The 144,179-nt window shown below is 32.6% G+C and overlaps 5 protein-coding genes and 1 long non-coding RNA gene across 7 annotated transcripts in view; 2 read left to right on the top strand and 4 right to left on the bottom strand.

Moving 5' to 3' along the window:
• Window positions 1–20,635, bottom strand: part of LOC145325754 (uncharacterized) — a 183,972-nt gene extending 163,337 nt beyond the window's left edge. The window contains exon 1 of the mRNA XM_080168696.1: window positions 20,483–20,635. The gene's annotated coding sequence lies outside the window, so the exon portion shown is untranslated. The remainder of the gene's footprint in view (window positions 1–20,482) is intronic.
• A 7,135-nt stretch (window positions 20,636–27,770) lies between these two features.
• On the bottom strand, window positions 27,771–29,459 carry LOC145325341 (uncharacterized). The gene is made up of 2 exons (XM_080168342.1): window positions 29,335–29,459; window positions 27,771–28,731 (listed from the first exon to the last, which is right to left on the bottom strand). Exons 1-2 carry the CDS (start codon window positions 29,376–29,378, stop codon window positions 28,131–28,133), a joined length of 645 nt encoding a protein of 214 aa, XP_080024468.1. The 5' UTR covers window positions 29,379–29,459; the 3' UTR covers window positions 27,771–28,130.
• On the bottom strand, window positions 29,395–33,769 carry LOC145325340 (uncharacterized). The gene is made up of 5 exons (XM_080168340.1): window positions 33,484–33,769; window positions 32,533–32,900; window positions 31,684–31,783; window positions 30,577–30,649; window positions 29,395–30,144 (listed from the first exon to the last, which is right to left on the bottom strand). The coding sequence occupies exons 1-5, from the start codon at window positions 33,743–33,745 to the stop codon at window positions 29,991–29,993; spliced, it is 957 nt and encodes a 318-aa protein (XP_080024466.1). The 5' UTR covers window positions 33,746–33,769; the 3' UTR covers window positions 29,395–29,990.
• An 8,054-nt stretch (window positions 33,770–41,823) lies between these two features.
• Window positions 41,824–52,843, top strand: Rpn6 (regulatory particle non-ATPase 6). 2 transcript variants are annotated; one of them, XM_080168691.1, is made up of 13 exons: window positions 41,832–41,962; window positions 43,547–43,637; window positions 44,546–44,632; window positions 45,068–45,218; window positions 45,956–46,059; window positions 46,202–46,283; window positions 46,943–47,059; window positions 47,866–47,946; window positions 48,361–48,456; window positions 48,947–49,057; window positions 49,469–49,569; window positions 49,912–50,041; window positions 50,695–52,843. In XM_080168691.1, exons 1-13 carry the CDS (start codon window positions 41,953–41,955, stop codon window positions 50,821–50,823), a joined length of 1,290 nt encoding a protein of 429 aa, XP_080024817.1. In that variant the 5' UTR covers window positions 41,832–41,952; the 3' UTR covers window positions 50,824–52,843. The 2 variants fall into 2 exon arrangements, with proteins under 2 accessions (XP_080024818.1, XP_080024817.1); XM_080168692.1 differs by lacking the exons at window positions 49,912–50,041; window positions 50,695–52,843 and adding an exon at window positions 49,823–49,905 and having other exon boundaries at window positions 41,824–41,962.
• On the top strand, window positions 52,761–111,112 carry LOC145325751 (uncharacterized). Its single transcript, XM_080168690.1, has 21 exons — window positions 52,761–52,839; window positions 53,835–54,028; window positions 54,443–54,653; window positions 60,014–61,102; window positions 88,480–89,349; window positions 91,318–91,414; window positions 95,077–95,193; window positions 95,630–95,703; window positions 96,125–96,197; window positions 99,510–100,625; window positions 100,849–100,998; window positions 101,407–101,513; window positions 101,853–101,940; window positions 103,605–103,676; window positions 104,233–104,340; window positions 104,915–105,092; window positions 105,677–105,755; window positions 106,824–106,947; window positions 107,316–107,417; window positions 107,703–107,852; window positions 108,535–111,112. The coding sequence occupies exons 6-21, from the start codon at window positions 91,322–91,324 to the stop codon at window positions 108,616–108,618; spliced, it is 2,715 nt and encodes a 904-aa protein (XP_080024816.1). The 5' UTR covers window positions 52,761–52,839; window positions 53,835–54,028; window positions 54,443–54,653; window positions 60,014–61,102; window positions 88,480–89,349; window positions 91,318–91,321; the 3' UTR covers window positions 108,619–111,112.
• A 32,006-nt stretch (window positions 111,113–143,118) lies between these two features.
• The window catches only part of LOC145325455 (uncharacterized), a 1,629-nt gene continuing 568 nt past the window's right edge, over window positions 143,119–144,179 (bottom strand). Inside the window, exons 2-3 of the long non-coding RNA XR_013881487.1 lie at window positions 143,499–143,663; window positions 143,119–143,194 (exon numbers count right to left, since the gene is read on the bottom strand). This is a non-coding gene — a long non-coding RNA (uncharacterized LOC145325455). The remainder of the gene's footprint in view (window positions 143,195–143,498; window positions 143,664–144,179) is intronic.

Here is a 144,179-nt window from a genome sequence, read left to right as displayed (position 1 = left end):
AATTAAGTATACATATACACAGACAGACACTATCGAAGCGAAGCTACTCTATAATTATAGAGTATGTTTGTCCGTCCAACTGATATGGAACTATTTGAGTCAATAGGGCTTCTAAACCGATTATTATCCACTGGATTAGACCCGATTCTCGACCTATATATACTGTAAAAAAACATTTAAAGCATCGTATTACAAACAATTTTCCACGACTATAAAAATATAAATCATAGAATTAATACCAATTTTCTTAGCCCAGGCCTTCAGCCCCTCGGGGCTAACACAACTGGTTTTGATCTTATAATTTTTATTTTAATATCCTCGGAAAGCTGTCTATAATACGATGCCATAGATATTAAATAACTATTATTATTCTTTTTTTGCTGTGCTTCTTATGACTAATTTAATATTATAAATATATAGATTTTAAATTCATTTTCACTGTATACACATTAATAACATAAATTTAAACTAAAAAAAAAAAACACTTTTTCAATTTTTTCACTGTTAAATTGTTGCAATTTATCTTTTATGTAATTAAATAACTTTATATTTTCACATAAAATAACATTTTTAGTATTAACTTTATAAAAATTATATTCTAAATCACTAAAATAAATATTTTTAAGGTTAAAAATATTGATATAGACACAATAACTGCTTTGTTTTTATTTTTATGAAATGTTGTAATTCATAAATTAATACAACAGCTTTGATGTTTACAGCTGACTAAAGTAAAGGCCTGATATCAGAGGGGGGAGAGAGAGAGAGGGAAAGAAAGGGAAAGGAGAGATTGAGAAAGGAGATAAGAAGAGAGAGAGAGAGAGTATGGGGGAAAAGAAAGGGGCAATAGAAAGAAAGGGGAGTGGGGAGGTTTGTGAGAGGAGTGAAGGAGCAATATTTCGCTCCAAGGGATCTTTCCACAGGAATGCGTGTGTGTGTGTGTATGCGTGTGTGTGTGTGTGTGATTAGTAATAAGAGTGTAGAGAGGGGGGAAGAGGTATAAATCTAAGCTAAAATGGGGAAAGATCTAATTATGTAGAAGGGTGGAGCTATTAAGGCGGATTTTTGAAGATTTTTAACTTTAAAACATGATAAATTTGATTCTTCAAAATTTCTATACATAAATTTAACAATAACCTATTATACAAAGTAGTAATAGTTTTTTGTCTGGAGCCTAAGATCTCAAGAAAACAAAATTGTAAGTAAATATGTTGCAAAATTGCTTAAAAATCTAGTTACTGTTTAAGGACTTACTTACATTTATAGGATTTCATTATATGGAACCCTTTGCTTATAACATGATATCCTAGGAAATAGTATTTCAAAAGTCATATAAATAAGATAATTATTAATTATGTCACATAAAAATTTTGGTCAAAAAAAGTTCAACAAGTTTTAAATGAACTTACGGATATACTGGTAACAATTATAGAGTTGCTACACTTTCAAAATCTTACTATAACTATTACAGGAATCACCATGCCTTGAAGTTTATATCAATAAGACAATGGTAACATGCCTAAATTAGTCTTTTTATGCTATCCCTTAAGGATGGACGGACGAACCTATCCTAATTATACCAAAGCCATTCTATAATTAGAGTTGATCCGTCCGTACGTCCGTTCATAACGGATAGCTCCTATTGTTAATTTTGGCATGTTAAAGTAGTCCTATCGATTTCAAACTTGGCATGGTGATTCCTAAAGTATGAATATTCGTTTGTCCTTCCGTTTCAGAGCTTTGCTGTTGTCATCCTTGTTTATAAATATAATTTGGTAATAGCTATTTCTCGTATCGTATTATAAACGGCTTTCCGCGGATATAGAATGTACAATTATAAGATTAAAACTAGTTTTTTTAGCCCCGTGGTGCCGAAGGCACCGGCTAAAAAAACTAGTTTTAATCTTATGATTGTACATTTCTATATTCGTAGAAAACTGGATATAATACGATGCTAGACATAGTTTTTTCGTATGGATGAGAACCGGTTCCTATCGACCGGATTCGAATGAATACGAGAAAATTCTTTACTGACAAAACCTTCTTGTATAGAATGCTTTGCTTAAATGATCAATTGGTTTAAGGGCAAATATATACAAAAGGAAAGTCCATTACGTTGTCTTATCAAATAGCCATGGACCTTAGGGGTTAAGACAATGAACGAAAAATGAATGTACATCCCCACAGATTATAAACATAATTTTCCCTAATATAAGTAAAAATTATTGGTTAAAAAGTTTGAATCAACTAAACAAGATTATATAATGTTACATTAAAAGATTCTTTTTTAGTTAGTACAGTAATCTAATAATGAAATTGACATTGTCAATTGAAATACACAGGAATCTAAAGGAAATAAGACAATGGCCGATTAATTGATATTCATCCCCAATGATGATACACAAAATGGCCCATTCTGTAGATTACAATCATCGATTGAAACGTTTGGACACTAAACTAAATGAACCAACCAATCAAAATTCAATCAAAGTTGTCAAGCAAACTTATTTTAAAATTTTGGGGACTAATGGTAGGGTTTACCTATAAACAGATATAGGAAAAAAAGCTACTCAATCAATATTCATTCTGCTATAATATGAAGTTTTAGTTTCATTAGTTGCATTAATAAAATGATAAAACATATAAAAGAATGTCCCTTTAAATTACATGAATATATTAAGCCTATCAATCGCTGTTTCTTTAGTCTATAATTTAAAGGATTATAACAGTATATTTTGAACACACTTTAGGCTTTGAACAAACTGATATAAGTTAGAAAATAGAGTTTATGAAACCAGCTAAAGTTATGTCCAGTCGAAGTTTAAGTTATGAATTTTGATTCAATAACTAGTGCTCCCACTTTCCCGCAATTTCATTTTATCTAACAGCTACAGTAAATTAGTGCCTTGTTTAACAACAGTCAGTGATTGGTTTTAGTATTTTCTAAGACTCCAAACTAATAAATAAAACACAGAAACCCTAGATTATTGGGGCGAAGCCTCTAAATAATAAACCACTGTACCGACATGATTCTCCTTTACAGTGTAGCTATTCATAGTGTTGAAAGTTCTATTTTTGGGGAGGGTACCACCAACCTCCTAAGAGAAATCACTTCTAGAAAAAATAACCCGACCATTCCCCCATTTTTTTACTTTTTCTATGGGGATCCCCCCCCCCCCCCCCAACACACTCTCTTCTAGGGGCGTAGCCACTAATCTATAATACAAAATAGCTTGATGTCTGTCCGTCTGTCCGTCCGTCTGTCCATCCGTCCGTCCGTCTGAAGCTTAAGATCTCGGTAACCACTGAACCGATTGGATTCTACTCTTTAGGGAATGTACCTACTGGTCCTGTGGTGGGTTTAGGCTATTTTCTTGGGGGATTGGACACCCCCCCCCCCCTATATTTTTTTTTCTTTCTTTTCTTTTTTTTGTAGAAGATATCCTTGGTCCTTTTTTTATCATCTCTTGGGGCAAAGCCCCTAGAGGCTAGGGGCGAACCCGCTAGTTAGTTATAAAGTACGTATTTTAAGTACGTATAACTGAAGTAAATATGATTATTTACTATATTGCAGGGACTGCGGGGCTACCTAAAAATCCTTAAAACCTCACCAAACCAAAAAGGAAAATATAATGGAAAATGAAATACTACGGGGGGGGGGGGTCTTGGGTTATCCAATAGTTTTAGATGGGATGTTGTCTTATCTTCTTGTGGGGCCTATGTGTATGGTCATAATATTTAAATAAACTTATGTTAACATCAATCTATCTATTAATATATGAATAATCCTTTAATACACCCTAGAAACGGAGATCTAAAGGGATAAGACAATGGCCTGTAAATTTATGTATATCCCAAATGATGATACACAAAGTTACCCCTTCTGTTGTTTACAATTAGTGGTTGAAGAAACATTTAGACACTCAACTTAATGAATCAACTAATCAAAAAATTAAATGAAAGCATCCAAGGTTGTTAACAACGAATAAGAAAACGCTATTATAAGACTTTAGGGACTAGTGTAATAAACAGCCCAATATCCCCTCCCTCCGTGCCCTAGAATGCTTAACTAATGGTGAACTATCTATCTATCTATCTGCAAGTTCACAATTATAGAGGAGCCATGCTCCTAAAGTAAGAAAGTGAAAAAGAAAATTTATTACAAAATGAGAAGGAAACAAGGATGACAACATTCATAAGTAGCGAAGCATAAACAATTAAATAAGAATTTAGATATTAGTTGACAAAAGCATGTATATTAGGAAAAAATCACGAAACCTTTTCAACATTTGTTTTTGATTTCTTAATATTTATTCATATTTCAGTACTATGACTAACAGACTGACGGTCAAAGTAAATTACATACTGGATGCTCAGAACAACGGGAAATTTAATTTTGATATTTTTAACTGCAAAAATATAAAAAAACGGACCATAAACACCAAAGATATGGGGGAAAATCTGAAAAATATAAAAATAGCCAAAAACCTGCAAAAAGGCAGTCTGACCATCATTGTTGTTTTCTTCAAACGACAGGAAATTTAATTTTGATATCTTTAACTGAAAACTTTTTAAAAATTGGACCATAAACACCAAAGATATGGGGGAAAATCTGAAAAATATAAAAATAGCCAAAAACCTGCTTAAAGGCAGTCTGACCGTCATAGTTGTTTTCTTGAAACGACAGGAAAATTAATTTTGATTCTATAACTAGAAAAAATTTTGGAAATCGGACCATAAACACCAAAGATATGGAGAAAAATGTAAAAAATACAAAAATAGCCTAAAACCTGCTAAAAAGCGGTCCTATCGCCATTGATGTTTTATAGTTAATTGTGCTCCTTGATAATGGAAATGTTGTCAAAAAATTTCAGCCTTTTATCTTTTATAGGAGCCGAGAAAATCACGTTTCCCCCAAACTAAGACGGACATACGGACAGACGGACAGACGGACATTTCAAATTATAGAGTAGCTTCGCTACTAAAAAACGCCTTAGTGAAAATAACTAATTGCCTAAAATAAGATTGATTTATGTTCGATTCTAATGGATATATTATTACTTGGATGTTGCACTAGATTTTCATTTACTCTAATAAATTAATACTTGCAGCAGGCTTAAATAACTATACCCCACACCCACCCCCTTACCACATCATTTCCCCTCACAATAGATGAACGAACTGACCAATAAATGAGGAACATATTTGCAACCTAAATTGACGACAATTTTCCCATGTCAATGTATCCACGTATAATATATCTATTGCTATTGTTGACTTCGGGTGTACTTTCACTTTCACATATTATTACATCCCAAAGGGTACCCAAAGTTTGGTACCCAAAGTTTGCTACCCAAAGTGTACCCAAAGTTTGCTACTCAAAGTTTAATAAACACATTCTCTTATTTGTTGGTTTAAAGTGTTTAAACTTTTCAACCAATATTTTTTATCTGCTGAAAAAGTAATTTTAAAGGAGAAGGGTAAATTTGTGCTGTTAAAATAATCTTTTTTAAAAAGATCTGCACAGAGGTGAATGTACAACGATTTATGTTTGTTTGTTGACTAGGATCAAAATAGAATTTTTACAGTATTGCGACTAAAACAATTTTGATGTTTTAGCAAGTTAAAATTGTACTATCGATTTCAAACTTTGCCTAATGATTCTTGTAGAAATATGGTACAATTTAAAAATCATATTTATATGCAATTTGTATTATATTTCTAAATAGCTTTAAGACTTTTGAAAGTTATTTATCGCTTCGTATTATAGACAGTTATTACAGTGTAACTTCTTATAGATCCTGGGAAGGTTTATTACTATTTTTTAACGTGAAATCAAATAAATACCAAATATACCAAAATATATACCACTTACTTAGACTTACTAAACTTCCCTTCATACTGCAAGGGGGCCTATTTTTCTATAAAAAAAAACTACAATTTAAATAGGGAAGGGGTAGGGGAAGGCGACCCCTAAAAGACCCCTAGAGGCCTCTAAATCTTAGCCACAAGAATTTTTTTAGTTAGTTCAAATTTTTTAGCCAAACTGTTGTAATATGTATGGAATGATTTATGTGTTTGATCGATGAAATAAAAATCAGGGTTCGGAAGCCGCGCCTCAGCCGCGCATAAGCCTCAGTTTTAAACCTGGTTGTGAGCAGAAAAAAAAATTTCAGAAAGAAGGATTGTCTGCTAAAGAGCAGTTTTATACATCCAGCTGAATTTTATAGTGATAAAAGGAAGATTTCACTGAGGCTTACACGCGGCTTACGCGCGGCTTCCGAACCCTGATAAAAATGCACTTATTTTGCCTTATATACAACTGAAAAAAACGCTCTGGGATAAAAGGAAAAATATTTAAACTTAGGTAACTAGACTCCAAATCAGCCATGTGACGTCATAAAGATGAGTGAGAGGAGAGGAAAAGTGGGAATGAAAATTCCATAAAGAAGATGGATAATCTCTTATTTTTATAACGTCACATTGCTGATTTTGGAGACACTTTTTCCAGGGGGAAAGGGATGGCTTAAAATCACGGAAAGGTTTTTAACTATTATTGGGGAGGATATCTCATTCTCTACCCTACCAAGAGAAATTTCACCTAAAAAAATATACAACCCCCAAAAATTCTTCTCATTTAAAAAAAATAAAAAGTCCCGGGAAGGTTTTTAACTATTTTTAGGGAGGGTTTCTCCACCCTACCAATAAAAATGTATTCCACCCCCCAAAAAATTGTTTCTTTCTTAAAATATAACGACCAAGCTAATTACTGCTTGATTCACTTGTACAAGAGACAAAAAAATGAATTGAAAATGATTGCTAAAATCGAAATATATCTTCATAGTGTTTTTTTAAAAATAGGTTGAAAAACATACTAACTTTTAAATAAAATAAAATACCCCCCTACTCGCGGACCTAAAGAGTTTCTATAGCCATCTAGGGGGCGTAGCTACTAGTTTAGAATATAAAGTTAAATTGATTTTATTAGGATAATATAATAAGTAAAACCATGAAGGGATTATTATTTATAATAAAATTATTTTACACTCTACAGTAGAATAAGAATTATTAGAGGTAGACTTTTCAAAAACAGATTTTTAACAGGGAGGTAGGGGATATAGTCCCCAAAGTTTTATAATAACGTTTTCTTATTCCTTGGGTTAACAACTTTTGATACTTTGAATTTTAATTTGTTGGTTCATTAAGTGTCTGAAAGCTTCAAACACTATTTGTAAGCTACTGAATTAGTAATTTTGTGTATCATCATTGGGGATTTACATCAAATTGTTCATTGTCCTATCCCTTTTGATCTCTGGAATTTAGTAGTTCTTCAATTTTTTAGCGGTCAACAGAAAATGATAACATACCTAGAATAAGATATAAATTATTAATTTTTGATTATGATTTGTTTGTTCAGGAGAACCAGTTCAAAATTATCAATTTGAGAATAGTTATTTATTGCATTGTATTATAGACAGCTTTCCGCGGATATAAGAAAAAACATTTTCAAAACTGGTATATTAAGATTTTTATTTTAGTATCCGTGGAAACTAGTCTGGAAAATACAATGCTATACATGATTTTTCATTATGGCTAAGAATCAGTTCCAGTCCAACGGATATTAATCAGTTTAGAAGCCATACTGGAAAGATTGGAACTTTTAAAAATTGTACCACATTGATACAGGAATCTGCATACACGACTAGGAAAAACGCTTAAAAAAAGAAGGAAGATGAAGGGGACAGACGGACAAAGTGAGGTATATAGCAGATGTTTAGTTCTCATAACAAAGAAGAAAAATGAAAAGAATATAGAAAAACTTGAAGAAAATCATGGAACCTATAAAAAATAAGGTTTATGTCTTTTGAAGCATGACCGAAAGACAGACGAACAAAGCAATGTACAGATTAGATGCGCATATATCATAGAAATCATCACTTAAAATTTCATCTGTTTATCTTCAATATCAGCCGAGAACAGCACATTTTTCCCCGTAGCGTTACAGACTGACGGACTAACAGACAAAGTGAATTATAGAGTAGCTTCGCTACTAGAAATGATCAATCTAAACAATTTCTAATATTTGCAGTAACATGAAATAATCAAATTAAACACTAAAGCTGCTTTTACGTCCATCAATTCATCATTAGACATTAGAGTTAATATAATACTAGAGACATTAAAAATAAGACAAAAGGATTGCTTTAGCCAAAAACAGGCGCAAACATTAGAGTTGTCATATACTAAAGACGTTAAACATGAATGTCCATTCCTGCTATGTACGGCGCGTGGTATGATAGGGAAGAGTAGAAGGAGTGCCTTGGCCAAAAACAGGCACAAACTCGTTAATTAAAATTTCCAGACAAAGGCAATTTAATCAAAGAGTTCTTGTGTACAGAAAAAAAAAATTTTCCCTTGTCAAAAATAGTTAAACCTAACCAGATTATATAATATTGAAGGTTAAATGGATGGTGCACCATTTTTTCGCTTACCCTAATAAAATAGTCCTTCCATCCAATCTTACGATACCTCCCATCCATTCCTTTTCCTTCTACTGGAGGATAGAACTGGCCAAAAATGAGGGCTAAATTGATAAAAAAAAATTCCCTGTCATAATATTCATGTATATTATATCCATAAAGTAAGGTAAATGAATAGTTAGTATAAATATCAAATATTATTAGTAATATTATCCGTGGCTAATAAGGATTATTTTTAAATTATCCAATTCAGATTAACTTGACCTTTTTAACCCCTCCCCCCCCCCCCCCGGATGTAATCTATAATACAAAGTAGAACGATGTCTGTCCGTCTGTCTGTCCGTCTGTCCGTCTGTCTGTCCGTCTGAAGCTTAAGATCTCAGTAACCACTGAACCGATTGGGCTCTACTCTTCAGGGAATATACCTACTGGTCCTGTGATGGTTTTAAGCTATTTTCTTGGGGGGTGGGACACCCCCAACCCCCCCAAAAAATGAAAAATACCCCCCCCCAAAAAAAATTTTTTTTTACTTTTTCTTTTTAAATCTAAAATACGAAAAATTAGGTTGATCAAACCTCTTGGGGCAAAGCCTCTAGAGGCTAGGGGCGAAGCCGCTAGTTAGGGAATAAGACAATGAACAATATACTGATGTAAACATCATTATTTGAGGAAAAGTTTGGACACAAATATAAAATCTAATAAAAGTCCCCAAAGTTTTTAAGCCAACTAATGAGAAAACATGCTTATAAAACTAGTATAATGAAAGTACCCAAAGTCACTCCCTTCCTAAATACAGATGGGATATTACTTTTATTTCCAATACCTAATTATTTTTCCAGTTTGGCTTCGAAACCCATTAATATCCGCTAGATTAGAACCGGTAATCATTCTTCATAGCATCGTATTACAGACAATTTTCCAGGAATATTAAATGAAAATCATAAAATCAATTAACGATTTTTTGCCCGGAACTTTGGCCCCTCGGTGCTAACAAAACTGGTGAAAATCTTAAAATTTCATTATCCGCGGAAAGCTGTCTATAAGACAATGCGATAAATAACTATAATACGTTTTCCTTATTGATAATAATAACGTTCAAGAAGTAATACAAAAGGTCATGGACGTCAATAATCCTTATATAAAAGTAACAGAATCTTTGTCTGTCTGTATGTACCGAAGGATCTCGCTAACTGCTGAACCGATATGGTTCTCCATTACAATACAACGTCTCAAACATATTTGTCTATGTTTTCGAACAAAATATTTTACAGAAAGGTATCTTTATTTTAAGAAGTTCTTATATGTATATAAGTATGAAATAAAAAAAATAACTGCATTTCCGTACCTTAATGTGTACATTTTCTAACCAATAATATAACCGGATTGTTCCTTCTCAGTATTCTCATTGGTATAATTTAATAAATAGGTATCTAGATGTATTATATTTATTATCTAATCAATATAAAAGAAAGAAAAAACAATATTAATATATTTATTAGTAACAGATGTATTCACAAAAAAAACTTTTGACAATTTCCCACTAACTGAAAGCAGACCATTATATTTTTTTTTAGCACATTCAAACAAAGTAATTTGTTGAGCAATGGTAACCCTTGCATCTCCTCCTAAGACGTTAAAAAAGGTTCCTACTGCAGCTAGGTAAAATGCACGACATAAATAGTTAGAGTAGGGAGAATGCCTTTAGCGATAACTTATTACCATGCACAGTTATGACATCCAGACAAAGGTCGTGCAGTCAAAGAGTATTGCCATATTTCCATACACAGCAATAAGAAAGGTTTGGTTCAGAGATTCACTAAAATAATATCTCGTAGTGTATCCTGTAATCAAAGGCTATCGAAGGTCCCCCCCCCCCTTTTAAAATAGATTAAAAATAGGGGAGGAGGGGTTAAAGCCGTTAAAGAGATCTTACTGGACATCTTGTAACTTTGGTAGTATGTTCTATGATATGGTTATTAAATATGTATATCTAAAACTTTTATAATATATCAATGTTTTCTTTCTTTTTCATTCAAACATAATTGATATATAAAGGCAGATTGTTAGATAGATGGATGGATAAATAGATGGATAGATATATAGATAGATGGATAGATGAATGGATAGATGGATGGATAGAAGGATGGATAGATGGATAGATATATGGATGGTTAGATGGATGGGTGGATGGATGGATGGATAGATAAATGGATGGATGGATGGATGGATGGATGGATGGATGGATGGATGGATGGATGGATGGATGGATAAATGGATGGATGGATGGATGGATAGAAGGATGGATAGATATATAGATAGATGGATAGATGAATGGATAGATGTATGGATAGAAGGATGGATAGATGGATAGATATATGGATGGTTAGATGGATGGATGGATGGATGGATGGATGGATAGATAAATGGATGGATGGATGGATGGATGGATGGATGGATGGATAGATAAATGGATGGATGGATGGATGGATGGATGGATGGATGGATGGATGGATGGATGGATGGATGGATGGATGGATGGATGGATGGATGGATGGATGGATGGATGGATGGATGGATGGATGGATGGATGGATGGATGGATGGATGGATGGATGGATGGATGAATGGATAGATGGATGGATGGATGAATGGATGGATGAATGAATTATTGGATAGATGGATGGATAGAAAGATGTATAACTCTGAGTACAATGTTTCCATTCTATACAATCATAATAAATATGGATAGATGGATAGTTGGATAGATAGATGAATAGATATGATATGTAGATAATTACTTGGATAGATAGATGATAGCCATATAAATAGATACTGCCTTAGCTTTACTTTCAATATGAAAGAACCAAAAAGGGAGGTAACATTGGACTGTAAATTTTACTGGTTACCAAAGATTATTAACCATACATAAATTCTGATAAAATGAAACTCGCAGATGGCTAAAACAACGAAACCACTCATCCACCCTTTTACCCCATCCCCTCCTCTTCTACTGGATGAACGAATTGAACAATAAATGAGGTCCATATTTGCAAGCTAAATTAACGACAAATTTTCCCCTGTCAATTTATCCACATATATCCTATATCCATTATTGTTTTAATGAGCTGATATATTTTCTAATCTGAAACTCCTACATATTTATAATTAACATTTAAGTGTAGGTTTTTCAGGTTTTTCACAGGCAAAGCTTTTTTTGTAATTAGGTTCGGTCCTAAACGCTCTTATCGTTAATTTAAATATGTTATTGTTCTATCAAAAGTGTAAAAAAAACTTAAAACTATCCCAAACCTTTTAAATATGAAAACCATCACGGGATCTATGCAAAGCTTAACTAAAAAGGAAAACTCTATCGGTTCAATAGTTATTGAGATCTTTAGCTTCAGACAAAAAAAACCGTACTAGGATAAAAATAGAATAAATCTTTCTTTATCTTCTTATTATTTCAAAAATACATCTTTAGAAAGTATATAAATTCCTTTAAAAAAAAACTCTTCTAAAGTGAAATATTCAAGGGTGGGGGTAAAAGGGGTGTTTATTGACTGTTTACCCCTTCATGTACACGCCTCAAAATTTTTAAAAAATACATAACCCTCCCTCAAACCTTTGCAACCACTAATTTTACCCCACTCAAAATAAAAAGCTTGGACGTTTCTGTAAAAAAAAAAATATAGAAATCATGGTTTTAATTCTTGATAAAGTTTTTTCCTTTAATTAGTTTGAAAAGAGTTTTTAACAATTTTGACCCAAATCTTTCACAAATTTGCAGGGAGGGAGGGAGGGGACATTGGAAAATAAAACTAGTATAACCACGAATTTCTTTTTTTTTGACTCAAAATCCTTTAGTAATACTGTTTGGTCAGTTCCAAACTAATAGCATCCAAACTTTTCAACCAATGGGTTTAATCTACAGCAGGGGTAATTATGTTTATTTTCATTGTCTTATCCTCTAAGTTTCCTGCAAATTTGGCTAATGATCAGTTTTCGTGTCAATCAAGTTTTCTCATGGATCGGCATCAGCCCATATAGAGAGAGAGGACAATGAACTGTTTATTGCACTAGTCCCCAAGGGTTTATTGATAAAGTTTTCTTATTCTTTGTGTTACCAACTTTGGGGACTTTAGTTTAGATTAGTTCATTAAGTTGAGTGTTCAAACGTTTTAACCACTAATTTTAATCTACAGGGGTAAATTTGTGTATCATTATTGGGGATGTACATCATTTTTTTGGCCATTGTCTTATCCTTTTAGCTCCCTGGCATCAGCCCTAAATTTAAACCCGCTTGTTTGAAGAAGAAAAAGATTGATTTTTTTGTTCAGGAACAGGTTTAGACATCTAGCTGAATTTCAAAGTTTTATTATGACAATTTCACTGAGGTTTACACGCTGCTGACGCGCGGCTGCCGCGCCATGAGTTTTCTTAGCTTAACAAGGATAATTATTCTCATAGTTAGCGTAGTAATAATAATCATGGACCATTTCCCTGTAACTCTCAAGCGGCAGTTAAAATTTTTTTGGGTATTTCTTTTCTAGGGGCGTTTTCTTGTGGGAGGTTGTGCCCTCCCCCAAAATAGTTATAAACCTTCTCAGGAACTATTGGAAGCTACATCATTGTAGAAACATTTTAGTTCAGCGGTTATCGATATCATTTAGCACAAACAGACATCCTGTTACCTTAATATAAGGATACTAAATTTTCACTTTTAATATTCAAAATGGTTAAAAGATTAATTTGAAAAGAGAAAGGTGAATGGGCGGGTCCAAATTAGATGTAATAGATGACTTTTTGTGATTCCTAGATTTTGTAATGTTTTTATAACACATGTATTACAAGAACAAGATGGGGAAAGTCGACCCGACACTTTTTTTTATATAAAAATGATACCTTTGTGGTGGTGGATATTTTTTTCTAGGTGCGATTTCTCTATTGTGGTAGAATGCACCCTCCCCTAAAATAGTAATAAACCTTCCCATAACCTATGAGAAGCTTCACTGTAAAGCAGAATCATATTGGTTCAATGGTTTACGAGATCCTTCATTACACACAGACAGACACACATCCTATTAATTTTTTATACATTTTTTTTATATTCTTATAAATTTTTTAAAATTTATTGATATATTTTATTAGAGGAAAAAAGTAAATTTAAAGAAACTCTACGAAGACCTAAGCTCTTTAATAAAAGGGAGTATGCATAAAATTTATCTGTAATCATATATATTGAATATTAAAACACAAACATATATGTTTTCCCTGTTAAGCATGGAATCAATATCATGACATACATTTTTAATTGTTTATATTGACAATAGGGTTATTCACTGTGTGGGGGGGGGGGGATATGGACTGTAAAAGGTTTTGAACCAACGAATAACATAACCTAGTTATAAAACTTTTGGCACCAGTGTAATTTACAGTCCAAAGTCACAATTTTCCACGACTATTAGGATAATACCAGTTTTGTTCGTCCAAGCCTTCTGCCCTTCGCGGCAAACAAAATTATCTTATAATCTTTTATTTTAATATCCACAGAAAGCTGTCTATAATATGATGCAATAAACGAGTAACCATTCTACAGTACCAAGTCGATATAATAGCAGCTTTTAAGTTAAACAAGGTATCAACCTATGCATTATTTTGCCCTTCATTTATTCTTTGATTTTTAAAGAGTTGCCTAGCTGTTCATTGACTTATATTCAACTCATTCAGTTTTAGCAGAGATAAAGGGGTGGGGGGAAGGGTAGATATACCACACTTTTCTGGGATCTTGCTGAGTCAAGTATCAACTGTTGGGAATATCAAAGGATGACTCCATGCAAAATTTGAGCCGGATCCGGCCAAAACCGGCCGTGAATTTTATGAAAAACCGGTTTTTTCCGGTTTTTAGGGGGTATCTGTAAATCGATTCAGCTGGAGCAAAACCGGTTAGAGGTACAAAAAATTTTACTTCACATGAAATTTAGCCAATGCAATTGCCTACAAAATTGTACTTCATCATCAACTTGATTGGACAACTCTTTCCCCTCCTAAAAGTCCATTAAAACCTCGGAAACGGCAAAAATCGCCAAAAATCACGCCTTCGGCGGCAAATAACGGCTAAACGGTCAGCCGGAGGCGAATGAAACATAGATAAAGAAATGTCTGCCTCAAAAAGTTGTTCAACATCAAAGAGATGCTTGAAGTCTCTAAAACGACTCCTTCCCCTCCTTTAAGGGGAAAAACTGAAAAAACGTGATTTTCAAAAGTATGCCCACTTCGTGGGTGTGGGGGGCACTGAACCCGTCACCCCAGGGTCACCAAATATAAAGTCTAGGCGGCCCACAATGCTGAATTTTCACCAAGTGAAAGTCTTGTGTCATTATCTCTTATGAGAAAAAAGTTATTAATTAATTAAAATTTCAAATTGTGATTTTTTGATGGATTTCTTTGATGAAATGACAGGCTGGTCAATTTTTAGGCCATTTTTTGCTGTTTTCGGCCCGCCACGCCCAAACGGTTTGAGATAATCTCACGGGACCTTTTGCCCGACCTAAGCCTGGTTATTTGTAAGGTCTAAGAAATAAAAAATCCCGGATTGGATGAAGCACGACGTCGCTGCGTGCCGTCAAAAATCGCTGGTCGGCTCATTTTGCCCCCTCAAACCCTCACCTCGTGCCATTTTTCTGTGTAAAGATTATAATTATAATCTTTTGCGTAAGTCTGTTTTTTTTCCTAGACCTCACAAATAACCAGACTCAATCTACCAAAGAATTATTCGAAAGAATTTAAATTTATCTTCAATTATCCCTTCCCTGAATATTGTTCTGACCCTATCAATTCATTTTCCACCCTTTTCTGTGATGTTTTTGTTGCGGGTAAAAACATCAATTTCACCCACTCTTGAAAAACACGAACAAGTAACATTTTTTATAAAAAAAAAGCATTCAGTTGGAAATCTTTCTCAACCCAAATTGTAAGGAAAAGTTCTACTTTGTCATTTTGCAATATAATTCAATTAAAAAATACTCATATCAAACACACTCATTAAAAAAACCACAATAAGTATATTTATATAAAACATTCTTTTACATTTAAATCATAACGAATGTACATTTTTTTTATAAAAGTATAAAAGGTATTTTAAAGGGTAAGACATTAGACGATAGATTAATGTACATTTAGATCCAATAATGAATAAAAAAGAACCCCTTGCGCAGATAAAAATTACCGGTTAAATAGTTTGGAAAATATTAGGTTCTTAAACAGTTAAAAAGAATCTTACGGAATACGACCATAGATTAGTGTACAACTCCAATTATGATACACAAAATTACCTCTACTGTAGTTGACACTTAATAAAGATTCAAAACTTAAAAGACTGTTTTTAAGCCGGCAAAGCATTCATTTAATATAAAATAAAAAAAAACATAACCTGCACTGTGTATTAAAACTACGTTTATTTTTCAAAATTTCGTTTGTAGAGGATTATGCTTTTCAGAATACATATTCTTGTCCAGTCACACATACACTCACACACAACACAAACACACACACACATATGAAATAAATGAATAAAAAGTTTTAGGCGTAGTAAAGTCAAGGTTGACATTAAAAAAGTAAAAATAAAAATTCTGCGGAAAATAGCATAAAGCCTACCTATTTTACCGATAATAGTTATTTATCGCATTGTATTATAGACAGATTTTCGCGGATATATAAAATGAAAAATTTTAAGATTAATACCAGTTTATGATTTTTTTTATTTTTATTTTAATATTTGCGGGAAATTTTCTGGAAAAATTTTAGTATGTCTGAGAACAGGTTTTATCTAGCGGATTTTAATCGGTTTTGAACCCATAAAAAAGGGTCCGGCCATTTAAAAGATCTTGCTGTGTAAACAGATCCTGTTATTCATTCGTTTGACTTGAAAACTTTGGGGATATTTATAAAATTATGATTTTTTGGGTAAAACCAGTAGTATCTTAACCTTAAACAATTTGAAATAAAGGGTAATTTTATTGTTAATAATTGGGAGTTTACATTAATTTATCGCCCATTGTCTTATCCCTTAAGATCCCTTACAAATCCTTATTTTTCAATCCTCTAGTAGAAAACCTCGAAGTTAAGTATGTAAAAGTTACTTCCGTCAAAGGCAGGTCTATCAATACAAATTTTATGGTCCAAAAATGTTAATAAAATTAACAAAGATGATAACATCCATAAACGAGAAGCTCTGCGTGTAATCAGTAGAACAAACGAACATTAACACTTGTAGAATGTGAATACTTAATAAGCAGAATATTAAATTAATGTATAAACAAAATATTGTACATAAACTTATTGCAAAATTACGTAAATACTTGATTCTGTTTAAGGATATACTTACATTTTGGGGCTTAATTATTGAGATGCTTCGCTTAAAATATTGTATCTTGTGATCCTAGGAATCATTGTTCCAAAACTCAGATAAATAGGATAATTATATCATACAAAAAATTCGTATGTTTCAAATGGACGCACGGACTTTTAGAGTTGGTACGTTTCCTAAATCGTTTCTAATAGAATTCTAACAGAGTTCATCATCCAAAGTTTTAAATCTATAGAATAATTCAAACATGCATAATTGATGAAAAGAGCTAACTGTGACGGACGAACGGAAGTACTGACCCCAATTATAGAACAGCTTATTATTTTTATTGTACATAATAATTAAAAAATTTCTAGATTTATTTGACTGGCCAAAAGATGAAACGAAAGGGAATATATATTTTCCTCACACCTTTAGAAATTAAGGGGCTCATTTAATTTAATCTCCCCCCTCTTATCATATTACACACTTTTTCTAAACGCGTAAAAAACTAAAAACTAACAGGGACGAGGGGGACATTGGGCTGTTTATTATACTAGTCCCCAAAATTTTATAATAATGTTTTCTTATTAGTTGGCAAAACAAATTTTGATGCGTTGATTGTCCAAACGTTTAAACACTAATTGTAACACATAAAGATGGGGTAATTTTGTGTATCATCATTGGAAATGTACATCAATTTATCGGGCGTTGTCTTATCCCTTTAGATCCCTGAAAAACTAACCAGGACAATTATGTCCATAACTAGCATTTATAAGAAACACACTTTTGTTGATTTATTACTAAAAATAAAAATTGTAATTGATCATAGAGTTTCTAAATCGTACCCAACTGCTACAAGAATCATCATAAATGGTTCGAAGTCAATAGGACAATTCTAACACGAATAAATCAACGCAAAAGTAAATCATAGAGAAGGTATGCTACAAAAAAATATACAGCTTGTACTACATTGCAGAGAGATTTTCAACATCGCATATATTTCGGTTTCTTTGCATTTTCCCTTCTTAATTAATTTAGTTTAGTTATTTTCAGTGTAGCTTTAAAATCGTTTAATACCCGCTGGATGAGAACCGGTTCTCAGCTATACTGAAAAATTATGTACAGAATCGTATTATAGAGAAATCTCCATAAATATTTTTTAAAAGCGAAGCTTTTCTATAATTAGGGTCGGTCCGTCCGTACGTCCGTCCGTCCGTCCGTCCGTCCGTACGTCCGTAACGGATAGCTTTTTCCGTTAATTTAGGCATGTTAGAATTGTCCTATCGATTTCAAATTTTGCATGGTGATTCCTTTAGTAATTAGGTACGATTTAGAAAGCGTAGCAACTCTATAATCATTACCAAAATGTCCGTACGTCCATTTTAAACATGTTGATTTTTTTACTTTTTTAACAACAAATTTTTATGTGATCTAATCATCGGATTGATCTGATTTTTGGTATATTGATTCCTGGGACAACAAAGTATAAAGTATGTCCATAAAAATTTTCCTGTATCAAGCAGTTTTTCAACAAATTTACTTACAATTTTGCTTTGACTCTTATAAATTTATATTATGATAATTAAGTTCTAACACTATACAAGTGTTAATGTCCGTTTGTCCTACCGTTTCAGTGCTTCGCTTTTATGGATGTTGTCATCCTTGTTTAATCATAGGATTATTATTTATTACCAGTTTTGTTTAATTTTTATGAGAAATAGTAAGGGATTTTCCTTGGAGGGTGAAGTTAACGCCCCCCCCCCCCCCCTCAAAATAGTTAAAACCCTTATCTGCATCTCAGAGAATCTGTTAATGAGAACCATAACGGCTCAGCGGTTAGTGAGATCCTTCAACCAGACAGATAGACATCATGTTACTTCTATATAAGGATAAGACTTAGGAAACCCATAATACTAAGCTAGCAAAGAAATTTTTTATGCTTATACTAAAGTAACAGGATGTTTGTCTGTGTGTTTGTGTCTTTGTACCGAAGGATCTCGCTAACCGCTGAACTGATCGGGTTCTCCTTAACAGGGTAGATTCTTATAGGTCAGGGGAAGGTTTATAACTATTTAGGGGGAGGGTACCACCACCCTTCTAAGAGAAATCGCCCCTAGAAAAAAATTAACCCACCGCCCCCCCCCCCAAAAAAAAATCTAAAATAATAAATTGGGTTATCAAATACGACTCTCCCCTCCTCAAGTACCCCTAGAGGTAACTAGGGGGCGTAGCCGCTAGTTAAATATATAGAAATAGTTATTTATCCCATCGTATTATAGACAGCTTTCCACGGATATTAGAATGTAAAAATATAAAATTAAAACCATAGCCATGGGTGAGAAACTGTTACAGAATAGAACTGTTTTTAACAATAGGAAAAAGGTTTTGAGTGGGGGGGGGGGTTAATACATTTATAGTAAGTGGGATTTTGCTTTTATGATAATTAAAATTCCGCATTAGCGTTTCAAATATTTCTATCGTGTTCTCGCAAAATTTAATTAACAGACGGAAAAACGCAAAAAGATAAAAAAAAACATACTTTTATAAGTATTTATGATATCGTATCATAGATTAGACAGCTTTCTACGGACATTAAAATGAAAAATTAAGATTTGAACCAGTTTTGTTAGATCCTAGAGGCCGAATGACTGGGCTAACAAAACTGGTATTAATCATATGATTTAAGAATTAATATTCGTGGAAAATAATCTGTAATACGATTGTATACATGATTTTTCAGAATGGCTGAAAACCAGTTCTAATCCACAGGATATAAACTGGTTTCAAATTTAGCTTGCTATTTGGACCTTATTTATTAGTCAGTTCGATTATCCATTAGGATAGGAGGGGATGGGGTAATGTAGGGGATGAATGTATCGTTATTTTAGCCAGCTGCGAGCATCACTTTTTAAGAGTACGTGAAAATCTGGGGCAACATTCAAGTAATAATATATCAATCATTCTTGTATTTGTATATTTAATAGTGATTTAAATAAAACGATGCTATATAAACATATTTTTCTATAAGTATTCGTAGGGTTTCATTTTATTGTCTCTCTCTTCTTAAATAGGTATTACATCATTACGGCAATCGATACGATATATTATTACTTGAATGTTGCACCAGATTTACATGTACACTTATAAAGTAATGCTTGCAGCTGGCTAAAATAAAAATATCCCCCATCAACTCACTATACCCCTCCTACTGGATGAACGAACTGACCAATAAATAATACTATTATTAAGCTAAATGGACGACAATTTTTCCCTGTCATTATATCCTATATCCATTATTAAAGCATTCATTTTTAAGTTTTTAAAACCATAGAACATCTTCGGTAATATATTTTTTAGTGAATGGATTCCTATTATTAATATTTTAATTAAATCTTAAAAAGTAAGTATTTCCAAATTAATCATCTCTACAATTATGTAATTTTGTGATAGTTACCAACTAACTGTGGTTATTCTATATTGGTTAATGTTCGTTTGTTTGACTTGCTGCTTTGCTTTAATGGATGTTGACATCCTTGTTTTTCTTTTTAATTTTAGCACGAGATATTTTTGTGTAATATTACGTACACATGTTCATCCAATAGTAGAACCTATATAACCCTAAAAAGTTACCTAAATATGCCTTTTTAGCTACATACCTTATGTTTGATGACTAAAAAACTCTTTTACACTGTTTATTATCACCCAAAAAACGTATAAAAATCACGGAAAATCACTTGAAAATCACAAACATTTTTGTTTTCTTCAGTTTAATTTTAGTTAGGTGTGGTACTGACTATAGCTCTCAGGACCATACAAATCCTCCATTGGTCCAAGTTGTCTCAGGAATCAAGGAACTGGCCAATGGCCAATTTTGAAATCTCAATAATTTTTCTAAATAAACTATTGTTCTTTTCAGTGTGGCATCGAAACCGATGAATATTTGCTGGGTTAGAAATTGTTCTCATCAGCCATACTGAAAAATCATGTATAACATGGAATTACAGATATTATCCCACGAATATTAACCCATTAGTGACGAACCGGCTTTTAACGCCCGGTTCCAGAAAATGCCAAAAAAAACTGGTTTTCAGTTTCAGGATTGAATCATGCTCGCATGAGCCTACCCTTTACTGCGCTGTTTTTCAATTCCCCCCAGAGAGAAGCGTTTCTATCTATTAGGTCGGCCACAATCTTTCATCGAAAATGGGTGAACCAAAAAAAACAAGGTGATTTAAAATACCCCTTCTAACTTTTTTGTTTATGAAGTAAAGTTAGTGATTTTTTTCGTGAAATTTAAAGTTTATTGGCAACTACATTCATTTGTGAAATCGTTTTATTCAAATTATTATTTTTTATATGATTTTTTTATCGTTTAATTATGTTCTATATAACTCCGGTTCGGCGTGAGTAAAAATACCCGAAAGTTTTATTGCCCGGCTCAGCGTGAGTAAAAATACCCGGTTTTAACTTTTCAACCATTAGATATATTAGATATTTTTTATCATTTATTATTCTCTTCAAATGTAAAAATTTCTTTATTTCCCAATGATAAATATAATTGATAGATAGATAAATAAAAGGATCAATAGATAGATAGATAGACTGATATATAGGGATAAGACAATGGCCGATAAATTTATGTAGATTCCCTATGATAATCAACAATTGTTAGATAGATAAATAAAAGGATGGATGGATAGATAGATAGATATATCTTGGTTTAGACTTTATTACATAAATATTTTTAAGGGGTGGGGGGGGGGGGATATGTTTTTTTCTCTCAAAAAAAACAATACTATTTTAAATTTTGATTATCTTGTCATAGCCCTACAGGATGGGGGCATAACACACGAAAATTCAATTATTATTACTTGTAAATATGATGGTTTTAGGCCATTTTCATTATATTGTCATCGCCTTCAGGATGGGGGCGTAACTAACCAGTATTCTATGTAAATTTGATGGTTTCAGGCTATTTTGCTTATCTTGACATTTTCCCACAGGATGGGGGCGTAACTAACCAGTATTCTATGCAAATTTGATGGTTTTAGGCCATTTTTGTTATCTTGATATTACTGTATTATTCTATTCTTTTGTTTGTGATATTTTTTAAATACTTTAGGCCAATGATATGTAATAAGTCTTTTCTAGTCTTTCCTTTATCAATAAAAATTATATTTTTTTATATATTTGTCAATTACTGATACTACTAGAATAGTTGCTACTCTATAATTCACTTTGGACGTTCAAAAATTACATTATCAATATCCCTCCCATTATTATCAATACAAATATTAGCAAAAGTTTTAAAACTTCCTCGAAATGGGCTTTTTTAACCGAAAACGGCGGCACCTATAGCCAAAATCTTAAATGTGATATAAATTGTTTTGTATGTTAGTTGTAGCTCTATCAATTACATGAGGTTATGTAGTTTTCAATTACGGATCGTATCAAAGTTCTAAAAAGTGTTCATCTCACTTTAGGCGTTCAAAAATTACATTTTTAACTTTTTGGGCCAAAAAACCGGGTATTTAGGTCGCAAACGGGCTTTAATGCCGGGGGAAAGCACCAAAAAACGCCAAAAACGGTTATTAATGCCGAAAGGTTTTTTTACTCGCGCCGAACCGGGTTTTATTGCAACTTTCCTGTGCACGCCACTAGAGCAAAACAAAAAAATTGGAATTCCGTTTTTACCATTATAAAGCTTCCCTGAGATTTTCAGCTCGATCGGTCCATAAAAGTGGCGCTCGGCACTAATGGGTTAAAATAAAAATCATAAAACTAATACGAGTTTTCTTAGCCTGGGCCTTGGACCCCTCGGGGCTTACAAAATTGTATCCAATCATTATTTTTTTTTATTTTAATATCCGCGCGAAAAGCTGTCTATAATTCGATGCAATAAATAACTATTACATAATTAATTTTATCTGATGCCGTTACAATAAGAATGACATTTTACTTTTAAAATGGCCTAAAATTATTTATTACAGGTCGTTTTCCAGATCTTAGTAAATCTTAGCAAATACTTCAATAATTTCCTTTATTTTTCAACATTTTCTTTATATTACGGCTACCAAATAATCAATGCACATGTATATTTTAAACTCAATACACCGTTCCCTGTCTCCGTGAGATCCGACGGCCTCGCAGAGTAAGAAATGTGGAGAGGGAAAAAAATGAAAAGGGGGGGGGGAAGATAAGAAATAGAGTGAGAGGGGGGGATCGGAAGATTGGGGGTGTTTATACACCCCCGTAGAAAGAAACAAAGATAGCTAATTTTTTTGTTACGTTGAATCCAGAAAAAGAGAGGGGACAATGGGTTGTTTATAGTCCCCAAAGTTTTAATAACGTTTTCTTATTCGTTGGCTCAACAACTTTGGAAACTTTAGTGAATTTTGATGAGGTGAGTGTTCAAACTTTTCAGAAAAGAATTTTAAACTACAGAAGGGGTAATTTTGTGTATCATCATTTGGGATGTACTTCATTATATCGGCCAATGTCTTATCCCTTTAGTTCCCTGAGTTAAATATATTAAAGATGAACTGAAAATAGTTGCCTAATGTGTACGCAGTTTCCTGGGTGTTTCCTCATCCTAGCTCAATATTTTCTACTAGCCACAAATCTTCAAACTTCCCTTAAAAAAATCAAAATTTGAATGTATAAACGATTTATACATTATAAATTTGAATTTTTTAAATTTAGATTTTTTTTGAAGTTTGAAGCTTTTTTAGCTAGTAGTAAATATTGAGCTAGGATGAGGAAACACTCAGGAAACTGCGTACACATTCGGCAACTATTTTCAGTTCATCATATTAAAGGGTTATTATTGGAACACGCGTATTTTGATCACAATAATTTACTCTACAATAATCAATAATAACAAAAAATATAGAGGGATAAGACAATGGCCGATAATTTTTTGTATACCTCTAATGTAAATACACTAAACTACCTCTTTATTAATTACAATTGGTAGTTGAGACGTTTAGATACTCAACTTAAACAACCAACCAATCAAAATCAATTAAAAGTCCCCATTCTGTTAAGCCAACGAATAAGAAAACGTTATATTATAGAATTTATGGAACTAGTGTAATAAACAGCCCATTGTCTCCTCTCTTTCTGGTTTAACAAGTTTTTTTACAAGTTTTTAGGGGAAATATCTAGATTGTCTCTAACTATTACAGGAATCATCATGAAAAGGTTTAAATCGATAGGATAATTAAAACATGCTTAAACTAACGATAAGAGCCATCCGATACGGACGGACAAACGAAGGAACAGATCGACCCTTATGTAATTTTAAACTGATTTAATCTCATGGAAGGAAAATGCTATTCTAATGAGAATCAATTCTTAGCTTCGTAAAAACATATAAAAAGGTTGGGGGGAGAAAGCAATTGAATTTGGGGGGGGGGGTAGGGGAAATTGTGGGGGGGGTATATATAGTAAATATAGACTTGTTGAGGATTGGGGGATTTTTTCAGGGGGGTGTGGGGGAATTGCCAAATGGTATACATAGATAGATATTGATAACAAAATAGATAGATACTTTTCAGCTGGGTTATAATAGAAAGTAATATATTAATAAATAACATATGTACCATATAAGATATCAAGGAATATTTATATAAAATAAAAGGATATGTGTCTGTCTGTCTGTACTTAAAGATAAACCGATATGATTCTCCTTTACAATATATCTTCTCATAGGGAGGATACCAAAACCCTCCAAAGAGCTAAACTAAACATAGAAAAATTCATCACCCCCCCCCCCACCAAAAAAAAAAAAATTCTTTTATTTGCCACTTCGGAAAATTAGAAGTATTGGTGGAAAAGTTCGTTTACTAAAGTTTGTACGACCCAATCAATACTTAATTTTCAACCTTTATGAATAATATAATTATATTGTTTGAAAACAAATAAGATATAATCATTAACATACAAATAGACATTATATTATGTTAACATGGGGAATATAAAAATACATTTTGTCTGCCAAAAACAGTTAATTAATCCCTAAAAATAGCCTAAAACCGCATCCCCTGTCCGTGTTCATTCATCCGTTTAAAAGATCTTATGGGACACACCCACATGTAAAAAATAATCAGGGAGGGAGGAGACATTGGACTGTAAATTACACTGGTACCCAAAGTTTTACAACGACATTATCTTATTCGTTAGCTAAATTTCTTGAGTACTTTTGCTTGGTTGGTTCCGAACTATTGAATCAATAATTCGATTTTACAGGAGGGATAATTTTGTTTATCATCATTCGGAATTAATATTAACTTATCGTTCATTGTCTTATCAATTAATTAAGATCGATGATCAATTGTATTATCGCTGATTATCAAATATTTTATTAAAGTCAAGAATACATTAAATATCCTAACATATTTTTAAAAATGGATTCGAAACCGATTAATCTCAGCTGGATTAGAACCGGTTTCATTTAATTATCCGCGGAATGCTGTTTATAATACGATACGATAGATAACTATTAACTTTAAAAAGCCAACTCTGAAAAAGTGTTATCATATCAGGATTTTAGTCATGTTTTTTTTTAACAATTTTCTGTCCATTCATAACACATTGTTTAATATGTCGTCTTGCGTTAGCTTAAAGCAAAAAAGAAAAATGACAACATTCATGAAAATGATTGTACCGTATACGTGGATATAATGACAGGGAAAAATTGTCATTAATTTAGCTTGCTAACATGGAACGTATTTATTGGTCAGTTCGTTCGTCCAGTAGAAAGGGGAGGGGATGGAGGGTTAGAAAACATGTAAATCTGGTGTTCCAAGTTCCAAGTATGAATATATCCATTTTCACGAAGGCTTTGAAACAGACTAACGAACATTAACACTTGTAGAGTAGAATTCTAACCTATTAAAACTAAACAAATTTGCATTTTATAATATTATTATAAATTATCTATTTAAAATATATTTCGGTGAACATGGAACCCTCTTCAGTCTAAATGACGCAGCGCTCGGCTCCCTAGCCTAAAACCTAACCTAACCTAAAATAGTTGTTCGTCGGTAGTCGGGGGTGGGGGGGGGGCGGGGGGGGTACAAAATTGAAAAAAAATTGAAAAAACAATTTCTAAGAGGATAACGCCAAGTAAATTTGTAAAAATTCAGGGGCAGAAAATGTTGCTTTAAAAGGAAAAATTTATAATTATATGATCAACCGTGTGAAGTTTCGCTTGATGTTAAATATAAACTAAAGATAATTTTATGAAGAGGCAAAATCCTTAAAACCAACCATATAAAGCTTCCATGAAAAATACAACCAAATCAAATCTATATTTACATATATCAAGCACCGAAAAAATAAACCCTACTACTTTATTTCATAGGCTTCGCCTATAGCTTCTAGGGGCTCTTCCATTTAGGTTCAGTTGAGTTTTCTAAAAGATTTTTTTTAAAATTTCTGTATATTTTTAAATTTTTAGTTTTTAAAATTTCTAGCCTTTGGGGCTTAGGGGAAGGGAGGTTTCCCAACTTATTTTCAAAGAAGGTGTATTAACTTTTTTGCTTTTTATTTAAGATAGCTAGCCGGTGCTTTTAGTGAGTAGTAGATATGTAATCGGTTTTTTAGTAGACCTCTTATTTTTAAATTAATTTAAGTTTTTTATAAAAATAATTAAGTCGGTTTTAAGGTACTAAAACGCAACAAAATAAAAGAAGAAAATGGCCAGTATGAACAAAAATAGTAAGATATTTAATTTTACACCTTACTTTTAAAATTCTGTTGAGTAATTATTGAAAAAATCTATTTTTTTAACCTCGGTTTAATAAAAACTTTAAACCTAAATATTTTCTCAAACAGATATAAAAAATATAGGTTCATATATACCTTTAGAATCAGAAAAATATTAAGAATCTATTCTAAGCAAAATTGAAAAAGTTTTATAAAACTATAATAAAAAAAATAAGTTTATTTTAAGAATCATAATTTTCGGCTTTAAAGGGTTGACTTGAACAAAACCTGAACAAAACCTAAACAAATGTACATACACTGTAACAGATACTTTTTTAACACAAGAAACAATAATGCATTTTTAACTGCATTGTTTTGAAGTTTATTAACAGACTGAAGCATACTTGTTCATAATTTTTCATTCTTTACATGTTATGTAAGTATCACTATTTTTATTGTAGTATCTATTGTATATATTGTTTGAACATTATCCTTTTTTTTGTCAATTCTATTGGTTAAGTTTTGAGGTGAAGCTTCTTAATTCGTCAATTTTAGAGATTTTTGATTGGCTAGTTTAATAGTTACAATTAAGTGTTGCCTGTAAAAATATAGCATTTTAGGCCATTTTTATTTTTTTAAGTTTTTACTTTTTTCCAATTTTGCTTAGAATGGATTCGTAATATTTTTCTGATTCTAAAGGTATATATGAATCCATGTTTTTATGTCTGTTTGAGAAAATATTAAGGTTTAAAGTTTTTATTAAACCAAGGTTAAAAAAATAGATTTTTTCAATAATTACTCAACAGAATTTTAAAAGTAAGGTGTCAAATTAAAGATCTTACCATTTTGGTTCCTACTGGCCATTTTCTTCTTTTATTTTGTTGCGTTTTAGTACCTTAAAACCGACTTAATTATTTTTTTAAAAAACTTAAATTAATTAAAAAATAAGAGGTCTACAAAAAAAACCGATTGCATATCTGAATTCTATGAAAAATTTTACATCTACTACTTACTAAAAGCACCGGCTAGCTATCTTAAATAAAAAGCAAAAAAGTTAATACACTTTCTTTGTAAAAATTAAATAGAAGAAAAGAATCCAAAAAAAGGAAAGCACAAAAACTTGAAAAAAATTAAAATCATAAAAATTTGATGAATAAAAAATATTTATAACTTTGCTTTTATTAGATATATTTGTCATTCACACTTGTAGTTCTTTTGAGCAATTTAATAGAATTTAAAGAAAACTTTATTATCTCAGTAGAAAAAAAAATTAAATATTTACATTTTGCATTATATTCTGTCAAAATTCTTGTCCATATCAAGATATAATCACAAAAAAAATGCTTAAACGATTAAATCAAAAGATATACATGCATATAAATTGGAAATAGTAAAGAATCAGATAGGAATAACACAAAATAATAAAATGTGCAGGAAATTTTTCTTTATAAGACATTGTATGATCAAAATTAGCCTTAAATACTTAAAAGAAGTATTATAAGCTTTTTATATTCATTAGTTTTTTTAACTTCTGAAAATTTCAATTTATCACACATGCCATAAAAAGAAATATCCTCTTTTTCCACTTAAGAGTTATCTACATTGATTTCTCCTCTTCACTTCAGCCACCAACACGTCTCGGGCTCCTTCTATGAATTCTTTAACATTTAGTGATCCTGAGTGTTCAATTATAATATTTATAATATCATCATGGGAAATAACAAAATGAGTCCCAATAGGTTGGAAAGGACCAGGATAGTTTTTACTAACTCTCAAACCTCTTGAAAAGTAATTGATTATTACATACAGAGGAACATCTTCAAAATAGGACTTTCTAACAGAATAGTAATGCTCCATCTTTCTTTCTTCATATTTATTCTTTATTACATAACAATATCGGAATCTATAAACTTCAAGGTAATCAAGCTTCTCATTGATGATGCCAAGAAGATTCTCCAGCATAAAATAACTGGCCTCAATCTTCAGGTTTTTTAGTTCTGTCTTGGAAAGATCATCAGAAAGCTTATCATTTCTCAAGAAATTTAGGATAATTTCAAAAAATTTTGGGTCTCTATCTATGAAGTAGGATCCATCCTTCAACATAGCAGCAGGCTGCAGAGGAGAATCTATTTCAAACATCTTTGCAAGAACAGATTGTGGCTCTTTCAACAGGGTCTGTCTGGTGGTAACAAACCTAAACAATTCATAGTCTATGATGGTTTATAAAGGGTCTACAAATATCCACTAAAGATATGGGGGTAAATAAAAATGCAGCTAAAATGCTGCTTAAAAACAGTCTGACCACCATGGATGATTTATAGTTAATAATGTTCCTTAATAATGGGAATACTGACTTAGTAGTATTAGCCAACTATCTAAAATAGGAGCCAAGAAAATCATGTTTTTCTACTTCTTAAGGATGTAAGGAGGAACATTTCAAAGTACAGAGTAGCTGAGCTACTACAAAACAATTCTCCCATAAATGACATAAATAGACATGAGGACTATATGGTGATGATAATCAAATAATACGCTTTTAAAATTGTTTCTAACTGTTACAGGAATCTTCATGCAAAGTTTTGAAATTGATAAGACATTTCTAAAATATCCAAATTAACGATCAGAGCTATCCGTTATTCCTATCAAAAGAGAAGCTTTGCAGATAAAATTTAGAATAACTAGCAGCACTAGAATGTGCTCCTAGAGATATGAGAATCTACAATATACAAGATCCTTTAATACAGACATATTCACAGAGACACATATCCTGTTACTTTTATATGGGAGTAATGTTCACCTAGTACCACCAACATTCAGCTCAATAACATTATTAAATGACATTTTTTCTCCACAGATATCTGAAAATAGAATTATTATATAAAAGATTTGTACAAAGGACAGGATTTATTAATAATATTTTTTTAATTTTTAAATTGGATCAACTGGTTCATGAAGTAAAATTATTTTTGAATTTTCTTATAGGTTTACACTAGTTATAAGCAATTTCTACCAAAATTCTGCTTTTTGGGAAGTTGAAATAAATCTAGATTTTTTTTTTAGTTTGAATCAGTACACGGAGAAAAGTCATTCACTTTTATTAATTCAACAGACCATTAAATATCATGGTTGTTTATGTTTTGACCAATTTTGTAGAAATCAATTTGTGAAGAATGAATGTGAACCTGACTTTAATATATTTATACACTATTGAATTAATCTTATAATATTTCTTCAATATGAGAGCTAATTGAAAAAAAAACAAGCACTTTTTTAATTATAGACATTACAGATGTAAAGATAGTTTGAACAGACTTTTTCAAATATGGCTCAAAAGAACGAATAAATAATTTTTAAAAATTAAAAGAAACAAAGAGTGGATTTAAGAATATAATCAAAGTTTAACTTAGTCTTACATTTGACAAGTATCAAATTGAAGCTTGCAATCTAACTAATTTACTTATAAGCTTGTGCCTTAACTATATCAACAACAAGTTGCTTGTCAACACATTCTGTACAGAATTCTTTGAACTTTGGAGTGTTGACCAGAGTCTTAGCATTCAGGACCACCAGGGCCATTGCTGATGTCTTCAGTTCTGTCAACCTATACCTGTAAAAATTTTCAACTCAATGATATAAATTAAAATTAAGATTAAAAATTTTTTTCTAAATCTTTTTAACTGACCCACCAGAAACGATTTTATTCCTAGAGCACATTAAAAAGATTCCAATTTTTTTATTCGCTGCAGAAGAAAACAGCAGAGCTGGGGCGGTAGTTGCGCCACCGTTTTTATGAAAGATACCAAGACTTGGGATTATTATAGACTCAGCCAAAAAGATTTTACCCAATTATCTCTAAGACTAAGGGATTAGCACCCAAAATAAAATTGCTGGTATGTCCTGTCATAAGTCACCACATTTTAACCCCCCCCCCTCCCCTTTAAATGATTCCAAATTGCCTAATTTATTGGTCAAAACATGGTCGATTCGGCACATCTGATTCCAACAAACACCCTAGTATTACTCGACTGCTAAGTCTGACCTGTCTGCGGCTGCAAGAATCTCCAGAACATTATCAACAGCCATAGTAGAGGCCAAGAGCTCACCACAAATATCTAAGACAAGAATGACATTCATAAAAGGAAAGCTCTAAATAAAAAGGAAGGACAAATGAACAATAACTCTTTTGATTGTCAGAACTTAACAGCAGAACATTAATTTGTAAGTCTAAACGAAATTGTACATAAATTTGTAGCAAAATTGCATAAATTCAGGAAACCTATAATTTAATTTAATATTTTATGCTTTATTTAATACTTTATTTTTAAGAATTTAATTATGGAGATGCTTAAAATATTGGACTTTGTTGGTGTCTTGCATGTTTTAAATGGAATTACGAACTTCCTAGTAATCATTAAAGAGTTGCTATACTTCCTAATTTGTACCTGATTAGGAATCATCATGCATAGCTTAAAATTGATAAGAACCATTCATAATTAGTAAAAAAAGAGCTAACTTTTACAGACGAAAGTACCGGCCCTAATTATAGAAAAACCTCACTTTTAAAAAAGAAATGCAATTAATCTAAACAAGGTTCATAAATAACACAGCAATAACAAGATGTCCATAGCTCATTAGTCAGGGGAATTTGACGAAATTCCCATTTAAATTTTGACTAGGTTATCCTCCCTCCGATTTTGAAAACGCTTGTTACAAATTAGTTTTTTATTAATGAAATTTTTTTAAAAGGTTTGACTGGTTTAATAAATATTTAAAAGATGTTCATAAGCCAAATACCTATCAAATTAACTTTTAGAATAAGTAACAAATGAATATTTAGCCAGGGGGTCTAAAGGGATAAGACAATTGCTGAAAATTTAAGTACATCCCTGTAGGTGATACATAAAGCTACCTCTTCTCTAAATCACAAGTATTGTTTAAAACAGTTGCACACCCAATGGACACTTAATGAACCAACCAATCCAAATTCTACGTAAGTCCCCTACGTTGGTAACCAAAGAGGCTTTTAAAACTATGGGAACTAGTGTAATAAACAGCCTAATGTCCCTTCCATCCCTGAATATTTCCACAATAACAAAAATTCTCTCTCCGTCTATCGGGTGTCAGCCATCCTAAACTAAAAGCTTACCTTTGAGATCCTGTATTTGGAACTGGTCAGCAGCCCCTAGGAGTTCCATAGCTTTTTGAGGATGCTCAACAATTCCACTGTAAATAAAACTTAGAAGTTCCTGAAAAAGTTTAATAGTTATTTAATATATTGTATTATAGACAGCTTTCCGCGGATGGTAGAATAAAACATTATATGATTAAACCCTTCTTTGTTAGACTAACAAAACTGATGTCAATATTTGGGTATAGTCCCTTTTGTGACAACGCCTCTTGAGGGGCGATATTTTTGTATTTTCTAAGTAGCTTTTGGTAGGCTATTTTAGGTTGGGTGATTGTTCCGCAGGAATGGACCCCCCTGTAGGGTCTAGTAACAGGAGAAAAGCTACTATCAAACTACGAAAAAAGTCCCTTAATATGCGTTGTCACAAAAGGGACTATGCCTACCTATTTTTATTTTATTATTCTTAGAAAATTGTCTGTAATATGATGAAACACATGATTTTTCATTAAGAGAATGTTTATCGGTTCCGAAGATATCCTCAAAAAAATATTATTTATATTCCAGTGGGCTTTATTTATTCTTACTGAATAAAATAAATATTACCCCTCAGGCCGCTCCTGCTCAACAGCAAAAAGCAAAAAAATTTTTACACATTTCTCGCCGAATTTGGAGTTTTCATCCTTTTCGAATCAATTAATATTTCTTTTTTTAAAAATTTACCCCTTTAACTAACCATGCTGGGGTCTTTTTTGCTAAGTCATTAAAAATGTTTCTCAAAAAAAACGGCTGCTCAAAACAGATTAGTTAAAAAAAAATTTCAATAATAACTAACTCAACCTTAATCTTCTGAAAATAAGCCATGTTTACCTTCACAATGCCGATCTCCATATAGTCAAGCTTGATTGTTCCACTGTCCTTCTCCTTGAAATCACTGTCCAGCATAGTTTTGAATACTGGGGATCTGGCAGCAAGCAGGTTCTTGTGGCATTTCATCACCTCACCATCTTTGCAGTGGATTTCAACATCAGCATAATCACCGATGCACAGCAGTTTGGCCAGGTCAGTTGAGAGAGTTGAAGTGCAAGACTTTTTAACAGCAGCTGGTGTTTTAGTTTTGTTGACAACAAGAGCTGAAGAATCATGAAGTTCAACTCTAACTATATCATCGAACTTACTTGACTTGAAAGTGAAATACAATTCATCATTTACTTCATGATCTTCAATGCTGGCTTTCACTAAATTATAGTTTTAATATCATTATTAATAACATAACCTCTCATTCCTAAGAAAAAGGCTATGCTCCCTTTTTACGCATGTAATCAGCATGTTTTATATAATATGGACTGGACGTATGGACTTTCTGGTAACGATCATAGAGTTGCTACCTACGCTTTCTTCGTCGTACCTAACTTTTATAGTATTTATCATGCACAGTTTGAAACCGATGGGAAAAGTATTCATCAAGTATTCATAAAAAGTATTCATCATGCACAGTGGACAAACTTACATTTTTAGGACTTAATTATAGAGTTGCTTTGCTTATAATATTGTACTTTGTTGTCTCAGGAATCAGTATACCAAAAATCAGAACAATTGGTTAATTAGATTGCATAAAAATTTGTTGCTAAAAAAGTAAAAAATCAACATGTTTAAAATGGACGTATGGACATTCTGGCAAAAATTACTACTACAGGAATCACTGCAAAGTTTAATATTGATAGGACAATTCTAACATGCCTAAATTAATGAACCAACCCTAATTATAGAAAAGCTTCGCTTTTAAAAATTTCTAAAGAGGATAACGCTGGTATTCCTTACCTATTAACTTCTTGTTAGTATCATAACATTTGAGCATTCCTGATCTTAGTGTAGCACACTTGTCTTGACTGGCCATCACAATGCCAATCCTTTTCTGACTACAATCCAGAAACATCCTGCAGTAGTGGGGTGGAGTGGAGTAGGACAAATTAAACTTAGGGGAGTAAATTTTAGTAGCATCATAAATATTATCTCTAAAACTGACCCAGTGTCTCACTCCACTGGTATAGTCAACAATACCATGAGTAATTAATATGGACATGTTTCTGAAAAATGTAAACCTTTATTATAAACCAGGAAAAGAGGGGTCGGGTCACTGTGAATTTGTATTAATACTCACTAAGTTGAAACTGAACTGACTCACCATATAAGTCGCCTAGCCTACATTTGAGAGAGAGCAACTGTATCATATGAATCGATATATTATTACATGGATAATGCGACAGATTTTCATGTTTTCTAATAAAGTGATACTCGCAACTGGCTAAAAAAAAACTTTATCCACCATCCATCCCCTTTAACCTGCGACTGTGGCTCGTTGCGGGTAGGTGATATAGGTTCGAATCTCGGCTTACCACCGCTTCATAACTAATTAAACGTAAAAAATAGTACCTACTGCTGCTATGTCAGGTGCGCGACATCAATAGTTAGAGTAGGGTAATGCCTTGGCACAAAACAGACCCAACTCATTACCAAGCATAGGACTTCCAGACAAAGGTCGTGCAATCAGATGGTTGGTTGCCTGGTGGGTGTTACCCAACATAATACCTCGGGTGTTTGGACGGAAAATGAGATATTTGGCTCCCCTGGATTGTTGGACCTGTTGTTAGAGCCTCGCCCGTTTGAGGTAATCCCAACCCCTCCCCTCCTATTGGAAGAACGAACTGACCATTAAATTATGTCAATATTACCACAGATTGACGATAATTTTCCCCTCTATATATATCAACGTATTCTATATCCATTATCATATGTATATTAAAATTTCAACAGAATCATATGAAACATGATTCTAAAAGATAGACAATTTTAAATCAAAATAAACTTATACAGTTGCGTGACAAGTAAATGGGTCAATTGCCCCCCCCCCCCCCCCCCCTCCTCTTAACCTAACACTTCAAACACTACTCTTACCTACACCCCCCCAATGATGAAAAACGCCATTTTTATCCCACCCCCTTGATTTTAGTTTATAAGTGCGTTTTTACAACCCCCCCCCCCCTTTTGATGGTTGGAAATCCCCCCCCCCCCTATACAAAGTGCTGTGCACGCAACTGATAAGATTTATATGTTATTTGGGTGAACTGAAATTAGTTTCCGAATGTGAACACATTTTCCTAGGTGTTTCCAAATCCTATCTCAATATTTGCTACTGGCTAAAAAACCTTCAAACTTCCAAAAAAAAATCAAAATTTGAAAAATTAAAACTTTGAATGTATAATGTATAAATCGTTAATACATTCAAATTTTGATTTTTTTTTTAAGTTTGAAGGTTTTTTAGCTAGTAGCAAATATTGAGATAGGATTGGGAAACACCTCGGAAAATGTGTTCACATTCGGAAACTAATTTCAGTTCATCGTTATTTGACTCTGAAAGATATACATTTTTTTTATCAAAATAAAATGTTATCCTATTATATAAAGTAGTAAGCGTTTTTTTGTCTGTCCCGAAGGATCTCGCTAACTGCTGAACCGATATTGTTTTCCTTTACAGTGAAGCTTCTTATAGTCCCTGGGAAGGTTTTAAACTATTTTTGGAGAGGGTGTCTTCACCCCCCTCCCCCCCAAAAATATTTTTTTTTACTCTTTTGAAACTCAAATTTAAAATGGGATGAATGAGGTCGACTTTTCCCCCTCCTACCAGCGTCCCTAGAGGCTTCTAGGGGCGTAGCCGCTAGTTTTAAAAATAAAACAAGAATTACAATAATCCTTAATACCGTAGCTATACTCGAACAAGGGAAGGGGGAGACATTGGACAGTAATTATACTTCTTATCACCAAATTTTTCAAAACAGGTTCTCTTATTTGTTGAGTTAAAAACTTTGTGGTTTTTTATTGAATCCTGATTAGTTAATGCGAACTAGCGGTGTCAAAACTTTTTTACCAATAGTTTTGATTACCATAAGAGATAATATTGTACATCATTTATTGGTCAGTTCGTTCATCCAGTAGAAGGAGGGGGATAAGAGTTATGGATTATCACTTTAGTAAAACTCTGGTGCAACATCCAAGTCTATAATACAAAGTAGCTTGATGTCTGTCCGTCTGTCCGTCTGTCTGTCCGTCTGTCTGTCCGTCTGTCTGTCCGTCTGTCTGTCTGTCCCTTAAGATCTCGGTAACCACTGAACCGATCGGATTCTACTCTTCAGGGAATATACCTACTGGTCCTGTGGTGGTTTTAGGCTATTTTCTTGGGGGGTGAGACACCCCCAACCCCCCCAAAAATAAAAAAAATCCAACCCCCAAAATTTTTTTTACATTTTTTGTAAAATCTCAGTAACTGCTGATCAAATTGGGCTCTACCCTTCTGGGAATATACCTACTGGTCCTCTGGTGGTTTTAAGCTATTTTCTTGGGGGGTGGGACACCCCAACCCCCCCAAAAATAAAAAAATCCCGACTCCCAATATTTTTTTTTTTTTTTTTTTTTAAACAAAAACCAGTAATTGGGGTGGGGGAACCCCACTGCAACATGGGGCGAAGCCCCCATGAATCCCCCCCCCCCCGAAAAAAAAAAATCAAAATATTTTTTTTTAATTTTAATTTTTGTGTATGCGAACAACCTAGGTCTAATTTTTACGAATTGAAATTTTTGTGTATATGGCAAACAACCTGGGTTTAATTTGTACAAATTAAAATTTTTGTGCATAAAGCGCACAACCTGGGTTTAATTTTACCACAGAGTAATTAAACAAAGAATAATTTTTTGAATATTTCTATAAAGGGGGGTTGACTTCCCAAAACTATATAGGGCGAAGCCGCTAGTAATCATATATATCAATAGTTAAAAGCGATGTCATATACAGATGCACATGTTATACATACAGAAAAGAATTGGCTTTTTAAATTGGATACAAACATTAACTTTTCCGGTATTGCTTCGAAACCGATTAATATCCGCTGGATTATAACCGGTTCTAAGCCATACTAAAAAATTATTTAAAACATCACTTTACAGACAATTTTCTGTGAATATTAAAATAAAATCATGAAATTAATACCATTTTTGTAATCCCAGGCCTTTTGCACTTCTGGGCTAACAAAACTGGTTTAATTTATAAAATTTCTTATTCTAATATCTGCGGATAGCTGTCTATAATACGATGTGATAAATAACTATCAGCAATGCATCATATCAGCACTTTGATTTTAGACAAAACAATACTCAAGGATCTCCAGGAATAGGACAATGCACAATAAATTATTTAAATTTCAGACTATGAAAAACAAAATTACCCTGTCTCTAGATTAGAATTATTGGCTGAAAAGTTCGGACACTGTCAGTGTGCATCAAACAATCAAGATTTAATAGCCAACGAATGAGTGAACGTGGTTATAAAATTTCATTGTCCATTAATCCCGTCCTCCCTTATGATTTCCAAGAACTTACTAATCGATTAGAAAGATCAAATTTCCAAACATTTAGAAAAATTTATTAAATTTTAGTACAGGGACGTACAAGCTTTTCATTTTAAATGAGGCGTTTCAAAGATTTGAAGGGGATAATTTAATGTATTTTTTTTTATTTTATTATTTTTTTTTATTATTTTATTTTATTTTATTTCTTATTTTATTTTATTCCCTCCCCCTCCCCCCACCCCTCAAAATGATAAAAAAAAATACATTTAAAAACTATTTTGAAGCTTATGCAAACGCTATGAACAGGTCATAGTTTGGACATGTTATAATTGTCCTATTTATTTCAAACTTTGCATATAATAGTTAGGTACGAATTTGAAATTGTAGCAACTCTATGATCGTTACTAGAAGTTTTTTACTTTTTAAGAACATTTTTTGTATGATATGATTAAAAAAAAACACATGTTAGAATTATCCTATCAATTTCAACCTTTGCATGATGCTTCCAATAACAGTTAGGTACAATTTATAAAGCATAGCAACTCTATAAGGAAGTGTGTACATACATTTAAAACATGCTGGTTTTTAAAAATTGTATTATGTAATTATCCTTCTCATATATTTAACTAATAATATTCTTAGGACAACAAGGTACAGTATTATAAGTGAGGCATAATCAGATCCTATAAATGAAAGTATGTTCTTTTACTGTATCCTATATGTACGCAATTTTGCAACAAATTTATGTACAATTTTGTTAGACTTACAAATTAATGTTCTGCTCGTTAAGTTCTGACACTTTACAAGAGTTATTGTTAGTTTGTCCTTCCTTCTAATAGTAGAGATTCTCTTTTTTGGATGCTGTCATCCTAGTTGAATAAATGTTTAATTATAAGTAAAACTAGCAGCTACGCGCCTAGAGGTCTCTAGGAGCACTTCAGATGTTAGGGGTTGAATTTGAACCCCCCCCCCCCTTATTTTGTATTTTACTTTTGAAAAAAAAATATTCAAGAAATTTTTTCCTAGAGGTGATTTTATTAGGAGGGTGGTGTTACCCTCCCTCAAAATAGTTATAAACCTTCCCGGGACCTACACATCATGTTACTTTATTACAATGATTTAATGATGAATTAATTCCAAATTTTGCTATTATCACTCATCCAGGGTTCAGCAACTGTAACGAATATCATTTTCTATCTAAAAGAAAGTTTATAAATTTCCAGTTGCTGATTCGTAATATTTCATGATTATTATTTTCCCAGAGGAAGGTAGAAAACAAAAAAAGCACAAAATGATTTTATACAAGGCTGACAAAATCAAAAACAGCAAAGCTCTAAAATCAGATGGTAGTAGATACAAATAGAATGTCAGAACTTAATAAGCAGAATATTAACTTATAATTCACTAGCGGCTTCGCCCCTAGCCTCTAGGGGCTTTGCCCAAGAGGTGATAAAAAAAAATTATTGCGAGAGACCATAAAGGACCATGGAAACTCCTTCAAAAAAAAAAAAAAAAAAAAAAAAAAAAAATGGGGGGGGATTTTTTGGTTTTTGGGGGGGTTGGGGGTGTCCCACCCCCCGAGAAAATAGCTTAAAACCACCACAGGACCAATAGGTAGATACCCTGAAGAGTAGAATCCGATCGGTTCAGTGGTTACCGAGATCTTAAGGGACAGACAGACAGACGGACGGACAGACGGTCAGACGGACAGACGGACAGACAGACATCGTTCTACTTTGTATTATAGATAAAACTATATTTATAAATCACAAAATATATAAGTATTTACATATGTATTTAACAATACTAAAGTTAAATAAGTGTTAATTTTGAAAAGAAAAGCTTTTCTACAATTAGGGTTGGTCCGTCCGTCCGTATCGGTTAGCTCTTTTCGTTTATTTAGACATGTTAGAATTGTCCTATCGATTACAAATTTTGCATGAAGATTCCTATAACAGTTAAGTACGATTTAAATGCGAAGCAACTCTATAATCTTTAACAGAATGTCCTAGGACAACTAAGTACAATATTTTATGCAAAGCATACCTATAATCAAGTCCATAAATGTAAGCATGTACTTTAAACAGTATCTGTAATTAACAGTTTTATGTTCAATTTTTGAAAACTTATTCATTTATATTCTGCTTATTCAGTTCTGACACTCTACATGAGTTAATGTTCGTTCGTCTTACCGTTTCAGAGCTTCGCTTTTAAGAATGTTGTCAACTTGTCATCCTTGTTTTTATATATCTTAATTATATCTAACAAAGGGGTATAAGATCACAAACACAGCTAAAACAATAATCATAATCTAATATTGATTCCATACAATTAAGAATATCATCATATGGACTAACATTGTTGATATCTTCTGTAGGATCATTGTCTACAGCTCCAATAGGATGTATGGTAGATCCTTCAGTAATGGATGTATAATTACTTGGATCTTACACCAGATTTTCATGTTCTATAATAAAGTGAACTCTGTAGCAGGCTAAAATAACGATCTTCACCATACCCCTCATTTACCCCATCCTCTCCCCTCCTACGGCCCGTCCAATAAAAGCAACAGGAAATTGCAACCTTAATTGACGACAATTTTTCTCCTGTTTTATCATCCTAGTATATTCTACATCCATTCCTTGAGTGCATGCATCATAAGCTTGTATAATCTCTGCTGCACAGTTGAGTATATCTGTATCAGTGCAGTAAGAAATATCTTTCCTAAATAGTTCAACATTTATAATTAGCAAATGATCTTGAAGCAGCTTATAGTGCCTAATAAAAAATGACGTCATACAATACAATTGACCAATGATAGGCCAGTATATATTGTAATGAACCAATGGTATAGTGCAGTAAGAAATACCTTTCCTAAATAGTTAAACATTTATAATAAGCAAATCATCTTTTAAACAAGGATGACAACATCCATAAGCAGCGAAGCTCTGAAAATTTATGGAAGGACAAACAAATAAATATAATAAAGATATAATGTCTTTTTATGCATGACCGACAAACTGACGGAGAAAATTAATTCTAAACTTGATTCTCATTGATGTAGAGAATCTTCACCAAACATTTCAGCCGTCCAACTTCAATAGCAGCTGATAAAATTACGAACGGATAGACGGAAAGACAAATTGAACTATAGAGTATTCTTCGCTACTAAAAATTAATTTCTTAGTAAAATATAGAATAAAATTGTAAAAATAATTTATTTCTGGTACAGGCTTCGAAACCGATTAATATACGCTAGATTATAACCGGTTCTCCGTAATAATGAAAAATCGCATCGTATTACAGATATTTTTTCACAAATATTGAAATAAAAATCATGAAATTAATTGAAATAACGGGCCTTCGGCGGGAACCTAGGGACTAACAAAACTGGTTTTAATCTTATAATTCATTTTAATATCGCGGAAAGCTGTCTATAATACGATGCAATAAATAACTATTACCTTTCTCCTTGCACAAAGTTTAGAAGAAAGCACAAAATAAAAATATGTTTAGAAGCATTTGCATACATTTTGAAAGAAGTACTGTTATTGCAGCTAATCAAATATAAGAATGAATAAAATAACTCGAACTAAATAAATCATTTTGATTTATAATATTTATTTTAATTAGAGATAAGTATTTTTGTACAGAGAAGATAAACGAAAAAATATTTATAATTTATAAAAATATTATGGTTAATATTATAATTGACAAAGTATAGAATTTTAAACAGGTAAAAATGACTGGACAAGGATAGTATTTGCTCAATGCTAACAAAAATTTTGCAAACTCTTTTTATTAATAATTATTTATCGCATCGTATTTTTGACAGTTGTTTGTGCAGTTACAATGAAAAATAATGAGATTAAAACCAGTTTTGTTAGCCCCGAAGGACATAATGCTTGTCAAACTAAATTGTTTTTTATTTTTTTTATTTAATATTCGTCTAAAATTGTCTGTAATACGATGCTATATATTATTACTAGCGGCTACGCCCCTAGAGGCATCCAGTGGCACTTTAAATGTTTTTTTTTATTTTCAAAATATGGCTATTTTGCGTTTGACGTTTATTTTTCGTTGAACTCTCTTTCTAAAATCGAGAAATTTAAAAAAAAATTGTATTTCTCTAGGGAGGGTGGTGTTACCCTCCCCCAAAATAGTTATAAACCTTCCCGGGACATATGAGAATCTACCCTGTTAAGGAGAACCCGATCGGTTCAGCGGTTAGCGAGATCATTCGGTACAAACATACAAACACACAAACATCCTGTTACTTTATAATAAGGATTCATGATTTTTCAAAATAGCTGAGAACTTATTCTAATCCAGCGGATATTATAGTAGATTTCGACGCCATACTAGAAAAATGTTAAATGTTTAAGTAATAAAAAAACAAATTATTTATATTTTTCTTATGTTCAGAATTAAAATTGTAAGTCATTTCAAAATAAGTTTTCAAATTTAATGTCGTCGTTTTTATTAACTAAATGAAGGGTGTACTTTATTTCTCTGTATATTTATTCCTCCATAAAAAATATTATTTTCATTTGCTGCTATTTTTATTTCTGTTTTGTTATTATGATTTGGAAAAGGAATATTGTGTTTTTTAGTAGTTAAAATTTAAATTAAAATTAATTGGGACTATTTTTCTATTACTTAAATATAAAAAATAAATGGGAGATTTTGTTTAAATAGAATTAGTCCCGAGACCTTCTCTTGTGCCCAACCAAACCAAACCCGGTTCATTGTTATTCTTGCTCAGTCATCCTAACTGAGAATAAGAAAATTGTCACAAATCTTTATCACTTTAAAATCGTTATCGCTCCGTTTTAGCCCCGAACGGAGGCCCAAAAACGTTACGGACTGACTAACGGCCGTTTTGAACGCAATGCAGCCGGGTAGGCGAAGATTTTAGTGTGAAAATTGCTTAAAATCCAATTTTGGACAATTAAGTGAACATATTTTTTTTGTGGCTTACGCAATCGTTTTTCTTCCCTAAATTTTCAAATTATTGAAGAATTTTGGAAGAAAAATTCTTTTTGTGTCGTTGTTTGTTTGTTATTTATATGCATAAAATATATGTTTTGAACCAATTATATATATAAGTTCTATAAAAGTGAATCTATTAGTAATTTGAATTTATTACCTATTTTTTAAACACTTAAAAATTTTATTTTTTAATACATTGATATAAAAACAAAATTAATATTAACATTCTACATCACTTTTGCTTTAAGTATTTAAATAAGAAAATTGAAAGAAAAAATATTGTTTTTTAAATTTAAGGTTTTTTTTTTAATGCCACCATCTCGTAATCAATTATTATATGGTACTTCGAATACGAATTTTGTTCCGAAACTTGGCATGAGTAATCCTTGATAGGTCTATTTTCCATAAATTAAACAAAAAGCTGGAAAAGGAACGGCTGGCGGCTAAGCCGTTTGGCTAGTTTTTGGCTATTTTTAGGGCAAATCCGTCACGAAATCTATCTCCACATAATACTTTTTACCGCTCCAAAACGTTTTCAAACGTTTCTAGCCGCTAGTTGCTGGTACTAGAAATTTCGAAAATAGTCTTTGCTATCATTTCACATGCATGATTTAAAGCAAAAATTGTATCAAAAAGTTGATTCTTACGTAATTTATGACAGATTTGCCCAAAAAATGGCTAAACGGCTGAGCTGTTAGTTGTTACTTTTTCAACTTTTTGTTCAAATTTAGGAAAATAGACATACCAAGGATTACTCATGTCAAGTTTCGTAACGAAATTCGGATTCGAAGTGCCATTTAATCATTGATTACAAGATGGTTGTATTACCCCCTCCTTTCTATGTCTTTTGTTTGAAGCTAGTTATATTAAAAAGTATATATCCTTAACTAATTAAAGCTTTACTGATGCTTTCACAACAGATAACTTGGCTAAAACCCACCTCCCTCTTCATTGTTAACATTCAATAACCATATATCTCTGTGTTTTGCTTCCCCTAAATGGAGAACTCTATTGGTTTAGTAGTTATTAAATTGTAATCTTAAGCGTCAGGCAAATAAAAACGTAACTGCTTAAATATAATAGTCTTGCGATTGTTTGAAGCGGTTAGGAAAAGCAGATATCATAAAATCATACTTAAACCATTGTACGTGAGACTTACTTAAAATGAGAGTTATTAACCGGAAAATAATAAGCCTAGCTACTTTATACAATACCCAGGATTTTTATTCTTTATTTCAATTTCGAAATTCTGCACAACATTCATTTTTTCCCTGGCTGCAAAATATTTCAGCCCCCCCTCTCCCCTGCTATTATTTTCCCCAAAGGAAGAGGAAAAATTTAAAAATGTTTTCAGTAATCTTTATTTTACTTATTTCTTTTAACCCCTCAAAAATATTTTTTATTTTCCCCCCTCCCTTTTAGCCGGAGATTCCAACAGAATAAACACCTTATTTATTGTGAAATAATTTTTAAGATTTTTTGTTGTTTTTTAGATAATATGGCAGGAAGTATGATGATAGAGCACCCCAACCTCCACGCTGGTATTGGGGGCATCAAAATGGACCCTGTCGAATATCTGGCAAAGTAAGCCTTTTTTTTTAAATTATCTGTTAAGGAGATATTTTAGCATATTAAGATTGCAAGCTATGGGCTATTTTTTTTAGACATGTTGGTTAAAAATATGAAATTAATGAAATTAGTTTAAAAAGAGCTTTCGTGCTAGGATTGTATTAGTTGGATACCTCTTGATTAAATAAAGCAAGAACAAGTTTAATTATATTCGGGTATGGGATTTTATTCAACTATTAAAATTAGTAAGTTTTTTTTCTCGACTGTAGCTTAAGTTCCCGTTAAATACTGGTACGAATTGGTTATACTTTTCTATTTAAATATTTTGGAGTAGTTTTATGCTGTTTTCTAACCTTTCCCACCCTCATCTAAAGGCCAGAGCCAAAGCCACTAGTATTTTAAAATGATTTTGTGATTAATCATTTAGCTATCTACAAATTTTTCGGTACTTCTAAAAAAAGAGGTTATAAAAAAGGGAAAGGATAAAAGTAGTAGGCGTTCTTTGTTTTTGCATAGTAAAGTATTTCAAACAAAGAGTTCCGAAATGTCAAGAATTGAAAAGATGTCAAATAAGTAGGTACCTAGTTGTTTTATTAGAAATGGATATTTTCTTTTTAGCAAAATAGTATTTTATCGTGAAAACTAATATTCTAATAATGCACTAGATCTTTCTGTTAGATAGCTGATGGCTCTTCAATTTATTCAAATATGATTTTCAGAAGTAGTCTAATATTCGTCTTCTGTCTCAGTCCGAAATTACCTTGTCCAAATTTTACTTTTTCATTACCCTAGGTGTCCTAGATTATCTAAAGGGGTAATTTTGGTTATTGACATTGGGGATGTATAATGTATATTAATTTATCGGCCTGTGTCTTGTCCCTTTAGATCCCTGTAAATTATATTTATCTTTGGTTTATGTTAAGGATTGCAAAAGAGGAGGAGGCTAACGATGCTATGGACGAGGAAACTTTGAAGGAACAGGAGACTGGTATCATGGAGTTGGGAAATAAGTAAGGAGATAGATTGATGGTAGATACATAGATAGATAGATGGTAGAGGCATAGATTGTTCGATGGTAGATACATAGATAGATAGATGGTAGATACATAGTTAGATGGTAGATACATAGATAAATAGATACATAGATAGACTGGTATTATAGAGTTGGGAAATAAGTAAGTAGATAGATACATAATGTGGTACTATCTAGCTAATATAGCTAATATTATTTAGTGGTTCTTTTTTTAAGGAGCGTTATGTTTTGGAAGGGTTGTTAGTACCTTCCCCACAAAATAACTATAAACCTTCCCAAGGACCTCCAAGAAGCTACATCGTAAAGTAGAACTATATCTGTTCTACCGTTAGCGAGATACTTAGTTACAGACACACAGACAAACATCCTGTTTTTAGATTTATAAGAAATTGATAATATGTTTAATATTTAGATACAAAACTGAAGGTAACGCGCAAGACCTGCAGAAGTTGATCCAGATGATCCGACCATTCACAAAGCTCCTCAGCAAGGCAAAGGCGGCCAAACTGGTGCGCGGCCTGGTAGATATGTATCTGGATATGGAGGCCACCACAGGATACGAGGTAGATATAGATAGAATTAAAGATATTTAGTGTTACATACAAAGATAGATTGATACACTTGTTCGCGGACTGGTCGATATGTATCTGGATATGGAGGCTACCACAGTATACGAGGTAGATAGATAACTACACAGAAAGATAGTTCCATAGATAGATATACTTGTTCGCGGGCTGGACTATATGTATCTGGATATGGAGGCCACCACAGGATACGAGGTAGATAGATAGATAACTACACAGCTAGATAGATAGTTTGATATAAAGATAGTTCCATAGATAGATATACTTGTTATAGAGTTTAATAGTAGATATACTTATTTGTTCTTGGGCTGGTCGTTATGTATCTGTCGATAACGGTACACAGATTGATAGAGATCCTGTTACTTTATTAGAAAGATAACATAAAAACACTTTTATTGTTCTATATTGCTTATGTTGAGTTATGTAAAGAGTGGGTGGGTTTTTGTAACCTTCCCAGGACCTTTGAGAAGCTACCCTGTCAAGGAGAACCATGTCGGTTCAGCGGTTAGCTAGTTCCTTCGGTAAACATACACACATATAGACAGACAGATAGAGATACTGTTCCTTTATTATAAGGATAAGTTAATAGCGCAATTAATGTTCTATATTGCTTAGGTTGAGTTATGTAAAACTCGGGTATTTAATTGGCTACTGATTTAGATAGATAGGAAGATAGTTACACAGAAAATGCGCAATTAATATTCTATATTGCTTAGGTTGAGTTATGTAAAGAGTGTATACAGTGGGCTACCGAGGAGAAGAGACAGTTTTTAAGACAAGCACTTGAGGCGAGGCTCATTGCACTTTACCACGATAAGGAAAACATTCATTTTATAAAAAAAAACAGGAATTTGTTAAAAAAGTAAAAAAATTGCATGTTTTAATGTTTTAGCCTTTTTAGAGGCGCTGCCGCTAGTTAGTTTCAAAGGATTTTAAAACGAATGTTTTATTGGTGAACAGGAGATGTATATGGACGCCCTCTCCCTGGGAGCTAAACTTTTGAAAGAATTAAAAAAGTTAGACGACAAAAATCTGCTCGTTGAGGTACGTTATTTTAAATTAGGTTCAATTTAAACCAGGAATCTAAAGGGATAAGACAATGACGGGAAACTTGATGATACATAAAATTTTGTAGATTACAATTAGTGGTTGAAACTTTTGAACACTCAACTTAACGAACCAACCAATCAAAATTAAATAAGTCCGCAAAAAATTGCAAACAAATGAAAAAAACGTTGATATAAAACTTTGGGGACTAGTGTATATACACCATAATTAAATACCCCCTCTCTGGATTAAGTTTTTATTTAATTTCCAAGTCTAAACAAAATTGTACATTAACTTGTTGCAAAATTGCGTTAATACAGGAGGTAGTAAAAGGATATACTTTTATTTTAGGGTTTGATTATAAAGAGGCCTCGCATCGCATATAGCATTGTATATTTTTGTTCTAGGAATCATCATTCCAAAAGTCGGATAAATAGGATAATTATTTAATCGCACATAACTGTTAAATGAATCATCATGCAACGTTTTAAATCGTTGGGACATTTCTAAAATAACGAGAAGAGCTAACCGTAACGGACGGACGGACCGGCCCCTAATTATAAAACGCATAAAAACTTTAAATGAAAACATTACCTACTATATTAAAAACTTACTTACTTATTTTTATCCTAGTTGTTGATTTAATATTTTTTCAGGTTCAATTATTGGAGAGTAAAGTGTACGCAGCTTTGAGTAATCTGCCCAAGGCCCGCGCAGCTTTGACATCCGCCAGAACAACCGCCAACTCCATTTACATTCCCCCCAAGATTCAGGTACATTTGATTATCAAAAATATTGGTTGAAAAGTTTGAGTAACTTGCCATAGTCCTTGCATTATACAGTTTTCCACGAATACTACAATAAAAATTTGAAGATTAATACCAGTTTTGTTAGTTTATGCCTTGGGCTCCTCGGGGATAACAAAACTGCTATTATTCTTAAAATTTTTCATAATAATGTCCGCGGAAATCTGTCTAATATACTATGCGATAAAAGAAGAAAGGATCTTAAAGGGACAAGACAATGGACGATAAATTCGCCAATGATGATATACAAAAATATCGTTTGTCCTTTCTACTGTTTTATGCAGCGTTGCGGAGCCGTTTGATTTTGGTGCGGCTCCGCGGAGCCGTCTGTGATGATGGCGGCTCAGGCTCCAGCTCCGACAAAAAATCAAGAAAAACTCGACATATTTTTTTTCTCCACGTTTATTTTTGACTTCAATTTTTGATAAAAATGGACTTGAAAAACTTAAAGGGCATTTGCACATGTCAAAACAGAGTTACCAAATTATAATTGATAAAAAAAATCTTTATTTATCTAGTGCGGAGCCGGAGCCTTTTTTTTAACGAAAATTACGGCTCCGGCTCCAGCAACACTGGTTTTATGCATAAGTTTTCATGAAAACTAATATTATATCTGTTTAGGCCCAGTTGGATTTACAATCATGACTGACATTCCACATGATTTATTGTTCGTTTGTCCTTCCTTCTCATTTTGAGTTTCGCTTTTTATGGATGTTGTCAATATGGTTGCCATCCTTGTAAATTTCATGTAAAATAATATTATATTTATTTAGGCCCAGTTGGATTTACAATCAGGACTGCTGCACGCATCTGAGGAAAAGGATTTCAAAACTGCTTTCTCATATTTCTATGAGGTAAAACAAAAAAGAATCTAAAGTGAAAAGACACTATCCGATAAATTAATGTACTGTACATCCTCCATAATGTTAACAAAATTACCCTAACTCTAGAGTCAAACTAGTGATTGAAACGTTCGAACACTCAACTTAATGAATCAACCAATCAAAGTTCACTTCAGTCCCCTAAGTTGTTAGACCAACGATTTCTCTTAGGATGTAACCTCTCTTAAAATTGTTTTAAAACTTTCCGTAGATCTATAAGAACCTTCACTATAAAGAAGAACCATATCAATGAGCGAGATTTTAATCTACAAAGACAGACAGATATCCTGTTACTTTTATATAAGGATAAAAAAAGAACATTTGACAATAAAGATCTAATCATGCTATATACCCTTTTAAGATATTAAACCTACTTCTTTATTTTAGGCTTTTGAACAGTTTGACAGTGTGGAGGATCCTATGGCATTGAAAGCTTTAAAATATATGCTTATGTCTAAAATCATGCTGAATTTACCCGACGAGGTAGGTCTTTATTATTATTGATAGAAAGGTTTAGACAATGCTTAATAATATATGCTAATATCTAAAATTATGCTGAATTTACCCGACGAGGTAGGTCTTTATTATTATTGTAAGAAAATTCTGGACATAATGATACTATTATTGGTAATAAAATATATGCTTATGTCTAAAATAATGCTGAATTTACCCGATGAGGTAGGTCTTGTTTTTTTCATACACTAGTGGCTACGCCCCTAGAGGCCTCTAGCGGCACTTTGAAAGGTTTCTTCTTTTTTTTTAAAATATCTTAACTAAAAAATAATTTGTTTAAGTTAGGATCAGCTGTTTTTAATCATGTTTTTCTATGACAGCATTCTCTAGCGGCACTTAAAAATATTTTTTTTATAGGTATTTCTCATCTAGAAAACTTTGGGGACTAATGAAATAAACAGCCCATTGTACCCTCTTTCTCTCTGGGGTTTAAAGCTTATCTATCTATCTATTTATTAAGGTTGCTACCCTAGTTTCTGGTAAGCTGGCTCTGAGGTACACAGGAAAAGATCTGGAGGCCATGAAGGCTGTCGCAGCCTCCGCCAAGGCCAGATCTCTGGCCGATTTCCAGGTAAACATTTATTTTTTATTATTAGCAGTTTCTAACCTAGCATTCATGGGCTATGTATTAGAAGGTGGTAGGGATAGGCAGAAAATAGCCTTAAACATTTCTGGTAACTATCAGAGTTGCTACGCTTTCTGATTTGTACCCAGTTGTTATAGGAATCTTGATCATAAGTTTGAAATCGACAGGGCAATTCTAGCATGCTTAAATTAATAAAATAGCTAACTGTGAAGTACTTTTGAAAACATTCTAACTTCCAAATGTTTTTTTAAAAATGCGTTAAAGACCAACAGAGTATAGTAGTCATGCTGTTTTTGTGAAAATGACACTGTCACTTAGGTTGCATGCTGCCAAAAATATGATTTTAAGTTTAAATGCATTTCATGCAACCACCTCTTAAAAATCCGCATATTTCAGAGTGCAGTAAAGACCTACAGAGAAGAATTGGAGGATGACAAAACTGTGGCAAAACATTTAGACACCCTCTACAACAAAATGTTGGAACAGAATTTGTGCAGGTAAAATATATTTGGGACACCCGGTAGAAAAAAGTTGGGAAGTTTTAAAATAATGTTTCTTTTTCGTTGTCTTAACTTGGGGCCTTTTTTTGAATTTTGATTGGTTGGTTAATTTAGTTTAGTATCCAAACGTATCAATCACTCTAATTGTAATCTACAGAAGGGGTACTTTTGTATATCATGTGCACAAACTTATCGGCCATTATCTCATCCTAGTATGTTAGTAGCGAGGATTTTAATATTTAATATCTAGGATTATTGAGCCATACAAGAGGGTCCAAGTTGAGTATGTAGCTGGTAAGATTGGTCTGCCCGAGGATTATAATAATATTTAATATCTAGGATTATTGAGCCATACAAGAGGGTCCAAGTTGAGTATGTAGCTGGTAAGATTGGTCTACCCAAGGATCAGGTGGAGAGGAAACTGAGCCAGATGATTTTGGACAGCAAGTTTCTTGGTATTCTTGACCAGGTTAGAAATCGATAGCTATCAATTTCAGGAAAGTTTCACATAGGTTCCAGTCTGGTTTAAAGCTATTTTTTTTAGATTTAATTGTTAGAATGGTTTTCGGCTTATTATCTGCTCTTCCTTACCCCTTCCAATAAATGCAAGGGCGCAGCCGCTAGTAACCTCTATAAACAAATAACACTCTTTGATTCAGGGAGGGAGGATATAATATTCTTTATATGCTAAGATATTCCTCTCACAATTCTCGTCATCTGCTTGATATAGCAGCAGTAGGAAAGTGGGGGATAAAACAATTGACGATGATTTAATCTTAACCCATTATCATATGTAAAATATTTTTGCTTGTAAATATTAGGCTGAAGAGTGAATTCAGAGATACAGGGGACAATTGGCTGTTTGTTTATGACACTAGTCCCTAAAGTTTTACAATGGCATTTTCTTATTTGTTAGCTTAACAACTTTGGGGACTTTTATTGAATTTTGATTGGTTTGTTCATTAAGTAAAGTGTTCAAACATTTCAACTAATAATTGCAATCTACAGAAGGGGCAATTCTGTGTATTATCATTGGCAATGTACATTAATTTGTCGGCCATTGTCTTATCCATTTAGATCCCTTGTTATAATTATCAATTTAAAGTGACCCAATATATTCAGGAGACCGGAGTATTGATCGTGTTCAACCCCGAGACTCGGGACACGACCTACGACAATGTCATCGACATCGTGGAGGCTATGAACAAGGTGGTGGACCGTCTGTACCTGTCTGCAAAGAAGCTCACATAAAAACATAAAACAACCATAATAAATCTTTTTTTCTTGTAATTTAGATTAGTTATTTGTCGCATCGTATCATAGATAGCTTTCCGCGGATATTAAATTAAAAAATTATAAGATTAACTAGTTTTCTTATCAAAACTGTTTTTAATTTTTTATTTAGTATTCGTGGAAAATTGCCTTTAATACGGTGCTATACATGGCTTTTCAGTATGGCTGAAAATTGGTTCTAATCCAGCGGATATTAATCGGTTTCTAAGCCATACTGGAAATATTTTTATTCAACCCAACTAAACTTATGTCCTGTAAGATTATTATGAAACAGGTTCTTTAGTATTGTTTAGATATTTGTCGACAATTACTATTGAGCTTTTTTGTAAAAATATATCACATTATTTATAAATTTTCCCTTAATCTGCCGTCCCCGAGATTTTTAACAATTTTACTTCCCGCATTTTTATTATTTATTTCCATGATTTTTTGTGAATTTAATGATTTTTGGTCATTGGGTTAAAAATGAAATTATTTTAATATCTTAATAATGTAAAATTTGAGTATTTATTATTATGTATTTAACAGAAGTGATACTAAAAGTGTATGTTTTTGTTTGAAAAAAGTGTTTAAAGTTCTTTGAAATATCTTAATATGGCAGGTTTTTACCCATTTTTAATCCCCATTATAACTATTTATAATAGTCGAATGATAATTTTTAATTTTGAAAATAGGCTGTTTGATAATTTTTGGAAAATTCATCTTGATATGTTTTTGAAATATATACTTTAGAAATCAATAGAACTGTTTTTTTTTACTTTGGTGCCATTTTATAGATAGAATTTTGGGTTTATTATTATTCAAAAGCATATTAGGATGAAAAATCGGTCGTTTTAAAGTGTCAGAACTTAAGTTTGTTCGCCTACTGATATAAAAATAGTTATTCATAGCATCGTATTATAGACAGCTTTCCTCGAATATGAAAATAAAAATTTTAAGATTCAAACCAGTTTGTTAGCCTAAAGGAGCGGATTAACAAAACTGGTATTAATTTTGATTTATATTTTAATATTCATCGAAAATTGTCTGATACGTTGCTATACACATTTTTTCAGATGGCTGAGAACCGGTTCTAATCCAACGGATATTAACCGGCTTCGAAGCCATCCTGGAAAACGTAATTCTGTGATGTATTTCATTTTAAAGCATCATTTTGAAAAGTTCTACAATATTTTCATTCTAGCATCAACTAATTTTATGGTTAAAAATGATAAAAATTGTCTTCAGCGTTTGATTATAAAGCTAAAAAATTAAAATATGTAAACGTAAAAAATCATTAATATTATTGATATTTATCTAATGTCTTCAAAATATTATTATATAGTTATGAAATTAATGTAAAAATGTATCTTTAACTTACAGTTTTACTCCTTTATTATATTTTCTTCGTGGCAAATGATATTTTTCAGATTTCTGCGACAATCTGGCATAATTTAACAAAGGATTTTTGAAATGCTTTTTTAATGTAGAAAAAATTAAATAGTTTTTAAAATAAAATTCTCGTTTAAAATACTAGGTAATGATTTTTATTAGCTGAAAAGAATCAATAAAAAAATTAAATATCAAACTTACCACTTAATAAGACGAAATTCTTATTTTTTTCTGTATATTTATTATCAATTCTAATGGGATAGAGCCCGAAAAACAAAAAGCTTTTTCCTTTAACTTTTTATGCTGCCAACTGCCAAACGGCTGGCTGAACTTAAATCGGCGAAACTCGCTGTAATTTAATTCTGTGCGGCCAGCTTTTCGGCCGTTATCAGCCTATAAAGTCACCGGGAAAAAAGACCTATAGTTTTTTTCCGACTAGATCCTTATATTGTAATAATAATATATTTTGACTGAAGTTATTATTATTTAAAGCAAATAGTGTGGAGTAATAAAACTGATATTTTCTTTCAGATTAAAAAAGTAAGAATGATATCTGAAACAACAATGTTGTCTTTTTGATAGAATTGTTCTATTTACTTGAAGGTAGGGTTGTTAAATACAGGCTTTTCGTAAATTGGTGCGTTTGTATTTTTCGTCTAAAGGGATAAGACAAAGGCTGTTAAATTGATGTATATCCCCAATGATTATGCAGGTATACCCCTTCTGTAGATTACAAAAGTGGTCGAAAGTAAACATAAAGTTCTTTAGCTAACGAAAAAGAAAACGCTATAATGAAACTTTGGGAACTAGTTCGTTAATCAGCTCAATGTCCCATTTCTCGCCGGATTTTGAGGGAAGAGCTTTTAAACCCGATTATGATTAGCAAATATAATCGTAGATATCCCATTACTTGGTTGAAAAGTTTTGAATAAATATTGAAATATCTAAGTAACCAAAGTTTTCAACCCAGCTAATGACGAAATGTGTTTATAAAACATTGGGTACCATCATATTTTACATTCCAATGTCCTGCGTTTTCGCCTCTTACCTCAGTTATTACGTGGATGTTGCACCAGATTTTTATGTATATTTCTTTTTGAAAATAAAAATTGAAAATTGACGTGAGTTAACAACCGCACTCCACCCTCAAAGGGCTCTAGTGACGTTGCCGCTATTTTATCAAAAGGTAACTGAATATAGAACGGAAATATCGTGTAAATTTGAATTTTATTTTTACACTTTTTACACCTACTTAAGTTTTTAGATAACTAGCGGCTACTCCCCTAGAGGGCTTTAGGATCACTTGTGGAGGAGGGAGTTGAATTCGATAACCCAATTTTTTATGTTAGGTATATAAAAAGAAAAAGAAATTTTATGTGGGGAGGGGGAGGGGCAATTTCTCTCGGAAGGTTGGTGGTATCCTCCCCTATAAAAGGTTTAAAACCTTCCCATAAGGACCTATAAGAAGCTACCCTGTAAAGGAGAACCATATAATTGGGTTCAGCGGTCACCGAGATCCATCGGTACAAACAGACAGACAATACATCCTGTTACTTTATTATAATTTTAGACAATAGACGATTTGAATTATATTTAAGGAAGAAAACAAACACCATGGACAGTTTAGAGTTTGTTTACTGTCTGGCAACACTGAGAATCTACATATTCTTCACAGTGGCATCTGCTATCCTTGTTGTCTCTAGCCTGTGCTACAAATACATTCCAGAGGTTTACGAAATAATCAACGTGCGCGGTGAGCACCGCCTGGACATGGCGCGGTGGTTTATGCTAGGTAGGGTTGGCAATCCGCTCCATTTTTAATCGGATTCTCACAAAAATCCGCAAAAAAAGCGGATTAATCCGCGAACTACATATTCTTTTTTTTTATGGATTTTCGGATTGCGAATTCTAGCAATATTTTTAAAGGTCTTTTAATGAATAAAAAGTTATAGTTCCTACAGCGGCCATTTTCTAATCATTACTTAACCTAACTTAAAATAAGCTTGAAAATAGAATCCATATTACCTGTAATTAAAAACAATAAAATACTTTTTTGTTTTTTACTGCCACATTATAAAAAAAATCATATCAATTAACAATCCGAATCCGCAATTTGAATTTCGGAATCGGATTTCTAGGTCTAAAAATTAGAGCAAAATTTAAAGGATTGCGGATTTCGAAATCGGATTGCCAACCCTAATGTTAGGATTTGGATTTTCCACGTCATTGTTGTTGGGGGGCAATGCTGTGATGTGGGCCTTCCTGAACCATCTGATGGCTAACAACAATAAAGAGATGGTTGACGTTATATGTTCATATACATATGTTAAGTCAAGTACTGCTTCATCAAAATCTATTCTACAATCAGTGGAGCTGTAACAATAAATCAGCGACTCAATGGGTGATATGTTTGATAGGTAAAATTAAGTTTAATTTATAGATATTCTAGCGGCTACGCCCCTAGAAGCCTCTAGGGGCAAATAAGGTAGGAGGGGAAAAAGTCGACCTCATCCCATTTTAAATTTGAGTTTCAGAAGAGTAATTTTTTTGTGGGGGGAGAGGCCCGAGGGTGAAGACACCCACTCCAAAAATAGTTTAAAACCTTCCCAGGACCTATAAGAAGCTTCACTGTAAAGGAGAACAATATATTTTCAGCGGTTAGTAAGATCCTTCGGGACAGACAAAAAACGCTTACTACTTTATATTATAGGTTATGAATTATAAACACTTTCTTTTTATCCTTTGATTGGGGTGTAAAAAGTGTCTAGAATTTCCACTAATAACTGTTGATTATCATTGGGGGTGGGGGGGTGTACATAATTTTATGTTGTAATGTCTTATCCCCTAAGATCCCTGGGATATATACATTATACACACAGAATTCAATAAATCAAAATTAGGAACGTGTCCTTATTTCTTTTTTATGACTTATTTCCACCTATGACTAGCAACTCATACGCAGCTTTTCAATAATACACTTTGTTCATATATTTATGATCAGGGGGGAGGGGACATTGTGTAGTTTATTACACTAAACCTTAAAGACTGATAACATTTTCTTGTTGGCTTAACAACTTTGGGGACTATTCTTGAATTTTGATTAGTTGGTACATGAAGTTGAGTGTCCATTCGTTACAACCAAAAATTGTATTCTACTTTAGGGGTAATTTTGTGTATTATCAATGGGGATTTACATCCTCTTATACCAATTAGTAAGTTATTTGTTTGTACAATAAGATTAATGCAACCACCGAACCAATTTAGGGCTATAGTCCCTTTCGTGACAACGCCCCTTAAGGGGCGATTCGTCGTATTTGGCTTTTAATAGGTTATTTTAGGTTATATTGGGTTAGGTGATTGCCCCGCAGTGGCTTGAAAAAGGAGAAAAGCTACTGTGAAAATACGAAGAAATGCCCCCATAAGAGGCGTTGCCACGAAAGGGACTATAACCCAATTTAGTTCTCCATTTTAGCGAAGCTTATCATTATTCCCGGTATGGTTTTAGATTATTTTATTCTGAATTAAAGTCTTGTGTTTGCTTTTAGTAGGGATGGGAATCCGTCGAATTTTTGGGCCGGATTCGGATTCCGGATTCTGAAGGAATCCGTCATAAAAAGTGACGGATTCTTGCGGATTCCGGATTCTTATTTTTGGCGGATTCCGGATTCGGATACCGGATTCTAGCAGTATTTTAAAAGGCCGTCCGTCACAGAGGGATAGCTTTTTTCATTAATTTAACACTATGTTACTTGGTTGAAGCCTTGATTTGTTTAAAGTGTTAGTGTTAAACATTTACATCACATTAGTAAGGGGGGGGGGGGTAAGTTCTGACACTTTTGCGTAAACAGTGATTATAGGCTTTGTCTTTGGAGATAATGGATAGGTTATTTGGCAAAAAAGTTTCCTTTTGGGATGTAGTTTTCCTATTTTCAAAAAAATTTTGGATTCGGCCTCCAGGTTCCGGTACTCCAGGCCTCCAGGTGGATTCTGGACAGGTAAAAATTAAAAATTCAAGATAGAACAAAACTTATTTAACAAAAGTTGGTACTTTATGGATGGTATGAACTAATTTGAAGAAATTTTTAAAAATGGGCTCCAGGTTCTGGTACTGCAGGCCTCCAGGTGGATCCTGGACAGGTAAAAATTGAAAATTTTTAATTTTAAAGTTAGAACAAAACTTATTTAACAAAAGTTTGTACTTTATGGATGGTATGAACTAATTTGAAGAAATTTTTGGATTCGGCCTCCAGGTTCCGGTACTCCAGGCCTCCAGGTGGATTCTGGACAGGTAAAAATTAAAAATTCAAGATAGAAAAAAACTTATTTAACAAAAGTTTGTACTTTATGAATGGTATGAACTAATTTGAAGAAATTTTTGAAATCGGGCTCCAGGTTCAGGTGCTGCAGGCCTCCAGGTGGATCCTGGACAGGTAAAAACTGAATTTTTTTACTTTAAAAGTTAGAACAAAACTTATTTGATAAAAGTGGCTTCTTTATAGATAGTATTAACTAATTTGAAGAAAAATTTTGAAATCGGGCTCCAGGTTTTGGTACTGCAGGCCTTCAGGTGGATCCTGGACAGGTAAAAACTGAAATTTTTACTTTAAAAGTTAAAACAAAACTTATTTAACAAAAGTGGCTTCTTTATAGATGGTATTAACTAATCTGAAAAAAATTTTGAAATCGGGCTCCAGGTTTAGGTAAAAATTTCAATTTTTACTTTAAAAGTTAAAACAAAAATTATTTAACAAAAGTGGCTTCTTTATAGATGGTAGAAAGTAATTTGAAGAAAATTTTGAAATCGGGCGCCAGGTTTAGGTACTGCAGGCCTCCAGGTGGATCCTGGACAGGTAAAAATTAAAAATTTTTACTTTAAAAGTTAAAACAAAACTTATTTGACAAAAGTGGCTTCTTTAAAGATGGTAGGAAGTAATTTGAAGAAAATTTTGAAATTTTAAAATTTTCTTCAAATTAGTTAATACCATCCATAAAGTATCAACTTTTGTCAAATAAGTTTTGATCTAACTTTTAAAGTGAAAAAATTCAATTTTTACATGTCCAGGATCTACCTGGAGGCCTGCAGTACCTAAACCTGGCGCCCAATTTCAAATTTTTCTTTAAAGTATTTAATACTATCCATACAGTATCAACTGTTGTTCAATAAGTTTTGTTCTAACTTTAATAGAAAAAAATTCTAGTTTTTACCTGTCCAGGATCCACCTGGAGGCCTGCAGTACCTGAACCTGGAGCCCGATTTCAAAATTTTCTTCAAATTACTTCCTACCATCCATAAAGAAGCCACTTTTGTTAAATAAGTTTTGTTCTAACTTTTAAAGTAAAGAATTTCAATTTTTACCTGTCCAGGATCTACCTGGAGGCCTGCAGTACCTGAACCTGAAGCCCGATTTCAAAATTTTCTTCAAAATAGTTCATACCATCTATAAAGAAGCCACTTTTTTTAAATAAGTTTTTTTCTAACTTTTAAAGTAAAAAATTACTGTTTATCTGTTCAGGATCCACCTGGAGGCCTGCAGTACCTGAACCTGGAGCTCGATTTCAAAATTTTCTTCAGATTAGTTAAAACCATTTATAAAGAAGCCACTTTTGTAAAAATAAGTTTTGTTTTAACTTTTGTCTTTTAAAGTAAATATTTTTTACTTTTACCTGTCCAGGATCCACCTGGAGGCCTGCAGCACCTGAACCTGGAGCCCGATATCAAAATTTTCTTCAGATTAGTTAATACCATCTATAAAGAAGCCACTTTTGTAAAAATAAGTTTTGTTTTAACTTTTAAAGTAAAAATTATCAATTTTTACCCGTCCAGGATCCACCTGGAGACCTGCAGTACCTGAACCTGGAGCCCGATTTCAAAATTTTCTTCAAATTAGTTCATACCATCCATAAAGAAGCCACTTTTGTTAAATAAGTTTTGTTCTAACTTTTAAATTAAAAATTTTCAATCTTTACCTGTTCAGGATCCACTTGGAGGCCTGCAGCACCTGAACCTGGAGCCCGATTTCAAAATTTTCTTCAAATTAGTTCATACCATCCATAAAGAAGCCACTTTTGTTAAATAAGTTTTGTTCTAACTTTTAAAGTAAAAATTTTCAATTTTTACATGTCCAGGATCCACCTGGAGGCCTGCAGCATCTGAACCTGGAGCCCGATTTTAAAATTTTCTTCAGATTAGTTAATACCATCTATAAAGAAGCCACTTTTGTAAAATAAGTTTTGTTCTAACTTTAAAATTAAAAATTTTCAATTTTTACCTATCCAGGATCCACCTGGAGGCCTGCAGTACCAGAACCTGGAGCCCGATTTCAAAAATTTCTTCAAATTAGGTCATACCATCCATAAAGTACCAACTTTTGTTAAATAAGTTTTGTTCTATCTTGAATTTTCAATTTTTACCTGTCCAGAATCCACCTGGAGGCCTGGAGTACCGGAACCTGGAGGCCGAATCCAAATTTTTTTGAAAATAGGAAAACTATATCCCAAAAGGAAACTTTTTTGCCAAATAACCTATCCATTATCTCCAAAGACAAAGCCTATAATCACTGTTTACGCAAAAGTGTCAGAACTTCCCCCCCCCCCTTATTAAAAGGGGGGAGGCGAAAGTGACACTTTTTGAAACCAAAACTAAAAGTAAACAAAGGAACTCAACTAAAAAAAGAGTTACAGGTCTGAGATTTTGCATGGCAGTTGCTTTATAGGGGTACAATATGGAACTGCGAAGAAACGGCGGCGCAACCGCCAAAAACCGCCGTTTCCCGCCTAATTTTTTTTTGCCTTTTCTCGGCGGTTTTCGGCGGTTGCGACGCCGTTTCTTTACAGTTCCATATTGTACCCCTAAAAAGCAACTGCCATGCAAAATGTCAGACCTGTAACTCTTTTTTTAGTTGAGTTCCTTTAACTTTTAGTTTTGGTTTCAAAAAGTGTCACTTTCGCCCCCTCCCTTTGTTATGTACAAAAAAATTTAAGAGGGAATTGTAAGAAAAAAACTCAAGACGGTAATTTTAGCCTACCAATTTAGAATCCGGAATCCGCTATAAAAAACGGATTCCGGATTCGGATTCCAAAATAGGCCGAAAATTGGGCGGATTCCGGATTCCGGATTCGGATTCCGGATCCGGATTCCCATCACTAGCTTTTAGGCTATTCATCTCCTTCATTCAATCAAATATAGAGCCCCTAGAGGCTAGTTTCTTATATCTATCAAATATATAATATCGCTATGCTAATAAGGAACATAGTTGTTCTTGTGTGTTAATAACTTTTTTCCCGTTTTTTGTGTTACCTTTGAAGTTGAATATTTACACTTTTTGTCACAGCTTTATATTTGGTTTCTTTATTTCCGTCTGCATCATACGTATTTATTACTTTTACAATAAATGTATAAGTATAGATGTATAACCCAGACAACTACCTGGTGCAAGTGGCGGGGTCCTTTTTTGTCTGCTAGTAAATTGTTTTCTGCTCTTCTGTAGCGACTTTTCTGTCTTAATATTTCCGACACTATTGGCTGATTTTCTAATGTCCCAACCCCGTGAACATACAGTTACTTTAACCTCTGCACCCTCTATTCTTTTATTGTGATAACTTGTAAAATACTAGCACAATCCACACAAAAAGGCTGAAATCTAGACATAAAATAGCCTAAAATCATATTGGGACCTATGTTAAGCTTTCCTGAGAAAGAGAATTCAATCCGTTAAATCCTAAGCTAAAGAGAAAAAAAAGCTTACTACTTTATTATAAAGAATATGTTATATTTTAGACTACTCTGTGATGTAAGATCATGTACCTTCCTACCTACCTGGCTACCTAATGATGAGAGATACTTCCTCCTCAATAGACCGACGTTGATGGTTGATGGGCCTAATGAGGACTCTTCTATTTAGTTTAGTTTAATGAAATCAAAGGACCATAAATAAAGAGCGTCATTTTTTTTTGTGCAAAATTCCGTAAAGTTGGGTGCAAGCTTCCAGTCAAGTGCACTTATTAGATCATACTGATACTTATTATAACCCATCTTAACGGGATTAAGAGAAAATATGACCCTCTTATTATGTTTTATATTTGTTATATTTTAACTCTCTTTATTAGTAGCCAAGCTACTATATAATTCCAAATGTCCATCCGTCCGTCAGGCACGGAAAGTGGGAAACGTAATTTTCTCGACTCCTACTCAAGATATACAGCCGAAATTTTTAGTGAAGATTCTTATGACATATGCCCATCTAATCTATACATTGTTTTGTCCATCTGTCTGTTATTTGGGGTGCTCTAGATCGATTCCTAGATTTTCAAGTTTTTGTGATTTTTTTAACTCCTTTTCAAGATAGAGGGCTGAAATTTTCAGAGATTATTAATTTTACATTTTAAATGTTTTCACCAAGTTTTATTGATATTTGTCTATTTATTAGGGGGCTTGATCAATTCCTAGAAGATTTTCAAGTACTCGTGATTTTCTCGATTCCTATTCATGATTCAATATCATATGCTCATATTTTACATATTTCTATCAAGTTTCATTAAGATTTGTCTATTAATTGCGGTGCTAGATCGATTCCTAGACTTTTAAGTTTCGTGATTTTAAAGGTTTGTGATTTCCCTATTTTTTCAAGTTTAATGTTTATTGTATGACACTGCTCTATAGTAAATTTTTCTCGATATCCATTCATAATTTTTGAGCTTCGCTACTTATGGATGTCTTAATATTTTGAAGCTAAGTTAATTTTGTTATTTCTTGGGTTGAACATTGTTACTTATTATTGTTTATAAAAATTCATATATATATTTTAGAGCTAATAAAATGGCATTGATCCTGTCTGCCTGAATAGTTGGTTACACTGTTGTTGTTTCGGTGAGTCATGTTACTTTATTGGCAGAAAGGGGAAAGTTTTGTACTAACGTTTACTTATTCGTTAGTTTAACAACTTTGGGTACTTGTAATGAATTTTGATCGTTTAGTTTATTAAATTGAGTTTCCAAATGTTTCAACTACTAATTTTCATCTACAGAAGGGGTAATTTAGTTCATTATCTTTTGTAATGACTGTACATCAATTTATCGGCTATTGTCTTATTCCTTTAGATCAATGATAGATTATGTATTGAAGCAAAATGCCAAACAAAAGTTAGCAATAGGGAATCTATACTATTAAAAACAAAAATTCCCTTAGTAAAACATAATTTTAACTAGGTTAATTTTATTACTGTACTACTACTCAGTTTAGTTTTTAATCGCCTCGGGGCTAACAAAAAGTTGGTTTTAATCCTATTAATTTTCATTTTGATATCTGCGGAAAGCTGTCTATAATGCTATTCTATGCGTAACATGGTTTGCAGTGTGACTGAGAACCGGTTCAAATCCGCGGATATTAATCGGTTTCGAAGCCATACTGGAAATGTAGTTCCCTTGTTGAAAGGCGATAGAAAAAAAACTTTAAAATGTAAAATTAAAACTTGATAACTTATACCTTATTCGTTTCAAATAAATTCCTATACTCAATTTTTTTTGCTTTAAAAAAAGTAAATCGCAATCGTATCTTGACTTTCAAATTTCAATTGTATGCAATGTACATAATACATTTATCTATCTATCTTTGCTGTTTCCCACGGACCAAAAGTAAAACGATGACCGATAAGTTGATTTTACATTTAATGATGGTACACAAAATTACCTCTTATGTAGATTACAGTTAGTTGTTGAAAGTTTGGATATTCAACTTAATGAACCAACCAAACAAAATTCAGCACAATTCCCAAAATTTGTTGAACCAACGATTACGAAAACGTTATTTGAGGACTAGTGTAATAAACAGCCACATGTCCCCTCCCTCCCTGCCTCCCTGCCTGTTTCCTTGTTTTAGTAAAGGGGAAAAATGGGTTAGGTATTCACTTCCGCATATGTAATGCATTATTTTGACATCGATATTAGCGGCTACGCCACATTTGAACTCTTTATTCGAAGAGACAGAGAGGGGTTAGAAAAATAGCTTAAAATTATTACAAGATCTATGTGAGGCTTACCTTTAAAAGAGAACCTAATCGGTTCAGTAGTTATTGAGATAGTAAGCTTCAGAGGAAAAACCTTACTACTTTATACAAAAGGATTATTAAAACAGCACAAACCCACCTTCCCCTTTACTTTAGTCTCGTCTTTTTTGAAACTACCCCTTTTATTTATTTCCTATTGTGTCATTATCAAATTACTCTAAGTGGATGTGAAAATATGCGGTAGTGGAGACTCCCTTAAAAATTATTCCTTCCAATCGATATATTATTACTTGGATGTTGCGACATATTTTCATATACTCTAATAAAGTGATGCTCGCAACTAGCTAAAATAACAATACCCCCTTTATCCTTAACCCTCCTTCTTGAATAATGAACTGACATATTATAATATAAATGATAACCATATTAGCAACTTAAATTGACGACAAATATTCCCCTGTCAATATATCCACGTATTTTATATCCATATTCCTTTCTTTCTTTTAAAATTCCCTCTTAGTCATACTTTTTAATATTAGTTAAACATCTTATATCTGTTAACTTTTTACTTTTTTTTCTGCTCACATTTATCCTGAAGTGTATCGTGTCTGTTTGTCTAAAGGAAGTTTTATAGTTAAAAACCTGTTTATGATAACTTTAAACATACTCGAATATTTTTTGTCTATTGGGGTTTAGTTTTACGGACTAACATACAAATAAATGAGTTATAGAGTAGCTTCGATCACTTCTATTAAGAAGAGTATTATAGTGTACATTAGATTTAAGTAGGAAACTTCTAGAAATTTTGTTTTCTATATAGTTTTATTATTTTATTATATGGTATCTCTTTTAACAAGGATAACAACATCCATAAATACCGAAGCACAAATATTATTAATGGACAAACGGACAAAGTGAGCTATAGAGTAGCTTCGATCACTTCTATTAAGAAGAGTATTATAGTGTACATTAGATTTAAGTAGGAAACTTCTAGAAATTTTTCTTCTGATTAGGTACCTAGTAATATTATTTTCTTATATTATATGGTATCTCTTATTATCAAGGATAACAACATTCATAAGTACCGAAGCACATATATTATTATATACAAAGCGAATTGAAGAGTAGCTTTACTACTATTAAGAAGAGTATTATAGTGTACATGAGATTTTAGTAGAAACTTCTAGAAATTTTGTTTTCTATATAGTTTTATTATTTTATTATATGGTATCTCTTTAAACAAGGATGACAACATCCATGAAGGGAAGCTTTAAAATCAGAAAGTTGTACAAGCGACCATAATTTTTTTTTATTAAGGCTTATAAATTGACATTGGTACTATCTATTATAGATTATCTAGTTGGTACGCTTTCTAAATTGTACCCAACTGTTACATGAATCATGATTCATACTATATTTGAACTCGATATAAGTCTAAACTAATGCCTAAATTAGTAGTCTGTTACGGACGGACAGACTCTAATTTAAAATAGCTTCGATGATGAAAATATGTAAGTCTTATTTTTACAAAAATAATAAGTATTAGAATATTTTTTGTAAGATTTCCTACTAAGAGGTAACTACGGTTGTGCTAAAGTTTTCACCAGGTAGAAAGGGGACATTCGGCTGTTATTACGCTAGTCCCAAAAGTTTTCTTAACAACCTTTGGGACTTATATTAAATTTTGATTGATTGGTTCATTGAGTTGAGTGTCCAAATGCTTCAACCACTAATTGTTCTACAGAAGGGGATATTTTTGTGTACCATCATAGGAATTACATCAATTTATCGGCCGTTGTCTTATGAATTAGATCCCTAGAAGGGAGGGGGCAATGAATTGTAAAATATACTGGTGAACATAAAGTTTTATATACCTACACGTTCTCTCATTCTTTAGCTTGAAAATTTGTGGGTTTTTTTTTACAAAAATCTTGATTGGATTGTACAAACCAAAAGTGTTTATTGTTTTAGTCTAAAGAAGGGGTAATATTGTTTTTCATCATTAGTTACGGGAATATATTGTCTTTTACCTATTTAAGAACCGTAGGCATTTGACAAAAACTTGGCGTTAGTTATCGCACAATGCAATGTAACTACAATTTCTTATGAAATTTACCGGCCTCCTTATTTTTATAAAACACACATATTATTATCCTTATATATAAGTAACATGATGTGTGTGTGTGTGTGTGTGTGTGTGTAGCGAAAGATGTTATGGCTTTGTTTTCTTTTATAGTGAAGTTTCTCATAGGTCCAGAGAAGGTCAATTTCTCATAAATTACCCCTAGAAAAAAAGTGAAAAGAGGCCACAAGTTCATATTAAAGAAAAAGAACTGAAATATGGAATATATCTAAATTGAATGTAATCACAATATAACAAAAAATAGTTACCTGGATTATTTCCATTTAAAGACTGGCCGGATATACAAGACAGACGTACAGACAAACACGTTATCATAGAGTAGCTGCGCTACTAAAAAAATCTGATGAAATATTATTAGTTATCAAAGTAAGCGTCTCCCTGTCTCTCTATCTCTCTCTGTATTAAGGTGTTCATACTCACAGGTTGATATTAATTTAACAATAGCTAAATTGACCTATATTTGTTAATAGTGCATGTATTCAGGGATCTAAAGGGATAGGACAATGGACATTAATTGATGTGCATTCCCTATGATGATACCCAAAATTACCCCTTCTGTAGTTTATAATTAGTAGTTGAAACGTTTGGACAATCAGATTTATGAACCAACAAATCAAAATTCAATATAAGTAGGGTTGGCCATCCGGATCCGAAATCCGCCCAATTTTTTAATAGCGGATTCCGGATTCTTATTTGGTAGGCTAAAATTAGCGTCTTGAGTTTTTTCTTTCAACTCCTCTTTGAAGGCAAAGATTTTCATCATTAATATATAATATCTTTTAAAATCTGGTTCGATTCTCGGAAGTGAATTATAGAGAACACCAAGAACATTGATTTTTAGGACATATGTAGTAAGAGATATAAGTTTTCCGGAATTGTAATGTAGGGAGTAGATTTGAAATCTGCATCAAATTTTAAGGATTTTTTTATAAAATTCGTTTTTTGTAAAATTCTTTATCTAAAAGCGAAAATACATTTTAAGTTAATTAATTTTGACCAATAGGATAGGTTGATTTTAAACTACCTGCGCTCTAATTGGTTGAATGATGTACGACATCCAATCAGAGCGCAGATTTTTTAAATCCACCAATCACAGATGCCAAAATTAATTAACTTAATTTGTATTTCCGCTTTTAGATAAAGAATTATACAAAAAACGAATTTTATAAAAAATCCTTAAAATTTGATGCAGATTTCAAATCTACTCCCTACATTACAATTCCGGAAAACTTATATCTCTTAATATGTAGCACTTAATTTTCAAAAAAAAATTTAAAATCCTTTTAAAATATTGCTAGAATGAGAAAACGTTTGGGTCTAGTGTAATACCTAAACAACCCAATGTACCATTCTTTTTACGTTTAATAGCTTGTTGTTGCTGCGCTACTTTTGGATATATTTATAATTGTTTACAAGTTTAATGGCCCACTCTTCTCCCTTATTTTATATTTACATGCTAAAATTGTATCTTGAAATTTCACCGCATTTGAAAAACGTCCTTTTTCGTATATTTTCTGTTATAGTTCTTAGTATATGTATACTAAGTTAGAATAATGTGTACGTGTTATTAAATAAGTTATATCTATGATACAAAGTAGAACGATATCTGTCTGTCTGTTTGTCTGTCTGTTCCGATCGGGTTCTCCTGTACAGGGTAGCTTTTTATAGGTCCCGGGAAGGTTTATAACTATTTTCTTGGGGGGTGGGACACCCCCAACCCCCCTAATAAATGAAAAATACCCTTTTTAAATTTTTCTTTAAATCTAAAATACATAAAAAAATGGTTTGATTAAACCTCTTGGGGCAAAGCCCCTAGAGGCTAGGGGCGAAGCCGCTAGTACTTGCATAAAGAAATAAGTTATAGTTTTATATTAAAGACTAGCGGCTGCGCCCCAGCATCAAGGGGCTCTGTATTTGAAGGGTAGAAAGGAACAGAAAAATAGCCTAAAACCAGAACTTAAATCTTTAAATAAAACAGCCTAAATTCATCCCTGGATATTTATGGAGCTTCCCTAAAATGGAGAACTCAATCAAAAAAGTAGTTTTCGAAATCTTAAGCTATAGACAAAAAAATGCATACTACTATAAATAACAGGTTAAGTAGTGTAGCTATCTTTTCAACCATTAATTTTAATCTACAGAAGGGTTAATCCTGTTTAGCTTCATGGGGGATGTGCGTTAATTTATTATACATTGTCTTATCCTATAAGATCTATGATAGATAGATTAAATGAATTGATAGATAGATAGATAATATGCAAAGATAGATAGATAGATAATAAACATCATTAGTTAGATAGATAGATGATATGCATAGATGGATAGATAGATAATATGCATAGAATATAGATAGATAGATAATATGCATAGATAGATAGATATGCATAGATAGATAGATAGATGAATTGCATAGATGTTTCTAGTGTTTTGCTTGCTTTCATTCATAGTATTTCATCATATTAACAAAATTATTTAGAAGCAGAACATTTTCCAGCAAATATGGACAGGTTCTTTTCAGAGGGAGAGAGGGGACAATGGGCTGTTTGTTTCAATATAAGTCCCCAAAGTTTTATAATAACGTTTTCTTATTCGTTGGTTTAACAACTTTGGGGACTTTAGTGAATTTTGATTGGTTAGCTAACTAGGTTGAGTGTTCAAACGTTTCAACCACGGATTTTAATCTACAGAAGGGGTAATTTTGTGTATCATCAGTGGGGATGTACATAAATTTATCGGCCATTGTCATTAGACATTATATTATAAGCTTTCTATCAAAGTATTAATGTCGTATTTAGTGATTTATTTACAATATCTGCTAAAATTTTTCAAAAATTTATTATTATATTTATCTGTTGAATTATCAGAACACTATTTAATTTCAACGTTTGTTTTACGTGTTTGTGTGTGTATGTGTGTGTGTGTGTGTGTTTGTTTGTTTGTTTTTGTGTGTTACTCATTTGAAATTAGAACAAAATGTGCAATCAAAATATTTCAAAATACAATACAATCAAGTGATTTTTATGGTGATAATATTTATATTATGAATTTATTTTACTGTTATAATAGTGCCCCTAGCATATTTGGGCTTTATTTAGGTTTATCTGTTTAGTGAGAACTTTGTATGTTCAGTGCTTAAGATCAAAAGAAACAAAAAATCTTTTTTTATTGTCATTCTGCTGTTGATATGATATTAGCAGTAAAACATTTTAGGCATGTAATTTAATTTGGGAATGTTATATATAACTTGCATTAACTTTATAAATCAATAATAGTTGAAAATAGGAACAAAAATGTTATATTAGGTCTCAATTTGACGTTTTTATCTTAGTAATATGTATAGTAGCTGCTTCGCTTCTAAAATGATGGATTTAAAGCTCTTTTTTAACGAACCTCTATTGGATGTGCAAACATTTTTGTGTCTGTTGACAAGGGAAAATAATAACAATTTTATTCTCTTTCATTAGATGTTTTATCTAAGTACGAAGTGCTTTCGTACTGATAGTTTTAACCAACCAATCAATATGTAATAAAAGGTATCAACTGCAGTTCACGATAAAATATTCCTGGTAACATATTTTTCCAAAAATACATGAATTTTAAAGGCTGCTAGCTGCCAAACGGTTGAACGTACAGATCATGCCCGCACAATGTTTTAAGCGGCATAAGAAGGCATACGAATAATCTAAAATAGCCATAAATCAATGATGCATCATTATCTCACAGAGTGTGAGAATTGCGCGAAAAAGACCTATTTTACGCGTTTTTTCTTCTGTGTAGGTTTCCCTGTGCATCATTGGATCATGGCTATTTCAGATTATTTGTAGGCTTTCTTATGCCGCTTAAAATGGTGTGCGGGTATGCAACGATCTGTACGTTCAGCCGTTTGGCAGCTAGAAGCCTTTAAAATTCATATATTTTTGGAAATATTCGTTACCAGGAATATTTTACCGTGAACTGCAGTTGAGCCAATAATATCTTTTTACTATCTTATCTCTGTATCTGATATTTTTTAGTATAAGTGTTTTATATGCAATTGCAAAAATTAATAAATGATTTTTATGGAAATAACATTAGTTGTAGACATAGGATTTTCGGCTTTCTATCTTTAATACCTAACAGCTATTTAAATTAGATTTTCTGCTAATATTATCCTTAAAATAAAGTTAAAGGATCTCTGTCTGTCCGGAAGGATATCGCTAACCACTGAACCGAAATGGTTCTCCTTCTCATAGGTCCTGGGAATATTTTAACTATTTTTTTAGGGGAGGGTACCACCACCTCAACTAGAGTAATTGCCCCTAGAAAATAATGACCACCCCAAAAAATTTTGTCTTAATAGAAAAAACTACAATTGAATGAGGGGTGATTTTCACCCATATCGCTCAAGGGCCACTAGTGGCATCTAGGGGCGCAGCCGTTAGTATTAAGATAAATCTGTAACAGAAAAATTCGTTATTTGAATAACCTAAATATCGATCAAAGGGGGGAGGCGGATGTGCCACTTTTTGAAACCAAAACTAAAAGTCAAAGGAACTCAACTAAAAAAAGAGTTACAGGTCTGAGATTTTGCATGGCAGTTGCTTTATAGGGTTACAATATGGAACAGTGAAGAAACGGCGGTGCAACCGCCGAAAACTGCCGAGAAATTGCAAAAAAAATTCGGCGGGAAACAGCGGTTTTCGGCGGTTGCGCCGCCGTTTCTTCACAGTTCCATATTGTACCCCTATATAGCAACTGCCATGCAAAATCTCAGACCTGTAACTCTTTTTTTAGTCGAGTTTCTTTGTTGTCTTTTAGTTTTGGTTTCAAAAAGTGGCACATCCGCCTCCCCCTTTTTAAATATCACCAATTTAACTTACAGAAGCTAAATAGAACAAATATAATAAATAAAGTGTGCTTACAAAAAAGATAGATATATTTACATTAAAAATAGCCAATATTATAATGAGGGATCTTTTTAATTGATCAGACAATGGACGATAAATTGTAGTTAATATTCTTTTGCTCCTGTAGATCAATATTATTGGTGGATACGTTTGGACACTGGTAGTTTAAGCAACAAATCAAGAATTAGCGAATAAGAAAACAGTATTATAAAAAATTAAAAATTGTCGTCGATAGCTAACCTCAGCATCATTTATTGGTCAGTTCGTTCATCCAGTCGGAGGCGAGGGGATGGAACGGGTGGTATCACTATTTTATCCAGCTGCAAGTTTCACTTTATTGGTGTACATGATAATCATGTTATTGCTTTGCTACTTATATTATTAGACATTCTAGATATTATGAAAACACTTGATGTAATTTTGATACTCTTGGGGTGTAAACAAAATAGGGGGGGGGGGGGGCAGGTGCTATTATGTTAAAAATTTGAGATTGGGTTAGGTAAGGGTTGGTGGGGGGTGGGTTTATAAAGTACGTTTGGGGAATTAACAGGAAGTGGGTTTTTTGGGGGAGGTTTTTTATTTGAAAACATGTTTTTCATATTATTTTCTGTGTATCATCGTTTGAGGATTTTTTTTGTGGTTTTCATGGGTTTTGTCCCCAGTATCCAACAAACATTTTAGTAATACTTTAGATACCAACCAGTATAATTTACGGTCCAATGTCAACTCCCTCCTTCTCTCAGTCTCTGGTAAAATCTGTTTAAGGTTTAAATTCATTAGTCTATTGGTTGATAATTTGAAACTTAAACAAGGTCTAAGTAGCTTAATTTTAATGTTAATGTTATTCCAAATATTAGCTTCGGAGATTAGGGACAATAATAATTAAAAAAAATTACTTTGCTATTGTAAAGCTACCCTTTTAACTGTAATTGTCTATCTCTTTAAACGTTTTTTTGGCAATTGGATTTGTTTAGCTGTCATTGAAGATAAATGTCTAGAAATTTCTTGTTTATACTTTAATTATCATGCCGTTTGTATGACTGATCTTCTTTTAAAGTTAAATATTTACAAGTGTTGGCGCCCCTAGCTTTTTCCATTTGTAAGGGGCGGGTAAGCTGATATACTAAAACCATCCCATTCCTAGGACTTAAATAAAAAGGTTCTCCAAAATGAAAAAATCAATCTGATCAGATCGAGACTTTAACATACAATAAAACATTAACCTTACTACTTAATAATAGAATAAGCTTAGCCAAAAAATAATCCTTGTTATGGCCAATACTATAAATAAAAATTTAAAACGAATAAAACCTTTGAATGTTTGTCCCCACTAATAAATGGAAATAAGGGTTAGAGTAGGAAATAAGAATTTGAATTAACTTTTAGCAAAACAAATAACAATAATAAGTAAGTTTATTTTCCAACACGACTCCTAATCCATTGAATTACTCTTGGATGAAACCGTTTTGAAAATAAGATAATATAAATATTGAAAAGGGTTTGATATAGGTCTACACTACATACAACAATTAAATGAAAAATATTTTAAAAATAAATGGTATAAATAGTAAATACTTTATTTTATGAAAATTGACTAAGTATGATTTAAATCATTTTCCAGTATGACTTCGAAAGTGTTTAATATCCGCAGGATTAGAATCGGTTCTCAGCCTTGCTCAAAAATGATGTATAGCATCGCATTTCAGACAAAATTCCACGAAATAAAATAAAAGTTTTCGATAGCCCAGGCATTTAGCCCCTCGGGGGTTATTTTCATTATTTTTCAGTTTAATAACCGCGGAAAGCTGTCTATAATACGGTCCTATAAATAACTATTATGAAATATCGAATATTTCGCCAAAAAAAAAGCAGTAGAATATTAGATATTGATAAGACCTACATATTTGTTTAACATTTACTAATAATATAAAATCATTATCTATTAAACTAGGATGATAACATCCAAAAAGTAGCAAAGCACAAATAAATCATCCTTATACTAAAGTAACAGGATGTTTGTCTGTTTGTTTGTCTGTGTGTCTGTGTGTCCCGAAGGATCTCGCTAACCGCTGAACCGATCGGGTTCTCTTTAACAGGGTAGATTCTCATAGGTCCCAGGAAGGTTTATAACTATAAAATCACAGCTTTACTGACGGACGGACGGACAGACATAATAAATTTATAGATTTGATTCGCTACAAATAAGATATATAATGCAGCCGGCTTTAATAATGTTATCAAGCCAAATAACTGATAATATAACAAGTACAAAATATCCAAAAGTAGTGCAGCAATAACTATATTGCACTATTTCGTTTTTAGGTTTTGAGCTTGGGATCTTTAGGGATAAGACAATGGACAATTATTTGATGTAATTCTAACCTTTTGTAGATCAAATTATTGGTGCAAAAGCTTAGACACAGCTAGTTTGAAATACCAATAAATTTTTAATAAAAGTACAAAAAAAATTATGCTAACAAATGAGAAAACGTGTTTTTATAACTTTTACAGTCCAATATACCAGGGATCTAAAGGCCTATTATTTGATATACATTACCCCTTCTGTAGATTACAATAAGTGGTTAAAACGTTAGGACACTCAACTAAATGAACTAACCTATGAAAATTCAAGAAATGATCCTAAAGTTGTTGAGCCAATGAACAAGAATACGTTATCATAAAACTTTAAGGTCTAGTGTAATAAACAGCACAATATCCCCTCCCTCCCTGCTAATGTACCATATATGGGAATTACCTATTACGGACGTTTGGACGTACTTACCCTATAGCTAAAGAGTAGCTTTATCTAATATTACAAAATCTTAATACTTATTTTTGTATTTAAAGGGAAAGGAAATTTTTAATAAGGGAGAAAAAAGGGGAAGGGGGCTTATGTCAAACTTAGTGTTTATTCAAAACCAAAAAAATATGATAATTAGCGAATAGGGAAAAATAGTAATAAAATGTTTTTAAATACAGTTGACCACGAAAACAAAAGATTAAGATAATTGTCAGTGTTTTTTAGTATGGTTTCGAAACCGATTAATATCCGCTGGATTAGAACCGGTTTTCAGTTCTACTAAAAAATCATGAATAGCATGGTATTGCATACATTTTCCCGTGAATATTAAAAAATCATAGACTTAATAATAGTTTTGTTATTCCGAGCCTGGGGTCCCTCGGGGTTAACAAAACTGCGTTTAATCTTAGAATTTTTTTTAACTTTAAAGCCTCAGAAAGCTGTCTATAATACGATGCGGTAAATGATTAAACTATTCTTTCTTCCTTGTAAAAACACCCGTTGAAGCTGTGTTTCTTTATGATAGGGAGGGGGAGGGGGGCGTTGTTAAGTACACGTATTACCGGTTAAAAGGAGGGGTAGGGGGGGGGGTGTAGACGCTACTAATATTATGGTTTCTTTCTTTCTTTCCTTCAAGGATCTAAAGGGATAATACAATGGCCGATAAATTGATGTACATACCAAATTATTAAACACAAAATTACTCCTCCTGTACATTACAATTAGTGGTGAAAACGGTATTATAAAACTTTGGGGACTAGTGTAAAAATCAGTTCAATGTCCCCTCCCTCCCTGAATCCCTTCCTCTTCCTTTCATAGTTTTCTACCTTTGCTGGAGTACTCACACAAAACAGTCAATAATTTTTAAAAAAATAGCGAATTTAGTTTAAGTATAGTATTACTAGGTCATTTATATTATTTGATACTAGCTGATGTGCCCCCGGCATCTAGGGAATCCATGGGGATGGGAAGAAAACTAGCCTTAAACCATACCGAGACTTATTATTTATAAAAAATAAACCATCTCAGGACATACTACAGCCAGTGCCTTCGCTATAGACCTAAAAACATTGTATAATAGGACTTAAAACTATGATATTTTATTCGTGATTATTAATGGGGGAAGAAACGGTTGCAGTTCAAATCAACTGCCATTGTTCTATCCTTCCCTAGAAGATCCAGGGATATGCTAATGGACATTATTTTGTCTACTTTCAAAGAATTGGCATTTTTAAAGGGTTGAAGATTGAGTAAATTGACAGATTTTTATAATGTTAAAAAAAATTTTAAGGTTTGGTAATTTAATAATTGCTACATCATAAAAACAACTTTGTATTTGATAACTAACAGCCAAGCCAAACGAGTGCGAGAGAGAAAGAGAGGGAGGAAGAGAGGGAGATTAAGGGATCTTTTTTATATTTAAAACCTTAGTATAATATTAGTCATCATAAGTGAGTGTTTTATGATTATTTAAAGGTGCCTTGTTATAGTTATTTTTCTTAGGTTATTATCCTATATTATTTATATAGTGATATTTTTTTTACATAAAAAAACTAATTTGAATCACATTTCTTTTTATAGGTATAAAAAGTTCGTACATTTTAACTTCTTAGGATAATATTGAATTCTATTTATAAAAAACAATTTAAGTTTTTAAATTTTTAAGTATAAAAAAGAGATCTAAGAAATTCATACTGATTAATATCCGCTGGATTAGACTCAGCTATACTGAAAAATCATATATAGTATCGTATTACAGTCAATTTTCCACGAATATTAAGATAAAAATCCTAAATTAATACCTGTTTTGTTAATCCGGGCATATTCCTCTTGGGACTAACAAAACTGATTATAATTTTTTAATTTTTCATTTTAATATCTGTGGAAATATGTATAGGTATAATACGATGCGAAATATTACAGTCTAATAATATTTTCTTATTACAACCTTTCCCCCTTTTCTTTCGCATTTATTACCCTTAAAAAGCTTTTCAATTTTATGAACACAAGAATAACATATAAATGAACGTACATACATAGTTTATTTTAGAGTAAAGCTAAACTGACGTATCTGCAGAGCTTAATAAAATGAGCGTGTATTTCAGGGATTTAAAGGGGATAAGACTATGAATGATTAAAAAAGATACATCCCAAATTACTAATGTAGATTATTGGTTGCAAAGTTTGTACACTCCTTTTTTGTAACCAGCTAATCAAACTTCAATAAAAGAACCCAAAGTTTTTTAGATAACGTGGATATAATACTTTGAGTACCAGTGAAATTTACTGTCCAATGTTCCCTCCCTCCTTGGTGCTCCCATTGTAGAAAAGCTTCTCTATTAAAAACCAGAAATACACACAAGCATTACATAAATCAAAGCGATTAAAATCGCTGAATTTAATTTTTAGTTACCCCCTCCATCCTTGGTTGTATGTGCAGTGCATGTATTTTTACTTTTTGAAGGACATATAGTATTCTAGTTGGATACATTGGGCTGTTGATTACACTAGTCCACAAAGTATAATAATACCTAATGTTTTCTTAATTGTTGGATTAACATTTTTGGGAACTTGATGTATCGGCCATTGTCTTATCCCATTAAATCCCTGCGTTGTAGGTTGTATGTATGTACTATGTTTATTTTGTTACTGTGTCGAAACACAAGGACAAAAATGTGCATAAGTAGCGCAATAATAAGAAGTTAACATTTTTAGAAGGATCTTCCAGGATTTTTAGTTATTTATTTTAAGTAAGCTTTAAATAGTGTTATTCCATTTTTCTGCATCCACCCATGCGAATAGAGGGCCCCAAGTTTTTATGATTTAAATTATGTATAACAAACTTTTACATCAGACTGTAATTTGTGATGGGTAAAATTTTGAGTTAAATTAATTTATCTTCGTGTTATTTATTCCTGATTTCTTAACAAATCTTTCATTGTTTCACTACTGTAAATTGTTTTTAAGAAATACCATGTTTTTATTAATATAGAGGGAATAACGTTAATTTTTATGTACATAGCACAATTTTAAGTTAAAATTTCTTTAGTTTAAACAGTAAATGAAATCAATTTTATGTTTCTCCTATTCTATCATACTTTTTAAGGGTTTTAAAAAATATATAAAATGTAAAAGCTTAGTCCTTAAATTGAATATATAATTTTTTCCTAAAATATTTTTCCTTTGTCTAGAAAAATTATTCCATTCCAGTACAAGATTTTTTAACCTTTGAGAAGCGAAACTCTTGTAGTAAGGCAAGGTATGATAGTCTGTATGTCTGTTTGTTTGCAGCGAAGGATCTCGCTACCTGCTGAACCGATCGGGTTCTCCTTTACAGGGTAGCTTCTCATTATAACTATTTTCTTGGGGGGTGGGACACCCCTAACCCCCCTAAAAAAGGAAAAATACCCCCCCAAAATTTTTTTTCTTTCTTTTTAAAACTAAAATTAAAATAGTGGGGTGGACTACCCCCCCCCCCCCAAAAAAAAAAAATTGGTTTTATCAAACCTCTAGGGGCTAAGCCGCTAGTACTTTATATAATACTAGATACTTCACCCATAGACATTAGGGGAGGGCGTTGGAATAGCCGTAAACCACTTAAGGAACTATGTAATTCAACCCATAAATTTAGAATTCAATCGTTATGGCTTTTTTGTCTTTCTTTAACTACTTATCTGATTGAGTTCTCCATTTTATGGAAGTTTCCTATTGTACCCTATATGGTTTTAGGCTATTTGCCTACTTTTCCTTACTCCTTCGAATGGAGCGCAGCTGCTATAGGATTATATTTCCTTATTAGTTGGAAAGATTTTAATAGCATTATGATATCTTTAATCTTTATGTTTTCTTTTTATTTCAAATCATATTTGTTTCAAATGCTCTGCCACTTATGGGCTTGATTGTCCGTGTTTAAACTCTTTTTTAAAGATAAATTTGAACACAAAGAGTATTGTTTGTCTACCTTTATAGGCCTATATTATGACAGGGATTGGATAATTGACGCAAAATTAATCTTGTCTCAGCTTTAATGTGAGTAAAAATATGCCTTGCAAATATTGCAATGGAGAGACTTTTCAACCACTAATTGATATAGGCGGGTTAATTTTGTTTATCACTATTTACTCTGTACATCAATTTATCGGCAATTGTTTTATCCCTTTAGATCCCTGATAATTTTATGTATCTAGGCTTAGACGACTCAAAAATTAAAAACTGACCTATTACTTTTGTTGAATAGGTACTTTTAAAGCAAAGATTATATAAATTTTTGTCCCTTCTTTTGTCAAGTTTATACTGTTATTAATCATTATTAAATTAAGTTCCCTAACTTAAGAATGCACTAACAAAACCTTGGGGACTAGCATAATTAACAGTCCAATAACCCTTCCATCCTTATACATATTAAACTTTAGCCGTGCAAATGCAGATTTATTAAATAAAATAGCATATCCTTTTTTGCCAATTGATCGATAATGATATGTCTTTCAGTGAGGGAGGGGTCAATGCTAGTAAAAATAATTTTCTTTTCCCTATATTTTATAATCTTATTCAGATTATCAAACACAAGAATTGTAGGAAAACGGATTTTTCCTCCATTGTCCTAACCCTGAAATCTTGCAGGGAATGGGGGGGGGGGACATTGGCCTGTTTATTACACTAGTTCCCAAAGTTTTATCATAACGTTTTGGGGACTATAATTAAATTTTGATTGGTTGGTTCATTATGTTGAGTGTGCAAACATTTTAACCATTAATTGAAGGGGTAATTTTTGATCATTTTTGATGTACATCAATTTATCGGCCATTGTCTTATCCCTTTAGATCCCTAAAAAATTTTACTCCCACACTTAAACTATTTGTAATACAGATAAGGATTTAAAACCCCCATTAAAAATGCACTTTTTGCGCGGGGCAAGAATTGAAATTATGAAAAGGATAAGTATGTCTTTTCCAGTATGGCTTCGAGCGAAACCGATTAATATCCACTGGATTAGAACCGCCATACTGTGAAATAATGTATTGCATCTTATTACAGAAAATTTTCCACGAATATTGAAATTTTATCTGCTATTGCCCTTTACCCCCCTCTGTTTAGCATCAAATTATATTTTAAAAGTCAAATTTTTATGTGTTTCCTCCTTTATTAGTAGCGAAGCTATTTTAAATAACTGTCAGTTTGTAATGTTATAGCCTGGAAGAATTTTTGTGAATTTTTCGGCTGCTATTAAGATAGACTGCTGAAGAAACTTTTCGCCAAAGAGAGTTTTTTTTATACAGCTTTTTCCGTCGGTCTGTCAATCACTTATGCTACAAAAAGTATTGTATATGTATTTTTAAAAATTCTTTTTCGGTTATTTTTCATTTTGTTTGGCCATTGAATATCATAAGGTATATACTCGATTATTCACTTGGTTTGTTTGTCCATTCCATGGTTTTTTTGTGCTTCGCTACATATGGATGTTGTCAACCCCCTTGTTTTAGATAAAGCATAATAAAACGCCACCTGCCATAATTAAAAACAGTTGTTTTTTGTCTTTTTTTACAATAATTTTTATATAGGAAATGTATCCTGCCCTTTGTTATGGAATCATTTAAATTTTTACTAATAAAAGGGATAGTTGAAGTTTTTGTATTACAATAAATCAATTTGGCACCACCAAAGTAGTCATCATGCTGTTTTTGTGAAATCAGGACAGCCATTTATGTTGCATTTTAACAAAAAATATGATTTTCAAGTCTTAATATTTTTATAACTACCTGGTAGAAAATTTGAATTTTTTCATATATTTGTCCAATAGATGTAGTTTAAACGATTGAACTGAAAAAATAGGCAGTTTAAATGCACTTTGTGCAACTACCCCTTTAATATAAGATTTGACTTAACACAACTATAGAAATAATGTATCATTACAAATGATAATTTTAAAAGAATTCCAGAACACTTACATAATCATTCTGTTTTAAGATATTTTGTTTTCAAAAATGATTTAAATTTTACCAAAAAAAAAACCCTGAAATATTCGACTTCTTATTATTTCGCAGTAAACAAATTAATCTTTTCTAATGTGTATCCTTTAAAGTAGTAAGGTTTTCGGCCTGTTCGTTTCTTTTCAATATATTTATTGCTATTCTACAAAAAAAATTTAGCACAAAAACTCGTAAACTACCTAACACTTATGTAAAAAATGTTATTTCGTCTTTTTACGATGGTCGGACAAATAAACTAATTGAAAAGCGACGACGCTATAAAAAATGACGCTTTTTTGTAAAAACAATGTGATCTAAAATTACGCCTTACTTATATTTCAATTGTTAGAAAACACTTTTTTTGTGTATACGCAATTTTATGTTTTACGCATCAAATCTATACATTTTTATCCGATAATTTCCCCATTACACCAGAAGTTAAGAATAACAAGGATGACAATATCCATAAAAGCGATAGCCAATAAAACATAGAAGTACAAACGAACATTAATAATATTATGAGATATAACTAGAAGCTTGAAATCGACAGGACAATTCTAACGAGCCTTAATAAACAAACGGACAAACTATGATTATAGAAAATCTCCGTTTTTTTTAATGTAAAAATTCATTATGTAAACTCAAGTAGTTTTATATTAATGAAATTAAATCATTGATTTTAGAAGGTTTTAGTCTATTTTCAAGAGAGTGCAGTGTCCTAAGTTATATTTCTTTGAACACATATCTCAAATGCATGATAATTTTTTTGCGCTTATCTTTTTTAGCGGGAAAATGAAAAAGCAAATACGACGCGTTTGACATTTCATAGAGGTAATGCACTCACACACATACACACACACACACACACACACACACACACACACACACACACACACACACATACATACATACATACACATACTTACACATACATACACACCTAAAAACACACAGAGGACATTGACTTTAATTTTATGCCTTTCTTTGGATAATGTAGGGTTAAGGGAGTTTGTGGCAGTTATTGTCTTTAAATCATTCAAACTAATATTTTATTAGGTAGCTTTTTATGATAAATTAAGAGTTATTTTTTATTTAGGTAGGTATGATTTTAAAATATTTCAACTTGTAAAACATGTTAAACATAGAGCACATATGATCGATATTTAAAGTCAAATATTTTACTACTAATAAATTACTACTGTATTAAAGGATGGGTTCCTGAAAAGTAGAACTTAATCGGTTGAGCGATTAAAGAGATCTTAACAGACAGACAGACAGTTTAATAGAAAAAACGGTTGTGCCCCTAGAAGCATCAAGGGGAAGGTGAGGGTATTTCGACCCTTAACTTTTAAGATTTTGAAAAGGAAAAGAAAAAGGGCTATTTCTGTTTGGCAGGTTAAGGTACCCTTATTCAAAATAGTTACAAACCTTCCCTGAAAACGAGAACAGTTTTGGTCCATGGTTAGGCGAGATCTAAGGCTTCAAATGGACAAACATATTATTTCTATCACTATATAAGAATCCATTATCTTTTCATTTAGCCATGAGTCTAAAAATACATTTAAATTTTCCTGGATTTTCATGTTTTAACTATTCTCTGAATTGCAACATTATTTGCAGTCTACGCGTAATTTGCATATATTTATAGGTACACATTCTCAACAATTGTAAGGAATAAAACATCCTCAAAAAATATATTTTTCATTTTGTATTACCATTGCATGGGAGGAAGAGGATATTCGACAGTAAATTGTTCTAATTTGTTGGCTTGAAGAAATTATGGATTTTTAGGTATTAAATCTTAATTTGTTGGTTCAAACTAACACTTATTAATCTTAAGGGGTAATTTTGTAAATCATAATTGGTTGAGTAACGGTACGTCATCGATTTTCTTATCCCTTAAGATCCCTGTTCAAATACTCAATTTGATATTAGTCTTTTAAGTATGGCTTCACAACCGATTAATATCCGCAGGATTAAATACTGTTTCCGAGCCATACTCAAAATCATGTATAACATCGTATTACAGACATTTTTCCGCAAATATTAAAATTAAAAGATTAAAACCAGTCTTGTTAGTCCGTGCCTTCGGTCCCCCGGGTTTAACAAACATGGTTTTAATCTTTTAATTTTTCATTTTGATATCTGCGGAAAGCTGTCTATAATACGATGCAGTGAAAGCTACTCCGTTATTACTAATATTATATATTTTTGGAACTTTTGTCACATTTTCTGAATTAGAGTACAAATGCATTTTTGTGCTTTTCTAAAAACTTGTCTTTATGTGTTGATTAAAAGTGATTGCCCCTTTGTCTGAAATAATAATGGATATATTATTAAATGGATGTTGCACCATATTTTATATACTTTGATAAAGTGATATTTTCAGCTGGCTAAAAAAACTTTTCCACCCCCTTTATACCATCCCCTCCCATCCTACTGGATGAAAGAACTGGCCAATAAAAAAGGTCCATATTAGCTCGCTAATTTGACCATAAATTTTCCCCTGTCAATATATCCACGTATATCCTAGATCCATTGAAATACTTAAGAATATTAGTCGAAATATGTCTAATTTTATTCATGTTATGTTTGTGTAAAATAAAGTTCAACTAGAAATTTAAATATCCAATTATACCAGAGAGGGTTAGACTGTAGATTATATACGTCCCCAAAGTTTTAAAAACTCTATAGCTCGTTATTTGGCTTAAAAATTTTGGTACTTTTATTGAATATTGGTTTGGTTTAAGTGTCCACACTTTTCCATTAGTAGAGGTTTATTTTGTTTATCAATCTTGGGGATGTTAATCAGTTTATTAATCACTAGAGCGGCTACGCCCTCTAGAGGCCTCTAGGGGCACTTGAGGAGGGGAGAGTGGAATTTGATAACCCAATTTCTTATTTCAGATTTTAAAAGAAAAGTTTAAAAAAATTGTTTTGGGAGGGGCAATTAGTTAATTTTTTTTGGGGGGGGGGGATTTTTCATTTTTTTTGGGGGGTTGGGGGTGTCGCACCCCCCAAGAAAATAGTTATAAACCTTTCCGGGACCTATGAGAAGCTACCCTGTTAAGAAGAACCCGATCGTTTCAGTGGTTAGCGAGATCCTTCGGTACAAACAAACACACAGACATCCTGTTACTTTAGTATAAGGATTGTCTTAACCCTTAAATTCCCTGTAAACTAACGAGAGGCTCTACTCACGTTTAATGCTTTATTTTGATTTCTTTTCATATGCTAGGCATCAAAATATTAACCTAGGAAGGGAGGGAACATTGGACTGTAAATTAAACTTGTACCTAACGGTTTGAAAAGTTAGTTGACCCAATAATTTGGGTACTTTTATTGAATTTTGATTGGTTGATTCAAGCTTTTCAACTCTGAATAATAGACTACATTAGGGCTAATTTTGTTTTATCATCATTGTGGATAAAAAATATCAATTTATCGTCCATTGTCTAATCCTTCAAGATGCCTGATATTATTAACCCCATTCCTTTATTGCACTTTCCACAGCATAATATTAATTTATCATTTCTTTGTTTCGGTTATTTGTAAATAATAACAAGAACAATTATGTTTATAAGTAGCGCAGCAATAACAAGCCCAAAATAATCCTTATATTAAAGTAATAGGATGTCTGTATCTGTACTAAAGGATCTCGCTAACCGCTGAACCTATATGGTTCTCATTTAAAATTTAGCCTCTCATATGTTCTGGGAAAGTTATAACTATTTTGGGGGAGGTTATTAAAATTTCTCCAAAGAGAAAACACCCCTAAAAGAAATTGTCCTTCGCCCTTAAAAAGGATTTTTTTTATCGAATTGAAAATTCGCGGTGGGTCGACTTCCCGACATCAAACCTCCTTAAGTGATTTTTTTGTATTATTATTGGCAGATAATGTCAATTAATCTCTAAAATTGACCTTCATTAAACTGGATAGATATTATTACTTTTAGTATTTTAGGAGTGACGTATAGACGTACGACGTTCAAATCGTAGCTTAAGAGTTGCTGCAATTTTATTACATCACTATACTAAAGTAGTAATATCAAATGTTTCTAGGTCAATTCCAAGAATCTTAAGGAAAAAGACAAAGATTGATATACAACACCAATGATGATAAACAAAACTATCCCTTCTGTAGATTAAATTATTTAGTGAAAAATTTAGACGCTTCTAGTTTCGAACCAACCCATTACAATTATAGTTATCTATTGCATCGTATTATAGATAGTTTTACCGCGGATATTAAAATGAAAAATTAAGGAATGAAACCAGTTTTTTCACCCCCGAAGTTTAACAAAACTAGTAGGTATTTATCTTATTATTTTTATTTTGATATAAGTGGTAAAGTGTCTGTAATACGATGCTATACATGATTTTTCTTCATGGCTGAGAACCAGTTCTAATCGATTTTAAAGTCATACTGTAAAAATAGCAAGTAACTAATATTTTTAAATTACATACCTATCTATTGAAATCAAATTTATAGCGTTATATTGTAAAAAAAAAATACATTTTATTTGAGATACTCATTGCTTTGGTATCTATTAATTCCTGGACTAATAAAAACGCATTTCTTCTGCAGTAAAGGAATTTTGTTTTTCTGTTTATTTGCTGCATTTAATATATATATATATATATATTTATGTTCATTTGATTTATTACTTATTTATTTATTTGCATTTCTTTGTCTCTAAGTTTCATACTTGTTTATAGAAAGCAATTCTTTTGATGTTTAGGTACGCTTTGCTTTGTTAGATCGGTCAAATCTTAAAAATAGCTTAAAACCTGCTTAGTATATTTACAGAAAATTTCTTGGAATTTTAGATTTTTATTTTTGATCGATTACGGTTTGCTTTGTTAGATTGGTAGACTCAAATCTTGTATAATAGCCTAAATCCTGCCCAGGATCTATAAAAACAAGGATGACAACATCCATAAAAGCGAAGCTCTGAAACGAAAGGACAAACGAACATTACCACTTGTATAGTGTCAGAACTGAATAATCAGAATATAAATGTAAAAAAGTCGAATGAAACAAAATTGTAAGTAAATCGGCTGAAAAACTGCTTAAATACAGGATATTGTTTAAGAACATACATTCATTTTTAGGACTTTATTATAGAGATGCTTCGCTTATAAAAATGTACTTTGTTGTCCTAGGAATCAGTATCCAAAAATTTAGACCAATCGGATAATTTTATCACATAAAAATTTTATGTGCTATCCGTTACGTACGGACGGACGGACCGACCCTAATTATAGAAAAGCTTCGCTTTTAATCAGGGACAAGGGAAGTTCTTTCTGATCAACAATTCTATTAAAATCACGCAACTAATTCACGAAACCTTTAAAAGTTTTGAATGTTTGGGATGATTCAACTATTATAAAAAAGGGTTTATAGTAAAGTAGATAAGGGTTTAAATTCGCTAAATCTCATCACTAAACCTCACTATTAGATAAGAAATTAGCAGACCGTTTTTCAAAACAAACAAAAGAATTCTTACCAAACAATTCAAAAGTAGGGAGATTAAAAAAATATTTTTAATTACTTCGTAAAATTTAAATCTTTAATTTTTTTTCTTTTCCATAATATTTGTAACTGATTAAAGACAAAAAACAAAATATTTTAATAAATTTTTACTTTGATGCATTTTCAAACACTTTTATTAACCCCTTAAAGCAAGTTAAGACAAAAGTTTCATATTGATTCAATGATTAAAATACATCTTACTTTAAAGCTCAAAAATAAAATTCATTGTTCATTACTTATTAAAACAAGGATGACAACATTCATAAGCGAAGCGCTGAAATTGAAGGACAAACATACATTAACTCTAGTAGAGTGTCAGAACTGAATAAACTGAATATTAATGCATATGTCTACAAAATTGTGAGTAAATTTGTTGCAAAACTGAATAAATACATGTTACTGTTTAAGGACATAATGACGTTTTTAGGACTTTATTATAGAGATGCTTCGCTTATAACACTTTACCTTGTTGTAATAGGAATCAGTATTCAAAAAATCTGATGACTAGGATAATTTTAACATACAAAAATTTGTTGTAAAAAAAGTAAAAAATAAGCCTGTTTTAAATGAACGAATGAACTTTCTGGTAACGATTATAGAGTTGCTGCGCTTTCTAAGTGGTACCTAACAGCTATAGGAATTAGCATGTAAAGTTTGAATTGATAGGACAATTCTAACCTTTTTAAATTAACGGAAACAGCTAACTGTAATGGAAAGACGTACGGACTTACGGACCGACCATAATTATAGAAAAGCTTCGCTTTTAAAAAATAAATAAACATAAAATACTAAATTCTATTTGACGAACACCTTAATAACAAATAAGCATAAAAATATATATATATTGGTGCCTTACCACAAAGTTGCCTAATAAGCACTGATCCCCCTCCTTATTAAGATTATATCTTTTGGTTTCCTTAATGCTATACCAAAAGGACCCCCGCCCCTTTGATCGTTTACAATTTGTTTTAAGTTAATGGTGGGGAAAGGGGGGATTCTGTGCTCTACAAGGCACTTTGGGGAAAATTACCCATTTTTAAATTCTGTAATAAGTTTGTAAATTGTTAATATTCGAGAAGATTAGTTGTTTTTATGTTCAATATTGCAGGACATGATAAATCATTTTATGATTTCAGGGAAGCTCCTTATTTACATTTCCTATTTCGACACTTCCCTCCAAATTGTTTCACAATTAGAGGCAAGATGTTGTCAAGAAATACCAAATTAAACCACAACATATATTATAAAATTTAGGATTTGGAAAAGAATAGTTATGTAGTTCAGAATTTCATTGATAGGTGTCGTAAAAACTTTTTTTATGTAAAATTTTTTGATGAAATAAATATCTAAACAATCTTAAATATTTTTGAAAATAATACAGCTATCCACTCTTTGGGATTTTCAATAAATTTTATTCACTATTAAACATATAATTTACGAGTAGTCTATGATTTAGATAAAATATATAAAATATGTAATAGTTATTTATCATATTTTCGTAATATTGTGAATGCTAGAAAGAATATTAAAATTATTTCAACAATTTTGGTCATGTGATCAAAATTTGAATTTTCCTTCTACTATTGCCCCCTCTGGGGGCGAAGTAGGTGGAAATTTAAATTTTTGTCACTTGACCTTAATATTGGTGAAATAATTTTAAATGACCTTTCTTGTATAAGCAATATTAGTAAAATACGATACTTGGTTTTGTCTCATTCTCTATCTTTTTCTTAAATTCAAAAAAGTCTATCAAAAAATTTACATCATCTAAGGGTGAACAATAAATATTTCTGTCTATTTTTCTCTATATTTCTTCCCCCTCCCCCCTCCCTCACTTTTCTGTCTATTTCCTTCTCTCTCTCCTCCTCTTTTGTACGTTCATTTATACAATAGAGATAACCTAGAGACAGCACAAGGGAATTTTGTTTACATTATGTATCAGCTATAAATTGTTGAATATCTTAGGTTAAAGCTTTCCTTGGGTGAAATATTTGAAGAAAATATTTCTTCCATCATATAATGTGAAGCGTATGACACAACATATAATAAGTTAGTTATAAATAATTTAATTTCTTATAATAAAGTTATCTTTCTAAAAATTATATCATTGCAAAATTTAGTTGCAAATAATGCTGCCTATAGGGCTGTATTTCATATACAACAAAAAGTGAACAAAGGTTTCTTTTTAAGAAAAAAATGGGGTCAGATTGACCATCTATGTCTAATGTTTATACCCACATCAAATATTAAATTATAACAATGTACAGTAGAGTGGATCAATTTTGGACATTGAATTTGTAATCAACATCTACAGTTTAAACGTCATATAAGAAACCTAAATATAAAAAATTGATTTTGTCCTTGAGGGGAAATGGGGGGAAGGTGTTTCCATGCATTAAAAATTTTAGAAGTTTATTCTGGAGGTGCAACTTTTTTTCTTTCAAAGTATTGCTTTATGCATTTTTTTGAATTTGTCTTGTTGATTTATATAAGAATATCAAATTGGTTTTTAAAAATATTCATCCAAGCATGAAAAATCTTAAATTAAATGTAAAATCTCTTGGTTTTTAAATTTATTCATGGATTTTTCTTGCTAGGATCAATAGTTTTAAAAACAGATTTTTTATTCTTATTCTACTCTTCAAGACAAAATTGGGAAGGTGCATAAAGCTATACTTTGAAAGAAAAATAATTGCCCCCCCCCCCAAAAAAAAAAAAAAAATTCTCCCCACAAGTGTCTTTCTAAAAGTTTACTTGCATCAGCGAGCCTCCCCATTATTCAAAATATTTTCTTTTCATTTTTTGGTCTCTTATATGATGTTCAGACAGAAAGTGTATGTAGCACATTTAAAATTAGAAAATCATTGAAAATCAAGCCACTCTAATGTACAGCATTTATTTCTTCAATTCCACAGTACAAAATTATTCCTGTATTTTAATTTAACATATCATATAGGAAAAAATATTCTTGTATTTAAAATTAAAAATCATGTTGGAATTTTTTTTACAATTTTTAAATTTTTTAATAATGTACAGCAAATTATTTCCTTTTTATCTCATGTTTTGAAATTTATAAGATAGTTAGAATAAATTACAGAAATAATGATTTAAAGAAGAGAGCGTCAGGAGGGGGGTCGAGGGGGGTTTCCCCCCTCAGGAGAGGGGGGGTTGAGGGGGGTCTCCCCCCTCAGAAAAAGCTTGGGCTTAAATCTTCAACAAATAAAGAAAACAAAATTATTTTAAAAATTTCTTTTTTATGTTAAATATTATTATTTTTGTGACAATTGATTTTGAATGACAAAAAATGTTGAAATAAATATTACCCACTGTATGAAATGTTAAATTAGAAATCAATAATGATGTTGGAAAATTTATTCTCATTTTATACTCTGAAAAAAGGAATTGACAAAACATAATAATTTTTATTCCAAACTTTTAAAACAGCATGCCTATTTCTTATTGGTTGACACTTGAATTAAAATAAAATAATGAATATTATTTCAAGACCAGAAATAAATTTGAAATAAATAATTTTCTTTCCCCCATATTTTTTATTCCAAAATGCCAAGAATTAATTTTAAAATAAAATAATTTTCTTTCCAATATTTTTGTTCCTTTTTCTTATTGGACGTCATTTTGTGTCCAATGAGAGACTAGTGTTTAAATATTTTAAAGCTTATTACAGCATTTATTTTGAATATGATAATAGCAACATTCTCACATTAAATGTGATAAAAAGCATTATTCAACTCGTTCATCTCAAAACTGAACATGGAACTAATCTCTGACTATCATTTTTGCATGGCTTGAAACTAATAAAATAATGCTTGAGATTCTTATCAAATTCTGCCAAAAGTTGCATAATCTCATCATCTAGTTTTAACTGGAAATCTATGAAATCAGCTCTAAAGCATTGTTTGCCAGAATAGCCTTCCCTTGTCCCTGCTTTTAATAAATATATCTTCTTTTCTTAGGGAGATAGGGGACAATGGACGGAAAATTACACTGTTATTCAATGATTTGCAAACACGAGCTTTTATTCGAATGCTTAAAAACTTTAGGTACTTTAAAAATATCTTGATTGGTTGATAGAAACTAGCAGTTTTAAACTTTTCAACCAATAATTCAAATCTACATAAGGGGTAATTGTGGTTGTACATCAATTTAAAATCCATTGTCTTATCCATTTGGGTCCCTAAATTTTCTCTAAAATATCCAAAAATCAGATCATTGAACTCCCAAAATGTCCACTCTGTTACAAAGAGCAAAAAATTAGGCCTTGGTGAAAAAAAATTCTGGAAGTTTTTGCCTTTTCCTCTAAGTGACACTGTCATGCATGATTATTCTTAACTCAATATCCGATTAAATCCAGAAAGTCAATATATGTATGTATAGAAAACAGTTAAAAATATTTACTTTTTATGTATTACTTGTGGCTACGCCTCTAGAGGGCAGAGGCCTTTATGGGAATTTGAGGTGGGGGGGGGGGGGGGGCGGGGGTAGCTTAGAAATTCTACCTCGACCCTTTTATTTATACCTTGTCTAGAAAGAAAAAGAAAATAAAATCGGGGGGGGGGGAAGAGTCATATTTTTTTTGGGGGGGGGGGGGTAACCTCTCCAAAAACTGTTAAACCTTCCCAGGACGTATAAGAAGCTACATTGTAAATGAGAACCATATCGGTTCAGCGGTTAGTGAGATCCCTCGGTACAGACACACGAGAGATTTTACAGTTGTTGGTTATACCGATATCTGATTGTATGGATAAAACGAACAGTAAAACCTTTAAAAGTAAATGATTTGTAAAGGGAAAAAATATCCTAACATTTAAATAAATCTATTTGTAAAAAATATTTCATTTATTTTTTATTGTTATTATTTTGATAAAATTAATAATAAATTCTCTTTTTCAGATAGATTTGGGTCAAACTAAGTCTTTGTTTCAATTTCTCAATACAAAGAAATTAAAACAGAATCATACCTGGAGCCTTCCCCTTCTCCAGACAGGCGGACAAAAACCCGCGAGAAAAAGTTCTTAAAAGTACTCCTAACATATTTCATAAAGAAGATACCTATCAAAAAAACAAGTGAAAAATAGTGAAATATTTAAAACATTCTTCTGTGAATTGAAAATGAACAAGAAATAAATTCTTGCTCGAGTATTAATCAGCTTAATTAGTAATAGTTAACAAGCCTAAATAATACTTTTCTTTACAGTGAAGTTTTTTTTTAAAACTAAATAAGTGTCTGTAATATGATGTGTATGTAAAATGAAGCCCCACGGTGGTGGTGTCTAAAGAGACAAAAAAGCCGGCGTAAAAATGCATTGGGAGGGGTTGCCTCCTCCCCCCCTGCTACTGCCCACTCAGGCCTGAATAAAAACATATCCCCCCCACCCCCGGCCCCTTCTTCCAGCGTTTTTTTTGTACCATCGGCCTCCGAAGTCTTACAAACAAACATTTATCATACAGACAAACATTTTTTTTACGCCCAGGACATTTGGGTGGTGTTAAAAAACAGGTGAAATAAAGTGGGGTAGCTACATACCTACCCATAAAGTTCAAGAAAGAAAGAAGAGAGAGAGAAAGGACATAACCCCGAAACCTACGCTCTTGAGAAGAAGAAAAAAACGGTCTTTGTCCGTCTGAACTGAACATAAAACCTTTTTCTTTTTAAAGACAGTTATCTATCTCGGTGCGTTACACGCATTAGTTATAAAGTGAATTTCAACGCATAAACAAGATCTTGTGATAAAGCAGAAAATAATTCTTTTTTCTACACAGGTATAATATAACATAGTAAGTATAAGACATAGTTTTTTTTCTGTAAATGATTAAAATTACGCAATTTAATGTGCAGCAGCCTGATGTAAAAGTGACCGTGTACTATGATAGATAGATAGCTTAAAATGGAAAAGGGTTATATTTTGTAAAAAATAAATAGTGAAACAGTAATACCTACCTAACCAAGATTTATAAGTTAACATCAATTGTAAAGTGATTAAATCAGGAATAACAAATAAAAAGAACTTCAATATGACAGAAAAACTATTTTGCTAACAACTATTAAGTAATACAATAGGTACAGGTTTAAAAATTTTCAGCATAAAACTTGCAATATATACCTAATACTTCTATTACTAGATTATATGCTATGCCCCTAAAGGCTTTTAGAGGTACTTGAGTTAGGGGGGAAGTCACCATCCACCCCAATTTTCAATTTTTCTTAGGAGGTTGGAGGTACCCTTCCAAAAATAGTTCTAAACCTTTCCAGAACCTATAATAATTTACATTGTAAAGCGGTTTTTGAGATCCTTCTGTACACATACAAACAGACATCCTGTTATTTTTATACAAGAATTGACTAAAGAATCTACTACCTATTTATTTTTAAGAAAATATTTTCTTGTCCTTGCATATTTTTATGTGTGTTTTCGCTTCAGTTCTAAGAGAGACAAGTTAAGTAGTGTTTCTAGGCAAAGTTTTAGAGTTAAAAATGTTTTTTTTTGTGAACGTTTAGTTTAAGTTGCTTTTATTTCAATGGTGATTTAAAAGTAAGTTTTTCATGTATTGGGATGAGTTACTTATGTTAAAATGTGTTACCAAACAAAGATTTAGTTAGTGTAAAACACTTTAAAGACGTTTAGCTTTAATATAAATTAGCGGCTACCCTATACCTGCCCCCATAAAGACCTTCTAAGGGCAAAAGGGGGGGGGGGGGGTTAAAAGGGGCCTACCCATTTTTTATTTTAGTTTTTAAAATTAAAAATTTTGGTGGTCATTATGTGAATGGTTGATTTCTCTAGAACGGTGGTTGTACCCTCCCCCAAAATAGTTATAAACCTTCCCTGGACCTATAAGAATCAATGTAAAGATGATCCATATCGGTCCATTGGTTAGACAAAGAAACCTTAAAAATAAAGTACCTAAGCTTTTCATTTAAATGGTTGATTTACATTTTACACAAGTTGAATTATTCATACAATCAATGTTTAGAATTAGGTTGTACACAACTATTTTAGTTAAAATCGAATTAAGCTGTTCTCATTTAAGTTGTGATAGACAAAGAATTATCTATTTTTAATGTTTCTTTTCAACCTTTCGTTAGATTGAAATTATTTTTGACACTTGTATACAGAGTTTCGGATCCGGATCAGCAAGGATCCGCATTTTTTTGAGTCCAAGGATCCGGATCCGCATTTTTTTGCGGATCTGGATCCGGATCCTTGGACTTAAAAAAAAAATGCGGAAAAAATGAAAAAATCTACCTAAATTTATATAAAATCTCAGACATTCTCTTGATGAGAGCCAATCTTTAATGTTTAGGTTCAGACTTGAAAATTAAAAGTATTTTTGACTTCGAATTAAAGAATAAATACCTATTTTAGAAAAATTTGGTGATATTATTTTTATTGTCAAGGATCCGGATCCGCACTGACCAAATTTGGAGGATCCGGATCCGCATACAATCAATGCGAATCCGAAAAACTGCTTGTATAATATATAAGATAAAGTTAGGTTAAATAAACTTTGGTCTTATGAATCATTATTCCAAAAATGCGATAGTTACTACGCTTTAAAGGAATCTTCATGCAAAGTTTGAAATTGATAGGACAATTCTAACATGTCTATAATAATTAAAAGAGCTATTGGTTACTGACGAAGTTACGGACGGAACGACCCTAACTATAGAAAAGCTTCACTATTAAAAAACAAATTTTTATAATCTTTAATGATTTTTTATGTTTTTAGGTTGATGAGCAAAAAGATAGTTATCAAGATGAGAAGTTTTAAGAAATTAATCAGTGAGGATTTACTTCATCTAGCCCTACTTATTACAATGTTAAAGGTTAGTTCATAAGTTCTTTTTTTTCAATAACAAGGACAATTGGACAATTATGTCCATTAGTAGCGCAGCAATAACGATATAAAACAATCTTAATAAAATGGTATTTCCAGCTGGCTAATAGCACGATACCCTCCATCCATCCAAGATTGTTAAGATTAGAAGTTTTAAGAAATACCTAAATCAGTGAAGATTTTCTTCATCTAGCCTTACTTATTACTATGCTAAAGGTTGGTTTATGTGTTTTTTTAACAAGGACAATTGGACAATTATGTCCATTAATAGCGCAACAATAACAATCGATATATAAATATTTGGATATTGCATCACATTTTCGTCTACCCTAATAAAATGGTACACTCAGCTGGCTAATATCACGTAACACCCCCCCCCCTTTATCTCCTTTACCCAATCCATCCAAATGGAGGGGAAGGGGGTGATGAATAAAATTAGAATTTAAATTTTAATGGTACCCAAAGTTTTATAAGCACGTTCTCTTTGTTGGCTTAAAAAAACGTATTTACTTTTATTTCATCGTAAATAGTTGTTTCCAACCTTTGAATTTGAATCTACAGAATAGTTAGTTTTAATTACTGATCATTAGGGATGTACATCAATTTATCGACCATTGTCGTAATTCAATAAGGATGACATACCCTAGTTATATACAGCTTCGCTACTACTAAGTGCACTAACTGACAAACTCTAGGCCTTAATATAATAGCCTTTGTTCAAAAGTGATCATGATCGATTTAAAAATCTTCACGGGTCCACCCACACGAGTTTTTGCAGAGAGAGAGAGAGAGAGGGGACAATGGGCTGTTTATTACACAGGACCCAAAAGTTTCATTATAACTTTTTCTTATTCTTCTTTAGCTGAACATCTTTGGGAACTTAAGTGAATTTTGATTGGTTAGTTTGGTATTTTGAGTGTTCTTATGTTTCAACCACTAATTTTAATCTACAGAAGGGGCAATTTATTGGCCATTGTCTTATGATATCCCTTTAGATATCTGCGTTTTTTTCCTAACCACATTTACATTGCGGGTTTTTACTTCTGCTGAATAAAAAAAGGATTGTTTTATCCTGTAGAAATAAGATGCAGCCTCAAAAAGGGATAAGACAATGTCTGATAAATTGGTGTTTCTCCGCAATGATAACACACAAATTTACCCCTGTATTTTGTAATTATGGTTTCACATATCCATTTAGTGAATCACCATGCATGCCACTGTATGCTCTCTCAGGAAAGGATGAAACATTGGGTTGTTTATAAAGCTAGTCTCAAAGTTTTCTAATTCGTTAGCACATCAACTTTGGGGACTCTTATTGAATTTCGATTTATTGGTTCATTAAGTTGAGTGTCTAAACGCTTTAACCACCAATTGTAATCTACTGAAGGGATGTACATCAATTTATCGGTCATTGAATAGCAGAAAAGTTAAGATAAATCTCCTTCTTAAAAAATAAAAATATTCTCTTTCACTTTGTTTAAATGTTAATAGCAAAAAGAGTTTAAAATAAATACAAATTGTTTTAGTAGCGAAGCTGCTCTATAACTCGAGTGTGTATATAGAGCAGTATTTAAAAGAAGGTTAATTTACTCTTCTGCTTTGTCCCGTAAAAACACGCACACACCTGAGCTGTACAGACTAGTATACACACAGACATGGAAGCTCAAAATAAATGAACTATTTGTAATATAAAACCAGGGATCTAAAGGGATAAGACAATGATGATACATAAAATTGCCCCTTCTGTAGATTACAAATAGTGGTTGAAAAGTTCGGACACTCAACTGTATGAACCAACCAATCAAAAAAGTCTCCAAGGTTGTCAAGCCAACGCATAAGAAAACATCATAATAAAACATTGGGGACTAGTGTAAAAACAATGTCCCCCCTCCCCCCCCCCCCCCCTCCTGTAAAAACCTAACAACTCTACCTAAGATACATCTTTATTATTTCTAAATTCTGTATTACTATTTGCTGTTATCGTAGTATTGCTTCGCTACTTTTGAACATAATCATCCTTGTTATATGAACTACTAATTATTGTATGCTTGAAAGCAAATATGAATTATGACTAATTTCTTTCATCTTCTTTATAAGCTCAGGGGTAGGGATAGATAATCTTAAGAAAAGTTAGCGCATTTTCATTTGATTAGGTATAGACTTATGATGTACTCTGTTTAAGTATGCATTTTGGTTAGTGGAATACACATACAAAATTTCATAAGAATATCTTAATTAGAAGCTAAGAAATTTTCATTTTTTTAGTAATATAGTAGTTTTGCTACTTATAAGTGCAATTTGCTCTTAAACATCAGGGAGAGAGAGGACAATAGCACTCAAATTAATCTACATCCCTTGTTTCCCATAATAATTAACCAAGAATTGATTTTTATCTTTCATTATCTCAGTTTCTTTCCCTAAAGAAGTTTTTCTTTTTCTAATTCGCCACATGGAGAATGGGAACTAGAAATGTAAATTACACTGGTACCCAAAGTTTTATAACCGCGTCATCTTTATTGAATTCTGATTTGTTGGTTCCAAATTATTAGTTTCCAAACTTTTCAACCAATAATTTCAATCTACAGAAGAAGTAATTTTGATTTATACCAATTTATTATCCATTGTCTTATCCCTTTATATCCCTGCGTCCACCTACTTACTTATATTACTTGATTCTCATCCCTTAAATCATTCAGTTCCCACTTCTTTATCAAAAAAAATTATGTTCAAATAATCCCACTAAAAATAACATGATAGCCAAAACAATTAGAAAATGATACATAATTCTTTTATATACCTAAGTAACTGGATGTCTATCTGTCTTCACCGAAGGATCTTGCTAACCACTGAACCGATATGGTTCTCTTTTACAGTGAAGCTTCTAAAAGGTTCTTGGATGGTTTAACTGTTTTAGGATAGGGTACTTCCACCCTTCCTAGAGAAATAGCCCCTTGACCAAATTCTTAAAAAACCCTGATCCAATTTGGACCAGTGCAGTGGTTTTTGAGATTTTTTGTTGAAACAGGCCTCTTTGATAAAAAAGATATTTTTCGCGGTTTTATGAAGCACCCCAAATATCCCGCCAGTAACACCCACGTCAGAGTACTAGGCAACAAAAAGCGTTTCTTCTTTTTCCATCCACCGCAAAAACTTGGTTAAGAACTCGGCATTTCTTTGCCCGTCCGTCCGTCTGTCTGTCTGTCTGTTTGTCCTGCTGTTTTTATGGGGATAAGGATAATTGCTTTGTGTGCCCTAGTGGAGTATTTTTGTGTACATTGATTATTATGGCTTTAACTAAATTAGATTAATAAGAGAAAAGAAATATGACAGAAAAACGAGCAGATACAGATCCTACTATTACGTTTATATACGGATATTGAATATATTGAAATAAGAAAACGAAAAAAAAATTTAAATAAACTTATTATTTTTACTACCAGTGTACCCCTATCATTGTCGAGGGGCGGGGGGGGGGAGGAATAGCCTTGAACCATCTTCAGAATAAATGTTCAAAATATAACTTTCCTTGCACCTAAGTGAAGCTTGTCTAAAGTGAAGAACTTGATAGTTCTGTGGTTACTGAGATCTTGAAGGGCAGACGAAAAACAATTTAATTATAAAAGAATTATTTTACTTTTAATTTGTTTCTAGGTTGACCCTGACAGCCTTGGATTACGACAACGTTATGGGTACGACACGGGAGGCGGAGTTATCCTGGATCAAGCTTGGACTCCACCCTCTTTATCTCTTCCGTTTATTCCTCTAAAGGTAAATACCACATCATAGATTTAAGTGATTGACCTAAGAACAGTTGTAGGTCATTTTAAAAAGGGCTGGAGTCATTCTATAAAAATATACCCCGCCCCTTTTTCTCCTTATTTACAACACGTAAGGAAAAGTTGACTTCGTTTGTAGAAGAAATTGAAGCTGTTTATTATATTTTAAAAGGGGCGGAGTTATTCTGTTTCAAAATGGACTCCTTTTTATATCCTCCTTTTATACTTCTTTGGATTTGTACCTAATAATATTATTGAAAGCTGCACGGTAGAAAATGACAAGTACCTAGTAATTTTTACAGAGTAAAAAAACATATGACAACTTGTAGTGTAGACAGACGTTCAGACTACTTTATTATAGAATACATTTGTAGATTTTGTAGTAAAACTCCCCTTAAAGCCATATACTACACTTTGCTTATTCTCAGGGTAGCACTGAGTTGATTGAAAGATATCAGGAAGAAATAATTGAAGATTTGAACACACTTGGCCAATTTAATAGGTATGTACCACTACCTACCCTATTAGATAAAGTAGTAAGGTTTTTTTTGGTTTAGGCTTAAAATTTCAGAACTTGCTGTTGTAATTTTAAGGGAATCTTTACACAAGTTTTGGGGTTGTTTTAGTCTTTTTCTCTGATCTCGAGGCTAGGGGCAATGCAACTTGTTAAAAATAATTAAATAAATTAGATTATTTAGGGCAAACAAGCCAAAAAGAACCGTTGTATTAATATGAAACCTGTTTATGAATGTGCCTTGAACTATGATTTGGGTTGTTGAAAAAAACAAACTATTGAAATATTAGGACCACAATCAATATTTTTTAGGTTAGGTAAGGATAAGTAATGATAAATGATTAGAATTGCCCCGCAGGGTTAGAGCCATCCAAAAATGCACCTAATTAAGTTTTGTTTTTTCATTTAGGTTTTCTCTGCTTGGCAACACTCCAGTCCAGTTGTCTGCCTATGTTGTGGAAGCTGATATCGACCAGTGCCAGGTAGCCCAATTTTTTATTTTAATATTGACATTGCCCTCCCTGAAGAAAATGCATCTGAAAATCTCATAAATGATCCCCCATTAGTCCCCAAAGTTTAAAAAATAACGTTTTTTATTCGCTGACTCAACAACTTTGGGTACTTTTAATGAATTTTGATTAGTTGGTTCATTAACCCTTACAGATCGGGCCCCAATTCCCACCCTAATAGATTGGGGGGGGGGGAGGGGGGGTTAAAAAGCCCCCCCCCCCTTTATCTCGGCTCCTGGTACAGATAAAGACGTAAAAATTTTTTCTGGTGGTTCATGTGTATTTTTAGAGAAAATTACTTTTTCTAGTCATAGCAGTCAGACCGCTCCTTAGCCGTTTTTTAGCGGCCAGCCGCTAAATTTTAAAACAGCTGTAGAGCGGCCAATTTTGCAGCTAGGATGACCAAATTTTAGGACGAACTTTTATTTTTCATAACAAAAAAATTACTTTTTTTGATCATCGCCGAAAAACGGCAAATAACGGAAACCGCCATTTTCGGCGGGTACGGCGGTAAAACGGCGATTGGCGGCGCAAATTAATATTTTTATCTGTTTATTATTGCTCAAGGATTTACCAAAAAAAATTGTAGGTCTCTAGATGTAATAGAAGCCACGATATTCATGATATATGTCTGTAGTAAAAGCCGGACAAAAAGCGGTCATAAAGTCGGTCAGGGAGCGGTCAAACGGTCATAACACCACTTTTCTCAGATGGTCATTGATATCTAAGTATTCACCAAAAAAATTTTAGGTTTCTACCTTATACACAAAAGTCATAATGTAGAAATTAAGATTTATATAGAATTTTTTCTAATTATTTGCTACCCAACCGACTTTGACCGGACACCACGACCGACACAGACCAGATATCCTAATAAAATCAACTCTTGCCGATGTATAATTACTAAACTTAAAAAGTCCTGAAGTTACAGCTCTCCATCTTACCTACAAAAAAAATGAGATTGAAAAAACTAGAGGGGGGGGCTCTTTGAGCCCCCCTCCTTCCCCCCCGATCTGTAAGGGTTAAGTAGAGTATCATTCCAAATGTTTAAACCACTAATTGGAATCTAAAAAAGGCGTAATTTTGTTTATCATCATTGGGATGTACATCAGGTTATTGGCCATTGTCTTATCCCTTTAGATCCCTGCCTCCTCATACACTCACCCAATAACAAGTACTAGGATTCACTGAAAATTATAGATGCCTAAAAAGTTATATACAAAGATTGATATATATGGTTGTACTTTAATCTTACTATCATCAACGCCGAAAAAAGAGATTAGAATTGCATTTTGCGCATTTAGAAATTTCGAGAGTTTCAAAGAGACCTGATATATTATTATTTTAATATCTATGAAGTATCTAAGTATTAAGTCTTTTAGATCTTGTTTTAATTTTGGATAATAACAGATTATATTACCTACAGTTTATTTACAACCCTTTCTTTATCCTAGCAATCATTAGCTTCTGAAAACTAAAAAGAATTAAGGAGAAGATCAATCTATACTCTATAGTCTATTTACATATATATTAAAAACCCTCTAACTAAAATCATCATTCTATATGAACAAATTCTCTTGTAAACGCACGCATGAGTCATCTGGCTGGTACGCGCGTACGCGCGTAGCAGTGGATCAACGCGCAAGTTATTTAATGTCACTTAGATACAAGCACAGCACAACAGGGATCTAAAGGGATAAGACAATGGCCGGTAAATTAATGTACATCCCCAATTATGATACATAAAATTACTCCTTCTGTAGTTGAAATGGTTGAAATGTTTGATCACTCAACTTAATGAACCTACCAATCGTAATTCAATAACAGTCCCCCAAAGTTTAAAAAAAGAAAAATATTTATAAACCTTCCTAGGACCTATGAGAAGCTACACTGTAAAGGAAAACCATATTGGTTCAACGGTTATTCATAATTATGCCTAAACCCTGAATAGCATTGGCTTTATAACTAGCCATAGATATAAAAGAGTTACAAGGTTATCTATTTTTAAACCAAGGTTGTAACATATTTTATGAGCAAAAAATAAAAAAATTACAACCTAGATTGCAAAGGGGGGGGGCGAAAGTGACACTTTTTGAAACCAAAACTAAAAGTCAAAGGAACTCAACTAAAAAAAGAGTTACAGGTCTGACATTTTGCATGGCAGTTGCTTTATAGGGGTACAATATGGAAATGTGAAGAAACGGCGGCGCAACCGCCGAAAACCGCCGAGAAAAGGCAACAAAAATTACGGCGGGAAACGGCGGTTTTCGGCGGTTGCGCCGCCGTTTCTTCACAGTTCCATATTGTACCCCTATAAAGCAACTGCCATGCAAAATCTCAGACCTGTAACCCTTTTTTTAGTTGAGTTCCTTTGTTGACTCTTAGTTTTGGTTTCAAAAAGTGTCACTTTCGCCCCCCCCCTTTGAAACTTGTATTTTCATTAAAACTGACCTAAATACAATTAGCAGAGACCTAAACCTACAAAAGCCCTAATTATAGAAAAGACCTAACTTACAAAAGATCTAATCCTATGAAAGACCTAAATTACCAGAGACCTAATCCTACAAAAGACCAAGTTCTACCTAAAATTTCTTTTAAGAAAATTATCTGATTTGTTAAGGATTTTAAAGTCTATTAATCAACAAGGAAGATACTTGAATAAAAAGACAACCCCAATAAATAACTTTGACAATAAATGATGTTAAACTTTAAGGACATGAACGGCTGTGCCTAGTTTTATAAATAAGATTTAAAGGGTGGGAAGAGGGGGGGGGGAGTTGATAAAATGCATTTGACTAGCTATGTATTAATCTCATTATGTTTAATCAATTAGGCCTTCGTATATCTTAAGTGTTCTTTTAAACAAGAAGGTAGAGGACATTGGTTTGTTTATTAGTTTACTTGTCCCAAAAGTTATATGATAATGTTTTCTTATTCGTTCTTTAACAGCTTAAGAGACTTTAATTGAATTTTGTTTAGTTGGTTTACAGAAGGGATAATTTGATAATTGTCTTATCCCTTTAGATCCGTGCCTTTAATCAACCAATATATTAAATAAGTTTAAATTTGAAAAGTTATTATGAAATCGTATTATTCCAAATTAGCAAGTACATCATTTTATGAGCTTGGGCTATTTTAGGCAACTCTTAGATTTCAAAATTCGTATTCTTTTTCTGCTATTTTGGAATCACAGTTAAAACATAACAATATGAAAACCATTTTTTTTATTTTCATGTTAATATTAGTTTTAATTAATACAATTTTTTAGCATTTTTTTTGTTTCAGGCCCACGAAGACAATGATCTCGACAACCATACTGACACCGACTCTGGCATCTCTGACATTGAGAACCTTGGCAGTCCGTTCAGCCAGAACTCGGGCGGTCAGTCGCCCCAGCACGAGCCTTCCCCCCACTCCCCCTGTCCCAGCAGCACCACTCAGGAGGGGGAGGGGGAACATCCCCCCCACAATGGTGAAGTGGAAGGAGAAGGAAGAATGTGTCCCTATGATAGTCATGTTGCTAGCAGTGATATCACCAAGATTGATGATGACACTGCCGAGCTTATGGAGTTTGAGGATGTTATCAGAGATGTTGCCAGCAGACATGTTGAAGACAACACAAATGCTATTGCCGCAAACGCACAATCATCTGATTTTCAAAATGGCGGCCTTGGCTTCCAAGAGTTCCAGGACTTTTATGATTCTGAGCTGGTGTTTGATGGTGATAGTGGTGGGGCCCAGATTGTTGAATTTGGCCCCGAGTATGGGCCAGAGATACCAGAGGAGCTGGCCGGAACAGGCATACCTGACCTAGAGGATCATGGTGCTATCCAATATGAACTGATGCACATGGATGAACAGCTTATGAATCTGGATTACAATATTGAGGATCTTGATGAAGCTTTCCTGAAAATGGATGAGGAAATTGCCAAAACTATCAGTGAGGATGAACCGATGATTAATGATGGTTTTAATGATATTTTTGACTCCACTGTGGATGTAAGCAATGCTTGGGTTGACCATCAAGCTTATGCTGATATCCCAGAGCTGCTAGAGCTGAATGCTGCAGCCTCTACTATAGGACCTATAATATCACCCATCAAAGATTCATTCCATCAATCACAAGGTGAAGAGCTCCTTAACGAAGAAGCTGATCCCAATTTTGACATTACAAGTCTTGATAAACTTGAAGCAATGGATGAATCTTTGGAGAATTTTGATCTCGGCCTTCTAGAAAGTTCCAGCAGTGTACTAGATCCTCTGGAAGATAGTAGGAATGTTCTAGTTAGCCTGGATGATAGTGAAGAAGATATCCTGAGGAATGATGTTCTGTTGTCGCATTCTCTGCATGCTGAAGTTGCTAGAGATAACTCTGATAATAAAAATAATCTTCATTCTCAGGTATTTTTATTAGTCAGAAAATTGGAATTTTAACAGGTTTCGTGATTTTTCACAGATTTTTCTTGAAAACTTAGGTATTTATAAAAAGGCTATAGTTTTCACTATTTAACTGTAATTTTGCGTTTCTTTTTTTTTGTCGTTTTACGGAAGGATAGAAATTCTTTTTTTCTTCTAAAACTTTAAACGGCATCAGTTTCAATTAAAAACATATCTTTTTTTGCAGGTTTTCAATCCAGAGACGTTTATCGGGGCCAAGAGTGGAGATGATGATGATATAAAGGAGGATGAAAACCTGAACACATCAGCTGATAAAGAATCATTGAATATTTCTGTTGAAGATGCCCTCGCTCAACTTGATATGCTTGAAAATCAGGTATTTTTCGCGCATTTTCTTTTGTAATAAAATAATAAGGATATTTCTAGGGACGTCTAAGCTTTATTTTTAGGGGGGTAAAATAAGGGGTTTTAAAGGTTTGAGGGGGTTTAAATGATGGGTTTTATAGTTTTAAGGGGGGAGGGGGTAAACAACCCTTTACTTCCTCGCCCTTTGTTATCTATGTTTTGGTTCTTTTACTCAAAGTGCCTTTCAATCACTGTCCCCTCCTTATTTAAAAAAAAAATAAAATGAAGGAAGAACATAGTTTTTTTACTTACGTAATATTAAAAATAAGATTATATTTTCTAATGCCATCTCCCCTATTAATAGAGATATAGTTATCTAAAAGCTTATACAAAGCAAGTTTTCGATTGTATTTGATAACTGGTTTGATTCCAACAGAAAAATGACATCAAGGAAGAGGTAAAGTTAGAAACGCCTGACGTCATTGATATCAAAGAAGAACCATTGGATGAAGAATATCTGGAAGAAGATATTGTCCTCGTTAAGGAATGGATTTAATAAATGGAGACAACATATCAAAACTGAACTAGTAATATAATGCATGCCATTGTCCTTAAAAAGCGCAGAAACAAGTTAACGTTGTTATTATGACGCTTAATTACTGTTAACTGGATGGAAATAGAAGGATATTGTGACAGGTTGCTTTTATGGACCTCACCAATTGGTCAGTTCATTCATCCAGTAGGAAGGGATGTTATAAATGGGGATTATTCATTTTAGCCGGCTGCAAGCATTACTTTGTCAGAGTACATGAAAATCTGGTATAACATCCAAGTAACTATATATCGATTGGAATATTTATTAAATCCATATTCCTAACTGCAGGAGATTGTGAAACAACCCAGGAAACAAAAGAAAAGAAAGAGTGACGACAAGAAAAAGGTGGAAGATGAACAGAATGATCTTATTGCTAAGGTAATTAATCAGGGATATAAAGGGATAAGACAATGGCCGATAAATTGATGTACATTCCCAATGATGATACAAAAAATTAGTTCTTCTGTAGATTAAAATTAGTGGTTGAAAGGTTTTAATACTCAATGAATCAACCAATCAAAACTCACTAAAGTCTCCAAAATTGTCAAGCGTTATTAAAAAACGTTATTATAAGACTTTGGGGACTAGTGCAATAAACAGCCCATTGTCCCCTCTCTCTCTCTGGGAAGATCATCAGAATGATCTTATTGCTAAGGTGATTTAGCTCGAGAGGGGACAATGAACTGTTTATTACATTTTTACCGAAAGTTTTATAAAAACGTTTTCTGATTCATTGAATTAACAACATTGGGGACTTAAGTGAATTTTGATGGGATGGTATATTAAGTTGAGTATTCAAACGTTTCAACCACTAAGTTTAATCTACAGAAGCGTGTATTTTGTTATTATCATTTGGGATGTACATTGTACACCAATATAAGTGCCATTGTCTTATCCCTGTGATTATTAGATAGGCTTAATATATGGATAGATAAGTTCCTAATATGTTGATGGATGGATAGATATTTCCTCAGTCAGTCAGTCAGCTCGTAACGCCTGGAAGGAAATGTGAATTTTACAGCTTAAGATGGACAGCTGAAAATTTTAGATTTTATGATATACGCATCTAATCTATACATTGTTTGAGCTGTCTGTCTTTGCTTTAAAATACATAAACATTAGGGCGGGTTTATATCGGAATTATAAAAAGAGGGGATGTGCAACAGATAAAACTAACTTAAATAAAATCTCTGACCGAAAAAGAATTTTTATAAATTCAGTTTTAGAACTAGACCAGTTAAAAAATGTATTTCATAAATAAAAAATATGCAAAGACGACATTCAAGTGCTCTCCACTTATTATCTCAGTTACTATTAGTGCTAGTGGGCTAATATTTTTTGTGCATTTCCCCAGTTTTATAATGAATTTCCGGCTATAAGTCAGTCAAAGTCATATTTCGCTTCCTTATCCTTTATTTACCAACCTTTTACCAACGACCAGACATTCAATTGTATAGCTATTTGTAAAAGGGTGTCAAAAATTTATTGAATCAGAACTATGGCTTCATGGTGCTCCCAGGAAAGGCCTTAAGGAGTAGAATCAGGATTTTTTGTCCGTTTCAAAATATCTCGTTCCTAGCCTTAGAAATTACTAAAAAACCACCATTTTTTAAAGTTTATTGAGAATTGTCCAATTTGTAGAGTTTTTTTTAGGTTTTCTCAGGCTAGGAACGAGTTTTTTTAAAACGGTCAAAAGTTCCTGATTCTACTCCTCAATGCCTTTCCTAGAAGCACCATGAAGCTATAGTTCTGATTCAATAAATTTTTGACACCTTTTACAAATAGCTATACAATTGAATGTCTGGTTGTATGCGGTTTTAAGACTTAGGATAAATTTTAAATCATCCAGAGGTGTATTATACTCATACAAATCATTTGCAGATGCCCGCTTTGGTCTCAGAAAACAAATGTCCAAAATCGACCCACCCTAATAAACATAAATTTAAAGATTTCGTAAATTCAGCAAATTTTATGTTATGAGAATTGAACTGCTGCTCTATAACTCACTTTGTCCGTTCATCCATTGCATTGTTTCTATATAGGTAATGAAGGAAAGTGGATTGGACGTCCTTGTCGAGACCGAACCAGAAAAAGTTAAATCAGAACCAGTGAAGGTAATTTATTTCCTCGTATTCATTCGAATCCGGTGGATAGGAACCGGTTCTCATCCATACGAAAAAACTATTTCTCGCATCGTATTATAAACGGCTTTCCGCGGATATAGAATGTACAATTATGAGATTAAAACTAGTTTGTTTTAGCCCCGGTGTACAATTATAAGACTATAACCAGTTTTTTTAGCCGGTGCCTTCGGCACCTCGGGTCTAAAACAAACTAGTTTTAATCTCATAATTGTACATTCTATATCCGTGGAAAGCCGTTTATAATACGATGCGAGAAATAACTATTTCAGCCGTGTTATAACTTATGACTTCAATACTACTGATATAGGTTTTGAGCCAACAGATAAGATACAGTTTATAAAATTTAGGTACCAGTTTTATTTTACATTCCCATCCTGATCTTGGAAGATTTACTCAAGACTTCGTAAATAGAGTGGATGGGGGGATATCGTTATTTTATCCAGCTGCGAGTACTTTACTTTATCAGAGAGTACATGAAAATCTGGCGCAACATCCAACTAATAATATATCCATTTTTTTTTCAAAGGATGAAGGATTAAGTGTTGAAGAGATTGATGAAGAGGAAATCCTACATGAGGAACTTCTGGACGTTGTGGACGCAGCTCAGTTTGAACAAACTCTACAGGGAGCTCAGGTATTGAGAGTTATGAGAGTTGGATAGAAATATATACAGACAGACGTTGTTGACGCAGCGCAGTCTGAACAAACTCTTCAGGAAGCCCAGGTATAGATAGATAGATAGGCATACAGACAGACATACAGAACTTGAAGTTGTGGACGGCGGACGCAGCTCTGTTTGAACAAACTCTCCAGGGAGCCCAAGAATACATAGATAGTTAGATATTTAGATAGATAGATTGATAGATGAACATGCAGATAGGAAGATAGATAGAACTTGACATTGTCGATACAGCGCAGTTTAAACAAACTCTTCAGGGAGCTCAGGTATAGATGGACAGACAGACAGAACATGTTTTTTTAGAATTTTAATGCCTTTGAAAAAAAGCTCGGACAAACTCGATTTTCTTACTACAAGTACTTAATCAGATGAACTGACAAAACAGCCTTAAAGTCAAAGTAACAGGATGGCTATTAGTATTTATCCTTCCAATAAGAGAACGTATTTATAAAAGTTTGGGTGCCAACATTTATTATAATTTACAATCCAGTGACCCTCCCTCCTCCCTAGTAATAACTAACTCTTGTAGGTTGATCTAAACGGAGTGTATAGTGTGCGCCGCAAGGGCCTCACTGAGTTCTCCCTATCGTACCAGCCATCATTCAACTGGCGCGGCTACAGGAACGACCATGCCTACACAGATCTGAAGCTAGAGCCAGGTACTGCTGGTAGCCGCCACATGGAGGCCTGGAAGGATGAAGAATCGGGTAGGACTGTTTTTTATTTATTGAATTTTTATGCTTATAAAATAAAACATACCTACATACTTTTATTTATTTATTTCCATGGGGGGATCAATGAGCTTTAATTTACACTGGTATCCATAGTAGTATAACCACGTTTTCGTACTCGTTACTTAAAAACATTGGATATATTTGTCCAAACTTTGGATATAAATGTCTAAACGCATGTTTTAAGAAAGTAATGCTCTATCGTCCCAAGAATCTCTCCTTCTAAACGTTTGGCGGTCCGTCTTTCACACTTACAAGTTTAGCTTCTAATCGGTTGAGATTGGGCTAAAATAGAAATTAATAAGGATGTCTTAGTGAATCGATATATTATTACTTGGATGTTGCACCAGATTTTTATTTACTCTGATAAAGTGAAGCTTTTAGCTGTTTAAAATAACGATACCCCCATCCACTCTACCCATTCCCCTCCTCTTTAGATGAACGAACTGGTCAATAAATGAGGTCAATATTATCAAGCTAAATTGACGACTATTTTATCCCCTGTCATATTATTCACGTATATTCTATATCCATCAACTTACTAGAATTTTGTATTTCAGTATCCGGAGAAGGAGGCGCCCTGTCCCGCCGTGGAAGATTAGAGTCTGAATCTTCTGGCTACAGCAGTGAAGATTCCAGGTAGTCATGTTAGATTTATATTAGTAGTAGCGCAGCTACACTAGCATTGTTGGTATGTCCGTCCATCTATCTACCTATTTATCTATCTATCTGTATATATATCTATCTATCTCCTATATATGAGCACCAGAGATGAAATTCTGGCAGAGAAGATGTGTCTACCCTACTCCGTGTATGAGCTTATCAATTATCTATCTATATATCTGTATATATCTATCTATCTATCTCCTATATAGGAGCACCAGAGATGAAAGGCTGGCAGAGAAAATGGGTCTACCCTACTCTGTGTATGAGCTTATAAATTATCTATCTATATATCTGTATATATCTATCTATCTCCTATATAGGAGCACCAGAGATGAAAGGCTGGCAGAGAAGATGGGTCTACCCTACTCTGTGTATGAGCTTATCAATTATCTATATATCTATCTATCTATATATCTGTATATATCTATCTATCTCCTATATAGGAGTACCAGAGATGAGAGGCTGGCAGAGAAGATGGGTCTACCCTACTCTGTGAATGAGCTTATCAATTATCTATCTATATATTTGTATATATCTATCTATCTATCTCCTATATAGGAGTACCAGAAATGAAAGGCTGGCAGAAAAGATGGGTCTACCCTACTCTGTGTATGAGCTTATCAATTATCTATCTATCTATATCTGTATATATCTATAAAATATATCTATCTATAATATATATCTATCTATCTCCTATATAGGAGCACCAGAGATGAAAGGCTGGCAGAGAAGATGGGTCTACCCTACTCTGTGTATGAGCTTATCAATTATCTATCTATATATTTGTATATATCTATCTATCTCCTATATAGGAGTACTAGAGATGAAAGGCTGGCAGAGAAGATGGGTCTACCCTACTCCGTGTATGAGCTTATCAATTATCTATCTATATATCTGTATATATCTATCTATCTATCTCCTATGTAGAGTACCAGAAATGAAAGGCTGGCAGAGAAGATGTGTCTACCCTACTCTGTGTATGAGCTTATCAATTATCTATATATCTATCTATCTGTATATATCTATCTATCTCCTATATAGGAGTACTAGAGATGAAAGGCTGGCAGAGAAGATGGGTCTACCCTACTCTGTGTATGAGCTTATCAATTGTCCAGTAGAAAGATTCAATAAGATCCTCAATGACAAGGATCTCTCCCCAGCCCAGGTATAGCCATTAGCAGGGATATTAAGGGATAAGACAAAGATAAATTCTAATAAATATCTAATGATAATAAATAGAAGTAAAGTTATCCCTTTTGCAGATTATGGGTTGAAAAATGTGGACACTAATTGATTGGATCCAACTAAACCTAAGGTTTTGAGCAAACGAATAAATTAACACGGGCATGTCTATACCAAATGATTACGCTAGCCTCTGATCCGATTTGGTTCTCCTATAGCTTCTTATAGGTCCTGAAAAGGCTTATAACTATTTAGGGGGAGGGTACCACAATAGAAATCGCCCATAGAAAAAAACTCCCCATCACATTTGTTTTCTTGTGTTTCTCCAGGGTCTGATTATTATAATTTTAGATAAAGCTGTGTAAAGACATCCGTCGCCGTGGGAAGAACAAGGTTGCCGCACAAAATTGTCGCAAACGCAAGATGGAAACTATAGAGGAGCTTCAAGTCCAGGTAAATTCCAGGGATCTAAAGGGATAAGACATGGTTGTATATCCCTATATTATCCCTTCTGTAAGTCACGACTATTTGTGTAAGCTTCTGGACACTTAATTCACGAAAAAAAAGATTCAAAATTTAAAGGGAAATATTATGGGCATTCAAGGGTGGGATTGGGAAGTTAGCGAGATCCTTTTCTACAGACATAAAAAGCTTCAGTTCCTCGAGTCTATTAAAAAATTAATTTTTATTTTAATATCCTAGGAAAGCTGTCTATAATACTATAATGCTATGTTCCAGGTTGAGAGTGTGCGGCGGCGCAAGGAACAGCTATTGGCCCAGCGGCAGCAGCTTGAGGCGGAGAGAAGGCGCTGGAGCAACAAGCTGGAGAGGATAGAACAGTTTGTACTGGGCGGACTCGGCAAGAATATGGTCGAATATACACTACAGGTAGGAAATAGATGGATAGATGATTAGATTGGAACAGGGATCTAAAGGGATAAGACTATGGCTGAAAAACTGATGTATAAACCTAAGTATGTTGCACTAAATGTCCCTATCTATAGATTACAGTTAATTGTTGTAAAGTTCAGACACTTAACTTCATGAACTGAACAATTAAAATCAATAGAAGTCCCAAAAGTTTTTAGGCTAATGAATTATATATTTACTGTTTAGTAGATCTCAATAGATATCCAAAGGGGTAGCTTCACGAAATGCATTTAAACTTAATTTAGTGAACCGCATATCTTTTGCTAGTTAATGGGTTAAACTATATTTATATGGTATATATTTGAAAGAACTTCAATTTTCTACCACGTAGGTTTGAAAATATCAAGACTTGAAAGTTGTCTTTTTGGGATATATGCAATTTAAAAAGACGATTTTCAAGTCTTGATATTTTTAAAACTACGTGGTAGAAAATTGAAATTCTTTCAAAAATATGCCATATAAATGTAGTTAAACCAATTAATCAGGAAAAAATATGCGGTTCACTAAATTAAGTTTAAATGCATTTCGTGAAACTACCCCTTTAAAAATAGATTATTTAACAGTTTTTTGGAAATGAATGTATACCTAATTTTGCAAGTCTGTTCCGAATTTTTTTTTTAATATAAATTTTTCTTGTTAGGTTGTTGATGACCGTGTAGAAGTGAGCACGCGTGTCGGTGGTTCAAGTCACATGACCTCAAGAAGTTCAAGATCAAGACAGTAACCTGTTATACCCATAATATACTTAAGAAAGAGTACCAAATTGAAAGCATACCTGCTCTCTGTTAGGTTCTCAATCAGCAGTTATAACCAGTATATAAACAAGAGAGAGTACCTAATTGAAAGCATACCTGCTCTCTGTTAAGTTCACTCTTCTATGTAACTATTAACTGGACATAATTCATACAGGTCATGTGCTTGATAAAGCAGCTAGTCCTGGGAATATCTATCTATTTAATAAATAGATAAACCCTGGGCTTTAATTACAAATTAAAGAAGACTGAAAACCAGCCACACCGCTCAGTACTTGTCAATACTTTAAAGAAAAGTCATGAAAATTTTTCTTTCTTTCACGTTACAAAAAATGAAGAGGTTGTTCAATCAAAGATATTTATGAAGAAATATCCCTTATCCCATTAGATCTAGTCAAACTAAATTTATAAATGCAATAGAAACTAAATCATTGGAAATATTTTCATGACTTTTCAACTCATGTGCTCACCCACCCTCCTTCTCAATTCATTCTGCTAACAATCCATATAATTATTATCTTTACACATAAACCATGATTACGATTTGTACACATATTATTGTACACTTGTGTACAAAATGACGTACTTTTCAAGTGTATACAACCGACCATGTGTACCAAAAAAGGTGCATTAATAAAAAATGCATCTTTTTTGCCATTTTGAAAAAAATGGAATTTTTTATGTTACAGTATTTTATTTGATTATTATTATTATTATTAGATATTGTATTTTATAGTAAATTCTTAATATTATTATGCTATTTTTGTTAGTTTTTGCTATGATATATATTCAAACCATTACATGGCACTTTAATCATTGTAGTCTGTCATCATATAAAGTCAGTTTTTTTAGAAAAAAAATATTGAAAATTGTCCATTTTTTTAGACATGATAAAAATTTATGTGCTTTCATTATTATTATTGATTATTATTAAATATTATTAACTAATTATTATCTAGCATGTTAGTAGAAAAAAAGTAAATTCCAAAAAAATGAAGCCTTTTAATTTAGTTCGCTCAGTATTTTGTAATTTTTATACTAACTAAAAATGCTTAAAGCATGTTAAAATATAAATAATTAAAAAACTCGGGGCAAAACATTTACTATGATTTTCAATGCATATTATTCATTACGGAGGGATGGGACATTGGACTGTAAATTATACTAGTACCCAAAGTTTTATAACCACTTTATTTTATTCGTTGGCTTGAAAACTTTGGATACTTTTATTGGATTTTGATTGATTCTAAACTTTTCAACCAATGCAATGCTTTAATCTACAGAAGGATTAATTTTTGTTTTATCATCTTTGGGGACGTATATAAATTTATCATCCATAGTCTTATCCCTTAAAATCCCTGATTATTCACCCTTTCTGACCGAGTTTCATTATCATTGTTATTTAAACCCCATTTAATTTTTTGTCTCTAAGACAAATTTATATTGTTATATTAATTCTATGTTTTTTTTTAGTTTATTTAAATTCACAAAACTGCCATTTTCCCTTAATAGTAATAGCATAGTTTTTTTTCTCTTATTTTAAACTGGAAATCGCACAAATTAAACCACTGAAAATTTGCTTATTTTTTCAACAGAAACTTAAATTTATTTTGAATCTCTTTTAAACCATAGAACGTGGTAGTTTTTTGTTGTCATAAAATTTTTAGGTACTTTCAAAATTAAAAATAGTCATTTTTATGTCAGAAATTGTTAGGACAATAAAAAATTAATGTTCCAGTATGGCTTCGAAACCGGTTAATACCAGTAGGATTATAACCGGTTCTCAGCCATATTGAAAAATCATGAATAGCATCATATTACAGACAATTTTCCATGAATACTAAACAAACAAAATTTTTTAACCAGTTTGTTAGCCAGGGCCTGTGGCACTTTGGTACTAACAAAACTGGTTTGTAATCTTAAAATGTTTAATTTCAATATCTGCGGAAAGCTGTCTATGATATTATTCTAGAGCAAAATTAACACACAATAGTTTCTGTCCGTTCTATACTAAATAATGGCTGTGACGCGATAATATAAAATATTTATGTATCAACTATTAATAATTATAATATATGTATGTATGTATCATGCAGTCATTTTAATTTAGAGAAAGGACAATGGACTAGAATTAATTCTACCCCCCAAACTTTGAAATAGATTATCCAGTATGGGTTCCGCTGGATTAGAACCATCTCTGAGCCATACTGAAAAATCATGTATTGCATCGTATTACAAACAAATTTCCACGAAAATTAATCTTGTTTCATTTTAATATCGGCGGAAAGCTGTCTATTATACTATCCACCAAATAACTATTCCCTTTTCCCTAAATATAGGAATTTTGTGGGGTAGAGAATTTTTTTTTCATCCATTGTTTTTTCCATGATGTTAAAATAAATGCTATTTTTCCTATGAAAATTGTATATAATTATTATTGTGTTAAATAAAGCTGTTATAAACTTATATTTCAGTTGTTGTTTTTAGGAGCGAAGCTACCTGATAATTCGTATGAGACGGCATGTCAATTATTCGTTCGTTCTTTCAATCATGACCTTTTTAAATAAAGATTCTACTATATGTTGGAAAAGTCAGTCTGAAACGTGATTTCCTCGGCTTATTCAAGATTTAGGTATTATCCTCTTAGAAATTTTTTTTCAATTTTGAAAATTTGAGTTATCCCCACCCGACAACGAACAATTCTGGCCGCAGCGCTCGGCCCCCTTGCCTATAACCTAAACTAAAATAGTGTTCGTTGTGATTTTGCCCCCCTCCTAAATGAATTTTGAATTTTAACGCCCCCCCCCCCAAATGAAAAAGCTTGGACGCCCTTGGGTGGTTATGATCTAGTTCTCGTGCAAGGACCTGTACTCTGTGCACGCCACTGCTGCTAATAAAAAAAGGGACACGAAAACAAAGGTTGCTAAAAAAATGGAGAAGCATGAAATACGGTACAAGTTGTAAAAAAAATCATGAACAAAGAAAATCTTTAGACAGCCATTTTATGGTTAATTTAATCCAGCTTATTTCAACAATAAAAGGGGGGGGGGGCGAAAGTGACACTTTTTGAAACCAAAACTAAAAGTCAAAGGAACTCAACTAAAAAAAGAGTTACAGGTCTGACATTTTGCATGGCAGTTGCTTTATAGAGGTACAATATGGAACTGTGAAGAAACGGCGGCGCAACCGCCGAAAACTGCCGAGAAAAGGCAACAAAAATTACGGCGGGAAACGGCGGTTTTCGGCGGTTGCGCCGCCGTTTCTTCACAGTTCCATATTGTACCCCTATAAAGCAACTGCCATGCAAAATCTCAGACCTGTAACCCTTTTTTTAGTTGAGTTCCTTTGTTGACTCTTAGTTTTGGTTTCAAAAAGTGTCACTTTCGCCCCCCCCCTTTATTCGGAAAAAAAATCACAAAACCTATACGTGTTTATCAGCTGTCGTTGGGGGGCAACACATGGTAAAATTGACGACCTCTCCATTTGCCCCCCAAATATTATTTTATATTTATTTCCCTTGTTGGTTATACCTTATACCTGAAATTAATCATATGTGAATTTCTTGACAAAGTTATTATCAAAACCTTTTATATCCCATGGATTAGAATCGATAATCAATTAATATCAAAATAAAAATTCTAAAGTAATACCAGTTTTGTTAGTTCGGGGCTAACAAAACAGGCTTTAATCTTATAATTTATAGGTATTTAATAGCCGCAGAAAGGGAAAAGAAGGTTGCGGGTAAAATCTGTAAAAGTGTGTGTTTTAATGCTTAAAAATAGGAGTAGAACGATAATATTCACTAAATATGTGTATTTCTTATTGAAAAGAACTAGGTATAGACAATTTTTTTTTAAGTTAACAAATTTTTATCATTCTACTACTGTTTTTAACTTGAAACACACAACCTTTACGTATTTTACCCGCAACCTACCTTTCCCTTTGTCAATAATACGAAAAGATAAATAACTTAATTTATTTCTTCTTTTAGATTAAAATGTTATGAAATTACTAGTTTTTCTAAAGTCTAACCTACATTAACATGATTTGTCATTTCTCGACAAAATAAGCATGATCCTTGAGTTATATGGATTTCAAATGTTAAGGTTACATTTTCCTTTTAGAGGTAATTTGCTTTTCTCAGGTACTATTTAAGCTAGACAGTTTTTTTTATATCAAGCACTAATGAACATCTAGTTTATAATCAACTTGATCATTTTGTCTGTTGCTTTGTTTTTAGTAGCGAAGCTACTCTTTAATTTCAAATGTCCGTCTGTCTGTAAGAAACTTTTGGGGGAAAACGTGATTTTCACAGCTCCTGTAAAAGATAGACAGCTGAAATTTTTAGTGAAGATTCCCATTATATATGCCCATATAATATATACATTGTTTTGTCCATCTGTCTGTTATTTGGGGTGCTAGATCGATTCCTAGATTTTTACGATTTCATAATTTTCTCAACTCAACTTCAAGATAGAGGGCTCAAATTTTTAGGGATTAATCAATTTTACTTTCTACATATTTTCACGAAGTTTTATTAAGATTTGTCTATAAATTGGTGTGCTAGATCGATTCCTAGATTTTTAGGTTTTCGTGATTTTCTCTATTCCTTTTCAGGATTGACAGCTGAAATTATCAGGTATTGAATTTGCTTATTTTCTACATTTTTTTTATCAGGTTTCATTAAGATTAGTCTATTAATTGCGGTGCTAGATCGATTCCTATATTTTTAAGTTTTAAAGGTTGCGTGATTTTTAAAGGTTTCTTGATTTCCCTATTTTATCAAGTTTCATGTTTATTTTAAGACACTGCTCTATATTAAAATTTTTCCGGAATCCCTTCATCATTTTTGAGCTTCGCTACTTTACTTATGGATGATGTCATCCTTGTTTTCTCTGATTTTCCTTCCCTTATGACTGCTGAATAATATCTGCTCTCTCTAATGATAAATCCCAAATTGCTTTTGTTACTTCTAGAGGGATATTTGATAATAACTTAATACTATATATCTAACTAAATGTCTTCTTACAAAAATTAAATATTTTTTCTGTATTATTTCTATGTAAGTCATATAATATTTTTATACAATCGGATTACGATTTTACACGTTTATCTATATTCTGTTTTATAGAGAGGTAAGGTTTTTATGCCTTAAGCTTTGCAAGAACTGCTTAACTGATTGAGTTCTCTTTACATATGTTTTTAGGGACAGTTTTAGGCTGTTTTATTTTTATATTGAAACATGGAGATGTTTTTTTTCTATTTCAATTCCCTTTTCTTATTCCTTTGAATAAAGAGCCTCTAGATGCCCAGAAATTTTTCTGGTAATGTAATGGGGTGGTTTTTTCCTGACCTTCCCAGTCCCCACCTAGAGAATAGAAGGTAAACTAATTAATTTAATTAGATTCGGGTTTCCAATACAAATAGATCGAAAAACTAGGGAAGTATATTAAACATTATATATTTTCAAAGAAAATATTACATTATATTAAGATAATAATAAGATAATATTTAAAAATGTACATAATACAAATTCATATATTATTACTTGGATGTTGTACCAGATAAAGTGATACTTGCAGTTGGCTAAAATAACAATACCCCAAACCACAACCTTTACCCCGTCCCCTACCCTCTTACTGGATGAACAAACTGACCAATAGATGAGGTCCATATTATAAGCTAAATGGACTACAAATTTCCCCTTGTCAATATATCCTATATCCATTATAGTACTTCTGTAATTAAAGAATTAAAACTTCAGCTTATTATTGCTTTCTCTCGACAATGTACATGATGTAGCCAACAGCAACCTCCCCCAAATCATATAGACCCAGTACAGACAAGCCCAGCCACAATCCCAAACTGCTGCCAACATCAATCACATACTGAAACAGGCCATAGTTGAATGAGGTTTCTGTGACGCGAATCTTTGGGTCGAATGAAATATATGCCTTGCCACCATTGTTCCATCCTGTCTGGATTGAAAACGTGTTCATGTCGGCAGTCTCTCTTATCTTCACCTCAGAGGTCAGTGTCTTGCAGTACTTCCTACAGTTGGCTTCCACCTTACTCTGTTTCAGAGTCAACACATTCAGAATGTAATCATCATGGAAATTAGGAATAAAGTTGTAGTTTTCCACACCAGCTGGGTAGGGTATGGTATCATTGCAGTGGTTGTTAGGAGATAACCATGGGGGTGTACATCCAGGATTTCTGCTAAACTGATCATTAACTGCATCATCAACACACTCTTTCAAGTTATTCGTCTTCAATTCTTTGGCTGCGGTGTTACATGTTGAAACTAGGCTTAACTTGACATCGATGTAATATTCTTTCTTTGGCTGAATCTCAATCTTGTCTCCGGTATGTGAGGGGAAGTCAATGGAGTAGTAGCTCTGGTAGGATTTGTCAGTGATGAATACTCTCAGGCTTGTATTCATGTCTGGTAGATTGGGGTAAAAAACATTGTTCGTAATTAGTAGTTCTTTCATTGGGTTAAAGTTTGAAATCTCAAGGCATTTTCCATATCGGGGCAAAAACACTTTCCTAGTGTCCACATTATCTTGATGAACTGAAATGTTTGTATAAGGTTCATAATTAATAACCTCATCAAGAACTTGATCAAAAGATAGGTTAGCATGCTGTCCCCAAGATAACAATTCCTCACTTCCTTTAATTGCTTTGTGTCCGTTCAATAAGTCAACCATTCTGAAATATTCCAACTCATGTAGCCTTGTCTTATTTCCCTGAACAGTTTGGCAGATGGTCACAATGGGTAGGTCAATTTCAGTGATATCCTTTTCTATGATTGAAACAACTGTTGGTTGATCAATTAAATTGATAGTTGCAGTCCTTAGTTGGATACAACACAAGGCTAGGGATATGAGTGTCACAAGAGTTTTAAGGACTAGCCTTAGTGAGAAAATCATTGTTGGTATAATACCCTTTTCTATAAATGGTGTATATCCCACAACTGTTCAAATTCAAGTACTTTGTTCCTCAAGGAATTATGGAAACATTCCTCAAACTTCCAGTGGAGTCCTCTACCCAACCAAACTAACAACATTTTTTGATAAAATATAATTATACTTATTGCAGGTTAGGTTGGGTAAAAATAAAGTTTTCTGAGATTTAAATACTGTTGGATCCCACAGGGCTTGAGACCTATGCAGGGAATTGAATTAAAGGGGAAAAATTAATGGATGGTAATCTAGAACACTAGTCTAAAATTGTTCTATCATAATGTTTGAGTATACATCCAATGTTTGCTTAATACTTTTTACCTTAAACCACTCTACCATTTTTTCTAAAACAAACAAATGATTATCCGTTTTCAATATGTGGTTAGCATTAATAAAGGAATTGACTCATGAAAAAATTTATTCAACACTTGTAAAGATGGAATTTTGCTTTAAATTATGGTTAGAAAAAAAGGTGGCATTGAGATTGACAACTACATTATGGCTGTCATTCATGTTTTAAGGGGTCATATGAGTAAGAGTTACAACTTAGATTCTCATAATCATTAGAAAAGGTCAACTGCTAAGTATAAGTTGTTGATCTTTGAAAAAATATGCCCTGCCCCAGTGCCCATGGTGTTTACTTAGTTCCCCAAATTCCTCTTTATGGTTAAAAGGAGTTACTGCACTCATTCTGTTGCTTCTTACAACATTATAATCAAGAACAATTTTCTAAACCTCTCTGGGACACTATCAAATTAATTCTCAAACGGACTGACCAATCATCACTACAAATGTTCTTAGGCTTGCTAAGGAGTTTGGGTTAAAAAAGTCTGACAGATTCCTTTTTATCCATGTAAGGATATGGAAACCTTAACTCCTATGCTAACCTAGGAAATGTTTTAGAACTATGCCTGTCTGTTTTATTATTTCCTACTAGCAGCTGCGCCCCTAGCATCAAAAGGCTCTATATTCAATGGGTTATTGAAAGGCAGAAAAAATAGCCTAAAACTATCTCAGGACCTATAAGAGGCTCCATTGTAAAGGAGAACCATATTGGTTTATGGGTTAACAAGATCCTTTGCTAGAGACAAAAAAAAGCTTACTACTGTATATTATAAGATTAAGGAGGTTGCTACCATTTTGATCTGTCCTAGATTTGTTGATGGATCAGACAGACAGAAAATTATACATTGACAATTCGTGTTTCAATTTGAGATGTTTTAAACACCAACTTTACAATGTCATTAAAAGTACATTTAGAATTAATAAGATGAGATAAAAAAAAACACCTGGGTAAAAAGTTACACACCCCTCCTTAACCAAACTTTAGATTAAAAAAATTTCCCAAACATTCGGACAATTGGGTGTTCAAATAAGACCTAGTGGTAGTTAGAATCAGTTGAGAACAAAATCCTAGCCGTTCCTTCTTGCCAGATATCGCCATTTTAAGATTTTAAGTAAAATTACACTAAATATCCAAATAAAAACTTGAATCTTCTTTAATTTTTTAGTATAATTTTAGTGAGACAGCCCAAAACAGAGTATCTTTGCTCCTGTGGCCAAACTGACTGCCTGGAGTCCCTAACAGAGAGTGCCTTTATGTGTTAACACAAGTAGAGATTCGAACCCATTCCCAAAACTAACCAATGTGGAATAGCTGTGTATTACAGCATGAGGTCAGTATTTTCACCACTGACAAATGGAAGGCAAAGCCAATCCTAACCAGAAACCCGATCATTCACCCACAGGCCCCAGTGGAGCACCTTGGAGGTCTGATCCACATGTTTTCTGGAGTGTTGATCACCTGCACCCAAGGATTGGGCAGGTTGAGGCTCCCATTAACCCTGCCATTTGGGCCAAGCTCAGAGTGATGTCACACACCTGGCGTGTGCCCTGTCCATGAGAAGCTCCCCTGCCAATCACAGATCAGCACAGCCAGCCACAGCCCTTGTCCCCATCAAATTTCATGAGGTCATTTTAGAGCTGACCAAGATGCTTTCCTGCCAATCACAGATCAGCACAGCCGCCATGGAAGGATAGCTGCAGGTGGTGGGCCGCATTCTTTTGATCAAGATCCTCCAGGAGATCATGGCAGTGTGCATCTTGAACTATGCCCTGATCCTGGAAGGGTTCTTTCTGAGGGAGTTGGGGACACCATTACTGTTTGACAAATCCGAGCTGATGGTATGGATCAACATTAAGCAAGTGGTCAAGCAAGTGGTCAAGGAGAGAGATGGTGGTCAAGACCAGGCCTAACTTCCAGTGCAGGGGCCTGACTATGGGGACCCCAGGTAGAACTTTAACAAGGAGCTGAACCTGCTGATCACCAACAACAGCTAGAGGGTATCCAGAGGGGCATGCATTGCCTGAGCCCAAAAATGTAATATACAGCTATTCCACCGTGGATAGTTGCAAACATAACTGTGTCCCCAACTCATGCACTGCCTGAGCCCAATGCTGTAATATACAGCTTTTCCACCATGGATAGTTTCAAACAGTAACTGTGTCCCCAACTCCCTTAAAAAGAACCCTCCCAGGTTCAGGGCATAGTTCAAGATGCACACCACCATGATCTCCTGGAGGATCAAGATCAGGGTAGTGCTAACTTGCATCTTGATCGAAGGTATGCGGCCCACCACCTGCAGCTATCCTTCCAAGGCGGCTGTGCTGATCTGTGATTGGCAGGAGAGCATCTTGGTCAGCTCTAAAATGACCTCATGAAATTTGATGGGGACAAGGGCTGTGGCTGGCAGTGGCTTCATGAAAGCTGCCCTGACCAGACAGTTGATTGTACAACTAGAGTGCTTGTTGCCTTCAGCCGCTGGTTGTGGGAGAAGTCCTTGGCCTTCCCCAAGGTTGGCAGGGCTGGGACCACTTGCTCAATGTGAGTGGGGCGACCATGGCTACTCTCCCTATTGATCCTTACCATCAGCTTGGGTTTGTCAAACAGTAATGGTGTCCCCAACTCCCTCAGAAAGAACCCTCCCAGGATCAGGGCATAGTTCAAGATGCACACTACCATGATCTCCTGGAGGATCAAGATCAGGGTAGTGCTAACTTGCATCTTGATCAAAAGTATGCGGCCCACCACCTGCAGCTATCCTTCCAAGGCGGCTGTGCTGATCTGTGATTGGCAGGGGAGCTTCTCATGGACAGGGCACACGCCAGGTGTGTGACATCACTCTGAGCTTGGCCCAAATGGCAGGGTTAATGGGAGCCTCAGGGCACCATTGGGTCTCAACCTGCCCAATCCATGGAAGGGGGTGAACAACATCCCAAAAAACATGTGGTGCAGACCTCCAAGGTGCTCCACTGGTGCCTGTGGGTGAATGATCGGGTTTCTCATTAGGATAGGCCTTGCCTTACATCTGTCAGTGGTGAAAATACTGACCTCATGCTGTAATACACAGCAATTCCACCTTGGTTAGTTTTGGGAATGGGTTCGAATCCCTACTTGTGTTAACACATAAAGGCACTCTCTGTTAGGGACTCCAGGCAGTCAGTTTGGCCACAGGAGCAAAGATACTCTGTTTTGGGGCTGTCTCTCTAAAATTATACTAAAAAATTTAAAGAAGATTTAAGTTTTTATTTGGATGTTTAGTGTAATTTTACTTAAAATCTTAAAATGGCGATATCTAGCAAGAAGGAACGGCTAGGATTTTGTTCTCAACTGAATCTAACTACCACTAGGTCCTATTTGAACGCCCAATTGTCCGAATGTTTGGGAAATTTTTTTAATCTAAAGTTCGGTTAAGGAGGGGTGTGGTTATATAAACCCTTGGCTTCTGAATAAAATTTATATATATTCTTTTAAAACACACATTGCCTATTTTCTAATTCCTTTAAATTGCTAAAATTTTCCATGAGTGCATAATTTTGAGTAACAAGCCAAAGTTTGCTTAAACAAGGTTTATTTGTCTTTAATATATAAATAAATGTATATAGTTTTGATAATTAAAAGAAATTTCCTTTAAAAATGTACTAGTATTATTTTTTAATACACTTATATTTTTTAAACATGCTTAGCAAAAAAATGTTTTTTTTCAAATCTTAAATCTTTTCATCAAGATAAAATCTTTATAGTCCTAAACAGTGATAAAATACAATATCAAAGAAATTGAAATCCAAAATACCTTTTAACAACAAAAAGTTAAAAAGAAAGAAATGTGATTAATTATAATGTGTCATACACAAAGAAAAAAATAACATACTCTAATATAATTTCAAAAGCAGTAGGTCAGATGAAGTATTTATTTTATTTGCTGATTCATCACTGAAAATATTATGCAAGGTAAGCTACTAAAAATCATTGTGTTCATTATCTTACATTGTATTTGATCAAGGCAATGTTTCCACTACTAACAGTTTTACAAGCACTAGAAAGTTTTAGCGATCCTCTGAAGATTAGTTTTCAATGTTTTTCAATGTATTTTCTATGTTTACACAAACTAGTAAGTTTTAACTATTTCAATGAAGATTAGGTTTTCAATGAATATTTTCAATGTTTTAAATGTTTTTTTTTGTTCAATATTTTGAGATTTCAATGTTTACACACATTAACAAGATTAGGTTTTCAATGTTTTTTCAATGTATTTTTACATCAGATTAGATTTTCAATGTTCAAAGATTTTAAATTCGTTAAGAAAAGAAGTCTTTGAACTGAAAAACATTGAGAGAAAAAATCCTTCGATGAAAACATCAAATAATGTTAATCTTTCTAGTACTCCGTATAATAATGGATATTCTTTGAAATCAATCAGACATCAATTATATATACTACAATTATTAAAAATCCAGGCATCATCAGGAACTCTGACAAACACAGTCTGTATGATTGGATGTGTCAATTGCAAACCTATGTCTTCAAACCGTTCTGTTGAATAATCATAGAAGAAAGCATTTGATTGATGAACTCCCCATCTGTTTGTTGAACCTCCCAACTAAAATTTACAAACTCTTGATATAAGATTAAATTTACTTCTTTTTGATTTACTTATCGGTATGAAAAGGCAGTAAGTTAATAGATGCAAATTTAATAGTTTAAAACACATCAAAATAAAACTCTATAGAACTACTTTAGATAAAAGAATATCTATATTATGTTTCTAAATTTTAATTATTAAAGATTTTACCTCTAAAGCTTCATGAGATGATAGAGCTACTAAACTAGTCCGGTGTGAGCTATGTGCTGATGTATGAGTTATCCAAGATACAGTTCCACTGTTGTGATAATCAGTCAGATCTATGTACTGTATCACATTATTATCCCCTCCAACCCACATCAAAATCTGGTGACCACTAGATCTTCTTTCTATAATTGTTGCTCCACATCTCCTTCCTATCTTTTTACTAGGTTTTCCAAGATCAGTCCATTTATCTGCAGCAATATCATATTTATACACATAGGAGTTATCTGAAATTAATAAATGAACTTATTGCAATTTTGGAATTTTATTCAGGGAATATGACTTATTTAGAGATTATTGTAACATATTATTTTAAAAAACAAAACAATATTATTACCAGCCCATGCAGTTCTCCTTCCTCCTCCAACAAATAAATTTCCATATCTATCATCAGTTACACCACAGTGCATTTCAATATTAGATTCAAAGCTTGCCAATTGACTCCAACCATCTTTTTCAGTCCATCTTAGAGTCCTGCCTGTTCTTGTTCTCTCTTTACCAATACCAAGATATCCACCAGAAAGATAAGCAGCATCTGCGTAAGAAAGCATTAAGCCTTGAGTAGTTGGTTCATCTAAACTGTCAATTTTTGTCCATGTTTGATTTGGAATATTTGTTTCAAATTTGAAACATTTATTTGTAGGTCCAGTCTTTGGTGACTCTCCACCACATACTAAAAGTTTGTATCCGACAGCTGTTATCATTGCATACCTTTTCCCAGGTACAAGGTTTGGAATTATTCCATGGCAGGTTGTTGGCTTGCCTGAATATCCTTCTCTTCTCTTTCTAAGAAAAACATTCCAATCAGTTGGATAAACTGATGATACTTCAGTGTTCCCACCCCAGCCAACAGCAGCATATGTTCTTATCTCTGAGACACAATTTTGAAGTGCCCTGTAATTATTACTTATTCTAACTGTAGTCCAAAACCCTCCCTTTGCAGCATTTTGTAAATAGTAGTGTTGATCATAGAATAAGGAATAATATGTGTCCCAGACCCAAAGATTTCTGGTGCTTACTGCATTCAGTTGGCTGTAGCCACCAACAAGAATAGCTTTGTAGTAACCCAAGGAGAGCATAGTCATATGATATTGATAATAACTGTGGCGGAGATCTCCCCTGTGATACCAACCTTCATTAAAGGACAGATCATAATACCATATAGAATTACTACGGTGTCCAAGAACACAAATTATTTTTTTATAATTATATTGGTTATAGAGTATTTGGCAGGTACTTTCTTTTTCATCATAAGGAAGGTCAGAATGATGATGCCAACTATTTTTATCAACAAGATAATAATATACTTGTCTTCTCTTGCAGCAACCCAATTCTTCTCCACCAATTATCCAAATTCTATTGGCATTCTCATCAACCACTATTCCAGACTTACTAATTGCATACGGATAAGAAGCTTTGCTGGTCCAAGAATTTGTACCATGGTTAAATTCATAATTTGTATTCACACAATAAGATTCTGATGATGGAAGACCCGTAGCAGTAACAATTGGTCCTCTGTACTCTCCTCCAATGACATAAATTGAATTTTGAAAAGATACCATCATAGAATGAATGTAGAAGTTTTTTGGAAGGGATGGTGAACTGACCCAACTACCCCCAATAGTGTTAAGGTTATATTTTGAACATTCACTAGTTGGATATGTGTCCTCATACCTTTTACCTCCACACACGTACAGCCATCCATTTATTTCAGCTATTCCACCTCTATACAAACTTTTAGACAGTTTGGGAATGTTATGGGATCCACAGACTGTCAACTTATCTGTTATCACTTGAAATTCATGAAAAAATTCTGATGAACTGTATCTAGTGTGCCCCCCAAAACCTATAGCAAGTTTGTTTATTGATTTAGTTTGACATATAAAAGATCCAATACTGTTAACACATTCTGTAGCACCACCAACACTAAGCTGAATGTTTCTCCAATATGTCTCCTTTGATAATGTTTGAACAGCAATAGTATCAACTTCAACTGGAGAAGATGAGAAGGATGAATCTGTAGCACTAAATTGAAAAAAATTCCCTTCTCCAAATGAAATTTCCATGGATGAGCCAACTGGATTAAACCTTGCAGAATAGTGGACATAATTAGTAGCATGCAATTTAGATGCTGCACTCAAACTTTTATCTTTCAGTTTACTTTCTTGACCATTAACAACTTTGTAAAGAGTTGCAATTGAATTTTCACTGATTTCAATTTTGTAAAAATTGTCTCCTGATCCTAAACTAATTTGGCAAGTCCCAGTGCCAGCAACTTCAAAGATTAACACATGAAAGCCAGAACTTAATTGAATATAATCATACTCAAACATTTGTTGATCATCAAGATATGATGTTTCAGCATGAAGAATTGATTTAGGTGAACAGCTGTGTGTCCCCATAGAACATTCATCTACATCTTTGCAGCTTCCAAATGATCCTGTAAATCCTTCTTTGCATACACAAACAAAACTTCCAATTGTGTTATGACAAGATTCTCTAAATAGATCACAGTTGTGGTACATATCAGCACATTCATCTATATCTATACATCCTTCATATGCAACAAAATCTTTAAAGCCTGGCTGACAATTACATGTAAAAGATCTGTATTTATTTACACAATCAGTATATCTTCCACAGTATATATACCCAGGATCTTTGCCATTTAATTTATCACACTCATTGATATCCTTGCAATAATTATCATTTGAGTCACAGTATAGCCCTTCTAAGCAATCATTGTCATTCTGACAACCATAGACATTAACATCACATTGAGCCTCTGGCCTGCATGTTTTATAGCAACAATTGTCAGTGTCAGAATAAATATCAGCCACATAGTTCCAGAAAAACTTCTCCTGAGGAAAATAGTAACTGTCTTTGCAGTTGTTGTCTCCACAGCGCAACCAAGCACCATCACAATCAGAATCTGACTCACAATGACCATCTCCATCTTGACAAGGATGATTAGGTTTACAAGCTCGTTCACAACAATCATCTTCTTCATCATAGAAAGCAAATGGACTTCTTGTTTCTAAACAATTGTTATTTCCACAAACAAGACTACCTTCACAATCTCCATCCCAGTCACAGTCTCCTTCATTCTCTCCGCAACTGTTAACAATGAAAGTATACTATGACTTAAATACAGTGACTGATTGTATTTCTCATAAGTCAGAGATGGATCTTTAAATTATTTAGTGCTACCCACTACCACTGCCAGTGCTGTCAATAAAACATGGAACTTTTCAAAATGGCAGTGGTAAGCCCAGACATACTTTAAAAACACCCACCAGCTCAATGACAGTAGTAATTTTGCGATGCCAGTGATACAGCAGGTGTTTCCAAAGTGTTTCCTGGCTAACCACTGCAATTTTGGTTAAAAGATTGCTATTGGGTGAGCTGCTTTCAAAATCAGCTCATTAGAGGCATCTGTAGTCGCATCACTGTGATTTAAAGATCCAGCTCAGTAATAAACTTATCGCAGTCTTACCTGGTAAGATGGTTCCTGTTGCAACAAGATTGGCCACCTCTACAGTACATTGGTAAATTAGGAACTTCATCATATTCAATGTAAACCCTCTTAGGTTCAGATTCAGGTTCTTCGAGAAAATCCAGATAGGCCATCTCACATTTGTTCATGTTCATGTCAAAGCTATAGCTGTTACAATTAGCAGGGTCTAGTGTCTTCCAATAATTACATTTGTAGCCACAATCCAAAATATTCTTTGCAAAGACAGTTCTTTTCAATCTTCCATTCCAATTTCCCAATGATATGTTTCTTGTACTGAAATTGCAAATTCTTTATTTACGATACAGATACATAATACATATGTTTATAATTATTTACATAATGCTATAAATGGAAAGATAGATAGATTATTAAGTTTGGTTAATACAGCAGCTTTTTGTTCAGGATAACAGCATCAAGAAAGTTTAGCTTTATATTTTAACATTTTGGGAAAATAAATCTAATTTTTCACCTAGAAGTTCAATCAATAATACAATGCTGTCTGTCTGTCAATCTGTCTATTGGTCTGAAGCTTGAGATCATGGTAACCGCTAAACCAAGTGGGCTATACTCTTCTGGGAATATACCAACTGGTCCTGCAGTGAGTTTAAGCTATATTCTTGGGAGTTTGGACACCCCGCCATCTTAAAAAAACACCCCCCAAAAAAACAAACAAACATAAAAAGTTACTAGTATTACTATAACATTACTAACAGACCATTGGTCCAAGTAAGTTATATACTGTTTGCTCTTCTTGAATTATTTTATCTATCTTGTACAGCCGTAAAAAAATTCACATCCCCCTCCCCCTACTGTTTCTTACAAATGGATACACATTTTCAATTATAAAGTAGATACAGGTCCAAAAATTAAATTAATTAATTACCTGATATATGTTGTTTTTATTGCGAAGCTTAAATGGATGCCAATGTAGAAATAAAGTAAAATTAACTTCATTTTTATGATTTATCTTATAATAAACAATAGAAAACTATTATACTGTAATTCTTCTGATAGGATAGTAAGCTTGCTAAACACACACACAGACAAAATACATCATACTTAATTTCTAGAGTTTATAAATGGTGAATAAAAATGGTTAATTGGTCAGTGACGTCTAAGATTTTTTTGGGGGGTGAGGGTATAGAAAATAGGATGGATAATTCACCCTTGTCATTGTAAAACTAAAGGGCATTCCCTAGATTAAAGGAAATTAATGTCATACAACCCCCATAAAAATTTCAAGGGGTGTCTCTAGCACTTTTAAATCTGGGGTAATGAGGGGGGTAAAATATAATTGATATATTGATATATTATGGATAAATAAGGTCCAAATTAGCAAGTTAGATTGACGACAAATTTTCCCCTGTAAATTTATCACAGTATAGCCAATATACTTAAAGGGAGTGTGAACGTAAAATTTTCTCCTCTGATTATCAAATCTTAACATTTTCTAAGCACATTTCAATACACTGATCAACCAAAAACGTCCTATTAACAAAAATATCCAGGAATAATGCCTTGATTTTATCGTATTTTGGGAGGGAAAAAGGAAAAAACAGGGAAAATCTGAACGTTTTCGTTTCTTATAAAGTTTGTAGGGATATTTAACTTGTCATATATAGTTGAAACAATTCACTTACTGTTAAGGATTTATTTTATGATATAAAATTGCCAATTAGTTTTTTTATAACGTAGTAATTAGGTAATAAAAACCTATTTTAAATTCGTATTATTGACAAAAAATTACCTCACTGTCTACAAAGGGTTGAATCTCATAGGTTATTTAAAATAATAATATCCTTTTTTATTGTGTTGGACAATAAATAACCCACTTTGGAGAATTAGTTTACACTTTTATCAGACTGTTTATATAGAAATATTGCGTCTTTATTATTTACAAATTTGTAATTAAAGGTGGGCGAAAGATGGGCCATCTAAGTTAATTGGATACTAATAAAAAAACCAGTTTCTAGCTTTGTTATTGTATTTGGTTTCCCATAAAAAATATTGCTTATTTTATCAATTTCTAAGTAACTATACATTGGTTTAAAGCAAGAATTATGTTAAAAGTCAGCTTAACTGTTAGGAAAAATCAGGAACTATATGAAAAAGTTTAATTTTAGCTATAATGGGAGAAAAAAAGCAATTTAATGCACATTTTATATAATACGGAAAATTTCTTCCTTTCCCTGTACCTTTTAAAATCGTCGGAAAAAGCCGTTTTTTAAGCAAACAAAAGCGCGTTTTGCTCTATCTGTGAGATATTATGAACTAGAGTTGGCTCAATATAACTATATCGCTATTGGCTAGTTTTCTATAAGTACATATCTATTTATCTATTTCTCAATAAATCTATTTTCCTCCCCCGCCATTACTATCTAAAGGAAAGAAGTAAATATTTATTAATTTAAATGATTTTAAAAAGATTTTTTCAATTATATTTTTTTCACATTACCATCACCAAAGGGTTAATATGATTAAAATTTTAGTTTTAATATTTTGACACAAAGGAAGTGTCGCCACAATCGAATTCTTTTACAATACAGTTTTCTTAGATTTACTCTATTATGAACGTATATTTTTTATTTATGAAATAAGGATTAGATACTTCAATGTAATTCAAATATCTACATGAAGTGAAAAACTTAATTCATTCCATAAACAAATAGGATAAAGGTCTTATTGCTTTGGTCAATGAGAGTTTAATGAGGATTATTGGAGCACTATGAGTTTTAAACACTTTACCATTGGAAGACTCGAGCTCATTTATAGACGTTTATTTCCTATATAGATCTGTCATGGATCTTGATGCAATAAAGCAGGCTGTTTTGTAAATGTTAAAAATCGGAAGATTTCATTAAATAAAAGTAATCGCAAATATACTTAGTAAATGAGATAATGTTAAGATTTGATATTAAGATGAGAAAAATTTACGTTCACAGTCCCTTTAATATAATACATTTTTATACTTTGTGTGTTTCACCCTCGTTACCTATGCCCTATTGAAAGTTCTTATAACTTTATTTATTAGTAATTAAATTAATACACTTAATTTAAAACTAGACAATAAAGAGGCCTAAATGGGACTAAATGAAATGTTTGAGCAAGACAGTCATGGTATACGTTGTGTACAAACAAGACTAATTTGAAAGCTTAATTTGTAGTTCTAAAGGGATAAAACAATGGCCGATAAGTGGATGTAAATCCCCAATGATGGTAAACAAAATTACACCTTCTGTAGATTAAAATTATTGGTTGAAACATTTGGACACTCAAACTAATAAACCAACCAATTAAAATTCAATAAAAGTCCCCAAACTAACGAATAAGATAATGTTAATGATAAAACATTGGGGACTAGTGTAATAAACAGCCCATTGTCTTCTCCCTCCCTGGTAATTATCACTGTAAAAATATTTTTTTCATGCTTGACCAAAAAATGCATTTCCATTTTTATGGACTTTAAAGAAAACCAGCCCAAAACCATCCTGTAATCTGTGTGAAACCACCCAAAAAAGAACGTTCTCAATTTAGTTGTTATTGCAATATTATTCTAAAAATGTTTATTAAAAGATTTTTATCTATTGATTTTGAAACTTTGTTTTTCATAAAACACCAAAATGAAATTCTTAATAAATGATTCTTATAGTATGATGATTGAATGCTTATTAACATATTAAATATTCATTTAAGAATATGATATTCAATTATTGCTATACTACTCTATAAATACACAAATAAATGTACAGTCTCTATATGAAGATGTATACACATTAAGATCTCTTAAACAGCTCAATGCTTTTAAATGAATTTGTTTTATACCATTTGGAATAGATTTTTCAGTATGGCTTCGAAGACGATTAATCTCCACTGGATTAGAACAGGTTCTTAGTCATACTGAAAAATCATGTATAGCATAGTATTATAGACAATTTTCTGCAAATACAAATGATAAATTAATACCAGTTTTGTTAGACCGGGCCATAGGCACCTTGAGACTAACAAAACTTGTTTTAATCATATAGTTTTTCAGCTAGGCATTGCGGAGGGGGGTTGATATGAATTAAATCAAATCAAAAGTTTTGTCATATGCAATATACATTTATGTTATTTAATGTAGAAACTCTAAAAATACCAATAAATATATATTGCTCTGCTTTTATGAAATTTTTTATCCTTGTGGACCTAGAGAGGGAGGGGACATTATTACACTAGTCCCCAAAGTCTCATAATAACGTTTTCTTATTCGTTGGCTTAACAACCTTGGTGACTTTTATTGAATTCTGATTTGTTGGTTCATTTAGTTCGAGTGTCCAAACGTTTCGACCACTAATTGTAATCTACAGAAGGGATAATTTTGTGTATCATTATTAGGGATGTACATCATTTTATCGTCCATTGTCTTATCCCTTTAGATCCCTGTTGTGGACCACTGATTAGTTATTACCAGACTAGAAATTGGTCAGAAATAAGTTGTTTTTTTATTTATTTGTCTTCAATGACCTCAATTTTTTGAATAATTTATACCATAAACAAGGATGACAACATCCATAAGTTGCGAAGCTCAAAAATTATGGATGGGTATCCGGAAAAAAATTAACTTTATTGCAGTTTCATAAAAAAAAACACTAAACTAAAAAAAATTACGAAACCTTGTATGATTTATAACGTGAAAATCTAGGAATCAATCTAGCACCTCAGCAATTTAGCAAATCTGAATTAAACTTTGTGGGGATAAGTAAAATGTGAACTTATTTAATCCTTAAAAATATCAGCCGTCTATCTCAGATAGGAGTAAAGAAAATAATGAAAACTTAAAAATCTAGGAATTGAAGTAGCACCCCAACCAATACAACTTAACAAAATTATGCAGAATATGAAAGTATTCAATACCTGAAAATGTCAGCCATCTACGTTGAATAGGAGTTGAGATAATCACGAAAACTTAAAAATGTAGGAATCGATCTAGCACCCTAACCAACTGACGAATCTTAATGGAACTTTGTGAAAATTTGAAGACTGTAAACATAATTAATCCCTGAAAATTTCAGCTCTCTATCTTTTATAGGAGCCGAGAAAATCATGTTTTCCCCTTTCTGTCTCAGACGGACGGACATTTCGAATTATAGAGTAGCTTCGCTACTAAAAATATATGTATGTGTTAGAAAACTAATGTTTAATTATTTCTTGAAAATCAAATTAGAACTTCATAGTCATACGGTTGAATTAGCTAGTATAAACTGATGTACATCACCAATGATGATACACAAAAATTCCAATTATGTAGATTACAATTATTGGTTGAAACGTTTTGACACATAAATTCATGAACCAACTAATCAAAATTTAGTGAAAGCCACCAAAGTTTTTAAGGCAACGAGTGAAAAAAAAAACTATTTTGTCGACAGAGAGTTGTGGGTGTGAGGTTCCTTGATCTCCTCTACTGATACAGACAAATGGTGGTGTAATCAAATCAAAATACACCCTAGGTGTAATAATATTTTGGTTTAAGGGGAATGATAAAATTTTAAGATGCATAACAGCACCCCCCCCCCTCTGGCAAAAACCTCGTTGATTTTGATTGATTAGCATTAGTTTCTTAGGGTTTGGACCTAAGTAGTCATGGAGTAGGCTGAGACACTTTTGTATAGCCACTAGAGCTATCAAGCTCCACGTTCAAGCACATTATGACTTGACCCGCTGTCTCATGAGAGCTACTCACCATTACCTCACCCTCACTGAGTATAGCAGGTGTCCCAAATTAAGTCACTGTAATGAATGACGCTCTCCGCAGAGGAGCTTTAGATAAGGGTAGTACTGATATTATGTACATGACTATTTAGTATCCAAACTTACTCAATAATCACCTTCTTACACAACCGGGGGAAGTTGCGTGATCATTATTGCAAATGAGAAATTCTAGTCAACATAAGGAGATTTGAACTCGAACTCTCACCATCGTGGCTCAGTGTGTTACCACTGAGCCACGACGCCCCCGGCAAAACCTCGTGCATGCCACTGCTTTAAATGACTGTACAAAGAGCATTATTATTAAAAAATAAACATGAATGATGGGCCTTGGATTGACTCTATTAATAGAAAGTATTTATAAACAAGGATGACAACATCCATAAAAGCAAAGCTCTGAAACTGTAGGACAAACGGACATAAACACTTGTATAGTATCAGAACTGAATAATCATAATATAAATGTATAAGAGTCGAAGCAAAATTGTAAGTAAATTTGTTAAAAAAAACTGCTTGATACAGGATATTGTTTATGGACATACTTACATTTTTATGGCTTAATTATAGAGTTGCTTTGCTTATAATATAATCCTTTGTTGTCCCAGGAATCAGTATACCAAAAATCAGATCAATCGGATGATTAGATCACATTAAAATTTGTTGTTAAAAAAGTAAAAAAATCAACATGTTTAAAATGGACGTACGGACATTTTGGTGATGATTATAGAATTGCTACGCTTTCTAAATCGTACCTAACTATTAAAGGAATCACCATGCAAAATTTAAAATCGATAGGACAATTCTAACATGCCTAAATTAACGAAAAAAGCTATCCGTTACAGACGGACGCACAGACGGACCGACCCTAATTATAGAAAAGCTTCGCTTTAAAATGTTTTATACTTATTTTTCATCTTATTCTGCTAAGCAGCTTATAGTACCAATAAAAAAAATGGAGTCATACAATACATATGACCAATAACAGGCCAGAATACATTTTATTATTCCTAAATTTTTGTACTCTGATAACTTACAACCAGGGCTCGGCAGCTTTGAACCTGATAAAATGCAATGGAAACTTTCCTCCTTATAGCTCTGAAACTGATTAATATCCGTTGGATTAGAACGGGTTCTCAGCCATAATAAAATATTATGTCTAGCATTGCATTATATCCAGTTTTAAACGAATATAAAATTATACAATCATCCGCGGAAAGCTGTTTGTAATACGATGCTAGAAATATTTATTAATAAATGAAACGGCCATATTTTCTAGCTGATTTTTAAAATTTTAAAAGGCGGCTGATTCTTAGGGTGTAACTGTTAGTTTAAGATAAAGTGTAGCTTCACTTGCAAAAATTAACCCTAAACAGTTATCGGAAGGGGGCGTTGAGGCCCCACTCCCCTCCTCCCATTTTTTTTATGTCATTTTCAAGTGTGTGTTTTATTAAATATGGGTCACAGTGCGTATGAAGGTGCTTTGATTTTTGTGTCAGAACCTAAATTGGGACATTGCAATTCATTCCCCTAGGTTAGGTAACTTTATTTCACTTTTCAATAAAATCTAAAATGCAGCCGTTTTTGAGAAAATTAGATTTGAAAATTTCAAGTTCAATTTTCATCCACTAGGAGTTACCGCATAATCATGACAAGAAAAGCAAAGATTATTTATTTAAAATATTGAACAACTTTGCTTTTATAAAGTCTTCCATAAAATCTCTCTATATATGATTTATTTTAGGCTGAATTTCCGTGACCTTAGCAAAGCAACTGATAAAAATGCCCATGAATCAACTCACTTTATGAAGAACTTTATAAAAGCAAACTCATGTTTATTCAGTCAGAGGTCAGTTCTAACAGGTTTGAATTAACAAAAAGTGCTAAAACTTCTGGATGGACTGACCAACGATTATAGAGTTGCTACACTTTCTAAATTTACCTCTCCATAAAAAGAATCATAGTTTAAAATCAATAGAACAATTCTAACATGCCTTTATCAAACTAACATAGCTAAGATTTTGAGTGTGAAAAAAAGTTGACTAAATAAGTTTTCATTCCCTAAAAAGTTCCCCCTTGTTTTGAAAGAATTAAGACCTATTAATGGATCTATTATTATATGGATCTATTATTACTTGGATCTTACACCAAATAATCTTTAACTCTAATAAAGTGAAACTTACAGAAGGCTTAAATATCAATCTACCTATCCCCCCCTCCCCACCTCCTACTGGATGAACGAATTATCAAAATAAATTACAGGGGTAATAGCAACCTGATTTAAAGACAAATTTCCCCTGGTCATAATATCCACTTATATTCTATCCATTTACCTCTTTGCGTTTACTGATAAAAGCCTTTAACATTTACATTTTTAGTAGCAAAGCTTTTCTATAATTAGGGTCAGTCTGTACGTCCATCTGTCTGTACCTAACGGATATTTTTTTCTATATAAGCATGTTATAATTGTACTATCGATTTGAAACTTTGCATGATGATTTCTGTAACATTTAGAATAGATTTTGAGTAACTCTAAAATTGTTATCAACAAGAATGACAGCATCCATAAAAGCGAAGCACTGAAACGATAGGAAAAATAGACATTAACACTTGTAGAGTTTCAGAACTGAATAATCAGAATATGAATGTATAAGAATCGAAGCATAATTGTAAGTAAATTTGTAAAACTGCTTGATACCGGATTTATGTTTATGGACATACTTAAATTTTTAGGAATTGATTATAGAGTTGCTTCGCTTAAAATATTGTACTTTGTTGTCCTAGGAATCAATATACCAAAAATCTGATCAATCGGAATATTAGATCACACAAAAATTTGTTGTTAAAAAAGTAGAAAAATCAACATGTTTAAAATGGACGTACGGTCATTCTGGTAATGATTATAGAGTTGCTACGCTTTCTAAAACGTACCTAACTATTACAGGAATCACCATGCAAAGTTTGAAATCGATAGGACAAATTCTAACATACCTAAATTAAAGAAAAAAGCTTTTGATAAGTCTGCTTAATACATGTTGATTAATGCAGAACATGAACTTGCAAGTCTAAACAAAATTATACATAGATTTGTTGCAAAATTGTGTAATTACAGGATGAATTAAAATGACATACTTTAATTTTTGGGATTTGATTATAGAGATGCTCCGCTCATATAATTGTACCTTGATTCCAATTATCAGACAAATAGGAAAACTATATCATAAAAATAGCTAAAAATCAGCATGTTTTAAATGGATATACCAACTTTTCTGGTAACTATAGAGTAATTATAGAGTTGCTACACTTCCTAAATCGTACCTTAATATTATAGGATCATCATCGATGAAGCCCAAAATACATAATTTTTGCACCACGTCGTCTTCCTGTGACGTCATATTCTCCATCTCTTTTTTAGGGATTTTTTTCCCAATTCTCCTTTTATCTCCCTCATTTTATGACGTCACAAGAAGACGACGTAGTGCAAAAGTTATGTATTTTGGGCTTCGTCAAATCATCAAGTAAAATTGACAATTCTAACTTGTCTGAATTAACGAAAAGAGCTAACCGTTACCGACGGACGAACCTATCCTAATTTTAGAAAAGTTTTTTTTTAATATTCAAAAAGATTATTATAAAATTAGTCGTCTTAGAAAGAGAGGTTTCGTGCTTATTTCATGAAAAATATTACAAAAAAAGCTCGTTTTCATTAAATTGCTTTTTTGTCACACACAGAAAACAAGGATGATAAAACTATAATTAACGAAGCACAAAAAACATGGAACGGACAAATTGAGTTTTGAACAGATGTTAAGTTGTTATAAGAAAGAAAAGAAAATGCTAAATTTATAATAGTAAAGTATAATTTGTATATCTATAAGTAAATAAGCATCTACTCTATAACTCACACTATCTTATTAACTACTATATAAAGATCTTTCAAATACAAATTGCACGGCTTGTGTTAAAAGTAGAAAAGTTAAATTAAATCAAAGCTTTTAGCGGTTCTAATGGTATGCATGACATTCTGCTATAAACACAAGTCGCTCAATTATAACTTTAAAAATGTATGCATTTCATTGAATTCTTTAATGATTTACTCGCAAGTAAAGTTTTAAATCAGTTGAAACATTTAACATGTAGCTTCTAAACTATGCGTAGCACATGAATAGTTCTTATATTTCCAAACACTAGAACTTATAGCCGTTCAATGGGTATGAATAACTTTTTTCTACTATTTTCACAAGCTTCGCAATATGAATTTTTAGAATGTAAGCATTTTTTTGCACACCCTTTAATTTAAAAAAAATGCTTTGTAAACATATAGAAGCTGTCATCCTGGTTTTGTTTTGTAATTTTTTTAAGCAGACCTTCATTATAACTAAAATTTTTATTAAGAATTAATGTTTTTATTTTGTTATGGAAGTTTCCATCCTTGTTAAACTGTTGCTCATATTTTTAATAATATTAATAATATAATGTTAACACATCAAAAGGCTATCAAACATTGAAAAAGTTATTAATCGGTATATTTTTACTTGAATGTTGAACCAGAATTTAATGTACTCTGATAAAGTTTTACTTTCAACTGGATAAAATTACCCTCTTACACCATCCCCTCCAACCTTATGTAAAAACAATGTCTCCGTGTTTAAATAATTAAATAGATTTAAACATATTATTATTATATAATTATACTCTATATACATGTATAAACAATATTTTCTTACAGAAAAAATGGCATTACAAAATACTACAACACTTTATTAATTTTGTCATTGGAGTTTTCAATTTGCTTTCTCAGTAATAGAATAGAGATTTTCTACGTGTATGTGTTCTTCTAAATTATTATCCTTTAAAATTAGGTTAAGAGCTCCTGGTGGCCCGCTGAACTTATCAAAATCATCATCATGTACAACCATGACAAACTTTGGTTGATTTAACATTATTACATATCTACAAATTGCATCATTCACATCTCTTCTATTCTTCTTACTTTCTTCAACATCTAAGCTTGTCTCATTATCTGAATATTTTAGTGACCAATCATTTCCCCATGTTGCAAATTCATGTTTTAGATCAATATTTTCATCAGCAAATACTATGATATTCTTTAATTCTCTTAATCCTTCATAATTTGTATTAAAATTGTAATAAATATTGATAAAAATGATGTTTCTTGGCTTGTTTACTAGATCTTCTAACTCGTTCTTTTCCTCTTTTATGTCACAGTAACTCCAAGATACATCGGCATAATTTCTATCTATGTTTCTCTTTACATCTTTATATAATTCTCTATTTTCTAATTTAATTTTCTCTTCTACCTGTTCCGCTCTTTCTCTTACAGGTAAACTAAGAAACTCCTTTGTATTTGCTTCTCTGATAATATCCTTAGAAATTCTAGGGTATGTTATGATTGCAATACTCCCATCCTGGTCTAATAGTTTGTACTTCTCTAATATTGCCAGAGTTAAGGCACTAATATCATATTTGTCATATTTTTCTTCAGGATAAATAAATTCATGCAGGTTTTTAACTTCAATTGCTCCAGAACTATTTAGTTTATTGTTATCTTTCTCCAAAATAATAATTGCATGGGCCATTGTTCTAAGTATTGAATTCCTCATTTGGTCAGCCCAGAAACCCCTACCTATATCACATATGATAATGTTTCTTGCTTGAGCACCCTGGAATTCCTCTATACTCGTTACCAATATTCCTTCAGGTTTTTCCATGTATTCTCTAAAATCTCTGACAATTGATGTACTCGAGGAAACGTGTTTGTGTAACAATTGGAATACTCTATCAATATAACTTATATTATCTGATAATATAACAACACTTTCTTTAGGTTTGTGTATGAAATATTTGTTTACAGCAGCAACAGCTAATAAACTAAGTTCAATGTCATAAATATTTCTGTAGTAAAAATTATGGTTACCCATGATATTAGTATCAGGAGAACAAGACATTTGTTGAGTAGAACCCCGCTCTAAAGCTTTAGCTAGATGGATAATTTGCTGAGAATTTCTCATATTTTTGGTGAGATTAACATGTACAGCATTATGATCCACTTTCATAGTTTCTAACCACATTGCTTTCTTATTTTCAAAATCTTTTAAATTCACATCTACTACTTTTAAGTTCATACACATTGTCTCTATAGAGTCAGGAAAAACAATTTCTCCAATTATCATTTCATCAATAAATAAATGATCACAGTGATTATCTCTTAAAAAACTGTTTAATGCATTGATTAGTTTAGTTTGTGTAGAGATTTCTATACCTAAATGTTTAGCAGTAATAACTTTGATATTAGGATGAGAGTCAAAGTCTACTACAGCTATAATGTCCATAACAGAAGATTCAGCTTTTAAAAAACTTTCTCTAGTTCTCTGTGTAAGTGCTGTTAGATCAATGTAAAACAATTCATCTTTACTATTATCTCTTGCACATTTTTTAGCTCTTTCCTTTAGTACATAGGTTTTACCAGTACCATATTCACCATCTATGATAAGGAATTTAGCTGTTGAGTGTACTGCCTGCAGTTGTTCATTGTTGAGCACGTAAACAGGCTTTCTGTCATCTACAAGGTCTGTCAGTGCTTTTTGTTCATTGGTTAATATGGAATCAGGTACATCACTCTTTTCTGATAGTAATTTAGTCTTTCCTGTTAATGCTTTTTGTTCATTGGTTAACATGAAATCGGGTACAACACTCTCTCCTGATATTCCATCAGTTTTTCCAGTGAATGCCTTCTCTGCTGCTTTACTAATTGTCAATGGATCAGATATTAATTGATTAAATTGACTAGACTCTTTAATTGAAATGTGATATATAAGTTCAGCAACAAGATTTTTATAAACTGCCTTTTCAAAATGTTGAGATTTAACAAGTTTGTTATCAATTAACTGCTTCAGCCATGGTATTTCATGATCAACATCTTTTTCTAGAAGAATAAATTGCTGACAGTTGCCACAGGGCATTGTTGAATTTGCAACAATCTCTAAATAAGGAACACATGCAGCTCTGACAAAAACCCAATCTTTTGTAAGCATACCTCCAAATAGTTTCTGCATGAAAGAAAAGTGTTGTTTGGTTTGCTTTGAAGCATCTTTCAGTAAGTTGAGTTTTCCTTTTTGAAATTTGAGTTTATCACTAGAATCATTGGAACCACGTTTGACCTCTATGTTTATGATAGCACTATACTCAGGAATTATCATGATGGTGTCCCATTCAGTTTTCTTTTCTCGGATACTAATGTTTAAAAACTGATATTTGTAAAACTTTTCAAGTTTATCCTCAGGAATATCATATAGAACTTTTTTGATATTGTCAGTTTGATAAGTCTGGCTTTTTCTCTTAGGACTTGTACTAGAAGAACACTGATCTGTATTTGGGTGTTCTTTAGTTCTATTCTGTATATGAGACTGTTGGTTTTCAACAACTTTTTTATTGGGATTTAAATTGTTTTTGAAACCATGATTTCTCAACACCTAACATTCACAATGCTAATATTTCATGTCTTAAGAAAATGGGGGCCTGACTATAAAAGACCTAAACCTATATCTTTTCTTAAACCCTGCATCAGTCATATTGTAAGTTTCAAAAACTAATTTAAGGCTTCAAAATATTAAAATTAGGGCAATATATTGCTAAATTCTGTAATTTTCATACTGGGGGCAAACGTGTGAAAGAAAGGGGTTAAATGGGTATATGATAAATATTGAAATAGCTATACATTTTCATACGGCCAGGATATTGTTGTAAATCACTAATTATCCCTTTCAAAAACTTAGCTAGACCGTTTAATTTTATTGGGCAACTTGAGTTTTTTAAAAAATATTGGATTTCTCAAATAAAATAGCATGTTCATATGATCACGGAACCTTCGCATATTTCTAGCAAAATTTTTTTTTTGTTGGCTTTTGTCTGAAGCTTAATGTTAATAAATACCTAAATTTTTAAAAGCAAAAAAGAAAGATAAATATACAAATTAAACTATAAGAAGCTACCCTGTAAAGGTCAGCTAGATCAAAACAGACGCACACACACACATTCAACGTCAAAATTTGTGCCGTATATGTAATTTAGAAGCCATATTGGAATAGATATTTATCCTATCGTATTATAGACAACTGACATTATTCTTTTATTTTAGTAATCATGGGAAAAGTGAAACAAATTTAAAATGCACGGAAAAATTTCTATAAAAAAACTTAATTATGAAATAGCTTCGCTCCAAAAAAAAATAAAATACTAAGGGAAATAAATAAGGGAAACAAATTACAAAACAAATCTAAAATCCTAAATATATATGAACGTAGCTTTGTAAGTATGTCTGTCCAGTAAGATCTTGTAAATTTACGTAATATTCATTAAGATTTAAGAAGTTTTAAATGAAAAATAGTGAAGTGAACACAATGGAAATTCTATATGGCTTTAGCTTGGACAATATACTCCCCCCCCTCCCCTATTTAAGAAGGGTTGACCGATATGAAATTCTATATGGCTTTAGCTTTGACAATATGCTCCTCCCTTCCCCTATTTAAGAAATATTGACCGATATATGAACTTGATATATGACCCCCCCCCCAAGAATAACAACACAAGACATATGGAAATTAGGAAATAATAAATAAATTCCCCTCCCCTCTTTACTAAACGAAGCTTTTCTATAATTTGTGTTGGTTATAGACGTCAGTCTGTCCATCATTAATATGTTATTATTGTATAGAATTTATAGAATTAGAAAGCATAGCAAACTATATAATACTTACTTATAATTTTGATTATACTTATACATTTATGTTAATGTTTCGCTTTAATGGATATTGTCATCCTTGTTGATATAAACCTACCTCACCCACCCCCCCCAAAAAAACCAGGAAAAAGTAAGTTATAGAAATTTATAATAAGAAGTATAGTAGTATGTAAGTGGAATTAATTTTAGAAAAAAATAACATAACTTTCATCATATTATTTAAGCTTCAGACAAAAAAAAACTTATAACGAAGAAATATAATAAATATGGAATTTTGAATTTTTAGTTACATTTTTCTGTGATCTAATTAACCGATGATCTGATTTTTCGGACCGACTCTTATTATAGAAAAGCTTCGCTTTTAAAGACAAGAAACTCAAAATTTCTAATTTATAGACTACAGCAGTTTAGTTCTCTATTTCAAAAAACTTTAAATAGGTCCTGGTCAGGTTTTAAGCTAGTTTTCTCTATGAAATATAAGATATCCCTAGGAACATGGGACGAAGCCACTAGTAAGTTATTTGTAATTGATGAGATTAGTCCTTAAAGATCACCTTAACTGCAGTAGGACCTGTTTGGTAATGCATTTTAAGAAGCCTTTAACAGTCTTGAAAATAGATATTTATCGCATTGTTTATCCGCAGTTTTTTTTGAATGAAAAAACGAAGCTAAACATAATTTTTTTTCAGTATTGCTAAGACCCAGTTCTATTCCATCAAGTATGACTAAGTCTCTGAGAAAGAATGTTTAAGATATGAAATGATACAGATAAAGGATGCCGATGGATTAGATAAAATCACAATGCAGGTGTTGACATTGGAAACAAGAGAGAGAGGGGGGGTTACGACTACTAAACTAAAGGTTGAATTGAAATTCTCACGAATTTACCGTATATTATTATTTTTTGGTTAGATTTATACTAAAATTTGTTCAACATGATTTTTAATATTAAATGCGCTGTTACTCTATATTTGTTTGTCTGATTTTATATTCACTGAGCTTCGCTTTTAAGGGTGTTATCATACTTGTTTAGTTACATTCAGAGCGGTTGTTGACAAAGGATTGCCAAACTAACCCACGCGGTAGGGGCGTGATTTAAATATATATAGTACACATTTATCTAAACTTAATTTAGGGGGTTACATATTATTACAACGTAGTTATAAGACTTGAGTAGCAATAAAATGAGACGTCGGGTATCCCTCTAACTGAACCGATTTTTGATTAGTCAACGGATCTAAATTTGTCTCAGCCAGGATATAATTAAAAGCCTAAATCGACCAAGGATTAACTGAGTACAATAGTTTTAAACTCAAAAAATTAAAAATAAAGAGCTAAATGAGTGATTGCGTCTTTCTCTTTTTATCGACAGACGCACTTGGATATATCATTTTCATAATGAATGATATGTATTTCGCATTTTAATGTCAGTTTATGTGTAAATTTGGTGAGCTACATTATCGAGTAGCTTTGTTAAGTTTGGATGGAAGAATTTTGTAATGAAAGCGAAAGTGGGGTAGAGGATAAGGGATAGGGTAGGAACCGGTTACAATAAATCCAAGAACTCTTGTCAGTGGAACAAATTCCACCTGTATAAGAGATTTTAATAAATATGATTGGGGGGGGGGGGGTTTCTTACATTACATTTTTGACAAATAATACATAATTAAAATCTACAAAATCCTATTTTTGTATTTGAACTGACAAACAAAACAGAACATAAAGTAACTGGAAAGGTCAAAAGTTGCCACTAGATAAAAAAGCAAGAGAAATTAGCAATAACAACTTAGGAGACTTTTTTTTATTTAATTTTGATTGGTTGGTTAATTAAGCATGAAATGAAAATAAAAAAGCAAGAGAAATTAGCAATAAGAACTGTGCTTAACTAAAGATAATCTTGCTACGAGATTGCGTGATGATAGAAAAAAAATCTTTTCACGAAACCTTATTTATCAAAGTCATAAAATTCTGGCAAGGCCATAAAACTTATTCGTTTTATCATATTTTCCGGATTTTTTATTATTTTCTGACCATGTCTGACCGTAAAGATATGTGAACATATGTAGTATCTTACAAATACATCCCAAATCTAGTATAAGTTGACCCATTCTATCCGTATGAAAATATCCACAAAGGTGCGAAGTCTCAATTTCCTGTCGTTCGAAAATATTGGGAGATTTGTATATTTTTAGGGTTATTTTAGTATTTAGAAAATATTGAAAACAGTAACATTTCTATACGAAATCACCCATCGTTAGACATTTTGAGTATATTTTGAAAAATACTATAAACTTATAATATGATTGCCCTGCATGGCTACCCAGTACCCAATAAAATCTTACCTAACAAACTAACAAACAAAATCCCCCCCTATCTCTTGTTTTTCAATTTATCAGAAAAAAATATGGAAGGATTTCCGTGCTCAACAAATTACTTTGAAATGTATCACTATCAAATTTAAGGAAGTTTGTAATTTCCCCTCAGCTTCCCTACTTATTTTAAATAAGGTGATAAATTTCATATAATTTATTTTTTATTTGAAAATAATGCTTTATCAATAATGTAAGAAGACCAAAAACTAATAGATAGACAAGAAAACTAGATATTATGAAACATCTAAAAATGAATCAATTGTTTCTTAAATAGCAGCCAAGAAAATCTTAGTTTTGCCTTTTAACAAAAATCTAGATAAGCAGACATAAAGACAAAGAGTGTAGGGCAGTGTTTTGGAGCCTGGAGCCGCCATATTTTGCTGGAGCCGGAGCCGTACTTTTTGTTAAAAACGGCTCCAGACTAGATAAATAAAGAGATTTTTATAAATTATAATTTGGTAACTCTGTCTTTTCATGTGCAAATGCCCTTTTAAGTTTCTCAAGTCCATTTTTATCAAAAATTGAACTTTTAAAACCTTCAAAATTCAAAAATAGACTTGGGAGAAAAAAAATATGTCGAGTTTTTCTTGATTTTAGGTCGGAGCCGGAGCTGGAGCCTGAGCCGTATCATCACAGACAGCTTTGCGGAGCCGCACCAAAATCAAACGGCTCCGACACGCTGGTGTAATCTAAACCAGAATTTATAACTAATATAAGTCACACATTGCCCAACTTGAAAAATCATAGAGGTTTTGGTCTGTATGTTGCATAAAATAAAATGAGAAAGGTGGATGCTTTTGCTCCTCCCCCTTTATCTTCTAGTGATATGGTATCCAGGTTAATTGCTTTGATACATTTGAGAAAATTTCAAACTTTTTTTCAAAACCTCCCTCTAATATCTTCCTCTGGATGTTCGCCTAAAAGTATAAGTTTAACAAAAGCTTAATTTTTATTTGGACCGAAATGTAATCTAATGAAATATAAAACATTCCTTTCTAAACAGCCAGTTTGGTGGGTTTTGATATTCTGACGGATTTTCCCTCCACTTCTTATGTTCCTCAATACAAGACTCAAGGTCTTTATCTGAATAATCTTCAATGTCAAGGATCTCCATCACTCTTTTCTCATGCTCATTCATTTCTGCATATTTATCCTTTCTCATTTCTTTCCCCATAATAATTAATTGCTGAATGCAATCACCTGATTGAAAACTGTTGAATATAAATGCTTCTAAGTTTGATTCTCTTGCTGCATTGACAAGCTCATGATGTAAACATTCCTCAAGATATTTATCCAAAATCTGAGCATCTTGCTTTTCCCTGCCCTTGTTTCCTAGCACAGTTGGTTTCTTGGGTGTTACAAAATGATTTGGAATAGCTATAATCTTACACTCTGGATCATAATAATAATCAGCTATTTTTTGTTTTATCTCATCAATCTTTTCTTTGGCTAGAATTCTTTGATATTCTCCTGCGGGGCCTTGAAAGTTTATACTCATATTACCAAGTTCTTTGGGCAAATTTGAAGTTTTTGAATCTTGAGATGTTAGAGGGAAAACTCCAAATTGTAGTCCACATGTGCAGGGGGAAGGATTCGTAGACCCCTTCTCAACTTCATTCTAAATTTATCATTTGTTTTGGTATTCTTAGTCATAGAATCTTTAATGCTGTAGCATCATAGAAAATATCAGATTTTCATAAATATGTAGGACACATTTAGGTTTAAAAACGAAAAATTATTGACAGAAGAGACATTCAAAGTTTTATGTAGACAATGAGGATAAAATATCTTTTACTTGGGATATTTTGGGATATTTTTGTTTTCTTATTACTTTGAATGTTTTGTTAGAGTAATTAAATTTTATTTTTGTATTTTTTAATTGACTAATACCAAAATTAGGTACTCTCAAAATGCAGAATACATAACTTTTTAGTTCCACTACCAGGACCTGCACAACCTGTGTTTTCATCCATTTTAGTTCCACTGCCTAATTCCTTCATTTCTAAATAATAATTTTAAGATTATATGAAAAACATGAATTTAATCTTTCTGTAATTAACACTGTAATCTTCAATAAAATTATTCTAATTGATTTTTAAAAATCTTTGATTGCTCTGGCAAACTATGTTTTTATACTATACATTCAACTTTTTCTAAATTTACTTACTTTTATAGTTCTTTCCAAGAAGTATAAGAAGCTTCCATGTAAAGTAGAATTAAATTGTAGCTAATAGTGTTTCTGTCAGACATAGATTAATTCTCTTTGTGAAAAAAGGGTAAGTTGCAAAGACTATGGTTAGACTTACCTTAACCCAGTATTCAGCTATCGCATTGCAAAGAAATTTATTCTTTGCAGCAGCAGTAACAACACTCCCAGCTGTTGTTGTGGCAGCAACTGAGTCTAGCCAGTTTCTATATTTGAAACTCTGTCCCCAGATTTGTCAACACCACTCTCTTGTCAACAGAGCTGCCTAAAATTGAAAGAGTTTAGTATAAATTAAATTAACACAAAGTTCAGTTATATATATTTTTTTAGGAATCCATTGGTTAAGTACTATCCCTTCTACAAGCTAAATAGTGACATTTCCTCTTCACTTTTACTAAAATTTTTGTCATTTACTATAATATTTACATCAATCATGTAAAGTAGTAAGATTTGTCTTCCAGGATAATATAAAGTTTTAACTTTTTATTTGTGCTTGCTTCCTGTGTATACAATTGTCATAATTAAATTTATTTATTTATTCTACAAGATCCTGTCTATGAAAAGTATTTTTGTGATTTAAAAATTATATTTATTTTTCATGAAAAAGATAAAACAAATTAGAAAATATATAAATAAGAGGTTGACAACATGCGAAAAAAGATATTTTACCAAATATTTTTGAAATTGTAAGAAAGGCAAAATAAAAAAAAAGATATATCATTACTTGGTTCATACACCAGATTTTCATGTTTTAATAAAGTGAAACTCGCATTTGGCTACA

The sequence above is a fragment of the Acartia tonsa genome, chromosome 8, assembly GCF_053477335.1.
Source record: "Acartia tonsa isolate MP-2025a chromosome 8, ASM5347733v1, whole genome shotgun sequence".
Classification (NCBI taxonomy): Eukaryota; Metazoa; Arthropoda; class Copepoda; order Calanoida; family Acartiidae; genus Acartia; species Acartia tonsa.
This window is presented reverse-complemented; position numbering and strand designations above follow the sequence as displayed.

Coding starts and splice junctions, on each gene's coding strand:
- LOC145325340 (XM_080168340.1), bottom strand. CDS start 33,745: ATGTCCATATTAATTACTCATGGTATTGTTGACTATACCAGTGGAGTG. Junction 32,901..33,483: donor TACTAACAAGAAGTTAATAG/GTAAGGAATACC, acceptor ACTATAATTTAG/TGAAAGCCAGCATTGAAGAT. Junction 30,145..30,576: donor ATTCTTGCAGCCGCAGACAG/GTCAGACTTAGC, acceptor AAATTTTTACAG/GTATAGGTTGACAGAACTGA.
- LOC145325751 (XM_080168690.1), top strand. CDS start 91,322: ATGAGCAAAAAGATAGTTATCAAGATGAGAAGTTTTAAGAAATTAATC. Junction 104,341..104,914: donor AAACTCTACAGGGAGCTCAG/GTATTGAGAGTT, acceptor TAACTCTTGTAG/GTTGATCTAAACGGAGTGTA. Junction 105,093..105,676: donor CTGGAAGGATGAAGAATCGG/GTAGGACTGTTT, acceptor TTTGTATTTCAG/TATCCGGAGAAGGAGGCGCC.
- Rpn6 (XM_080168691.1), top strand. Junction 48,457..48,946: donor TGCTGAATTTACCCGACGAG/GTAGGTCTTTAT, acceptor CTATTTATTAAG/GTTGCTACCCTAGTTTCTGG. Junction 50,042..50,694: donor TTCTTGGTATTCTTGACCAG/GTTAGAAATCGA, acceptor CAATATATTCAG/GAGACCGGAGTATTGATCGT.
- LOC145325341 (XM_080168342.1), bottom strand. CDS start 29,378: ATGTCATTTAATAATGTTATTGAGCTGAATGTTGGTGGTACTAG. Junction 28,732..29,334: donor CTGAATGTTGGTGGTACTAG/GTGAACATTACT, acceptor TGAATTGTTTAG/GTTTGTTACCACCAGACAGA.